Source organism: Centruroides vittatus, unplaced genomic scaffold, assembly GCF_030686945.1.
Source record: "Centruroides vittatus isolate TY-2023 unplaced genomic scaffold, ASM3068694v2 contig_13, whole genome shotgun sequence".
NCBI classification, from domain to species: Eukaryota; Metazoa; Arthropoda; class Arachnida; order Scorpiones; family Buthidae; genus Centruroides; species Centruroides vittatus.
This window is the reverse complement of record NW_027120828.1, coordinates 779,575-896,459: the sequence shown is the minus strand read 5'-3', so window position 1 is coordinate 896,459 and position 116,885 is coordinate 779,575. Positions and strand designations below refer to the sequence as shown.

Genomic DNA, 116,885 nt, shown 5'->3' with positions numbered 1-116,885 from the left:
ATTTACATACAGGGCCGGATTTGAGGCGATTGGAGCCAATCGGGCCCCGCGCTTGAAGGGGCCCCGCATCACATCAAAATGTATATATTTAAAAATAGTACATTTTACAAAAATAAATATCTAGGTATATTATTATAAAATATAAAACAACATATTTGAATATGTAAATGAACTGTTAATTAATTTTGTTATGTAAAGTTTGAGGGGCCCTGCAGTGTCGTCTTTATAGCAGTGTGTACGGGGCTCTGGCTCAGGGTCCCCAGTCCGCGACTAACTTCTGAATATCAGTTACTTGAGTACTAATAGATGGCTGAAGGGATTCGACAAAGTTAAAAAACGCAATTAAAATTCAAACATCCATACTCAATAAATAGGTTTCCTGTTAACTGGCAATTCTAAATTATCAGAAAATATTTCTATTTTTCTGCCAATTGATCGTCTGTTGAGAAGGGAAGTGAGAGTTAGGGGTACGCATTGAATGGTTTAAGAGTACGCGAAAAAAAAAAAAAATAAATAGTAGCTAATGTATTGTATTCCGGTGCTACATTGACCACGCTATGTCATTGGGTGCTCAGTCTTAAATAAAATGTAATTATAATTTTATCACATTTATCTATGTTTTTCCTGCAAAAATTTTCGCTTTAACAAAAATGTTTTTTACATTTAATTGTACACTGCTACATAATTGACTAAGGCGCTCCCGTTTGTCGATAATACGAAATACAACTAGAAAAATGCGAAATGGAAAAATACTTAAGGGAATGGCTGCCACGGGGCATGCATATAAAGAAAGTATGGGAACTGCTGCTCTGAATCAATGTAGTGAAGTCGGTTCGTTAATTTTTATGTAACCTACGCAATTTCTTCTAATAAACATAAGTTATTCAAGTGCAACGAACATAAAAATGTCTTCCGATTGTGGGTCTCAAAAACTGCCTGGCCCCTGGATTGAGGGGAAAAATTGTTACGGCCTTGCTTTTTACAATTTTGATCAATAATATAACTACGTAACTTATATTTGAAACAAAATTTCAAAGATATTTTTGTAATTTTCTATAATGCACACGATTTTCCACGAATTCACCACTCACACTGACATTTTCTCGCAAATTTATTACTATCTTCCAATTACAATCTCTTTATGCTTTCTATCGGACAATATGTGTACCACGACGTGTGTTGCAGAACGACATTCGATCACACTACTATTTCCAAACCTTAATCACGGTGTGACGTATTTTCCGAAAACTTTCGAACTCCGAACAGTCCGACGACGACAATTTTTTTTCGTTTTCGGTAACATTCTGAAACAAAATTACGCTTTTGCCTTTGACCGGTGCATTTCCTACAAGTTTTTAACAGAAAAGACGTAAAATTATCGTTACGCTATTCCTTACGACGTTACGAACTGTAAACATGATTGAAATGTCACGCGCAGATAATCCCTGGTATCTGAATTATACGAAATTAAAAGCTTATTGAATATTTGTGGTAATGACTTAAATGGTTTATCGTAGAAATTTCGAGGTAATAAGTGACGCGCGTGATGCGACGTAATACTCAACGAACAATACTTTACAATTGTTCTTTTTCATATTGTTTTTAGATGATTTCTATTATTGTTTCTTTTCAGAGACTTTTCAGCTGAATTCCGTTTCGGAAGGTCTCACGGAAGTAAGTAATCCTTTGTTTTTGTTTATATAATTAATATTGAGTATAAATTCTAATAGAACATCGACCCGAAACATATTCGGTCGATGTTTCGGGTCAAGTTTAGATAATTATACAAATTATTGCTGAATTAGCGAGATTGATTTATATACAGATTTTTGTTATATTCGAGCTTATTTTCGTTCAAATTCTGATAATAACTCTCAAATTATTAAAATGAAAATGCGGTAAATGTGCAATAGTTTGAACAGGAATCAGTTCAATAAATAATCTTAGTTCTTTTAATATATTTTATGTACATTATAATTTTCTACGCAAAGTACTTTAATTCCAAGATTTCTAAGCTATATTTCGTGTTTGATTAACAATACGAAGTACAAAAAACAAAAGAAAGCGTCTTCTGTAACAATGAATAAGCAATGTTTTATTCAGTTAAATCTAATTTCAGTGCCGAAATCGAATAAAACAGTTAAACAACACTATCGCCAGGGTCAGTGTCATCAAATGATTTATAATATAAGCAGAATCAATTAGGTAAGTTCTCATCTTTCCTCTTATTAAACTTTTTTCAAATTTTTACAAAAATATTACTTTCAGGTATCGACTTTCAAATTAAAATTTAACTTGAACAATTTTCTTCCCGACGCCAGACAGTAAAATCACGATAAGTAGCATGATTTTTACACCTTTTTAATTTAATATCATAATATTTAATTTAATGATTTCAATAAGTAATAACCGGGTTCTTTCTAATTCTAATTGATATATAAGCTGGAATTTTAGTAATCTTTAATATTCTAATTTCATATAACATTCACTCGATATACTTTTAACAACTATATTAATACATAACATATATCTTAAATATTTGGCGCTATGATTACATGAAACATTTGACCGATACACAAGCTTATTTCTCTTTTAAAAATATTCTCATAATAGGTAGATAACATGTATCTTAAATATTTGGCGCTATGATTACATGAAACATTTGACCGATACACAAGCTTATTTCTCTTTTAAAAATATTCTCATAATAGGTAGATAACATGTATCTTAAATATTTGGCGCTATGATTACATGAAACATTTGACCGATACACAAGCTTATTTCTCTTTTAAAAATAGTCTCATAATAGGTAGATAACATGTATCTTAAATATTTGGCGCTATGATTACATGAAACATTTGACCGATACACAAGCTTATTTCTCTTTTAAAAATAGTCTCATAATAGGTAGATAACATGTATCTTAAATATTTGGCGCTATGATTACATGAAACATTTGACCGATACACAAGCTTATTTCTCTTTTAAAAATAGTCTCATAATAGGTAGATAACATGTATCTTAAATATTTGGCGCTATGATTACATGAAACATTTGACCGATACACAAGCTTATTTCTCTTTTAAAAATATTCTCATAATAGGTAGATAACATGTATCTTAAATATTTGGCGCTATGATTACATGAAACATTTGACCGATACACAAGCTTATTTCTCTTTTAAAAATATTCTCATAATAGGTAGATAACATGTATCTTAAATATTTGGCGCTATGATTACATGAAACATTTGACCGATACACAAGCTTATTTCTCTTTTAAAAATATTCTCATAATAGGTAGATAACATGTATCTTAAATATTTGGCGCTATGATTACATGAAACATTTGACCGATACACAAGCTTATTTCTCTTTTAAAAATAGTCTCATAATAGGTAGATAACATGTATCTTAAATATTTGGCGCTATGATTACATGAAACATTTGACCGATACACAAGCTTATTTCTCTTTTAAAAATAGTCTCATAATAGGTAGATAACATGTATCTTAAATATTTGGCGCTATGATTACATGAAACATTTGACCGATACACAAGCTTATTTCTCTTTTAAAAATAGTCTCATAATAGGTAGATAACATGTATCTTAAATATTTGGCGCTATGATTACATGAAACATTTGACCGATACACAAGCTTATTTCTCTTTTAAAAATAGTCTCATAATAGGTAGATAACATGTATCTTAAATATTTGGCGCTATGATTACATGAAACATTTGACCGATACACAAGCTTATTTCTCTTTTAAAAATAGTCTCATAATAGGTAGATAACATGTATCTTAAATATTTGGCGCTATGATTACATGAAACATTTGACGATACACAAGCTTATTTCTCTTTTAAAAATATATTTTTTTTATTCAATCGATACCTAATAAATATCGTAATATTTTTCGTTCTAATTTATTTTTCTGTATAAAAACAGTTTCACTACACAAAAATTGGTTGCAAAAGGCTTAAGCAACAGCGTCTTTGTTACAATATAATAAGTTTTTAGTATATGTTTTAACCACAAATTATAAAAATTGCATATATTTATATTTTGAACATAATTTTTTATTCGTTGCTATATTTATTTGTAAATGAAAAATCTGTATTTAAACTTCATGTCCTTCAATAGGAAAGTTTGATGAAAATGACATAAATATTAAATTTTCGTAGTTTATTTTAGTTTGCCGAATGAATCGAATAGCAACGAATATCCAGTTTTATTCCTCGATTGTTATTCTGTCGAGCAATCGGGGTCAGTTTCTGGAAATCAAAAAACTACCACAAAATGGGTGTCGCCTTGACGTGGCTTTGTGGCTTAACGTGTGAAAATTTTCTCGAAGTTCTAAAGATAATTTTTTCCACAGACTAAGAACACCCGACAGAAATTTTAAATGTTTTTAAGTACAATTTTTTTCAAGCAGTTTTTTTTGTCAATTACGCTAAAACACAAAGCAATAAATGTGTTGAATCTATTGCTTTATTCAGGTAAAAACAGAAACATAAAATGTATTGTATTAATTTGAGAAAGATCATGGTGGTATGATTAAGTAAACATTTTCCATTAAGTGGTGAGTAACCAAGGCTGCTCAGAATGCTGATGTCAAACTTCACAGCAGAAATTTATACGAATAAACGTTGCGTTGAACTACTTCCAAATCTAATGAAATTAAATGAATAGTGACGCACGAATGTGTTTTGATAATTTGGGTAAAGTAGATATTCATGTTTTAACAGTAACCAGTAGTATTGACAGGTGTAATTGAACTCACGTGGACGTTGATCCAAAGCAAATTTCTCGAATTTCTATCATTATGTTGAATACCGTATATAATGAATGCACTATATATCTAAAAATAAAAAATATGGAAAAGTTAAGAAAACAAATTACAGAATCGACAACACGTCGTAAATTGCCGAATTTTTGATGGTCCACCCATTATTTTTTTTATTGCTTAACTTCTATAACATATGTTACAAGAACATTTAATTTCATCATAGAATGTAAATTATCTACTACTTATCTCACTTTCCTGCAGAACTCACGTGCTACAAAACACCATTCCCCTCTCTAAAACACGAATCACTTCCATGCGATCCCTGCCTACTAAAATTGGACGATTACAATCTCGATTATTTTTATTCCCGCAAAATATTTTAAAGTTGTAATTATAATAATATTACAAATTTTGAAAATGTATTAAAAATAATATTGAAATATATAATTATAAATCTTTTAATTTTTTTTTCTATTTTATTTTTCGACTAAACTAAATTCCGGTTGGGATTATTCGTCAATATGTATTGATTGAAAAAATAAAATAAAAAATTAATTATTTTAAAAGTTTTAAATAAACAAATGTTTTATTATATTAATTAATATAATATAATATATATTACACATGAATGCCAAAAAATAATAGCTGTATAAATTGTCTACTTATTGAAGAGTCGGTGCAGATGGAAATTTTATATAAACTATGTAAAATTTATTATTTAAAAAAACTTTCTTTATATCATCGGAATCAATTTATATAGTCATTGATTAATGAGAAATACCAGCGCACACTTAGACTGAATGGCCAGATGGTCGAGGCGGTTAAGGTGTCGGCCGCCCACCGCTCTGGGTAATCCAGGATTGAATCCGGGATTACCCAGATTCAATATAGATATTGCTGTAATAAATAATTACATAGTAACGTCAATATTTGAAATTTTTATATTATATTAAATTACTATTCTAAATTTCCCGAGCACGACAAGGACTTTTTTATGATTGGTAACTCCCGAATATATTGGGCTCGTTTCTCACCTCTAGTCGTCCCAATTGTAGGTCTGTTCGAACCCACGATAGATGTGAAAAAAGGCCCTCATAGTAGCCACAAGACAAAGAGAGCAAAATAAATAAATAAAATATAGTCTATATAATCGGCCACAATACAGCAGGTTCTAACCCGCAAAGGGATCGCTAGCATAGATGAAAGCCTGACCCGAATTAATAACGATGCTAAATTAGACGAATTTCCAAATATAATTCAATCCAGTGGCGTAGCGTTGGTGTCAGCCGCCCGGGGCGGAGGAAAATTTCGCCGTCCCCTTATTTAGGTATTTGTACAATATATTATTATTTATTGTGAAATTTTGCCGCCCCCTAAAAGTGCCGCCCGGGACGGGCCGCCCCTGCCGCCCCCACTACGCTACGCCACTGCTTAAGGGGGCCCCATCTTGGTCCTGGCCCAGGACCCCTTACGTTCTAAAGACGCCACTGGAGCCCCGAAAAAAAAAATTCAATCGGGCCTTGCACCTATTGGATCCGGCTCTGTTTACATACGTATAATTTTGCGTTTATACTGCAAAAATAATTATCGGAAATATAATTATTGACAAGAAAGATATACATCCAAATAGAATTACTGCAAAATTCAGCATCTATATCTCACACGGACATAGTTGCCGTTTTGGAAATTTTTACCTCCAGTTTTTTAAGTTTGCCTATAGATGAATTTAACACGTTTAAAGCTCACAACAATCTACACGTTTTTAGAAGTATTTTGTATCACATGTAGAAGTTTTCGTAGATAAAATTTTATATAGGATAGCAACAGTACAGACAGGGTATGTAAATTACTACAGTTGTCATCCCATTGCACGTCAGGTAATGCCACCAGATTTTTAGATTTATTATTATTCCTGTATCATTTAAAAGAACTCATAAAGGCTCATTATGTCTAAAATTTTAGTGTACAGTACCTATCTGTTGTTTGGTGGCCTAACTCCAGGCATGTTTATAAGACACAATCAAATATATTATTTACAGCTGAAGGAATTTCAGAAAGACCGCATAATCAGGATGAGGAAAGCAGGATGGCATTTTTCCGAATTGCTTGCCATCTCAGCCATTTTGATTTGATTGTGAGATGGTGTTGAGGACAGTGGATACATAGAGAGCTAGCTTTGGATGTCTTACACAGACTACTAGAAGAGATGATCTGATTATGCGACAAGCACGAACAGTTGTAACCCAGCAATAGTGTATTTGGCCGCCATCCAAAGACAGGTAGAACCTGGTTACAAAATTCCATCTCTTTCTGTACCATTGTCAGGTGACTAATACAGACAAATTTACATGCACGGCGACCACTGCCCGTCCTGCCTTTTATCGTTCTAACATCGTCGGCTTTCGTTTGCAATGGCGCCGTCAAAGAGAAGCGTGTAACTAACAGCATAACGTGTTTTAGCGCCCAATCTCAGTTCTGTTTGATAATGACTACCAGAGCCGTAACTAGGGTATGGCCAATGTGGCTCCCGCCATAGGCGCCGATTTAATAAAGGCGGCAACGAGAAGGTTTCGAAATAATATATATTCGAATTAATAACACTTTGTCATTCGATCCTACTGATCTTTAGAACTAAGCAGACAAACACGAACAGTAACAAAAAACTTTATTAAAAACGTGAGAACTGTCATCGACATCCTCGGCCAACATCCAGGCAAAAACCCGCGAACTTTCGCGCTTCTTTTCTACAAGTTGCCAGCCAACATCTCGTTGGCAAGTGTTGCCAGGCAGTGTTCGGGATCTCTGGCGCTGGCGGCCACAGCTACTCCCCCACCAGTGTCTGTGACACGAAACGAGCGGGAAAGGATACATGTCAGCCAGAGCGTGTGGTAGTTTGTCGCGTTGGGGCTGGATTGTCTGTGGTACGTCTAGTTGGCGCTGGTCTTGGCATTGGAGACATTGGGGGTAACTGGTCCGACTCACTCGCTGCGAGAATAAAAGCCGGTTTCAGTCGATCAATAGAAACTACAGTTTCTTTTCCCTTTATGCATAGAGTGAATGTCTTGCTACCACGCGACACGACTTCGTAGGGTCCATCGTATGGAGGCTGCAAGGGCTTCCGTACAGCATCATTGCGAAGAAATACGTGGGAACATGACTGCAGTTCTTTGTGGATAAATGGGTTGCGGTAGGAGTGGTGCACCACAGGCACTGGTTTTAAGTTTGCCATCATCGTCCTGAGTTTTTCGACGAAAGAACATGGATTGACGTCCTGAGAACCTGGAACGAAAAACTCTCCAGGCAGTCGGAGGCTGGTGCCATAGAGCATCTCAGCCGCGGTAGTATTGGTGTCTTCACGGAGCGCAGTTCGTAATCCTAACAAGACTGTAGGTAGCACTTCCGTCCATCTTTCAGTAGAGTGACACTTGATGGCAGTTTTAAGTGAACGATGAAAGCGTTCAACAATGCCATTTGCAATTGGATGGTATGCTGTTGTCCTAACTCTTTGGGTACCAAAAAGTTGAGTGAGGGATTTAAATAAGCCAGATTCGAATTGCCGTCCTTGATCAGATGTTATTTGGGCAGGCACTCCAAAGCGAGATATCCAGCCTGAGTACAGGGCTGAAGCTACTGTTTCAGCTGCTATATCTGGCAACGGGATTGCTTCAGGCCAACGAGAAAATCTATCGATGATTGTGAGGCAATATGTTGAGCCGTTGGAAGGTGGCAATGGACCAACAATGTCAATATGAATATTTAAAAATCTAGCGTCTGGAACAGGAAAGGTTCCCAAAGGGCTAGCGACATGTCTCTGGATCTTCGACCGTTGACAAGAAATGCAGGTGCGAGACCATGTCTGGCAGTCTTTACTGATGGATGGCCAAACAAATTTTGCTTTTACCAATCTTGTTGAGCTCCTTACACCTGGATGGGACAGGTTATGGACAGTGTTGAAAGCAGTGCGACGATAACTAGGCGGAATGTATGGACGAATGCGACCTGTCGATACATCACAGTAAATTTCGACATCACTATCAGGAAGTTTAAACTTCTTAAGTACAAGTGATGAGTCACTTGAAGTCAGGAGAGACTGGAGCTCAGGATCTTGCTGTTGGTCTTTTGCAATTTTGCTATAATCTATAGATGGGCTACTAATTGATTCAATACGGGAAAGAGCATCAGCTGGAACGTTATCGATCCCCTTTATGTGTCTGATGTCTGTTGAGAATTGTCCTATAAAGTCAAGATGTCTCAACTGACGGGGTGTACACTTATCGTGTCGTTGCTGGAAGGCAAACGTTAATGGTTTATGGTCTGTGTAAATGGTGAACTGTCGTGCTTCCAGCATAAACCGGAAATGTTTCACAGCCAAATACACAGCCAGAAGTTCTCGGTCGTATGCAGAATACTGACGCTGAGAGTTACTCAGTTTGCGGGAAAAGAACGCCAGTGGCTGGAGACCTTGTGCTGTAACTTGATGAAGGGCAGCGCCCACAGCAGAATCGGATGCATCGACGTGAAGTGCAAGGGTAGCACTTGGTGAAGGATGATGTAGTAAGGTGGCATCTGCTAATTGTGACTTACATGACTCAAATGCCTGAATCGAATTGTCAGTCCATTTAATCTCGCGCTGGTCGTTTTTCTTTGCTCCTTTAAGTAGGTCGTGTAAAGGAGCTTGGTGATGGGCCGCATGGGGTAGGAACCTACGATAGAAGTTCAAGATGCCTAAGAACCTTCTCAGTTGTTTGAGGGTCTGTGGTCGCTTCTGTTGAGTTATGGCAGATACACGTTCTGGAAGTGGCATAACGCCGTGGGGAGACACCATGTATCCTAAGAATGATACATGTGGAGCAGCAAAAGTACACTTGGATGCATTGATTTGCAGACCGTACTTGTCAAGGCGTTGAAACACTTGCCGCATGTGCATCTTATGTTCCTCCCACGAAGTGCTAGCAATGAGGATGTCATCTAGGTATGAAAAACAAAAGTTTAAGCCTTTCAAAACTTCGTGCATGAATCGTTGGAATGATTGGGCTGCGTTGCAGAGACCAAAAGGGAGGAAAACGAATTCAAATAGCCCAAATGGCGTTGTAATGGCTGTCTTTGGCACATCATCTGGGTTAACTGGTATATGATGGAAGGCTCTAACCAAATCGATCTTGGAAAATATTCGGGCTCCGTGTAGACTTTGACCAAAATCGTGGATGTGTGGCACTGGATAGTGATCGGGAACAGTTATCCTATTCAGGGCACGATAGTCTCCAGTAGGTCTCCAATCGTTACAGCCCTTCGGCACCATATGGAGGGGAGAAGCCCAGTTGGACTTTGATGGTCTGCATATACCTAACTCCATCATGTGCTGGAATTCTTGCTTTGCTACTTGCAGCTGAGCCGGATGCAATCTACGGGGTTTGGCAAATACGGGTGGACCGTGTGTCTCGATATAATGCACTGTGTTGTGCTTGACTTTATCTGAAAACGGTCGAGGACGAGTGAGATGTGGAAAGTCCTTGAGGATATCCTGCATTGGGGAATTGCTGATTATAGTTTTGACTGAAGTAGGTGGTCCTGTATAATATCTTCCTCGTGTAGTAAGGGAAGTCAGGGGGTCAACCAGTAATCTGTTTCTGATGTCGAGAATGAGTCCAAAGTTGGCCAAAAAGTCTGCACCGATTATAGGCTTCTGCACATCAGCTATGGTAAATTCCCATCTGAAAGAACGTCTTAAGTTGAGGTCAAGTTCTAGCACCTTTGTTCCATACGTCGAGATTTTAGAGTCGTTGGCAGCATACAATTCAACCTTTGTAGGCTGATTCTTAGTGCGATTGGGAATGATCGATAAATCTGCTCCAGAATCAATTAAGAAATTTAGGCCAGTTTTGTTGTCATACACAAACAGACGGCTATATTTAGGAGCCAGGCTGGACCCACAGGCCGTTACTGCGGCTGGCTGCGCTCGTTTCCCTGATCAGCAGTTCGGTCGAAGGAACACGGCGAACGACATTTCCTAGCAGCTGATCCAAACTTATCATGGTAGTAACAATATCCCTGACGATTGAGGCTTCTTCCTCGAGGGCGTGAACTAATGCGATACCTCGAATTCGGGTCATGTCGGTTTCTCTCTCTACTACGATAACGGGGACGAGCAGTACGCGATACATTAAGTTCTGCAACCTTCGTTGTGAGTTCTAAAATCTGCATTTCGAGATTTTTGATTACGGGATTTTCGGCTTCTAAGTTGATGCTGGCCAGTTGGGTTGGTTCTGTAAGTTCAGCAACCTTGTCAGCAAGGATGGCTAGCTTGTCTAGTTCATCACCGCTAACAGCCAGAACTGTCTGAATATTTTTGGGGAGACGTTGGAGCCACAAGTTTCTAAGAAATTCTTCGGTAATCTTGCCCGCTGAAAGCTCCCTCATTTTACGGAGTAAAACGCTGGGTTTCTGATCCCCTAACGCCAGATCTTCAAGCAGAATTTTAGCCTCTTTAGCAGCGGAGTTCTGAAAAATTTCGAGGAGTCGATCTTTGAGTTTAGTAAACGGAGCCTCGGCTGGACGGTCAAATACTAAGTCACTGACGTTAGATAGAATCTCCGCGTCCAGGGAATTGATTAAATAGTTGTACTTAGTGTTCTCACTTGTAATCCGATTAATGGCAAAAGCTGCGTCTAGCTGCACAAAAAATAATTTGATGTTGGTTTTAGTGAAGATAGGCATTTTTGCCTGTACACGTCCGATTTCCAACTCGTTCTGTTCCGCCATTTCGGGCGCCTAACTATGCGGGTACAAGGAAAGCGGGATAGTCTTTGATTAGGCTTAGCCCGAGTCACGCACTCTTAGTCGTCTTATTGAATTTACGATTCAGAAACTGATCATACCTGCATGTCCTGTTAAAAATGTTCCTTCATAGACACAGAGTTGTTCACTATCCAATTCAGTCGAAAGTCCAGGTAGTTCGTTAATCGCATCACGTTCGGGTCACCACTTTGTCATTCGATCCTACTGATCTTTAGAACTAAGCAGACAAACACGAACAGTAACAAAAAAACTTTATTAAAAAGGTGAGAACTGTCATCGACATCCTCGGCCAACATCCAGGCAAAAACCCGCGAACTTTCGCGCTTCCTTTTCTTACAAGTTGCCAGCCAACATCTCGTTGGCAAGTGTTGCCAGGCAGTGTTCAGGATCTCTGGCGCTGGCGGCCACAACACAAAAAACTTTTACATTTATATTTATATAGTATTTATGATCTGTAATTTTTACTGACATAAATTTCAAAAATAAACCGCCATTTTTATTGTTATTGAAATATATAAATTCTTTCTTTATCCTCACTTTTTTCCATGTTTATATGGGGTCGGCGTTTCATTCTCTAATGCGTTTCTTCCATTTCTCTCTATCAAGGGCTTCTTCTCTCTTGAGTCTCCCTTGGTTTAAGTCTTCTTCCACCTTCTCTCACCTTATAAAAGGAAAGAGGAAAATGTATATATTTCAATTTGTTAATAATTATAACAAATTGAAATACATAAATATGGATATGATATTTTATCAACAATAGTTTACTTCCGAGAACCTCTTTGCAGTAAATACGACCGCACGTATTTATTTATATCGTTACGATAGTTTCGGTGTTTACTTTGCATGTGCATTGCACTATTAACGAAAGAACAAAAGGCCAAGTATCGTATTTAAGTCCAAAAATCCAAAACAAATTTATTTCTTTACTATCATCTAAAGTTCGAAACAAAATTATATATAATATAAAGACAGCAAAATATTTTAGCATAATAATTGATAGTACTCCTGATATATCTCATAATTTATGAACAAGTATGCCAGATTATCAGATACGTCAAAATTGAAAATGAAATGGTAACTATCGAAGAGAGATTTGTTGATTTTGTACTATCAAAATATAAAACAGGACAAGGACTTGCAATTGAAGTTTTGGATAAGTTAAAAAATGATGGTATAATAATGATTAAAAACAGAAGAGGACAAGGGTACGATAACGGAGCAAACATGGCCGGAATACATTGATATAATGGCATGCAAGCGCATACAGCACGATTAAACAATCTTGCCAAATTTGTTCCTTGTGCCGTGCATTCGCTTAATTTAATTGGAGGGCACGCAACCGTGGAGATGGTTTCATTTTTTGGAATAATCTAAAAATTGTTTAATTTTTTGCTTCTTTTACCCGAAGATGGGGAAAAATTACAACATTACTAAAGACAACACTTAAAGGACATAGCGGAACGAGATGGTGCTCTAAATCACGTTCAGATGGAAGTTGTATAGATTACTCCCCATGGAATCTCGGGACTTTGAGTATATATCTGAGCTCAGGGGGCTGAGAGATCAATGGTACCCTCGTAGAATGCATTGTTAAAGGCAAGAAATCGTAAATATGATAACTTTCTTATTTTTGGTCTCCAGTCCAAAAGTATCGTTGAACTTGTCTCGATCCCGAGTTCAGATATATACTCAAAGTCCCAAAATTCCATAGGGAGTAATCTATATAATATCCCAGATGTCCACTGACGTCACTCTTTCCTTCCCTTGTCCGACTTGGCTTTACCAGCCCTTCCAGTGTGATGTCATTTATGGACAGCCCAGTACATTAAATTATATTTTTATACTACAAATTGGTAATTGGCCATACCCCAACGTTTTCTCTCTTAATTTTATTTACAATAAAGCCAAACATGCAAGTCATGTCCAAAAGAGAGAAAATGTTGGTGTATGGCTTATAAAAAATTTTAGCAAATAATGCGTTACTGTATAATAATAACACCTGTATTGTAATTCGGTTAATGTTACCTTAGGTAGCCAAGATGGCGGCTCGTCTCTAATTCCAGCAAGAAAACAGTGGGACGCACGTTCTAACCTAACCTAACCTATTCTAATAATTTGATTGCTAATAATTATGATAATTTATTAGAATAGGTTACATTAGGTTAGGTTAGAATGTGCATCCCACCGTTTCCTTGCTGGAATTAGAGACGACCCGCCATCTTGGCTACCTAAGGTAACATTAACCTGTAATTCTGTATAATAATGTAATTCATTAATCTTTGTAGCCATTCTGTAGATAAGCTCCATAAGCTATATTGTATATCTTTTCATAAATATTTAAAATAATTCTTACCTAGTGGAATATAACCAGAAAATTTTTCTCCTTCATTTTTTGGAATCTAAAATAACATTAAATTCATTTAAATCTAAAATTTATGATCAAAAACATGACAAAAAACTTAATATTTACCTCCTGCGCTGTGCTAATATTTAAATTACTATTTGGATATATTCTATCCAAACTATAATTACTTTTGAAACTAGAAAATCTTCTAAAATCAACTGATTTCCTTAAATTTGCATTTAAAATAAAATTCCCACTGTTTACAAATCTTCCAAACATGCTCGCCATTACAAAACTAAATTACAGTGTTGCCAGAATTAAAACATTAAATATTCTCGAATAAAATATTTGCAACAATTAAAATTAAATTCGGAAATATTTAAATATTATTTTTATTCGTATTTATTAAAATAATAAAAAAATTTATAATTATATTTATTTAATCATCAAAATTTTTAGTAACAATAAATTAATAATACACCATTGTTAATATATTTATAAATAAACACAAAAATGGATGCTGTAAATAAAGAATCTAATTATTCGAACGAAAATAATTTGTTTTTGAAAGATAGTCGGGGTTTATGGATGCCGGATAAAGTTAAATCGCATCCATTACTCCGACGCGGATATATAACTGGGAAAATTCTCTATCGTGAGGATCGCTGCGTAATTAAGAAGGCCAAGAAAATTAATAATGATGATATTCAATTTATTGTGAAAATTGTTAAAAAAAATAAGGTTGATCCAATAATTACTATGAATGAAATTAGATGCTTGCAAAGAATTCGACATCATTTTGTGGTATGCAAAAAATATTATTTGTTTTTTTAAAAACTTTTATTTTAAAATATATCCACGCAGAAAATGTTGAGGAAAAAGATGAATATTAGTGATGTAACGAATAGTATATTTGGCCTTAGCCGAATACCGAATATTCGGCTAGGAGCGTGGCCGAATACAGAATATTTGGCTAGGAGCGTGGCCGAATACCGAATATTCGGCCAGGAGCGTGGCTGAATGGCCAAATATTCCGCCAAACTATTCGGCTTGATTAACGCAAGTACGAAAATTGGCGCGCAAACCGCATTATGGCAAGAATCGCGCACTCTGCTCTCTATTGGCCCGCTGCCACTACGATTTTTTCTTCCAGTAGGTCTAAATTATTTAAATTAATTAATTAAATTATAATTATTAAAGTTAATATGAGATGGTGCCTAACGTCTACCTCTACTGCCAAATTGGTTTATAATTTATGTAATAGCCGTAAATAGTCCGATATGATTCAGCAGTTGTTGGTATTTTTTGTTTATTTTTTGGTTTTGTTTTGGTTTTTTTTTTGTTATTATTTTGGTTGTTTTATTTGCAATCAATCTTTTTAACTTTAAAATTTTGTTTTTAATACGTATTTGTAGACTGAATAGTTGCCCTAAGGATATACTTTAGTGGGGACATATGGTCTAGTTTCTGCCCAGTTTTGGAACAGTTCAAATATATTACTGGGGGTTTACTATTTGTGAAGTTTTGTGATATTTTGTTGCTATTGTTTTTGTCAATATTTTTAAAATTTAACATGATTTCAAATGTTATCTTTTGTATATAATGAGAAATGCTCATTCTTTGCTTTATATATAAAATAAGTTATATATTAGTTACTCATCTTCTAGAAATAGATAAATAATTCTTTCATTAAATACGATAAGTTTCAATAAAACGTTTCGTAAATCATTTTAAAATATCGTTAAAAAATATTAAAATATACGCGAATACGAATATAACATAATTTACTAATCAATAATATTAATGCCCGATACATTCTAACCTACACGCCATCAATGCCATAAGATATCGGGCCAGATAAAGGCTATAATGTTATTTAATTACGAAATAATTTAATACTAGAGTTAGATGCTATTTCTTATTAACTTTAATAATTATAGTTTCATTTTCAGCATTAATAAAAGTTACCAAAAATGATTAATTTACTGTGCTTTTGTTATTTCTTACTCCTGTTTTTAGGTATTCGGTATTCGACCGAATAGTGACTAAATTCACTATTCGGTATTCGGCCGAATAGTGATTTAAATATTCGGTATTCGGCCGAATAGGCAGAATACCGGGTAGTAACCGAATATTCGTTACATCACTAGCTATTTTGGGAAGCAATCAGCTTGGACAATCGATCATCCATAGTAGGATGCCAGGGACAGTGATGGCACACAGATATGGTCGGGTAAACTTGCGCCCTCGTGGGTTGCTTCTTTGGTCAAGGCTGCAAACGTACATTTTGCATCAAGATAATGCTCTGTCGCACACAGCTAAAGTTTCTCGGGAATGTCTCCGTCACGTTGCCACATTCTTTTGCTCTGTTCAGTTTTCAGATATGTTATTCATCGAATTCTGTGGGACCGGATGAGATGGCAGCTTCGGATATATACGCGTGTGACGGATGTGGAGCGGCAACTGCACATCCGGCAAATATCTACGGGATTATCTGTCGTAAGATGTAGTATCCGTATCCTGCATGTCCGACTGTATCGCTGCTTATATCTAGGAAGTGGAGATCGTAGAAGATATTAAAGGTTTCTTTTAAATTGTGTCGTTGTTTCACAGGAAATTCTCTCTTTACAATGATTTTGTAATCACGTATTTCTATAGTCATTACATTTGCACTAATAGTTTCGTTCGATTTAACCGCCTCTTTTCTGGTGAGCAAGTTTTATGTCGATGAGTAAATTAATTGCTCATTAATTAATTAATGAGTAATTAATTTAATTCCTTTAAATTCCGGAACACTCATGAAACAAGTATTAGCATCAAACTGCACGGATGCTGGTTTGTTTCATAAAAAAACGCGGCCTATCTGACATTGAATTGGCAACGTGTAAGGACGAATAAGATGGCGGCATTTACGGAATATGTTCGGACTTCTCTAGACAACATCAAAACAGAAGAATGTGTGCAAAGAAAGGTGAGAATAAAATTCAACTTGTCATGAGAATATCTTCGATAAATGTGATTGACCGAGATATATTTACGGACATGTTAATGAGTGTTTATACAATTTTTTAACGAAAAAGAATCAATGTCGTGTGATAGTTTCTCGCAAATATATATTAGTGTACCTTGTAATGATATTACTAAGTATAATTTGTAACAATTAATAAATCATAAAATGCGATTTTCGAAATATTATTGTCAATGTGAAGTACACTGTCTACCTGTGTTGTATGAGAACCGAATTTACAACGCAAATGATTTGATTAGAGTGTAACAAGTAGATAAATGCGAACGAAAAATTAATTTATATCTCTGCCTCATGGAGTACCATCTCTATTCAGGGCTGTCGAGAGCGTGTGCGCAGCCCGGTTTAGACCGGGCTTCTTTTCTGTTTAGCAGGCCTCCTTTTTTGATATAATGAATGTTTTTTTAATAAATAGTTGTATTAAATTGTTTTTATTTTCTGTTAATTAAATAACATTCATTTATGATGATGTGAAGTAATACGGGTTGCGAAGTTTTCTCCACGCTCGGGTAAAATCTTTGGCTCACCGTTACTTGATGTTTGTTTGTTTTAAGTTATGGCAATGCAACACTTGGGTGATCTGCCTAGGGGGCATGCCTTCTGGGAGGTCTTTTTAAGGGTAACTGGCCCCTATTTAGGCGTTACGGACGTGGAGAAAACCCAGAAAACTCCGCGTGGCCGCCCCATCCGAGCGAGGCACGAACCGACGACTGAATTCCCAGTGTTTGGGGTACGAAGACTGCTTGGCCACTGGTGAGTTCCGTTACTTGATGGCTCTATCTCACTGGCTTGATGATCTTACTACAAATCTTAATACTACATACTTAATACTACAAATCTTACTACAAATCTTACTGTCAGACCCCCAATAATTAATTATTGGGGGTCTGACAGTAAAGACTGAAGAAGTTGACTCTGCTTTTTGAGTTAGCATCTTTGAATGAGATAATCAAATGCTTAAGAATGTATGTGGAGAATGTTGAATTTATGTAAATATAAGTGATCTTGGGTGAAATATCAAGAAATTGAAATTTCTGTAAATCTCTGAATGATATGCTAAAAGAAGGTCAAAATTTTTCTTGAATTTTATATTTATAATTGTTATATTATGTTTGTTACCAAATCTGAAAATTTGTACAATGTTTATCTTGTATATTGAAGAAATTAATTTTTTTTTCAAATTGCATACTATCTAAATATCAATGTTTGTGCTGTTTCACTCCAAAATTATAAACAATTTGTAATTTACTTCACTGAAATGTTAGAAACAACTGATTTTTACATTGTTGCAATCATTTCTAAGAAATTACAAAGTGCAATTTTGGAATCAATGCAATTTGACAGTCTTGCACAAAGAAAATTAAATTAGACACATTTTGGTTCTGGTTAGGTTGCAGTGGTTTCCCTTAAATCGTGGAACCCGTTTGATCTTGATAAAATATTTACAAAGAATCTATTATATAATTTGATTTTTTGACCAGTAAATACAATGGATTTTAATTTCCACAAATGCAAGTTATGCAGTTTGTGACGGTTCTCACTTCTTACAGAACGTCTGTGCTATGAATATTAATAATTTTTGTAATTTTATTTAAATGAATTTTTGCATACATATTTTAAACTAAGGACAACTTAAATGCTAATTCTATTGCAGAACTTCAAACCTTATCAGTGGAACTCTGGAGTTCCATGGAGTGAGTTGGAAGCCACTGTATTTGATTAATATAATTTACTGAAAATGTAATTTAAAATTTGTTATTCATTTAAAAGATGATTAAAAATGTTAACTTTTCAAATATTTTATAACTAATTTGATAAAATCAAATTGCTGTATTTAAGATTATATAAAGAGTAGTGATTGTTTTTTTTTTATGAATTTTCAAAATAAGATCAAAGTATAAAAATTGATTTCATTAAAGTTACGTTTTGAAAAAAAACCTAATCGTATACTCACAAAATGAATATATTCAGTATTATAAATTTTAAATTTAACTAGAGAATGACAGTATTCAAATAATACATGTGAAAGAAATTTGCATAATTAATTAAAGTTTAAATGGCTAATGGATTCAGTTTGATTTCTATAAGGGACTTCTTATTTTAAAATTAAAACAATAAAAAATCGTTTTAATGTTATAATCCACTAAGTCTGTAAATATGTATTAAAATTTTATCATTTTTTAGTTATTTATATAAATTTTGAATATTTCAGATAATTCTCTTGCAAACTCTTCATGATAGATTGAAAGAAAATAGTTCACAGGAATATAATATATTTATTGAAGAAAAGAAATTGTATTATGACTTGATGATATTTTTAACTGATTCTGGACTTGAGAAGAAAAATTTTGAGAATGAATTGGGTAGAGGTATGTAATATCCTATTATTTTATATCATGAATGCTTTGCAAATGTTACTTGAAACATTGTAAAAACTTAAATTTTATAATATATTCAATAAAAATAAATTATTATTAAATTTATTGAATGAACTGATGTGTTCGATCACTTTCAGCGACCACCGTCAAATTACGGCTTAATTAAATTTAAAATAAATTATTTGTAGCAAAAACAAAAAAGCTGGCAATGTTGTTGCTAGACTTTCCTGGCATTCTTTATTTGTTTTCATCCCTAATAATTATTACCATTACTTTTTAAGTCTTTAGATTAATTGATTCAGAAGATATTAAAAGGATGGAGGGCATATTTTCTGAACAAATGGTCCAATTTTCCTGAGAATTTTAGAAACATTTTCCCCTATACACAACCTCCCTGCAAAATTTTGGAAAGTTTTCACTAAAGACACAATGGTTATTAAGGTTCAGAGTGAATGAAAAAGTTTTGCCCCTCATACACACACTAACACTAAATAACATCCATCTATACAGAAAAACTCAACTTTTTTTGTTTCTCAATACTTCAAGGTCTTTGAGTTCAGAAATGTAAGAATCTGGGGTCATTTTTTTACCGATTCCCATACTTTCGCTGTGTTATATAACAACTGGGGAAGAAAAATTAAATAGAAATAAATGAGCAATAAATTCTATTTTCTATTAATGTTTTTACTTTTATTAGCTTACAATGCTAAGTTTGACATGTTTCATCAACATTATTTTAATATACTAAAATCCAAACTTGTGTTATTGGAATTAGATATAAAATTATTAAAAAAAAAAATTTACAAAACTATTCACACTATATACAAACATATTCTTCTGTAGATTATTATTTCATTTCTTTTTAACTATAACATTGCTTCAAATTTGATTTCTTTTTTGAAGTAACATTCTAAGCCTTGAAAACATATATAAACAATTTACATTTGACTCTATAGTGTAAATTTGGGAATTTTATTACATTAGTTTAGTTGCATACATGTATTTTATTTATTGTTATAAGTTATTAAAAAAATATATTTGTATTAATAGTAATAATATTTTTTTTCCTTTACTGTTGAAACCATGTCTTCCTTCTTGTTTGTTTATCGCGTATTGGCAATAAAAAAGAAGTAAAGAATGTAAAGAATACTTTGTGTCATATGTAAATTACATTTCATTGTGTCAAATAAACAAAAAAGTAATTAATTTTATTTTTTGATAGATTATAAAGAAACTGATTTTATTGGTCTTCCTGAAATTGCTGAATATTCTTTGTCTTGTATTCACATTTTATTACCCTTTCTTCAGTATTTTGAATCTGAATATGAAATTTATAAGTCAATTATTAAATCAATTTTAATTTTATGTGCAACTCATTACGATCATTTTCCTTGGTCTTCTAAGATCTGTGTTAATAAAACTAAAGGTAAGTTTAGTACTTTTAATTTAAAAATTGATTCTAGAATAAAATTATTTAAAACTTAAGAATCATGTAGTAGAACAATGGATATTTAATGATAAATGTAAATGTAAAAAATTAACAAAAAAATTATTTTTATTTCTGTCATATTCCACAGTAGTGTTTTATTATTATATGTTTTCATGTTTAGATTTTATACAATTCTTAAATAAAAAATATTTATCTGTTTTGAATTATTTTGTAGTTTAATCAGTTTTTATATTTACATTTAAGATTTATTTGTGAAAAAATGACAAATGACTGAATGTACAAAAATACAATAAAATTAAATTTTTTTTAATATAATAAATAATATTAATTTGATCATGTAGTAAGTATATACATATATGTTACTTGTGTTTTTCAGATATTTTATCTTCTCTTTTAAATGTAACACATTTTAAAACTATAGAATGGTTATTACAAGGAAGAAAATCAAGTGAAAATCTTATTAATTCAATACTTCTAGTAATCAAGCCAAGTTTGATGAAAAATAATTGGTATAAAAATCCTAGTAATCGATATATATTCAAATGGTTTCTTCTTCATTTAAAGGTAATTTACAATACATTCAATTTTGTTTAAGGCTGGGTCTTGCTATAGTAAATAAAACTTTCATTAATTCAAAATACTTTTTAAATTTTACAACTTTGATATAAAAAATGATGATATAAGAAATAAATGAAAATTTAGGAATTAATTCTAAATCATACATTTTTTAAGTTCAACTTGTCCCAGTTAAAAAAATTTTGAATCTGAATTTTCCAAATCTAGAAGTGTTCTATCTGAAATATCTGTAAAATTGATAAATTTTTATATAGATTATTGAAATTACAATTTCTAAAGTTTAGTTAGTCTATGCATGATGTTGCTTTGTCCTATTGAAACCCCAGGTTTTGATATTCGTTATCATGAAGGGACAACTCCGTTCAAGAAAAGTTGTGAAGCATTTCAAAGTAGTGAGCAACATTTACTGTTACATTCCTGTCGTCATTGTCTTTGAAGAAATATGGACTAATCATTCTTAAAGATGCTATACCACATCAAACAATAATCTTAACACTGTGTAAAGGTTTCTCATGCAACTACTGAGGGTTCTCTGTTGCCCAGTAGTAGCAATTTTGTGAATTAATATAGCCACTCAGATAAAAGTTAGTTTCATCTGTTATGAGATGATGCTTAATGGTATCATCATTAACAATATTTCTAAATGTATAAATGAGCAATGATGCACTTTTGCATGCCCTGTTTGCTTAATGCCTGTACTGTAAATATTTTATACAGTAACTCGCACTCATCCACTCATCACTCGTCACTAACTCATCCAAAAACCTTTACACGGTGAAAGTCTGCTCAAAGAAATATGTCTTTATACAATATTCATCACACTATGATTTGGCATTCCTAGGGAATTTGCATATTTATATGCCAATCCCCATGGATTACAGAGAATAGAATGGTATACTTCTTAACATTTCTAAAGATTTTAGAACTATATGGTTTTCCTGGAAGTTTACTTTTTGAAGAAGCTATTTTTCTGAAGTTTATCATCTATAACTTAATCATATTATGACAAGGAACATTGTTGTTAAAATTAATGTTGAAATGTTGATGAAACAAATATTGAGTTACGTTGATAGATTCATTGTTCTAAAAAAGTGTCTCCATCAAGAAAGAAGGATGCTCTGCCAATCAATGCTACATTGTTGCCATTGAAAACGGTAAATCCACATGATGATGAAAACAGCTTTAATTCATCAGTTTGAGTTTTCATACATGTCATATAAACTGTAACTGCTCAACTGCTCTTTCATTCACACATCTAAATAGAAAAATTGCCCTACCCTTTCAAAGTTTTCATTATCAGTTCTTAAACTTTTCTGGTCTGAGTGACATTGTCACAACTAGACAGAATTTATAAACAAATGTAGAGTCAATATACTAAAAAGCTTCTTGCCTGTATACATTACAAAAACATAGTTACTTAGGACTAATGAACAGGCTTATTATACCCCCAGCATATTTAATTAACTTTTACAAAATGCATTTTGGCCTTACTGATATTGAATTGGATAACATACAAAAAAAAAACAGAGTTTATGGTGACTATTGCCAACATTACAATATACCTTAGAAGTGCAATAATTACAAATTATTATTAGGATTATAAGTTATATCTAAGTTAGTAACAATATAATACTATGCTAGTCCAGCTTTTTACTGGGCTTGTAATAATTTGTCTTGAGGTATCCAATTATGCTGCCATCTCTGGTTAATTTTAATAATAATTATTATTTAAAATATTACAAATATTAATATCATAATTATATTATAATAATATATACAGGAAATCCTCATTGGTTCAAAATTCAACGAACAAAATAATTGTGACTTTGAATTATCGAGATTTGCATATTTCTATACAATATACCAAATACCATGTAATTGATTTAATTTATTAAGCAAATGGAATACATCTATATTTACAAATGCTATTTTTGTTAATTAATAGTAGTAATATAAATAAACTACAGGTAAACAGTACATGTCAGGTGAGAACCTTACAGGTTACCAGATATGGTTTTATAAAAAGTAATGCGGAATTCTTTGAAATGTAGCCCAAATTATTTTTAAAATAGCCCAAAAAGTAGTAAGTTGACCAAATGTAGCCTAGACGCCCTACAGATATCTTAATTGTCTATTTGTAGCCCATTCTTGCAAACTTGTATTTTGAGATAGAGAAAAAAAGGCCCTGGCTGGGACAAAAGTAGTTATGAATTCACAAGATTTCAAGCTATCTGAGTTTGAGTTAATGAGGATTTCCTGTATTACAATAGTATAGTACATAATTTATTCAAATTAAATATAAACTTTTATAAGTAAAAACATAATTTGTAATTTCAGTTTCCACATCTTTCTTGTTACTTAACAGACGTTTTGCCACCTTCATTAATATTTGTGGATGACCATCTTGTTGAAAATAAAGTGTTAGGATTGGAATGTTTATATCATATTATAGAGAATGTTGTATGTATATTTTAAATTAAATTTTATATTTTAAGTACCATAATTTAATGCAGATAATCTGCAGCAGTGCATAGCTCAAAACTGCATGTACCCAGTGCTGGTTTGAGGCATTGGCAAAGTAGGCAACTATGTTTGAGTAGTGTCACCAAAATTGGGTTTCATTAATTAAAGCTCTTATTTTAGATTATAAGAGAGAGTTAATATGTTATCTTTTAATTTACTTATTAATGAATTTCCATAAGTATTGCTTACATAAAATATTTTTATAATTTTTATTTGTATTGTAAATATTGCTAGCCCTCAATTTAAAATAGCCCTTCATACTTTTTTATACTTCTGTTTGGTAACTTCCTCCTTTTTCCTTGAAATTTCTGTCTGTTTATACTCTCAGTTGTCTCTGGTACATTCTGGTGAGGAAACACCACATTAATTCAGAGTGGAGCCAAAATATCAGTCTGCCTGCACTCAAAAACTAGCTAGAAATGTTGCTAAATATACCCCAAATTAAATTGCTAGAATGGTAATAAAAGTTTTGCATAACTCACTCAATTCTAGTAAATGATAAACAACTGCTAAAATTCTGGTTAGAATTGTTTTAAATTTAAAAAGTCTTTTCAAACTTTAAACAATTTACTTCCATATAATTTGTAAGTTAAACATGATCAAACATATGATTGAAAACTGATTAAATAATCTGTTTGGTAACCAGAATTTTAGCAGTTCATTATTATTATAGTAAAACCTCAATTTCATGGCCCTCAGATTTAACAGACAAAATCTGTTAAATCTGAGGACTAATTTCTGGTCTGGATGTCATATGAAAATCAATATCCTGTTAATTTTAAAATGCTTTTTATATGTAATTAAATCAACAGGTTTTTTTTTTTTAGTCAAGTGTCACCACTCATAAAGTGTATTTTCCAAAAATCGTTTATTAATTTATTTGATTTACATTGTATACTTGTTTATTACAGTCTCAGAACTGCATCAAGTATGTAAGCAATAACACATATAGAAAACTTTTTTGTGAAATTAAACTTATACATATATAATTTTAATTATAGAAGTGTTTCTACATAAGTAAAAGTGGATAAACTAACTAATTTGTCAATTTTTTAACACATGGATTCAGAAAACCTACTTTATTATGTAACAGACTTTCAGCTTTAACAGATACCCCAGCTCAAATTAGTCTGTTAAATCAAGGTTTCACTGTACTATTAAATTAACAGTTAATGAATATATGTTAGACTTTATAATAATGTATTGTAAAATAATTTGTTTATAAAAATATTATTATTTAAATAGTGACTTTAAACTGATAATCTGAAGCGGCTGTTGATAAATTATAATGGCATTATTTATTTTATAAATACATTTCTGTTAGAATGTAACTATAGTTTAGGATAAATTTAGAGATTCATTTTATCAAAATGTTTCCAAATGTTTTCTGATTTTATAAAGTTCAATGTGTTTTATCTATATATTAATTTGAGCTTACCCAATTTGTTTACAGTTTAAAAGCTATAAATTCAAATAATCTGTTTTGTGGAAATAACCAAATGCACACAGAGTATTTGTTTGACTTTTGTATAGTTTCAGTTTAAATATTTGATGTATCCAATAATATTGTGCTATAAAATCATCAGTTAGTAATCAAGTAAACTTTTGCATCTACCATAATATATATATTTATAGTTTTATACAATAAGTTATTTCAAGGTCAGTTGTTTTAATTACGATTGCTTTAGGGAATATTAAAAATATTTTATTAGTATTATTTTACATTTTATGGTAAAAATTATTTATCAGTTATATTTTTATTCACTGAAACATTTTTTTTAGAAGTTTATTTATTTTATATTATTTAATTTAATAATATATTAATATATATATATATATTTTTTTTATTTTAGCCTCCTAGTGAATTAAAACTTAATGGAAAAGCTGATGTTGTATATGATGCCTTGAAACATCTCTTATATATTGCTGAACTTCCAGTTATAAATATTTTACATCCTTGCCTATTGAAATTTCTTTCAGGACAAGAAAAAAGTCCAAAGAATTCTTCAGTAGATTTCAGAGTAAATATTTTGAAATATTTTTGTAGAAAATTAATTTCTTTTGGTATTTTTAAAATATTAATGTAAATGTAGACAGAGAGAGAATTTGACTGTTAAGAATTGGCAAAAATGGTTCCCAATTTTACATGAACAAATTATATTGACAATTTTACAAGGTTTTTTCTTAAAGTTTAAAATGCCAGTAATTTTTGTGGGACAATGTGTGCATTTATGTGCATTTGATATTTTATTTGTGATTAAACAAAATAAAATTAGAATTGTATTAATAAATTTAATTTTCTTTTATTTTGACTTTTAAAGCCACACCTCATCCTACATGCAAGGTTGTCTTATATGCGAGTAAATACAGTATACAGTGCATGTAAGGTGATTAGTTGCACCAGTTGCTTATAAAAAATTTTAATGCCAGCTAATCACTTCTGAAGGATTGCACAGAAACATCTACATTTTTATTTATTTGTTTTTTGCCCTATAAGTACAAAGAAAATGTTTGTTTGTTTTTTTTTTAATACCTAATGTGGGTTCAGCCAGAGTTATAATGGAGACAATCAGATGGCAAAGGATGGGGTCTAACATATCTGGGACTGACAACTCATGAAAAATTCCTGAGATTTTTTGACCATGAGTTTCTCATAGTGGTAAGCTGGCACCTTAATTCCTTCCTTTAGCCATCCAACTGTCATCATTTTTATTTATTGTCGCAGTGACTTACAAAAATACAAGTAATTATTAATTGCATGATATCTTTAAAGTAAGTAATAAGCAATTGAGATGTGAATCTTAACTTTTTGCATATGTACATAATAATCTAGTTGTTTTTGAATATTCCTATATATCTTAAAACTATTTCCTACAATTTAAACAATATTTAGTAATGGCAGTCAACCATCTCCAGTTATTCTAGGTGTACAAAAATTGTAACCACTTGAGTGTGAAAAGTTTGACATAATGACATTATAATTGTTTTAACTTGTTTTTCTCATATTTATATTCTGAATTTAGAGCTTTCAAATAAAGAATTTTTGAAAATTTTATGAAGTAAAACTACCTATTTAAGAAAACATCTAATTAAATTATCCGTCATTATTCTATATATTTTAAGAAGATGATATATACTGTATGTAACTGCAAACATTTTTCAAAACTTTTGTAATAGCTTAATTTTCTATTTAGGACATACAACTTCATCTCAAGAACCAAATTATTATTAACTAATGAAAATATCATTTATTATTAACCAAACAAATATCTGGTAGATAAGACAAAACAGTTAGTAAGGAATATGGTATATAAATTTTGAATTGTTTGATTCAAACAATTCACTAAAATAAGGCATCAATTTTAAAAATAAACTAGTTTTCATTGCACAATGATAATTTACAATTTCTAATAATTTATTGATGTATTTTTTCATATTAAAAGAATTATTTAATTTATATTTATTTAACAGCAACTGAAACCAAAAACCAGCATTAAAAATAATGTTGCTAAATGACCCCATAGCTATTAAAACAATGAGATTTTACAAAACTGTAAACGTCCTATCCTCTTTCCCTTCCTCTCTCTTTCATATGCCACCTCCCCTCTTGACACATGTACAGCAATTCCCTATTGGTTTAACAGCTGCGACATCATTTAGCCTGACGATGCCCATTTAACACGGGTGAAAACATTAGCTCTGTTATTTTTTTATGCTGGTTTTTGGTTTTAGTTGCTGCTGTTATCAAGTTTACCAGTTTTGACTGGTGGTTTTATTTTTATTTATAGTCAAATCGTTATGATGAAGTATATGGACAACTTTTGTGGAATATGGAGCATGAACAAAAAATATTATTTCGAAGAGCATATTCTGCTTATATTTCTGAATATATTAATGCAATGGGAATAGCTGTATGTTATCATATGAAAGTAAGCAAATTAACTAAGATATTTACTGAAAGAAAAATTTAAAATTCATTTTCGAAGACATATTATTATTTTCAGAAAAATTATTGGGTTAAATATTGGATATGAAATGACAAATCATTTTATATCCAGTATTTTAAGTGATATATGGATATTGATATAAGATATTTTTTTATTGAATATTATTTAAGTCAGTAGACTGTTATTTAAATTTTTAAAAGTCAGTTTTTTGAAAAATATTTTAATATGATTGAAAATGATGAAATTAATTTTATATATTAATAGCAAACTTTAAGAACGTTGTTAGAATACTTATTAATATATGATGGACCAGAAGAAGCGAGTAGAAGAAATGCACTTCTATCGCTAAAAGTGTTGATTTCTGTTGCTTGGCCAAGGTATTGTATTTGTTTTTAATTTTTTTACTATTTACGTATTAATGTATCGTAATATATTTTTAAATTAATCAAAAATTATAAAATTTTTTAAGTTTTATGTTTGTTTTTGAAAATAGATAGTTGTATATTTAACAAAATTGATAAAATAATTTCTTCTCTTTAGATGTTAAGTTTTCAATTATAATAATTATAATTCATAAAATACAGGAATAAAATTATTCTTATTTCTTTAGATATTGAACTAAACTAGTTGAATTTCAAAATAAATCAATTGAAACAAATTTACACTGACTCCCCTAGGTTTGTGAATAATTAGGACTGAGTAATCTTTCATGAACATACAATTCTCATACTTTGAGTTCCATTTTCAATATTAAATTTGTAATTTGTTCCAAGACTTTGTATTACTGCTGCTTTAAAAAACTTTCAGAAAAATGAATGGTTTTATTAAATAAATATTCTGTTCTATTGTTTGTAGTGCTGCAAGTCATTTTACTTAAACCAAGTAGAAAAAATAAACAAAACTGTAACATAACTTATGACAGATACCATATGAATGAGTGAGAGCATTGATCTTTTAGCATTGTGCCTGCTAGAACATCTAGTTTAAACAGTTACCAGCTCCAGTTTATAGCAGTTCATAATCTCCCATTTCCTGAAAGGTTGAAATTTTTCACAAAAGTTGAAATTTTAGTACATAAATTTCCAATCATGAATGATCAAATTCCCAAACAATGATGTTCATGAACATTGATGGTGTAGTGTATATAGTATATACATGTATATTTCAAAATACAATAGTATTTATAAAGATTTAAATAATCACAATAATATGAATAAGGCTTTAATTTATATAATAAAATAAACAAATTTTAAAATATTAAAATTTTTTCTTATTAGAACTTCATACAAAGCAATCCAGTGATATAGGAGGGTTAGAATGGGCTTATCTTTTGGTTTGATGTCAAACTGTGTAGTTTCCCAAATATAAAAGAAAATCATTATCCAAACAAGGTTGCAGAAATTGCATGTCTATCTAAACGAGTTTTAAATATAGAATCTAAAATAAGCATGTTGTTTGATCACCCATGGCCCTGCATAAATTAGTACTTCATTTATGCAATGGGCTTGAGACAAGAAATAAAAGTGTTTTGGTGTTAATTGAGAAATACAGTAGAGCATCGATTATCCAACTTAATTGGGGACTGGGGTTCGTCAGATAACCGAAAAGTATGAAAAAATACATTATTAGTATAGTGTATTAGGCCTGGTTTAAATACTAGTCTCACTTTCATGGTCGAGCCAGTGCTGCCAGCTAAAACATGCAAGAATTTAACAAAAATAATATTAAAGTAGCCAAGACATAACCAAATATTGTAGCGCCACATCACTAGCAGACATTTGAATTTGCCGACTAAAACGCGGTCAGTTAACCGATAAGTCGGTTAATCGGGGGTCGGATAATCGATGCTCTACTGTATAGAAATAGGTTCTTAATTTGAATATTAGAGCAGATATACATATCCTCTTTATATAGATATCTTATGGCATCTTTACTGTTGATTACTTTATCACATTTTGCAAGTTTCCAACCTGTACTTGATAGAATGTATCTTATAAAAATAATAAAAAACTATTAATAGATTCTGTATTGTTTAACATACATTTTATTTTATTATTTTATGATTACCATTATAGTGTACTTTTTATCTTATCTATCATTTTGAGTATTTTAAAAAATATATCACACATGTTCCTTTTATGTCAATTTTAAAAATATTTTTATCTTAGTTATCTTAGTTTGTTGTTATTTTAAAAACTGTGTTCTATATACTGTTTGTTAATGTATCAGAGCTGACGCTGACTTAAACAGAGTCAAAGACATATCCCATTTGTGGCTTTCTTAATTAGCAGAAATATGAATTTTTATTTGGTAAACATGATGCCAAGTTTCTTAGAGTATTACAAATTTAAAACAGATAGGATAATTGGGTATTCTACCTGGTGTATAAAATATCATTTTGATATTCTGTCAGCATAACAGCAAGCATTGTAGATGTTGCTCCTATATAGTCATAGTATTTTACATTATTCTGAAGGGTCATGCTTAGAGAAAATTCTTTCTTAATGATGATATAAATTGCTTTAATTGAGTTGAAAATGAAATAAAAATACATATAGTCAATTATTGTCAGATACACACATTCTAGAGATCTATAACAAAGATCAGTGTCTTTATAGTAATCAAATCAAATTGAATTCCTTTTTAAAGATCAAATTTTTCATACTCTTGTAGAAGCCATCAGCTTGCTGATGTAAGATGTTTGATCTGTTTGATGGCAGATCAAATATTGGTAACAAGTAATCACAATACGCTTAATTTTATATTGTGATTACTTGTTACCAATATTTAGGTTTTTATTTGATGAGAAAACAATTCTTAAAATACATATTTCTGTAAAAATTAGGCAAATATTGTTGATTGTAATGGATAATAGCAATTTTAGCAAAATACATAGTGCTAAATTATTTCATCATATTTAATAGTTGAGGATACCATGATATATTATATTACGTGATATATTATTATTTCAGAATACCTTATCATTGGGAAGAAATTATGAAAAATATTCTTATTTGTGTATATGAAGTAGAAGAAGAAGATATATCTATTGAAGGTATTATTGCAATTTATGCTATAATCATATTTTAAATTTATTTAGTACATTTCAAACAATTGCTGTGTTGTTCATTTTTATTTAGTAAATTAACTGCTGTCTGTTGCAGAATAGTGTCAAATATATATTTCTTGATATAATAGTGACACACACATACATAACAACATAAAATAAAGTGAAGTGCTTTCATTCACTTTATTTTATGTTGTTATTCTATGTGAAATGCTTGCACTATATGCAAAGTTTTATGTTTTTCAGTTTGTTAAGCATTTTGATATTGTCTTGCTTTCGTTTGGAGCTATTGTAGTTTTGCTTGCAGATTTTTTTCTCTTTTGTCATTTAATGTTGACACAAATTGAAATTTTCATTAAATGATATACACCAATATTTATAATTATTTCTCACAGTTAAGTAGAAGAAGTCATATATAAATGAAATAATTTATATATAAGTACTAAAATCATCACTAAACACCTTTGGCTGCTGAGACACATTTATTTGCTTATACATTAATGTTTTCATTCTAATGTATAGGTAATCCTCAGGTGACATTTTTGGAACATCAGTTATAAACTGTTTCAAAATAGAATACAATCAGTATGGAATATTGGAATATCAACTTTTAAATTTTATATATGAAATGTATTATAAAATCAGTTTTTTTAAAATGGTAATGAATTGACAAATTAATATTTATAACTTTTTCTATTATTTTGTCAATTAATAATTAGATTATTATACATGTTAAAAACTAAAAAGCACCATATTTTAAAATTTAAAATTAAATTATTCAATTGGATCTGTAATTTAGCTAAAATTGAATTAAAAAATATAACTACTACTGATTGAGTATTTTAATTTGGAGACTATATTCTATATTTTAACTTTTTAAAAATTTTTAGAATTATAGTTATATTGATATTTTTAAATTCAATTTCATCATATTTTATATAAAATAAAATTAATAAAATGCAAAAACAGACAGTTAAGGGATGTATATATATAAACATCATGTCAAAGCCATGTTATTAATCAAAGCCAGATGATTAACATAATGAATCAGGCTATTTTATTTCTACTATTAATAATTAAATTCTAATTAATTTGGTCGTAGAGGTAGGCATTAAGTGCCATCTTGTATTGAATTTAATAATTATAGTTATACACTAAAAGATCTGTTAAATCTATCTGAAGGTGTTCAAATTAGTAGTAAATGATATGATATCTTTAATGACATCATAAACTAAATTAAAGCATACAAGGCACTTATGCTAAGCTTTCCACTAGAACTTTTATAAGTTTTATATATATTTATGTATATTTTTGTGCAATTATTTATATTTAAATCTAACAAAATGCAATTCAGAATGTTTTTAGTAAGTCTTTTGATAGATTTATGAAATTTGTACTTTAAAAAACAACACCTTAAAACTTCCACCAATAAATTCATTTAATAATAACATTTTTGACTATCTTAAATAGCCATCTTCAGCTAAATGAACTCAAACAGAAAGAACGCAGAAAATAGAATACAAGCAATACAAACATTCAAAAGTTCAAATTAAATTCCAATGCAAAAACGCAGTCGCGTATTAGAAAGCATTAAAATGTGCATGTACTATAAATAGTAATAGGAATAATAATAAAACACAACAAAAATATTGCCGCAATACAAGCATATTACAAGATAACCATTATGCATTATGGTAGAATGATTTCCATGAAAGTGGATAAACCATCTGCGTCTCTCTAGTTAATACAATCTGTGCTAATGTGGGCCTTGTACATTTCTAGCTTTTCCAGATGCTTCAGCGCTTGTTTGTTGTTCGTGGCCCTAATGATAGAGGCTTTGTCCCAATGCACGTTGACATCCTGATGTTTAGCGAAAGCCGCTAGCACAGTACTATCCATGCACTTATTGATGGAGTATTTATGCTCCTTAATTCTCTGCCTTAAATGCTGCATAGTTGCACCACCGTATACAAGATCCGAATTAAAGCGAGAATCCCTAAAGGTATACTATATACCCGTCTTAGAATTCTGGTTTTCTTTTTTCTTGTCGTTTCTTAATATTCTATATACCGTAGGATTACGTCGATACAACAATGTTAAGTTATTATTTCTGGTGACTTTCTTAACCAACGTGTGCAAGAAAGGTAGACAATTGAGAACCACCTTTCTTTCTTGATCCATAGGAGGATGCTGTCGATTTTTTGGCTTCCGAAATTTAGTGATAAGCCCATCAATTTCTTTACTTAGGTATCCCTGCTGTAATGCTGTAGTACGAATGTAATTTAATTCTTTATAGGTATCAACTACACTGGTGCAATGCATGTAAGCACACTTGATCCACGAATGAAATGTTGCATATTTAAAATTCCTAGGAATTGAAAGAATATGCAGCATTTCATTCGTGGATCAAGTGTGCTTACATGCATTGCACCAGTGTAGTTGATACCTATAAAGAATTAAATTACATTCATATTACAGCATTACAGCAGGGATACCTAAGTAAAGAAATTGATGGGCTTATCACTAAATTTCGGAAGCCAAAAAATCGACAGCATCCTCCTATGGATCAAGAAAGAAAGGTGGTTCTCAATTGTCTACCTTTCTTGCACACGTTGGTTAAGAAAGTCACCAGAAATAATAACTTAACATTGTTGTATCGACGTAATCCTACGGTATATAGAATATTAAGAAACGACAAGAAAAAAGAAAACCAGAATTCTAAGACGGGTATATAGTATACCTTTAGGGATTCTCGCTTTAATTCGGATCTTGTATACGGTGGTGCAACTATGCAGCATTTAAGGCAGAGAATTAAGGAGCATAAATACTCCATCAATAAGTGCATGGATAGTACTGTGCTAGCGGCTTTCGCTAAACATCAGGATGTCAACGTGCATTGGGACAAAGCCTCTATCATTAGGGCCACGAACAACAAACAAGCGCTGAAGCATCTGGAAAAGCTAGAAATGTACAAGGCCCACATTAGCACAGATTGTATTAACTAGAGAGACGCAGATGGTTTATCCACTTTCATGGAAATCATTCTACCATAATGCATAATGGTTATCTTGTAATATGCTTGTATTGCGGCAATATTTTTGTTGTGTTTTATTATTATTCCTATTACTATTTATAGTACATGCACATTTTAATGCTTTCTAATACGCGACTGCGTTTTTGCATTGGAATTTAATTTGAACTTTTGAATGTTTGTATTGCTTGTATTCTATTTTCTGCATTCTTTCTGTTTGAGTTCATTTAACTGAAGATGGCTATTTAAGATAGTCAAAAATGATATTATTAAATGAATTTATTGCTGGAAGTTTTTAAGTGTTATTTATTGGTTTATTGTTCCAGTAAGTTGTTCATTTGTTGCATTTGTACTTTATCATTTAAAGGACTGTAACTGATTTTAAGTGAGTTTCTTTACATAAGATCGTATTGTATTCTAATAATTATTGGTATCTTTAATATACGGGACGATATTGAAGAAAGATAGTAATATAAACTTCAGTCCAAAATGTATTTGTCATGTTTATCTGTATGTGAGAAAAAAAATATTTTTATCAGTTCTTGCTGAATATTAGAGTAACTGATGACATCTAACAGTATGCTAACATGACTTATTGAGGATACATAAATTTAATTTATATGTTTTGTAAGAATTCTTATTTGTTCCCAAGTGTAATTATCACAATTGATGATAATAGCTAAAGTTTCATTATAATAAGTGGATTATTTTGTAATTAATCAGTCAGTCCCAAAACACTACATAAAATTATGATAACCAGATTTCATTGTACTAATATTAAAGAACGTACTGTACTTATTAAAATATTTTATTTATTAATAATAATTTTTAAAGGTTAATAAAATAGATTTGTTTATTTAAAAATTAATATTTGCATTTCAGTAAAATCATTACTTTTGAATGAAGCAAGGAATTGTTTATTATATATGAAAAAAGCATGTCCTGAAAAATTTGAAGTAAGTATTAATTCAATTAAAACAAAGTTTTAAAAAATAACAACAAAAACAAATTCTTTAATATTTCATTTCAAAAATAATGTACAGAATGTTTAATTTATATAATTTCTGCTGTAGTGGTAAATTATGAACTATTTAAAAACTGAAAGTGAAGAATGGCATAAAATTCATATATTATTTATGAAATAAATTTTAGTTTCTGGATTAAAAAAACCCAAGATATATATAAAATCCAAGATACAAAATTGTAGATATGTTCTCAGGAAAAATGTTTAACTGTTATAAAATTCATCAATGGTAACTTTGCAGTCATCTTGGAAAATGACATTCAACGTTAATGATTTCTTCAGTCAATATTCTGCTTAACCTGTCTCTTGAAGTGTCTGCTTGGAAGTTAATTTTCAGTTTTCAGAGAATGCCTTGAACTGTTGAAATATTGTGGATCATAAAAGAACATTATTGCTATATTGTTGTTTTAACATTTTATAATATTCATGTTTTTTTGTAAGCAGAAGTGGAATTTCAATGTTGTATACTACTCAGCTTTACATTTGCTCTGCACATTGTAGGAGCCAAACAATCATATTTTGATGCATTTGTCAAAATACTGTGCATAAATGTGGAGTTTTTTGGACATGCAGCCATATTTACAGTAATATAGATCGAGACTTCTTTACTTTTGACAGAAAATTCTATCTCAATGTGTTTTGATTTGTCTTTTGTTTTTATACTTCATTCATCAATATTTTTCTCTGTTAAAAGTTTTGTGACTGATGTATTCCTACAATGGATGGATTTGCTGTTTTTGACAGCTGTACATTCAAATCTTGGTTTTCAACATTATTTATTTACCTCTGAAATTGTGAAATTGATGTAGTTCAAACAATAAGAATTATTTGTGTCAGTAATGAGGTCTTACATACAAGTTTTAAGTTTCAAAGTTTGTAAGTCATAATTTGATGATAACAATGTCATTTACAACACAAAATTGTACATTTAGTAATTAATAGGCTCAGGGATTCTTTATTCAGTATTTACGGAGACAGTTTATTTGTAAATGTTCATTGACACTTTATGACGAAAGCACTAATTATTAAGATGTTATATTGACATTTGACTGTGTTATTGACTGAATTATATTGTGAGTGAAATTAATGTATAGTTGTTGTCCAGCTATACTCTGTAAATTTAATTAAGAATTTAAAATGTCTTGTTTTCCCCACACTCATAACTACTTATCCAGCCCAGGACTAAAGATCAAAAGTACAGTTTGGTTCTGAAATTGAAAAAAGGTAAAATGCCCTGACTTAATCTGTAGTACATGTATAGTTTCACATCCAAGAATATTAAATACAACACAATTTAAATGTTTTGTACATTATTTTTTTGAGATGATATTTGGCTTAGAAGTCTGTTTTTGTTATGAATGGAAACTTGCTAGGAATGGTTGATGACTATATTATAGAAGTGATACTTTGGAATTTTATATGTGGATAACAATGTCTGTGCAAACAACATGTATGACATTTGGATATTTTTGACTTTAATTTATTGAACATGGTCATCAAGTATGTCCAATCCAAAATATAAGAAAACAATGCAAATTCTCATGTAAGGAGTGAATTTGTGAATTTTATTGGATGGTACATGTATATTTTGAGTATGGCATGTAAATATCAAAACATAAAATATATATTGGTTCTGTTCAAAATATGCAAATCAGTCTATTGGTTAAAACAGGTGTTTTGTTCTGTGCTTTGGTACTTTAAGTATAGATGTGATTGTGACATTCCAAAATACCCTGTTTGTGCACCATGTCCCAAAGAAGACATTTAGGTCATGATCAAAAATGGTGAACCTTTGATAGGTTAGAATCTAATCAATCTATTTGAGTTGTTCAATTGTTCAGAGTTCACCATTCTGTGATTTTGTACCTGTGGACCCAATTCATATCACCTGAACAGTAAGCAGAAAGCCAAACTCAGATTGCTATAGTCTTCTTGTGACCACTACTTAGCATTATTGGTATTGGAGTATTGGTCAGATGCAATACTCAGGCAACAGCACCTGCATTAAGTTCAAGCCCTGTTGCAGCTACAAAGAGGCTGTCTCTGTAAGAAAGAGATGATACACACGACTTTTATGTATGAAGGGCAGACATTTGTATTCCATTCTCTGCAAAGCCAAGAACCGTCTATAACAGTTTAAGGAATGTCACTTGGACTATAGAGTATAGACAATTGGAGCAATGTCCTGTTCACTAATGAGTCACAATTCACTTTGCAGTCAGACGATTGACAGATTTTTGTGTGGAGAGACTGTTACACAGTATCAACAAATTAACATCATTCAGTAGCATTTTTTTCTTGTGGTGGTGTCCTTGTATGGGCTGGGATTTCCTTAAGTGGACATTCTGATCTCTGTGTAATGAGCCAAAGATATCAGGACAAAATCATTAATTCATATGTTTAACTTTATGCAGCCACAATTGGTTGTGAATCATTGTTGTTCACTCTGCATTAGTGGAAGTGTATTCCTTATTGACGAACATATTTCATTCACAACAATGGCCTGTCATTTTGTTCAGTTTTTTAATTTTTTTCTGAATGTCACATTATATATTCAAAACTCTTTTTTATATGCTAATAATAATCAGAATTCTCTTCTATATTGCTGTGAAATTTGAATAAATTGCTGCAGTAGTTTCAGTGGCGTAGCGAACATAACTGGCACCCGACACTTTATTGGCACCCCTCTCCCCCCCTCCAGAGACACACACAGTTTGTATTGGAGACCATTTGGGTGCCCCGGCACATGATATGGCCCAGGTGCCAAAATGGAGACCATTTTGGCACCCAGTGCATGATACACCCCCTTGCACCCCCCTTGCTACACCACTGAGTAGTTTCTGATTTGTGCCTGATTTTCATTTTCCTGCTTATTTTTTTGAAAAAGAGTGTAAATTTGACAACCACATAAACTTCATCAATTTTTCATAATTACGGCATTTGAATTTTGTAACATTGTATATAGAAAATTTCATTAACATACATATTAGTTTGTTTGATAAATTAATTGTCTAATTATTTTTGACAACATAATACATTAAAAGCAAAATACACTGGGTATTATTTATAAGTTATAAAAAAGAAATGTCAAGTTTTAAAGCAAGCTTTTTTGTAAAATAATCTGTTTTTATTAATCTTTTAAAACTGTATTCTTTACATGATTAACATATATAACAAATACAGAACATACCCGAGTTAGCCAAAATCTGATTGGTTTTGTGTGTATTTAGTGTGTAATTAACATTACTGTTAAAAATTTTCTTATAATGTGAATATGTACCTAATAAAAGATAATTACATATTTTTGTAGGTGTTTTTAAAGAGTGCCCCAACTGATTCAACTTTACCAGTCATTGATATGATTAAATCACTTGACAAATATGAGTAAAATAAATATGAAAAATTTCATCTAGATATAAATCTTCTGGTGATTTAAAGGTATATTTTTTATTTAAGTTTTATTGAAAAATATTTGAGTGATTCACTTGTATAGGAAATTGTTGTACATTATGCATAATTTTGTTCAATTCTGCCAGATAACTAAATAGAAATAAAAGAGGAGCAATCAGTTTAATGTTTTTTATTGAAATATTTTTGTTTGTTTGTGTTCTGAATTAGTTTAATTCATTTTTCTTGTAAGAAATACAAAATTTTCTTATGTAATTGGGTTAGTATGAATTTTATTTTTTTCTCTCTCCTTTATCTCTCATAAGATTTCTTACTATATTTGTTCAAAATTAAATAAATTTTTCTAGAATTTTATTTGATTTTTTTTCAGTTTATTACTAATACTGATGTAAAAATTAATGAAAATGGTTTTATATTGATATTCTATTTTAATATACAGTGGGTGATCAGTAATGAAAAGTTCGGTTAATGAACAAATTGGATAACGAACACTTTCGCCAAAGATTTTTATGTTCAAATTATGAACACCTCACAGAACAAACACAAGAAGAAGCGACGTAAAATAATGAATATCGATTGGTCTTCCCTTGTCTTCAGGCAACAATTCAAAACTTTTTGGAGAGCAGGAGACATCGACATTGACGCTCAACCCAGTATATACTGATGGAATAGTATTCCTCCGAACTTTGAAACTCTCCCTTGTAATTCCAACCATTTATTTTTCTGACAGAAACAATTCTTTTATAGTATTCATGAGACTGTTGGGTGGGCACTCGTTAAGTTTTGCGTCGGTTTTTATTTTTGAAAGGTGAGAGTATAATAGCAAAGGTAGAGAGTGGGCAGATGTTTGATGTTTCTGGGCAGTATGGCTTGAACAGGTCTACAATAGGCCGCAGTTCAATCTTATCTAAGAAAGATACAGTATAATCAAGAAGACTCAAACAGATTAAGGAGTAACAAAAGTCACATCTGAGAAATGAAGAACATTGAAGAACTCATAGTGGAACCTGAAATGGATCTGACGACAGAAGAACGCCAAGAACTCATGAGTGAGAAACACCAAAAAACTCAGTGAGCTATGTTTTCTTCTGAAAAAGATGATTAATGTCGATATCTGATATTAAAGATCTTTTAAAGAAATGGGAGGATGTCAGAACAATGGTCTTAGAATGGCATCCAAACCAGGTTGAGGTTAATAGGCTTGGGGATCTCTACAATACAATGCTATTAATTACTTCTAAAAAATCCTGAAGCAGAGAGAAAAGCAATTGACATTAGACAGATTCTTTAACACCCACAAACGGAAAAAAATGACTATTAAAAATGCAAGACTGTGTATGCATGTATTTTTATTATTACATATAAAATAATTGTAGTAAGAAAGTATATATTTTTTATTTTTTGGTGTCTCCAAAACAAATAAATCAAATTCCCATAAAAACCTAAGGTAAATTGATAATCAGTTAATGAACAATTCGGATAGCAAACGAAGTCTTGGAACGAATTATGTTCATTAACCGATCACCCACTGTAGTATCAATAATATATGATTGATGTGTCAGCTTAGCTGCTGGAGAGTGTTCATACTAAACTTTCATTATTTAATACAGATTAATATAAGTTAAATAAGTTTACTAAACTTAAGTTTTAAAAGGAATTATTGATAGTTGAGGTAGCCAACTGGAATTATGATAAGTGGTTCATAGCAATCATTACAAGCATTTACAATAAAGAAAATAATTTTCTCTAGTAGACAATACATACATAATGTGTCTATATACAACCGGTGCTTTCTCACACAGATGAGGGATAAGACAATTCCACAGCAGAGTTGATGTTTTATTTGAGGCTTCTTGTTCGCCTCCAAATGTAAAATAGTTCATCTGCGTGAGAAAGGACTGATTGTATATAGACACATTATATATGTATTGTCTACTAGGGAAAGTTATTTTCTTTATTGTAAATTAAATCGTCCTGGCTTAATTTTAAAAACTTACAAGCATTGTTTTACTTATTTATCATTTACAATAAACGTTCACATTTTATACTCATCATATAAGACAATCGTTAATTTTAGAAAAATATTTTAATTTACAGGAAGGAGCAATTTATATGTTAATGATTCTTTTTGAGAAAGTACTACTATATTTTTTTTATTTTTAATGTGATATTTTACTTTAATTTATAATAATACATTAAAACAAAATCTTCAGAATAAGAACAATCAATATTTAATTAATATCACTTAGACAGTTGCCTTACTTAGTTTGAGTATTCCAGTCAATGGAGAATTAGCTATAGGGGAGAGCGGGGCTACAAGTTCCGTTTTTTAATCAACCTTATATTTTGTTAAGGAAACATAATTCTAGCATAAGTATTAAAAGATTAAAATTTAGTAATATATCTAACTTTGCTATAAATACAGTTTTTGGGGTTGATTTTTTGTAAGTTTTTTTTATAATTAATAATACAATACCTAAAGTCGGAAAGTAACAACTTACCCCGGTTCGGGGCTAGTTGTTAACAGGGTGGGGCAAGTTGTTACAAGATCTATGGAAGGTGTAATATGTAAAAAAACAATAATTTATTTAACTAAGTATGTATTTAAAGACTAATCAATAATATCTTATCAATAATTAGTTGTTTTTCTTAAATTTATTATAAATAAAACATTTTTACGTTTCAACATTTATAACTTTTACTTAAAGAAAAGGGGAGAAAAGAACATTCTTTCCAAGTTCTTGTATAACACCAGAAGTTGCAGGCAAATTTACAACTCTCGATGACCCTGACTGATCCAAGATTTGTCTTTAGTCAGTAAAGCTTACATTTAACAAATACTCTGCTAACTTGTTTTCCTGTTCTTCAATAAAGACCAATTTTACTTTTTTGTAGCCAATCGCAGTGTTTTCTACTCCAGGTTTCAACTTCTTTACAAATCTATATAACGTCATATGACAAATATCTAATTCTCTGGCAACAGTTTTTATTTTTTAACCATCTTTAATAACTGCATCTGCAGCTCTTTGCATCAACTCCCGAGATACAGAACCCCGTGTTGCTTTTCGAATATAAGTCCGCATACTGCAAAAGGAAAAAAAAAAACATTATTTTTACTGCATTACCGGTACAGATGAACTGGGGCAAGTTGTTCCAAGGTCACAACATGCCCCCAAAGAAGGGAACATCTAGCCCCGATAGCACATGGGTTCAAAACAGCAGCTACTAGATTAGGTTACGAGACATATACAGTTTTAGCGTAGTATATCAAGATACTCGATATATTTTTGAATAAAAATACCAAACAACTAATCGCTAATTATTTAAATTCGCCAGATATACCAAAAATATCAAACACGAAAATATTTACTTATGTGGATCAGCGACGTACAGGCTCTCTTTCCAATGTACCGGACGTCACTGGCCTGATTAAGATAGCTGCCGTCGGTGCGCAGAAACGTTCGATTTCATGACGTATTTACTAATTATATATATATTTTTTCCTTGTGGAGCTATTTCAATCGGAACAACTTACCCCGGGAACTTTTAGCCCCGCTCTCCCCTACATGTAACCCTTGTTTGAGTCTTCTCCAAAAATCCGCTGGGAGCCTTAGTGCATTCAGTGTTGCGGATGCATTCATGTAAGCAGTTTCTGTGTGTGTCCCTTAATATCACTTGTTCTACGTTGAAATGCAAATATTTAGATTAGCTTGAAATATTGTTTTAAAAAGCAATAAATTTTATAAAATTATTGCTTTTTAAAACAATTTTCAATCTAATCTTTTTTAGATAACAGCTTATAAATTGCTTGAAAAGCAATAAATTTCTAATTTTAAATATTGTAGTAGAGTATTTCAAAATAAAATACTTGATATTAACTACTTATTGATTGATCTTATTTTGAGTTCCTACTGATTATAAAATTTCTGTGTTTTGTAAAATATTTTAATTTTAATTTGTTTATAGATTTAAACAAATAATTTATATGAATTGTGCAACTATCAAATGTCCAATTAATCAATTTTAATTTAATTTATATGTTATAAATAATTTTATACAAATAAAATTAAGTTGATGGTTTAAACAAAATTTAAAATAATAACTATTAATGTTATGTTTTACTCATTTTGAATAATATTAAGAATATTTGATGTTAAATATTTTAAATGATTCTTTTTGCAGTCAATTAATATTCATGCAGTCAAGGATAATCTTGTGTAATCACTTCCATAATAAAGAATCTTTATTATGCAAGTAATAAGCTTTTCAGTAAGAAAGGAGAAGGTTATTAATTCTTTATTTTTAATCCAAGCTAATAATTTTTTTTCAGTTTAAGAAGGATTATAAAGTTCTTTAATAAAACTTTTATGATGTAATGACATATTACTATCAGAAGTACAATGCTTTTTTATAAACTGTAAAAGATACATTATTTTAGAATTTATAGAAAGGTATTTTATTTGTATTTTCCATTGAATTTAATAATTATTTCTTGTAGTAACATAAGATTTTGTTTTTTGGAAGAATTTATATGTGGAACATTAAAAAAGTGTGTTAGATCAAGGGTACTCAAAATATAAGTTTCAACCTCTAAATGGATCACAAAAAGAAATTTCAAAAACAAAAATATACAAACAGAAAAAATAAACAAGCAATCCTCAGACTAACACATAAAAGACAAAATTGGCTGGTATCAATAAGGGTTTGCAGAATACTGCAATAGCTCAAGTTTCTTTGTTCAATGATTAAGACAGATTTTGATTTTAAAAATAAGTTCAAGTAAGTAGTCTATTGGTTCATATTCTGAGTTAAATGTGGAATGTTTTTGTCATAAAATAAAATTTGAACAAAATAATATGTTCTTTTTGATAGAGAAAAAATAATCAGAATGTTAATATTTTAAAATATTTTTGTATAAGAAATACTTCAGCTGTTGAATGAAAAATGAGTATTAATTTAGTAAAATTTTAATATTGTTTTCTAGTAAATCATACATTTTAAATCCATTTTTCGTATGTAAAGGGGGCTTCGATAATTAATCTATGCAAATATTACTGATGTGATTTATAATAAGAAATAAACTGCATTTTATGGATTTCGCCCATTAATTCGATGTATTTTAATTATAAACTTGGAATATCATACCAATATAAAATTTAATTTCTTGGAAAAGAATTTCGGAATGATTTCGTGCGCATATTTGGTCCACCCTCGAATCCGGAACTGAAATTTATCGGATCATTATATTTTTAGATCGTTACTCTGAAAATTTTACAATAGGATTAAAGTATTTCGTGCAATAAATATAAAGTGTGTATTGTTCACATTCAAAGAAACTCAGGGAATAATTGAAGGAAAGCGTTCCTTTTTTGGAAAAGATTTGTTAGGTGGCTTTTAATGTAACGAGCCGCGAAGGTGCTTCCAAGATTCTCGGATAGATAAAACGGTCGATCGGGGAATCCCCGACACCCAACATTAGGAAGTGATTTCCTTATTAAGTTCGAAATGGTATGTAACATCCTCGATGGAATTATGTTCCTAGAATTTAATTAACCGTACACGCAGTTAAGGGCAGCAGAAAATAAGCTAGCCTTGTTTCTGATGACGATAATAAATACAGAGGAGACGACGACTATATGTAATGATCCGCTCACTATACGTTTAGGTATTGAGACTAAGCGTAAAATCCTTTGTCCTTTCGGATTTTTCGGACACCTTGGCTTTGACTTAACGAACTTGGAAGTCATTCACCCTTCTGCTTCCAATTAAAATAAGAAATGTCGAAAATTTCAATTTTCTGCTGTAACAATATTAGGAATTCTCTTTAAATTATAGCTAGATACCAATACGAATTTATTAGTTCGCATTCGTTACTGCCGAATATTGATTTTATACATAAAACTGACCCAATTCGTAATAAGATTAATTAATTTTTGTCTTCTTTATACATTAATCGTACATTCCTACGTTTAAAATCAATTTAATTTGTAGCTTAGGCATCAAAAATTCACTCTATTCCGTTAGATAGTTGACAAAGTTTTGCCGAAAGAATAAATTACTAATTACTCGCTTAATCAAATACTGTAATTCTTTTACATTCAAAATATGAATCAAAGAGCATAAATAATATATTAAAAAGTTTAAGACTTTGTTTATTAATATACTATTGCTGTTAGAGTAATTCGTTAATTTTTGTTCTGTAATTGTAATGTAATTACCGTTTTAATTTTGGTAATAATACTACGAGGTATATTATTAAGAAGTACCGATCAGTTTTGTATTGGTATTAATAAATTGTGTTTACATTTACGTAATAATAGCAAAATAAACCGTGTCTCGCTAACTGTTTTTATTTATAGTTATACTTTTCGTAAAACGCTTGCACGTTCTATGCTGAAAACTTTATGGATTCGTTAAGCAAATAAGAAATATTTGCTTCAGAAGTATCAAAAATATGTGTCGGGCCCCGTCCCTCACCACCCGGTCGCCCCATTGTGGACCTGGCCGAACCCATAATGGGCCTACTAAAAGAGGCCCTCTTAGTGCCACAGGGCGGAAAGAGTTTAAAAAAAAAAAAAAAACTGTTTTTATTTATATTTATACTTTTCGTAAAACGCTTGCACGTTCTATGCTGAAAACTTTATGGATTCGTTAAGCAAATAAGAAATATTTGCTTCAGAAGTATCAAAAATAAACCCTTTTAATAAATGCTAAATGAATGTGCTTTTCCAATAACAGAAAGCTGCAGAAAGTATCATAAAATGGAATTTATGCTCGATCGATCACCAGTCTACGCGTGGTTGCATCGCATTGAGGCTAAACGGCCCGCAATAATTTCGCCTATTACTCGCAACGGGAGTCAATGTGGGTGAAGGAACGAAGAATGGTGCCTGGATTCTTACTGACGATAACTTATGAAGTCCGGAGGATTCGAATCCTGATTTTATCAGGATTCGAATCCTCCGGACTTCATAATGGCTGTAGATTTTATATGGCTGTAGAATGATACCGTACCGCGGGGGTGCCCAAACGTCTCGATTGAAGAGCGAAATTGCCAGAACAAACAGTCATCTGTCAAATATGTTTAAGGGTCAAATTAAAGTGTGCCACGAATCGGATTTGGCCCTGGAGCGTAGTTTGGGTATCGCTCCTTGTAGAGTGGCCAACCGGCCGACAATAGCAAATTTACTCTGTAAATTTATTTTTATAACTTTTATAAGATTTTAAATATTTTTCCAATTTTTTTTTTTTCATTTCGCCCTCCGGACACTAACAGGACAATTTTCCATGCCAATTATCGGTTCAACTAGCTTCACAATGTGACTAAATTGCTATCTTTAAGTTTTTGAATTTCCAGAACCATTTCATAGTTTATCAGTTTGGAATTTGTTTCATGTAAATAACTAATTGAACCGAGCTTTTGAATGATTTCGTGGAGGAAGAAAACGTAAAACATGACAAAACTTTAATGTGTAAACTATTCTACAGTTAAATTTATCGAGATTAAGTATATGCAGTCCTCAGTTAACGTGGTAAGATACAGTACGTTCCTTAAAAGTACTGCATTAAGCGAAAATCTATAGCGTATTAAGAATACACATAATGGAAGAGATCTTTTCGCTCTTCAGTTGGTTGTGAGTTCGCTCCTAATCAACCCGGTATCTTCGGGGTTTTCTTCACCTGTCTTACTAAGTTGTTACCTAAGTAGGGGCTTTCCCATAGAAAGCTAGCACGTGGTAGATCGGCCATGTGCTGCATAAATTTTCCTATGAATCCAAATTCAAATCCTTGAATTATTTGGATTGATCCAAATCCCAGTCACGGGCCTATCATCGTGCGAGTGCCGCTAACTGGAAACACTTCAAACGTTCGTCTGTGCCGAATAAACATATCCACGCATACAGTATTCGATTAATGTTGTAACTGAATGTTTTAAAACACTCGAAATTCAGATGTATCCTGTATCGAGGTCCTCGACTTTATCAGGATTTTATTTCCTCCAATATCGTATTTTAAACGTCGGGAAAAAAATCCTAAGGTTTTTCTCGAGACTTCACGCTTCGAGTTCTTCGAGAATTCACAGTAAAGAAATATAGAAGAATCAAAATAAAAGGCAGAAATAAAAGTTGTTTTAAAAGAAGTCATTTAATTTATTACTTTTTTGACTAATAAATCTTATGATCATTACACGTTGCTTTTGCAAAGCCATATTGATATTGCTTGACCAATATCATCATGATGTTGGTCAAGTAAAAATGATTATCCCACGACAAATGAATTCTGAAAAATAGATGAAAGGACAATACTTTTTATAGCAAGATTAGAATATTATAGTTCTAGATAGGATTAGCATACTCAGTCCATTTGTTAAAATATTTACGAGGTCATTTTTCTAGTTTGATACATTTTAATATGCTTCGGTTGTTATTTAGGAGACTTCGCGAGTCCATTCAGGGTTTTTTTCTTTCTGTATATTCCGAATGAATTAAAGCGGATGTTATGCTCAAGAAACCATTCATTCGAAATTCAATTTCTTTATTAATCAGTGTTGCGTTCTCGCATTACTTAAACAAAACAGCAGATTAATATTCTATTAAAAATTAAATTCATTTAAATCGATGGAGTTCTTCGTCTTTGTGGTTATGTTAAATGTATAGTTAACATAAGTAAACTTGGATGTCGTACTTAATTTCTTAATTTAGGAAGTTAATCATGTCGGTATCGGTATTCTTGACTCAGCATTTGGGTTATTGACAAGTGTAAAATTTTTAAATAAGTTGATTTATATCTCGTACATAAAGATCCTGTATGTTTGATTATCTAAAAACAGTCATTTACGATGGATTTTAAAGCCATTGTCCAAAAAATGACGAGAATTATCGAAAATAAATGTGTCAAAGTATGAAACTGTTCCACTTCCAGGGTTTTTGTTAATCTTGTTTTAGCTGGTTTTTACGTGATTTATTTGTGGAAGAAACGAAGGAATATTTAAATTTTAAAAGGTTTGACAACAAACCCAAACGTAGAAATATACTAACTCGGGCTCATAACCTTCTTCATGTAGGCCTATCGACCCCTTTCAAGAAAAATTTCTCCTATCGATTCCCTTAAATAAATATACTGTATACTTTATTTGTTAATGCATTTCTTTTTTATTTTATATTTGTAAAATTTTGAAAATGGTAATAAAAGTATTTTCAAGAATTTTTAAATGATTATAATTACTAAATAATTAAACAAGTATTAAAATATATATGCGTATGCAATATGTATTTAATTTGCTCATCGACCCCTTTCAAACTTTCATTGATCCCTACGAAGTCGATACCGTGAAGACTTTGTATGGAAAAATAGCCTTCATTCAGTTACGGTTTTTCTTCATTTTCTTCAATAAATAGAGTTGTATTTTTGAGATAAAAGCAGTGGTGAGGTGCTACTAAAAATAGCAATAAAGTTTACCATATTACGATACTCGCCAGGCGTTATAACGACAAATTGACCAACCGACATTACAATCCGTCGAACTATCTTAAATGCAAAATCATTAATACTAACAATTGTTGCATTACTGACATTATAACTTATACAAAAAAGATCGAAAGAAAACAAAATGGCGGATTCATTCTGCTTAGTAGTATTCAGGAACATTTCGCCATTCATTTGTTTATTTCATTTTTCATTTCTTGACGGATAGATACATAAATACGTAAAATGATTCTATTTAAACTTTAATAATAAGAGAAATAATCAAATTAGTGTCTTATTTATTTTTTGTAATTCCATTCATTATTTTCATTGCTGTATTTTGGCATAGATTTTTGACAAGTAGCGATCATAGAGATCAGTTTATATAGACAATTTTACGTCGCTTCGCACTCATCGCCGAATACTTTTGGTAACGATTGGATAAATTAATTAAATCGCTGGCTGTGCGAAACTGCCTTTAGCCACGTAAGAACACGCAGGAAACTTCATTGAGAGAAGCTACTATAATAATCTGTAGTAGCCTATTAGTATTATATAGTATTCGTTTTTGCTGTCACGATTATAAGTCAGATAGTTCTTTTGATAAGTGAACGGAAATATTGCGATTTAAATAATTTTCTTCTTCATAATTTTAATAAAAGCGCCATTTATCTTAAAGCTCAAACTTCGATTAAAAATAAATAAATAAAATAGAATCATAACATTGGAGAAAGACAGAAACGATTTAGCATTTTTATAAAGTTACATTTCTTTATTTTAACGTACGATTTACGTAAATATTTTTTGGATTCCAGAAACTTTGACGATAAATAAAAGTAATCCGGAACGTTACGCGTTACGCGTGTTCACCAATTACAAAGTCTGGTTAAAAAAAAAAAAAAAAAACAAAGTTTACGCGAAGACGGGAATCGAAGGAATGCGAAGTAAACGGGAATCAATAATAAATTATTGGGAGGACAATGGCATTGCGTCAATATAGAAATAGGGCGAGGTTTTGTGGCGCCCACTTTATATAAATATTCTCGCGGACTACGAGTATTAACGAAAATCTTTGGTCTGTTGTAATATCGGAAAAGAAGGGTCTTCCAACTCGGAGTCGGAATTGAACTGTTTGGTCGGGCGCCCAGTCGATAATCGGGATTTAAATGCGGTGGGGACGACGGTCGGATCGGTCGGTCGAAGGACCTAATTAGAAGGGAAGGAGGACGAAAGGAAATCGCCGATTCTTAAATCGACTCGACCCTTCCTCGATGTAAGAATCGGGCGAAGTTAATTTCGTGTTTCCGACGTCGTCTCGCTTAAAGGCCAAAACCATTTCCCTCAGTTAATAATTGTCGTGGAAGACGGCGACCGCCGCTCCCTTTTTAAGCGTTGACGCTAATTATCTGATTGATCCATCCGACGAAAGCGGAAACCTTGACGTAAACTCCGGGAACGTCTTCCCGTCCGCATCCGAAACCCCAAGAAACCAATCCGGTTAACTGGTAGTAGTCGTCCGTCTGGCACACCAGAGGTCCTCCTCCGTCTCCCTGAAGTAACGAAAAGGTCGGATTAACGTTGAGCCATTTTGTCCGGGTTCGAGCGACGTGGAGCATACCTGACAAGCGTCGTTTCCTCGCTCTCCCCCTGCGCAGAAGCTACCCGCCGGCAAGATGAAGAGTTTCTCCGTCACCGCGTTGATCTTGACAGAACATTCTTGGTCGTCGACGATGGGAAGTTCGGTTTGACGAATTTTTAATGAAATCGGTCCGTCTGAAAGAACAAAAGAATAAAATAAAAGAAATAGAAATTGCTTCTTTCGTCTTCCTTCATCCGATTTCTTTGTCTTACAAGCTTCGCCCGAGCTCTCGATGATAAAGTTTGGCGGGTATTTTTATTACAAATAACTGCCAATCGCCATAGTCACAGAAGAAAATCGTTTGGGAGCCAAGAAAACTCTATTGTTACTTACGGTCTTCACTTCTCGTTGAGTACTTTTACGACGTCGAAACTTTAACATTTTGGATTTTGCTGAAATTTTAATAGGTTTTAGTAAACCCCTTCCGCTAACGCACGGTAACGTAACTCCTGCCAATGAGCAGTAGTTTACGAAAAATCATTGTTTAAACTTTTCCCTGTGCGTTATACACCGAATTCTATAAACGAATCGTGACGAGTGAGTAAGGCTCGGGTTGAAAAGTTCGTCTTTTTTCCCCCCCCTGAAGTATGCTATACAGAGAATTATTATAAAACATATTCGGCCCAAAAATACTATTTTGTAATTACCGTATATCTCGGCAGATAAGACGATAGTTAAATCATTAAAAAATGGCCCCCAAAATCCGGGGTCGTCTTATAGGACAGATACAAAAAAATTAGATTGAAATTTATATAAATTAAAACCATTATAAAAAGACACAAACCGTAATTATTTACTAGAAGAGAGTAGGGTATGTGCACAAAATAGAATAGCCCATAGGATGTTTTTGTGAATAGTCAAGGTCATTACCAGAATGCCCGAATTAGGGCGAATGTTTGCAAAAATCGCAAGGTAGTGCTGCCAGATGCAAGAAAATAAAATTTATTCGTTCGAAAAATTACAAATACGACAATTCCGTATACGCTATACAGTATTATTCTTCATATGATGATCACTGATCTAAACTAAATTCGTAGGCCGTTGATAGTTTGCGGGTCGTCTTATAGGACAGATATATGCTAAAACTATAAAACTTCGACGAAAATTTATACATCGTCTTATCTGAAGGTCGACTTATCCGCCGAGATATACGGTATTAATATCATTCGCATGTTTTTAAACCAACTGTATGAAAAGTATTGATTTGCTATTCACAGTTGGTGATTTTAAAATATGCGAATAATTCCAAAATAGTATTTTGGGGCCGAATATGTTTTATAATAATTCTCCGGATAGTTATTTCTGAGGAGGATCCGATTCATCATTGCTGATTATAATGGACTATTTACCGTCGTCGTAATTTTACTTAATTAATTCCGATTTTTGTTTCCGTTTGTTCAATGGAAAGAGAATTCAATTCAACGTGGTTATTTCGTGTATTGGTGGTTGAATGAGGTGGAATTCTTTTCGAAAACGGAGATTCAAAAGTCCTGATAAACGAATAATCTAGTCCCGGTAGTTTTTATGTATATTATGTAATAGAATGCCTTATAATCCTATATTATAAATGCAAAAAATCAACAGGTGTTCCAGTTAAGACTATCAAACAGTAAATCCAAGTTTGTCTTATAACAAAGTCTGCTTTAATCGTGAGACAAACTCGGGGTTTACTGTTTGATAGTCTTAACTGGAACACCTGTACGATTCTGCATGTTTATGATATAAAATTCTGCTACAGTAATTTAGTTTCTAAATCAATGTATACCTTCTTCTAGTCCATTTATTTTCGATTTCATTTAATTCCCATTCTGAGATTTTTACCTCAAAAATCTCAGGAAACTTTTCACTGTTAATAAAGGCAAATTTTTGATCGAGATGCGCTTCGTCTGTCTCGAAATCGATTTCGGATTGTGCCCTTCGTGTAGTTAGTTATTAAGATAATCATATTCGTTGTATTCATTTACAGAACTACTGAAATAACACACAGGACTGACATTATAGTATTGATGACTCACGCTTTCCTTTGTTATAAGAAATGAATTTACGAAAAAAGGAAGAAAAGGAAAATTCGAGTCTTACTTTCTCCTTGATAACCGTAGCCGGTAACAATGCATCTTTTTCCAGCCTGTCGATTGGCTCCTCTAGCGGGTAAACACACCAGACAGGCGCTGGTGTCGAGGTCGACGGATGTCTGCAGCTTGAGTAAAGCGATGTCGTTGTCCAGTGTCTGGCTGTTGTGGCTGTGGTGGACGTAAGTGGTTGCCACTCGATGCGTTCGAGCTCCTCGACTTCCGTATTGACTTGTAAGATCGTGGTCGCCGATCCTGACGTATATGACGTCCCCGTTTCTGACTAAACTGTAGAGAGAAATTACGACGTTATTCGAGAAGTATCAAAAATGAATTTACCACTATTTCGAACGGAATATTGTCTAACGAATTTACTTGGTGACGCAATGGGCGGCAGTTAAAACCCATTGGATTCCGATGAGCGCACCTCCGCACAGGTATTGATTCTGAGCGTTAATTAGAGCTACCTGTAACGAAACGAATACATTTTATGAAGAGAGCACGTATTAAATCATTTAAAAAATAATATATAGAAAAAATATGACTTTACTTCTGTTAAGTTTCACTTAATAACTGTTGGATTCTCGCTTTTAAAACAGACATTTTGGTTGGAAAAGAGGATTAAAACAGAAAAGATAACCTTAAGATCTGTCCGAAATGCTGTCTGAGAGTGAAAAGTTGCATACCCCTAAATAAAGGAATATTTAGGGTGGATTTTGGTGTAGATTCGTCATGTAAATAAACTGTATTGGCTTTAAAATGTTTCGATTTACTGATGTTAATTGTAGGATCTCGGAAATTTAAAATCGACTTGGAATAAAAACAGAATACGAATATATTTTCCGTTTCGTGTTTTAAAAAAAAAAAAAACTCAAATCCTCTTTTCTTAGAAGTTCTGTATTCTCTTTCTCTGCTCGTATATTATTGTTCTTTCATTCCGACCAGTTTTTAAAGACACTTAAGGGTATTTATAGGATCCTTGGAATTTTCTCTCGAACATTATCTATAGGCTTCGATAGTCGGCATTCGAAAGTTATCGACCTTTTATATATATTTGAATGTACCAAATAATTCAAATACGAATTAATTTTTTAAAAAAAGGTGGTGTTTTATTTATTTAAAACGTCGGTCTTTCTTCGAAAGAAAAAAAAAACTTTACTTCGGGACTTAAGATATAGGACATTGTTTCGTTCTATTTACTTGTATTGCGTTTGGGTGTGGGAAGAATCCGCCCGTAGGAATGGTATTATTTATTCATTTACGCTCGATGTAATATTTACCGACCGTTTTTTCTGACCTGGATGTTCGTAGACGTCAATTTTGAGTCTTTATTTCTAGGATATTCAATTTTTTTCCCTTTGAATATTGATTGTGATGATTGTTAATTAGAAAACTAAATTGTTTTTCTTTGGAAGTGATTGAAAAACAAACGAAGTTACTTTATATACCTTATAACTAAGGCTAGGACGTGTAGATAAGGTATATAACTAAGATGATTTTTATGTAATTTATATTTTAATGTAGGCTAAATACCGTCGACAATTTTTAATTTTAATCAATAATTATTATTGTTTAGATGTCCCGGACTTAGTTATCTAGGCAGTAAATCTCATAACTTAAATGATTTTTAGTGCCCAGATTAGATATTCTAGCCTTGCATATAACAATTTTATGTAAAATTTAGTTTCCGAATATTTGGAGATTCAAATTTTTGTAAATGATTTACTAATAATCGTGTTGCTTCCTATTTGTTTGCCTTAATTTCCGTTTGTATCAATTGAGCTGCTTTAAAAGTTGGTTATGCAGTATTACGCTTCCTACGTTTGAAATTCCTTTTATAAAAAGTGGTTTCTAAAAGCTTTCTATTATTATAAAGGTAAAATTATTCTCGTTACCTGTTACTTTGTAAATACTTCGTTGCAAATTGTTACATACAGATTACTATTAAAAAGATTAAAATTTTCCATACAAATTCAAAAAAGTTAATTCCTTGAGTTAAAGGATTTCGAAAATAAAGAAGGGCACGAGTTATCGTAGTTTATAAGGACGGAAAAATCCTTTTTGCATTTGTTTACAGATATAATTGTTAGCTTTGTATTTATGCTTATACCTGCCAGCACCATTCTCCGGGAATAGAATCGGTTCCACCAATAACCCTGGGGGTTTCTCTTCTTTCGGTTCCTTTTATTCCACATACGTAGGGAGACGGTCGCATGTCGACGAGAGCTATAATAATAATAATCGCATTAAAAAGAACTGATGAATATTAATGACCATTTTTCGCGACATTCTACCATTTTATGGTTTTTTTTTCAATTCAATAATCAATTTCCCGGTCGATACTTACGATTGGAAGTCTCGGAAGGCTTCGACTCTTTTTGCAAATCGGTGGCGTGAGCGAGATGTTCGTACTTTTGTATTTCGGACAGGGGTGCGCAACATACGGATCCGACCTTCGCGCAGAAAAAACCGACGTGAACGACGTTAGCACCGAAACACGTGAATTTTAAAAATGACGCTATACAGGGTCCGGGACAGAACGGTTGTTCTAGAGGTCTGGGAGTTGCCGGGTTTTCTTCGAATCCCGGGTTGCCTTGCGGGTTTTTAGTGCTGAGATGAGGAATCGAATGATGTGGAGACGGGACGTGGTTAACCGGGCGTCTGTGAGGCGGGAAAGGTTTCTGTCGAACCGGAGGAGAGGGAGGTCTTTGTCCGTTTGCAGGCGAATCTTTCACATCGGAAGTAAAGCAGCAGATGGTTCCGGCATTACAGTCGGACGTTTGTAAAATTAATTTCGAAGGCTTATTACAGACTCCGCTGAGAAAAGTAGGAATGCAGGATCCTGGACACTGTCTAAAAGACGGTTCCTCCGTAGTTTCGGGTTTGTTTAAGCAGCATCTTCCCTCGTTTGGACAGTGGAAATTTTCCATTACTTCGTCGCATAAAAGACTAAAAAGCGGCGAAACGCAGCTACTCGGACACGTAGGTCCGGAAGTCGAAGATACGGACGTTTGTTTCGACGGAAACGACTGAGGAGCCGTTGTTTTCGTTGAAGGCGTGGATGTAGTTGGACTCACCGAACAACACACGCCACTTTCGCAAATAGAGTCTCGTAGCAAATTACTACAAAATCTGGCGTATTGTTTTTCTATGCAGTGTCCCGGACACGGTTCTCGTTGATTGTTTAGAGGACCATCCGAAAGAAATTCCGATGTGACGTTAGTCTGTCTTAACGGTGGAGAATCTGTTACATTCGTTTCTTTCAAAATAGCTTCCGATACGGAAGTCGTTAGATCTTCATTCATTTCTTCCGGATCTCTCGTGGGTTCCATATAATCGTCGGGCAGAGGGGGAGACGTCTCGACGGGTGTTCCAAGTTTTAAATCCTTAGAAACGCAACATTTCAGAAAAACTTCGTTGCAAGGCAGTTCTTCTATAATATGGTCGCATAAAATGGCAGCCAAGCTGTGAACACATTCTCCCGGACAGATGGTTACATTACCTATAAATATTTAAAAAAAGAAAAAAAAATCAGTTAACGTAGTATTTTCCTCGATAATTTATTGTTAATTTTACGGAATTTTTCTTTGTTTGTAAATCGATATTTTAAAATAGTAGGATGGCATTTTGCTATATTAAGTGTAGGAGTTTGCTTAAATATTAATTAATAAACATTTATATATTTCATAAAATTTGTCGAAACTCTCTTTTGCCAGTTTATTAATGTCCTAACCTAACACGTGTATTTCTGAATGACTGAATCGTGGTTTGATTTGTAATTACCTAATTGTGAGAAAGCTAGCTTCGGGCACGATGTGGTCATGAAAGAGGCGTATCCGGTCTTGCAACCTCCTCAACCTCATTTTCCCAGGACTGATAGAGTACATGTGAGAAGCATGGTATATATCCCAATGATTCATCGATCGCGTAAGTGAACTCGAGAATGAAATTTCTAATATCTAAAACACACAAATAATTTAAAGAAAGGTGTATTAGTGGACTCCCCCGTTAAGATCGCTCTAACGTTAAAACGCGACGAACGAGTATTATTTCGAGATTTAACATTAATTTGTTGTCATTCATTTTTTTTTTCTTACTCGAGGAAGATGGTCACGCGTAATGATCCTCGACGTTTAATCGAATATTTCCGAATTAATATTATGTCCCGGCGCTGAAATTATTTAAGAAAGGTATAAAGAAATGGTCGTTATCGGTCACGTGGGTAGATCTATAGAAAGTGGGCACAGGCGAAGGTGGCAGGTGGGTTCCGTCGATCGGAATCCAGATGGATCCGGATGATATATGAGATTCGGCCGCGGGACCAGTTTCCGGAATATTAAAATATACTTTTTGTCTAAAATGTGGCGAAGAAAGAGCGAAAGAATTGTAAAAGACGATAAACGGTCGACGGAGTGAAAAAGGCCCTCTGGGACATCCAATTCGATCAGTTATATCGGATTTCTCACTGCTTCTTAAGGTGTTTTTTCGATTTGGTTCGTGTAGTGGATTACGTAAAAATCTTAGTTCTTACGCCAAGATTAAAGAATTCGTAATTGGTGGAAAAAAATGACAGAGGTCTTTAGAAACGAGGGAGGAATATGTTGGATTTACTTGAAATTTTTTTAAAATTCGGTCACACGCTAATTTGCTGGAAATTTTCGCCCGAAACGTTCGTTACGGATTGTACGTCGACGAACGATAAAATAGGTTTAAAAGGGACCATTTCAAATAATGGCAAGGTCGATGGCGAGGCTAAAATCCGGCGAAGAAAAGCAACGAAGCGGAACCGAAAAAATGGGAGAATTAGACCTTGACATCGTTTGTCGGTTCTTACGCGATACCGAAGATGCCTCTTTGTTATAACACCTAAATTCCCGGAATTACCGGATTAACGCGCCAATCGCACGCAAGACCAAACCGGGGTCGAACGGAACAGCCGATTAACACGGACGCCAAAAATTTTCGATGGACAAATAAAAATTGCTAGAATTTAATTTTAGAAAAGGAAGATGTATGAAACGAATTTGGTAAGAGATCTATCTCCGTATCACTAGTTTCCATTTTACTACTTGAGTAAAATACACTAATTAAATAACCGGTCTTCGGGGCTTAACTTTGGTCTTTAAAGGCCGAATTAGTGAAGTTGTGGATAGGTGGAAGGAAGAGAGAAAGGCCACTCCGTCCTACAAGGCGACACTTTCGGAGGATCACCCCCCGAAAACTCCATCACTACGGATTGGCAGCGGCGCTTCCCTAAACTATGATCCTGGGATGAGGTTTTTTGGGGGGAAATTGAACGCGACGGAGGCATCGGTGGCCACTAAAGATAGAAGAGACGAAAGACACTCACCCGGCGGAAGCTGCGGACCTCGTAGGCCGTACCCGGCCGGTAGGGACGAGCCGATACCCAACAGGAGCAGTGGTAAGATCATGGCATCGACGAAGAACGCAAGTCGCCAACCGAGACCGAGTCGGAAGACGCGCCACCCCGAGCCTAACACGTGATTTAACGGATCATCTATATATACGGAGTTGTGTCGACATCACGTGCTTAGCATCGGTGGGTCGAAAGCGGTAACCAGCCGGGTCGATGACTCGTCGGGTGCCACCGTCGATGACTTGAGTAGAGATTCGGCCGACCGCGTCCCATTAGGAAGTCGGAAATGGGTCTCCGGCGGGAAATTGGAATATTCTGTCAGTTCTACTCCCGCCCCCTTCTCGGACGCGTGGCCCGTGGTACCACGTTCGGGAATTCTTACCCCGGGGAAACGGCCGGGCCGGAAAAGAATATTTTCCTCCACTTTCTACCATTTTGTTCAGACGGGTAGAGACCGGCGTGGTTTGTAATATTTAAATTTGGGATAAAAGTCGGGAAGGCGTCTTCTATTTAAATATTCTTTAAATCGAATTGCATGACGTGTCCACATAATTTAGAGAAGCTTTTAGGCCGAGCGATGTTTCCAACAGTGGAACATCTGGACTCTTCTCACGGGAAGTGGACGCCATTTGCCCATTCTATCAAGCACGCGCAAAAAAGTAGAAGGAAATTTACATACGGAAGTATCCGTATTTTCGCAACGGGACCGGATTATTTCTGATTGGGAAATTGCCACAGCCCGATGCTAATTGGCAGAGACGTAAAACGAGAGGAGGATAAACTGCACGGGAAAATTGGGGGAAAGCATAGAAAACGGAACGTCGAAAAACGAAGAAGTAAATAGGACTGGAGCGACGTTCCGGGTTAAAATCGGACCCGTAAAGCCATCGGCGTCAACGTTTAGGGTCCGGGAAGTCGACACCCCCACCGGCCGTCGACCAATGGGAAGTTTCGTTACTCTTTATCTTTTTCACCATTCTCGTAGTCTTTTTCGGAGATTTAATGAATAAAACGGAACGAAGAAGAATTTATGTTCACACGCAACGAACAACTCTGTTAAGATTGGTCGAATTATCTCGACATACAGTAAAGGCTTATCCCGAGCCGTATCTAATCATTTCTTCTAAACGGAAAGGTCTTGATTTTGTCGTGTTACTTAGCGAATTTGCGTCGAACAATTTTGTAAAAGTAATTGTCGAAGATCGTAAAAGAATAAAAACACCGGAAATGCGATGTTTGCATTTTTTTTTTTTTTTAACTATTGACGACGAAGGAAAAGGATTTACTTTCTAATTTTTAGGGAAAAGCAAACTATTGTATGAAGATTTTTTTCAAATTATAAGGCGAGATATTTAGTACTAATAAAAGGGAATGTTAATTAATACGTTAATGATTGTTTGTGAAATATTAAAAGCAAAAATTGTATTTTTATCTGACGAATTTGGTTAACTGGAGACGTGAACATCACGTAATGCATGTAAATTAACAGGAAGAGGTAGAAACGAAATAGGAATCGAACGGTACTCTGATACTGTTACGGGAGTGACTGCTTACCTGCACGGTTACGTAAACTGTAGAAATTGATTTTACACGCACATTTATTAATTAAATTATAAAGATTTTTGGAGTAAGCGGCCGGGGAAACTGTATTAATGTTGAAAACAGACGTCTTATCTGAGTAGATTTGAGTTATTTTTCTTGGGAGTAAAACGTAATTGGAAGTCGTAATTGACGACGATGGGTGGATAGAAAGAGAATCGCCGATAACCATTGAATGCGCTACGATTTTCATTGACGTCCGGTCGAATGTAGAACAAGAAACAAAAAGAAGAGGATCATCACCAAGCCGTCTGCTTCGGCTAACCTAACCTGTTAGCTATTGGGTCATTGCCTCTGCCGTCTGGCAAACGGAGTAACTCTCATTCAAAAGACTTTTCTTCTTCGCCGCGATTCTCCGTCCTACACCTCTTTCTATACGACTACTTCTTCTACCTCTAATTATAGAGCCGAGTAAAGAATAGACAATCGTTTTGAATTCCCTACCATGTCTTAGCTCCGCTATTATCGACGGTTATTCGCTATACGCGGGTTGTGACCTCCGGCTCCGAAGTAACGTCTGCCAAGCGGGCGAATGTCTGTCTAATTCGTCCGATTAAATAATGACGCAAGTAGAAACGATTCGTTTTTGACGTCATTGCATTTGCCCACCGGAAACGTTGTAAAAACTGCCAAGCATCTCTGTCGTTCCTTACTTATTTAAAAATATTAAAGTATTTCACCAATTGTTTAGATTGCTGGATAATTTAGTTTAAACGGTTAATTTTCGCGATATAATTTCCAACATTTTGTACCGGTAACCCGACCCGACTCGGTGCATTTCCTTGATGGAAGAAGTGAGAAATTATATCCTTTCTCCATCCAAACGCTTGATAATATATTAATAAGCTATTAGTATGCCATATTATTGATTTTTTTATTATTAAGATTGCAAGATATTTATTGCAATAAACTATTAAGATTGATGATATAATTATTAATTTTCGTCATCGATCAAACGAATCGAATCTTTTCGTTCCGCTTTTTATTTTTTCGAGTATTTCGCCGAAATCTATACACAACATTAAAAAGCCTTTCTGAATTAATTAGCGGAGACGTTTTACCAACTGTTTACGAGTTAAATTTGATAATTTCGGCGTTTACCGTCACGATTAAAATCCGTTCGATAGGAAAATCGAGTGGAAATTACGTAACGCGCTTCGACCAGCTTGGAAATAATATGGCTGCGGCGGTTAAGCAAAAGTTGTAAATCTATCAAGATGTACGTGAGCGTAAACTAGAACCAGACGAAGGCAACTAACTCGGTTCTAAACCAGACACTCCAGATTAGGTTTATTACAGAGTAACCTTTGTGGTCTTTGATTTCTCGATGTACGGACGGCATCTGGAAATTAAAGACTACGCTATTGTTATACGATGTTGAGGAAAGAATGATTACTTCGCTGATAAGGGATCATTGAAAATGATGGATATCGGTGGCAAGCGGTATTCTTTGACGTACTCTATCGTGGGTTATCGGTCCTTATAATTATCAGCGCACGGAGTACTACGTGTGTAATATTTCCGACCGTTCGGATAGTGGCGCTTCGTTTCTGAAAATGTAATGGGAACTATTGGAATTAATTGTTACTTTATATTAATATAACATCGGATATTTGTTGCCATGTTTTCTAATCTATTTAATTTCATTCTCTTTTGTAAATGTCGCAATTTTTCTTACAGGAAAAGTAATTTTCCTTTTAATCGAATACGTGTAATCCCGATATATATCGTTTTATAAATAATAATTTACAATTAGAAAATTCTTTAAATCGGCGATAGGTTTTATCGCACGGGATGAGAGAACATTCCCTAGGCGCTTTTTTCCCCATTGTCTAAAGAGAAAGTATTAGCCATTGTTCCAGGATAAGTACCTGGTAAGTAAAAGAAGATAAAATTTCAATAAGTCGAGCGGAGTTGAGTGGTCGCATAAAAATTAAACCTGGCCTTTACTTTATACATAAGTTAATTGATAGCTGATTCTCGCATTCTAAGGCTAAATTTTATTCCCTTTTTACAGTTAATAAATAATTAAAACCAGACGATTAAAACGTGTTTAATTTTATCGGTGGTGTCAGCAACTTTGTTACGTTTTAAAAGAATTCATTCGAGTAACGTCGAAGATTGAAGCACTTTCTTATTTAGTTTATAATGAAAAAGTATTCCCGTTTACAGTATTTTGCCGTTTATCCTTGAAAGAATCCATTTATATATACATTAATTCTATTCTATAGTTTGTTAATTTACTATTCTACGAAGAGATTAATAAAGAACAGCTTTCTAGAATAATAGATTTTAATACGAATTTATAAAAAGGGTGGAATTTGTGTTTCATTCATATAATACAAATTCTACACTGAAAGATGCACTATATATATGTAAATAATTATTATAAACAACGAAAGGGTTTTACTTAATTTTAATTAATTGAAGAAGTATAAGAAAATGTTTTAAATATTAAGGCCTGTACTTACAACTAAAGCACTGTTTAATTGTAAGGCAGCTTTCGCAGTATCAGTAAATATTTTTCGGTGTTATTTATATAATATTAATATGCTGAGTTTTCCTTCCTGCTTCATTTTATTCGCGAAATTTTCAGCCTTACGAAGTTCTTATTTATCTCTCTAGTAGACTACCGATTGTTAGTGATAGGAAATTCTAAACTGCTAAGTTTGCTTCTCTAAAATTCAAAAATGCTTACAATGTCATTGACTGATTGCATTCGCTGTGTAAGGTACTGTACATATTCTCTATCGTTTTCTAAATATCTGATTTTTAAGGTAAGATATTTTGTTTCTGTTAGTCGAATTTATTTCTTACATTTTTTTATTCTAGCTTCGAGAGAAGAAAAGAAAAATTCGAAAGATAAACGTAACGTGCTTTGTAATTTTTTAAATGTCTGGAAAACTTTTGCTTGGGTGTATTTTTTGTAAGCCGCGTCTTAGCGTGGGAATAGACTTTAGTAGAAAAACTGGCTCCGAACCCTCTTTGTTCAACTTTTAATACTTTTTGAAAGATAAATTATATTCTTTTCTTTGTTCAAAATAATCTAGGACGAGAGGGAAATCCGCCTCCTTCATTATAATCTTCGTGTCTTCTCGTCTAAATGTACCGAAATATTAATAAAATGAACGGATGTTTCGACTTCCTTAAACTTCGAAGATTTGACGTTCTTTGTAATCGCTGATACGATTATTAAACGAGGTGTTTAAGTCATAAAAATTAGTTGGCGACAATCGAATAGGTTCAATATTATTACTATTCGTTACTCGTGATGTTTGTAAATTAAGATGCTCGTTTGGCACTTTTTCCCCCTGTTCACATCGTTGAATGATCAAAATGTAAAGAATAAAATCAGTTGTAGTTTATTTCGTTTGTGCTGCTGCATTTTTATCTGGATACTAAAATTTTTGTTTATTCTATTTCCGATCATTGATTTTATTATATATTTAAGTATGATTTTGCTTTTTCTGAAGTTACGATGTCTCATAGATCAAACTTCGCTTTTTCGCATCAACTTAATTAATCAACTGCATCAAAATAGCATCAAAAATGCTGCCATTTGTTTTTTCAAAGTAATCATTTCATATTTATTTTGGCAGATAAATTTCGATTCATTTGGCTGTGTTTATTTCAGAGTATACTTTTTTGAACCAGCAAACAGTTTACGTCAGTCACCGGCACAATACTAAGAATGGAGTCGGGCAAGGACAGAAAATTGCCCGATTTTGGCTAAATCTAACAGTTCATAGCGAAAAGTTATGTACTTCTTGAAAGAAACATTATCGTCGTTAGCATTTAGAGAAAATAAAATATATTCCAGAAGAAATGAAACCATGCAAAAATCTCACAGTTTATACTTCGTTGTTCTGTTTTAGAAATAATTTGACCACGGTCAATTACACTTCCAAGAGTAATCAATCTGTTATTTAAATCAGATCACTGCCTTCAATGACGAAAATAAGGGGGAGGGAAAGACAGATAATCGGGATATCGGCGTCCGAGTGAATAAAAGTACAAGCACTGGTAGTTGGTCCTGACTGATGGCTGGCCCCAGAATTTTTGAATTTTCTTCACATATAAATAGGACCCAGTTTTCCATAGTTTTCCATTGGTAGATCGTCCTCATATTCCGTTTCATTATTCCATCAAACTAATGCAAAACCAATTTATAGTCAAGAAAAGACACTATTTCAGAAAGAGTTGTCAAAACAGCTAGTACTGTCACAAATGCAAAGATTTGAATATCACACATTACGGCTTGGAATTGTGGAATTTTATCGAATTTACTGGAGATCGAGAACAAGATCAGTAATTTGAGTGATTTTTTTTTCTTTTGTAAATACAATAAATGAATTCAGTACGGGTATATCCAAACAAAAACATCTGAGATATAAAAAATCACGCCAAGTAAAAATTTATGACAATTTAGACGACGGTCAAAATTTTTCTTTGGTAAAGATAAGCTTAGCGCTTGGAGGCGAAATACAGAAAATAATAATATAGATGAAAATCTTGTGGGTACCGCTTTCAAGCTCCATGCTTATCTTTACCAAAGAAAAATTTTGACCGCCGTCTAAATTGTCATAAATTTTTACTTGGAGTAGTTTTTTTTACATCTCGGATATACAGTATTTGTTTAATAATTGTATTATTACATCAAAACATAAGATAACGTATGATTCGGTCGGCGCTCGGCGACTGAACGAGTCTTTGACCAAATGCGCCGCCAACCGAACGCTTTTGATACGTCATTTAGAAAAATCGTTATAAAAAGTTTTAATTTGCATAAATTTGAGCCATAAAAGTCTTCACTCTTAATGAAAAATACTTTATTTTTTACCGAAGAAACTAATTCTCATGCAATATTATTAATTTAACTTCTTTTACTCTTGCCAGGAAATTGAATACATTTTGGTCCATCGACGACCGATACTTCCGAGAGCCTCTGCCAAGGAGACAACCTCAGTCTCACTTGTCGCCTCTGACAGAGGAGAGAGGAGACTTGCGTCACGAGCTACATGTCGATTGGTTTAAAATTCGGAGGCCAATTCATATGCAAAACTGCAGTTCTGGAATATATTTTTTCGGAATACAGAATCTTTACGAAATCTGCAAACAATCGTCTTTCTTCTGAAGTACAGAGAAGAATTAAACAAGATGGACGATTGTATATCAATATCGATACACGGTTGTTTTCCAAGTTGTTTCCTAGCTTGATAGAAATAATTCTAAACGACCGATTTACTATAAGAAATAAGGAATTTGTGTTTTTCGACTTAAATAAAATATTCGGTGATGATCAAGTAAGAAGTGATTTACACTATGTGACAAAAGTTGCTTCAGATAATCTCATCTGACATCATACTGCCGACATCGCGTAGACTGCACGACAATAGGCTACGCGATTTTACCAGATCATTAACCCGAAATAAGAAATAAGTGTTTTATAATTTCAGTTAAATAGAGAAATAAATAGTTTAGCAATGAATCAATTTTTTTAAATTCGAATTTCATTTATCAAAATTATAACTATTTTGGACAACTACGTTACCAATTTAATACTTCAATAAGTTGTCGTATGACAGTTTTATGACTGCTACGTGACCACTGACAATTCGGTGGCCGCGGTTTCGCGCCTGGCCACGTGAAGTATTTTCTTCACAGGTTTAATACTTACACAGTGCGGCAATTAAATTCCGGGACTGAAGCTATATCTCAGCAACCAGTAGCGACATCTGTTTAAATTTTATGTCATTGAAGTTTGGACATATATGAACATAACCTAAAACTTTTATTTAAATCGGTTGACATTTATCATTGTTTTTGATATTTTGTTTATCAGTTTATTTTGTTACAGGTCGGAAAATAATAATGGAACAACGTGCTGGTATTAAATTTCACGCTAAACTTGGCACAAGTGCCACAGAAACGTTCAAAATAATGCAAAAAGTGTATGGAAGTGAGTGTTTATCACGGCCAAAGACTTTTGAGTGGCACAAGCGATTTTTGGAAGGCAGACAATCACTGGAGGACGACAAACGTGTGGGAAGGCCAATAACAATTCGAACAGCAGATTCGATTCAAAAAGTGCAAGAATTTGTATCCAACGATTGCAATGCGACACTGAGAATGATGGAACAGGCATTAAACATCAACAAAGAGACAATACGACAAATTCTTAAAAAAGATTTGGGCAAAACAAAGGTCTGTGCTAAATTGGTTCCGCACACACTAACCCAAGAGCAAAAATTGATGAGACTGGAACATTCCAGAGAGATTGTACGAGCAGCGAATAACAGCTCAACCTTCCTCAAATCAATTGTTACTGGTGACGAGACCTGGTGTTTTCAATATGACCCACAAACAAAACGACAAAGTGCCGAATGGAAGTCAAAATCATCACCTCAAGCCAAGAAAACACGAAAAGTTCCATCAAAAATCAAGACGATGTTCATTGTTTTCTTCGATAGCAAAGGCATCATCTACCGTGTGTTCGTCTCACAGGATCAAACAGTTACTGCTGCTTTCTACTTGGGAGTTTTACAACGATTAATGGGAAGAATTCGTCGAATTTGACCAGAATATCGCAATTCTGATGACTGGTGTTTGTTACACGATAACGCACCGAGTCACACATCATTGATTGTTCATCAATTTTTGGCACGAAATCAAGTCTGTGTGTTGAATCATTCGCCGTATTCCCCCGATTTAGCACCATGTGACTTCTCTTTATTTCCAAAAATGAAAATGAAGTTGAAAGGACGCATTTTTAATGATATTGAAACCATCCAAAGAGAGTCTACGCGCATATTAGAGGCAATACCGAAAATTGAGCTTGAGCAGGCATTTGAATCACTATTGAATCGCTGTAAAAAGTGTATTGAAGCAGGAGGAGAGTATTTTAAATAATTTAATAAAAAGATTTGAATAAAATTGTTTTGTTTCATTTTTATAGATCCAGTCCCGGAATATAATTGCCGCACTGTGTAAGTAATGCTAATTTTCCATTAAAGGTTCTCCGGGGAGGCATCCCCCTTAGCAGTCATCCAGGTGTTGCGTACCGTATTTCCGTCAATCCAATCTTGTTATCTAACTCAATCTTTCTATTACGGTTTTGTTCATTCTTTATGCCGCGAATGGAAGAATGACGAATTATACTAAACGATTGGTAACAGCCAATCGTTTAGCACGTACACTAGCGTACGTAGCCTATTGTGAACACAGCTTAGTGAATATTAGAGGCGATTTGACAGAGTAATGTTAACGGAATTGCCAGTATGAAGTGACCAGGTGCCCAATATTGTACGAGACCGTTTCGTAATTTACCCGTCCCTTTGTCCTGTTAGTTTTTGTTGGGACGCCGATATTCGAAATTCCCGAATTTCGACATTTCCGAGAAAAATATCCTGTATTTTGAAGAATTCTCTTTAGATTCCCGGTTCATTTGCCCGCATATCTGTAAGTAGACAGTTTTTTTTTTTTTAACTCTTTCCGCCCTGTGGGCACTAAGAGGGCCTCTTTCAGTAGGCCCATTATGGGTTCGGCTAGGCCCACAATGGGGCGACCGGGTGGTGAGGGACGGGGCCCGACATATCCGAACGGACCATTCCCCGAAAAATTCCTGGAGATTATTCGACCCCGTTCGGATTCGATCCCGGGTCCCCCAGAGCGGTAGGCTGCCACCTTGACCGCTCGGTCATCCGGCCATGTAAGTAGGCAGTTGCAACCGTTCACCGTTCATTAGTTGTTATTGTTATAGAGCAGTGGTTTCCAACCGGTGTTCCGCGGAACACTGGTGTTCCGTAAGCATCTCCCAAGTGTTCCGCAGATTTAGTCGCAAATCGGAAAGTGTACAATCATATTCGAGCCGCCGAATATCAAAAAATTAAAATCATAAAATTTTCATAAACTTAAATATATATGTACTGTACGACTCGTACTTATGGAGTGTACTACTGTTTCGAATAAGATAAAAGCAATGATAAAAACTGAATGAAATATGTAAAAAAACATCAGGCACAAGTTTCCCATTAAAGTTATTTAGGTATATTTTTTCCTGTCTTTGAATTGGCGTTAATAATATGAGTAGAGATTTTGAATTATAACTGCTCAATTCTAATAAAATAACTGATGACAAGCTTATGTATTTCATATTAACTTAAGTAAGTGTTCCACTAAAGAAAATTGCTCACAAAAGTGTTCCGCATCCTAGAAAAGGTTGGGAACCACCGTTATAGAGGTTGGGACATATATAAAACTTTTGGTATCCTGATCCTTCTGGTTTGTGGCGCATATCTTGTTATATATCTTTTGTTTGCCAACAGCCAGTCGGGCAGGCTGTTGTCGGCAAACAAAAAATATTAATAATAGTTAATAAAAATTAAATTGTATATTTTTTGGAATTTGCTATTTACTATTGAATTTTGGTCTTCTATTTTTATCTAAGACATACATAAACATGGACCCAATGCGGGAAGAGGAAGAGAGCGTTGGGTGTGCCGTGTTAGCTGTACCAAAACCTGATCAGTTGTAACTAATACCCTATTTTTTCGAGTGGTTCAGTCTTTATTTTTGTTTAGATTGTGCGAAAGCGAAAATAACTTCACTTTTCATTTGCGATTTTCTCTTTCTGATTCATTCTGTCGAAATTTCACCAGAAAATAGTTTATGAGGTTCTGAAGCATAAGCGAAATTTCAGTCATTCGAATGAATTTGATTTCTAAGGAATCGAAAGGGTAATATACAAAAAAAATCCAAAACAGTTCGTATTAAATGACATACAATATGCCTATGTTACGGCAAAAGTCCGTGAATCAAATTAAGCTAAGATTAACTTGGTAATGCTGTATTCAAGTATTTTGGTTTATTAAGTTGGATATTATTCGTATAAAGCGCGTTTTAACCAAGTCACAGGCGGATATAGCTGACCTGATCCAAAAATCAATGGATGAAGCAAGAACAAAATTTACAATCTGGGTTTATCTATGTTATGGGTAAAGTGGGGAACAAATTGAGGGCTTCACTGAAGCCAGATAATCTGCAGCTTTCCAATGCAGATTGGATGAATAAAGAAGAAATTTTAATGTTTAAATGAACAAGAATTTATTATTTCTTTTATTACATAAAAAATGACAAACGAAAGTAAATGTTGCCAGTTATTTCACCAAAATACTGTATCATAAAATTTAGCTAAAAACTTCATAATGTTTATAATCCCTACCTATTAAACATGGCATCCGAGAAGTGCGTGGAAATAACGAAATCTAAGAGGAAGGTGGTAGTTTCGACGATCGAGGTGAAAAAGGAACTTATTACCAAGCATGAAAGCGGTACAATATGGCGTATCTGGCGGCCATATTTAAGATGCCGAAGTCGACGGTGTGCGACCAATGAATGCAATTTTCATTATGCAGTATTTGCGTAATTTATTTATTCTTTTCATGTTTTAATTTACTATTTAATTATGTTCATTTGCTGTTTAAATTTATCAAAATTAGTATTGTTTAGGGTCTCATAACGGATTTCCATCAATTCAGAGTTCGAACGGCCACCGAATTAAATTTTAAATCAAGGCACCACTGTATTTCAGTAAATATTTTGATTCGTCTGTCAGTTACCTCAAGTTTTTCTTCATCCTATTTCTCCAAGTGTTTGATTATTATTGCCTTTATTAGCGCCCATTGATGAGCTAATCCAATTTTATCTGTTTCTATGTCCATCGTTGGCTGTATGGATAAAACTATCGAATACTTGGGTAGTTTGTCATGGATTCTCGCCTCGCCAACTGCAAACTACAGAGCTGTTTTTTGATTTTCAAAGTATGGAGCAACAGTGAAAATCTTACTAAAACAGTGGAATAGAGCAAAAATCGGTAACGTCCCTTCTAAAACAGCACCTAAGGTCAGTTTATCAATGGTTAAACCGTGATATCTTGACACGTGAAGGTTCAGAACAAAAATAGACCAGGTCAAAAACTTATACAAAAATATTTTTTAACAGTAAATCTACTGTAAAATATTTTGATATATGCGTAACTTTAAGTGTGTTTCTTTTGTATAAAAATAAATAATATTTTATCACATACATACAGTCATTTATCTGTTTCTAAGAACACTTCATATAAATGAAAAATGAAAAATTATATGAAATAAAACTTTTTCAAGCGATTTGGTAATAAATGCTAGTTTATTTTACTTTCTTCTTCTGAATAATACAGAATACTGGTATCAAGTTATAGGCCTACATTTTCTATATGTAGCTACGTACAGATCTTAAAATGCAGATTTTCGTTAACTTAAAATTAATACTAATAATGAAGTTCTATCTTGAGGAAACCGTGTTTTGTATTTTCGTTTCTTTTCTTTTCTTTCGAAGACACAATGTAGTGACGTAAACTTAAACACTGGGCGAATTTTTCATCCTTTTTATTCGGTCCAACCGAATAAAAAGGATGAAAAATTCGCCCAGTGTTTAAGTTTACGGCACTACATTGTGTCTTCGAAAGAAAAGAAAAGAAACTAATAATGAAATTTACGTCAAGACATTAAAGACGATGGCCACGGATTAACGTAAGCTTCTGCCATGTGTAAAAGTACAAATCTGCGTATAGGCTATCAATCATGTCTAGAACAAGACTTTTTTGCATTATTAACAAATTTCAGAGCACTGGTTTATTTGGATAACAATCAAAACAACTTCAAACTTGAAATTGTCACACATCTGAAAGCTTGATAAAACTATTTTTTCTTCATTAACAACATTACACAAAACACAAATAAATAAAAAACTTATTATGAAAACACACATAATTTTAAAAAAAGATTAAAATATAAAAATCTAGATACGAGTGCATAAAAATTAATAAATGTTATGTTTTTTGAGCTGTTCAAATAATTATATTTTTGTCGTATGCATTAATAGGCGGCATTAGTCAAATCGAAAATCATTTAGATCCCCTTTACAATTAAGAGTTCTATGCAAACATGTTTTTCTCCTACTGTATAATGTGCCACTGCATTAAATTAGAATTGCCACAAGGATTTTACTGCAAGTTTCTCCTTCCTATGCAGTAAAATCACTTCATATTGCTTATTGTTATCGAAATAAGATCACACTGGTAATCTTTCGTAACTAAAATTCTCTTGGAATCAATCGTTCCATCGTTTCAAGACCTTCTCTAAAATTAAAAAAATAATCCGTTTCGCGATTTGCAGCCGAGTTTTATTATGTCTGTAGTATTCATTTTCGCACCCTGGGATAACACATAAAAGGCCCGCCTCAATTTTATGAAACTAAATAATATTTACATATAAATTTAAAAATAACTAAAAGCGAAAATTACAGATTGCGAATATGAAAAATATACATATTAACAACTAAAATTCAAAAGAAAATTTTAAAAAATACGATTAAATCTTCAATTCTTGATGCATTACATGGAAGATATGACTGCAGCGCCAACTGTCGGGACCGAAATATAACAGTGCACATAATAAAGAAATATATAGTGTACACCTGATAATGTGGCTCCATCTGTTAGCAGGTTCGAAAATCTTTTCGGATCGTCCCAATTATTATAAACAAGTTTCAGTTTGGAATTTAAAATGCGAACTAATTTTAAATTGTCTAATAACTGCATTACAATTTTAGTAAACAGATTCTAGAGTTGCACAAATTTTTTTTTATTTAAACCTTTTTACAGAACCGTTGAGATACGAAATTCCAGGTGTACTTCTTTGCTAGCATTACCTGGAATGTTTCATTTTTTCAGAAAAAAAGTTAAAAGGCCCGCTAAACCCCTGAGTCCCATACAAGCTGTTGGAGTCCTTGTAATTCTCAGACTTCTATTTCCATAGCAGAATAAGAAAGAAACTGTGGCATGGTGATGGAGGTGTTGAATCCCTCCCCACAGGCTTTAGGAATAAAATTTAAATTGAAAAAAAAAGTCGTCTTAGACAAATGTAAAAATTACATTTTACTAATGAATAATTCTTCAATTTCAGTTCTTATTATAAAAATCCAGCAAAGAGTTATGTAACTTTCTCGACAAAAACATTTAAAATTGTGTGTGGCTCTATCTGTTATGATATTTTATTTAAATAAAACCTTTTCATATTATTAATTATTATAAAATGCAAAAAGCTTAATTTTGAGGGTAGACTTTTATAAAAGAAAAGAAAAGAAATTGTAAATGCTAATAATGAGTAAAATCTTCCTTAAATTCGACCTCACTCGAGATATGACAGATGACCTTCTCAGTACCTCCTGAACCTTTAACCACCAAAATTTAATAGCATCAGTCTCCATAATACAGAAACCTCCCAGCAAATTTTTACAAATTTTCGATAAAAGGCATAGGAGTTATAAAGCTTCAAAGTGGGTGAACAAAATCGTGCCCCCAAAGTACACTGTACTGTACATACTAACATCCAACATACGTAAAATAAAAAAACCCAAATTGTTTTGTATTTCTCGACGTTTCAAGGTTCTCTAAGTCCAAAACTATAAAAATCTTGGGAGATTGTTTTTTTACCGATCGACATACTTTCACTCTGTTACATATAACAAACAGCTTGGAAAGTGATTTAAAAAATGAATGCTTAGTTATCATACTAAGCGATTGTGGATTGTTCCGGGAGAAAGATCATAGTTCGGATATCAAGTTTGTTCTCGAAGTTTCTTTCTAAATTAGTGTTTCTTAACCTTTTCAGTGATTGGCACGCCCTTGATTCTCAAAATATGGTCTCGCATCCCTTAAAATTGTGTTCGAATGTTTTTCGTTATGAAATCCAAATTAGAGGGTAGCAGTAGTAGTAATGAGAGGTAGTAGTGAGGATCCCGGACATAACCAAGACTCTGAGAGTACTGTGTATTCTCAGAGTGAGATTATCGTGAGGTCCGAGAGTACACAGTACAGTACACTCAAATTTACAGAGCATAAGACAGCTTAAAATTTAATGTTACACATCTAAAGGTTAAAAAAATATTGTTTCCACTCACATCTTGGAAATGCTTTCTTGCACCCCAGGTTAAGAAACACTATTCTAAATGTATCGTGAACATTCTGAAACGTATGACTTGCGGGTTTATAAGGGACGCTCATTTGTCGGCAGCAAGAGGTAAAGACACTTAATTTTTCTTCATTCTGATTATATTTTTTAGAATTATCCTCTTAGATCATCTTTCATAGCAAAACCTTCGTTAAGGTACTGGAAAGAAGTTAAAACTTATATTATATGTAAAATTGATGGAAAATATATTTTATTCGTTTTACAGAATATAGAAGAATAGAAAATACAAATATTACTAGAAGAGAAAGCTTCGTGTGTCGAAATATGTAATGAAGCACCAAGAGTCTAACATTAGACTCTTGGAGAGAATTGGACCGGAATTTAATATTAAAAAAAACGAGATTTTTTATGGATATACCAAATATTCTCACAAAGAAATCTCTTTAACGGAGATTCAGGGAATCTTACCTATTCCGGGTATGGCCAATTCAATTCGTAGAAAATTTTAATTTGAACAAAGCAGCCTGAGATTCCAATGTAATTTCCTTAAAAATATTATTAAATTTTCATCAAAAATTATTATTTATGTTGCTTAGATTTATTACTATGAAAACAGAAAATTTTTAATTTGAAGTGATTTTTATCATTATCAATGTCAGGGGACATTAAAAGCGGTTCTTATAATTGATTTCCTCCGAAGTATAGTTCCTAAGGTTTGAAAATAGACAACTGTGATAAGTAAGCTAAACCGTTGTTTGGAACAGTATATTAAAATTATACGGTTCCAAACAAAGGTTTAGTACTGTCATACTCCTCACCGCGATCTTCGATTAGCTGCGGCAAACGTAAGAAAATGTATTAATGAAGGGCCAGAACTTCGAATATTACAAGTCCAAACTGGTTGTCTTCGGAATACAATTGAGAGAAACCTGTAAAATTGTAATACTAAACAATACTATGAATAAATAATTAGGCTATTGTGTGATATTGTTCAATATACTGAAGTGTTCAAATTAGTGAGGTTTTATGTAAAGAACAGGAAGTCAAAAAGGACCACAAATAAATAAGTGTAGTTAAAAAATGTTAAAAATACAGTACATATTAATTTTACAAACTTATCATATTTTAAAAAACAATCTGTGTTTGCTTTGGCTGAAACATGCCAGAACTACCCACAAATTTTTTTTTGGATTGGCGAGAGTGCATTATTTTCAAAATTTAATTTGCAATAAGCACAAAACAAAAGCATTTTAAAATAATACCGATTTAAGTTATTAATGAGAACATTGTAGTTTTTAAAATTAGGTAACTGAGATCAGAGGAGCAATTACGTGAAAAGCAGAAAGTCTAATGACTCCTCATAACTGGCAAAGTAAATTAATTTGATGCTAGTTTATCTAACAGAGAACGATGCAAAATCTAAAGTTTTCATGTATTGGTCAGTGCTACAGTTTAACATATTTAAGTGAAATTATTGGTTTATAGTTAGAAGGCGACTATGACTTTTCTAGTACAAATAGATCAATTAATATGTATTATATAATACGAAGTGTATCACGAATATGTGTAAGATTTGGTCTACCTTATATTCAAATTTCCAGCATCCAAACTAAACCAATGAAGAAAACTGGATGCACACATCGTGACTGAAAATTCACATTAGAATGAATTGCGTCAGGTTTTATACATGGCTTTGGTTAACTCACTAGTTTATAGATTACAATATTCACGAACTCTTTAATAATCTATAAACTCGTGAGTTAACAACAGTGAGATACGAGTCTCGATCGTCGTTTATATTTGGGATATTAGCTGTTTCTAATGGTAGAGTTACATAGTTACTAGATGGATGGTACGCCGACCATAAGACACGGTATGGTTGGCCAGATCCAGCCTCCAGACTCGGGCCAACTTATTTTGCAGGATACTGTGCGATATGTCCTAATGAAAAATTTACGTTATTTTTTGAAATTATCAAAAATATTTCAGTTTTGTGATTCAATGAATTATAGATTAGTTTAAGTTACTTTAAAATGTTTTAATTGTCTTCAGAGAGTCTTGTAACGTATCGTAATGCTACCCACTAGACTCCTATAAAATTACGTAACGCTATAAGAACAACATTCCATTCAATCACACCTTAATAAAAGATATTTAAGAAGTGTAGCTGACTACTTGTGTCCTCGCCTCAAACACTAATGTAAATCCATTAAATGATATATTAAAAAGGTACATAATTTCAATAAGTGTGGAAGAATAAAGTGGAAACAGTAACAAAGGAATACAAAGATTGTATTAAAAAGCCAACATGAAATTCGATGTTGACCATGAAAATAATATAAAATAAAACATAAATCTGAATGCGCAAAATATAAAAATTCTTAAACGCATTTATAAGAATTTTTATGTTCCGTTTCGTATTTTATATTATTTGTTTATTGCATATTTGACCTAGTCTGAAACTGAAAGGAAACGAGATGAAAGAGAAAATGGCAGATTGAAACAATTGTTCGTTATTGTTAACGAACAGCTTTTGTCTTTCTCGCAATGTGATCTCACAAGTAAATGGCACAGTCTATAGGATAAGGATTAAACGTCGCCTATTGATATATTATAAACAATAATCAAAACTGTTAACGATATAACAAAAAGACTACGTTACGGAAGCCTCCAAACAAAGGAACTAGTATAAGTGATAAATTAATGTTTATATGTATATATAAATTATATAATAAAAATATGTCATACACTTAACTCTTGTTTTAAAGACATGGCGATTCTCGTCGTGTATTTAAAACAAGAGTCAAGAACCAGCATAGTTTAACTGCAGATTACGAGAGGAATTGATCGAAAGCCCAATGCAGTCATGAATAAAATAATACCATGTTGAGGATCAAGAGGAAGAAATCGTTTTAGATTTACCGGCTGCTACAGTAGATGCAACATTTGTAGAAACAATCTGACGAACCTTTAATTAATGAAAAAGTAGTAACAAACAGCGGTGTTACTCCTAAACATATGAAGTATTGTACAAACAATCTCTGATCTATCAAAACTTTCAGGAATGCTTGAATCGTGTGAAATAATTAAATAGAGTGAGTGCGTGCTGTCTGTACGCAGCGGTCAAACTCCTAGGAGGACGATACTGCAGTTTAAAGAATAAAATTAAAATATAATTTAATATCATGAGATATTAATATAGTGGCCGGCGATGAAGCAAGCGTTGGTTGGTTCGATGAATAGTGATCGTTTTCTTTTAATAAATAACAATGTATTCTCTAAATGCTCATTCGCAATGAAAATTAAATATAACAATAACGTAACAAAAACGTTACCGTAAAATTAAGAAGTCATAAACATTCAAAATGTAAAAATAAGCATGACCTAAACATATTTATTAACATGGAAACACAACGCTCTCTTCTTTCATACTTCAAAAACTTGATGTTCGCATGATGACAGATGATATAGCTGTGCAGTTTATGGTTATAAATAACGCGAAAGCGTATATGTTTTCGTGTTTTACATCAGAAAACTTAGAAGTGCAAGCACAAGCGATTAGTGGGTTCATTCGTTGAACCAGAGAGTCAACAATGGGACTTACGTAACATATATTGTTGTCTTGTTTTAAAACATTTAAAGAAAAGCATGAAAGCTTGGAGATTGTAAACTTTCATATTAGTGTCTTATGATTAAGTTTAAGATTTCCCTTACGTAATTCGTTGTAAATGATTTCATTATACATTATACATTACATCATTGGTACGATACTTACAACAAGAAAATTGATAATATGAAGTTAAATTAGAAACTATAGCTTATATGCACGTCACCTTGGTCGCGATAGTGTTTTTGTTTGTTTTTCCTCTTTCTTTTCTTTATAATCTCTGGGCACTAAGGAGGTCTTTTTCTATGATTATTGCGAGTTCGGCCAGAATTACAATAGAGCTGGCAGGGTGATGAGGAACGAGGGCCGACATGTCTGGAACATATCAACTCGAATTATTGTTGCTCGCCTGGATTCGATACAGGATCTCTCATAGTGGTAGTCTGTCGCCTTACGTCCCTCGGCTATCCGAGCTGCGAAATGTTAATTTAATTTTGCTACATACGGCAACGACTGCACGAAGTTTTTGATTTAGTGTGACTGAATATGACAACGCAACAGTGATCTGTCAAGTGTGAGGACTTTTTGTGGGACAATGGCTCCTATTTAGGTGTTGGACACGTGAAGAAAATTTCGAAAACTGCAGTGGCTAGCCAGTTTGTCAGGTACGAAATCGCGACCAACTAACTACTAGGGTTCAGTGGCTTTATCCACTTAACCACTGATGAGTCCACATAATTCTTTTCGCCCTTGCTGCAATAATAATAATAATAATAATTTAAACTGTGTCGTTTAAAAAAATAAGCAGTCGATCATTCTACTTTTCCACTTTATTTGTTAGCTGTTATTTGCATGAAAATATTCCTTAGACGTTTTATCTGAATCGTCTCCTGTCGGTCGAGGTCGAATAAATTTTATGAAAAGTTCTTACGAGCGAAAGACATTTTTTTTATTTATTTAATAGCTTTGAAAAGTTCGCTTTTGTTTAGTTATCGCAAGAATAATCACGGATACGAAGAATGGTTCCTTTTTCTTTCGTTTCTCTTCGACTTTAACCTTTCTTAAAGCTATCGACATTTCGTATCACCATCCGAGTGACTTTCCCTCATTTCGGATTTTTCTTTAATTCCTTTCTTAAATTATTCAAAAATCCCTATTCGGGAATTTCGAAGAAGGGAAGAGAGACTAAAGTTACAAACATATTTAAGCATATATTACATTTAAATGTTATTTACAACCAATCCGAGCCTGATAAATATAAAAATCAATTAAATATTTATATTTGGCCAAATATTTTTAAGGAATTTTCCTAAACGACCGACAAAATGAAGAATATAAAAATATGTCACCCAATTTTTAAATACTTATTTATTTGTTATTAGAAAGAGGAAGACTTTTTAATTAGTATCGTTTTTTAGAACAAAATCAATCGAACGGATAAATAAATTAAATTTTAACCTGTTAGGTTAAAATTTCGAATAGGGTAGGCCATATACTTTTCAGCCGATTTCCCAAAATTTTTTTCACGTGCGTAATTCTATCCTAATCACTTTCACGAGGGAAGAGATTTATACAAATTGTAAAACTGAAAATTTCGTTCGATACGACCTGAGATTATTTGTTATAATTATATCAGATGTGAGGTGACACCGATATCCATCGCCGCATACATCTAGGTCAATACTCGTTAGGAAAGAGAAAGAGAAGCACTTTTTAATACGGATTATCACTGCCGGTGTCAAAGTGACTACTAAGTCTAACAGTGGACGGAATTGGGAGAAAGGTATGTCGCTCCTCTTCATTTTCTCGTATCTAACATTTGCGAAATTTATATTTTTTAAATATAATATACAGTATACTAATATATTCAAGTTACGAGAAAGTAATTAATCTTTTGTACTTGGATTTTAAAGCTACACGAGACGATTATCATATTTCGCCACTCCTGGTGTATTCGAAGGTTAAAAAAATAAAATAAAAGGAAAAAAAAATGTATGGTCCTCTCGATTTTCGCTGTTAGCGTCGTCGAGGTGGTTCGATGACCCGGAGTGTTTCGAAGCAAAGCACGCTACATAGGATTCCATTTTATTGTCTGTTAGTCGAAACGCTTTTACTAAACATTCCTTTCCTCCTGCTCCTCCTCCCGTACTCCTCGACCCCGAATCGAACCGGACCAACACCGTCTCGTACAGAATAATTTTTTAACGCTTTATCTTTTTACATAGAATTGTTTCTCTTCGCATTGCATTTTTAGCTTCAAAAAAGAAGAGATGCTCCATGAGCACTTTTTGCTCCTGGTTGCCGTTAGCTTTTTAATGACGTCGACGTCGTCGTCGTCGTCGGAACCGGTCCGTGAACGTCAACGTAAGTAAAAGTGTCTTTTGTTTTAAAAAGAAACGAAACCACCAAGACGTCTTTGCATTAACTGACTGTCCGTTATCAGTTTTCGTGGTCAGGAGGAGGCCGCCTTATCAACTAGTCAACAACGTCTTCGGAGAGTAAACGAATGTCGAATGGTCGACGGGTCGTTGGGAGAATGTTCCCACATAGCCAGATGCACTTTCATGTTATTCGATCTGCGAAGGGCTTTTTGTTTGAGAAATTATCTCATTCCAGGAGTCTGTTGTCCCGTTAAGAACCAGGTAAGGTATCGACAGGGAAAACAATTAGGAAGAAAGAGGTAAACATTTTATTAAGAAAATTTCTAAATTGCCAAAGTTTGGTAATGATAATTTCTGCCCGTTTATTATAAAATCATTTGAATTTTCGTAAATTACCTTTTGTATTTTAGAAGTCAATTACATCGTGTTTCAAAAACACTATGAGACTTACAATTTATTTTTAGATTTTGCTCGGATTAATTAGCCAGATCTATAAAGAATGACTTACATAAGTGAAACTTATCTTTGAATTAACGAACAGATGGTTGAAAATTATATACTTACATTTCAGACAAAAGCTTCGCTGGTGCAATCGACTCCTGTTCCGGTCACTCCGACTTCCGTTCCGATTGTCATTTTTACTTACCCACCCCCATTTCAACCCGTAACTGTTCCGGCCTTAGAACGTATGTATTGTTTCTTTACTTTTTATTGATTAAATGGCCGAAAGACAGATCCGTGACACGTTTAAGTCTTTTCTCCGGCCGAAAAACAAAAGGATTTCACGTTTATGGACGTTCTTCTTTAATTCAATATGAATTCGTCATATTCTTTCGGCCGGAATGAATTTGAAAATATACAACCTTATATTCAGCCATTTCGATAGAATAAATAGAAGATTTTTGGAAAATTTCGAGAGAGAACTTAATTGTGTGAGGATCTATCTCCAAATCTTTCTATTACAACTTCGTTTTTATTTTTGTAGAATGCGGAATTAGCAAGACGATTTCTAGAATCGTAGGAGGATTCGAAAGCGCTCCTTCCCAGTGGCCGTGGATGGTATGAGGAAATTCTTAAAATTTCATTTAATAGATTCTATTTGCTGATAATTATTGCTGGATCTTTTAGGCGGCAATTTTCTTAAATACTTATCGAGGGAGAGAATATTGGTGTGGTGGTGCTCTGATCGATTCCCAATACGTCGTGACGGCCGGGCATTGTCTATCGGATTTACGAGAACAAAAGTGAGTATAACGATTTTACTACGTAAACTGTAAACTTCCGTTTGATATTTACGTAAAGTTGCTTGGATAAATATTTTTTATCTCTTAAAAACAAATCGAAACGCGTAAAAAATTACAGGTTACGAATTACCTTAATCGGATTTTAGATAATCGATCGAATTCGATCGACAAACAAAACGCTTGATTTCTGGAAAAGTGAATTGCTCGAACTGATTTAACTGTAATTTAGCCGAATACGAATACTTGTCTTTTTACAAAAAGAAAGAAAAAACAAATTGGAAAGTGAAACATTTCGTCCAAGTTTCACATTTTAGAAGAGGGTCTCGACATGTAATCATTTTAGTACTAAACGCGTAGGGCCGCAAGCATAAAACTTAACGAACCGCAGTTAAGTAGGGCGAACGACCAACTTGGCTGATTTCGACCTTACAAAACGTGTTAGCCGAAAAGTAAGTTAGTCAACATTGGTTTTCCGAAAGTTGGGAAAACATGCCAACTTGTTGCTTTCAACTACCAATCAGAGAACGTCTCGGATAATACTAGCGCCGATTTATGAGTAGGGAATAGTTATATCCGTCATCATATTCCCTTAATTTCTTTCTTCGTTTTCGATTGTCAGTAAAGAAAGCAACAAAAACATTTCTGTTGATGGAAGCAGCCAATTTTGTTTGTAAATGCCGTATCACGCGACTGGTTGCTGGAGGAAAATGTTGCCTAGTGTTCGTTTTCTCCACATTGTCGAGGAACAAACTCGTCCCAAACAAGGTCGTAGTTTTTGCCGCGCTTTACCGAGCTTTACCGGCATTACAATTTTTACTTGATTAACATATGCCATTTCTCTAAATCGATAATACTTGGATGACTTGATATTTAAAAACAATGTAAAGGTTATCTAAATAGTGGCATCATTCGATTACAAGTTCTGTTTACAATAAATTGAAAGTACAAGAAAAGAAAGCCGAAATTGATGAAGATTGAGGTAGAAGGATTGATGTATTACAGAAAGAAAATCAATGGGTAAATATTAAAACTACGATTAAAGATTCTATCCTCAAAACAATTTCGACTTCCTCTTCAACAAGCAAAATTGTTCATTTTTATAGATAGCTGCATGAGATTTTTCTGTATAAAAATATCTTTAGTTTAAAAGTTAATTTTATTAGAGTCTGATTTTCAAAATTCCAAGTATAATTAGCTATATTTTAGTATATTGCACTTTCCTGTCTTAACAACTGTTTGCCTTGAAATCTATCTAGTGATAAATCTGGAATTGTGTAATTATTAATCATTTTTATTTCCGGAAACTTTCTTTTGTTAAAATATCTGCAAGAATAAGTGATTTCATCATTCTTGAAGTATTATAATGAAATCTAATCGGGAGGAAAATAATTTGAGAAATCTCGAATTTGATGTATGCAGTAATGAAATTGCAAACTCCAAGTTGCAAGAATATGAAGATAAACTTGTGATTGACGAACATAAAAACTATAAAGAAATTTAAAGATGTATTTGCATCAAACCATATCAAAAACTTGATCTATTTGTAAGGACGAAAATCTCATGCTACACATTTTACGTATTTAAGCTTCGTGTTAAGCAACATTTATTTGTTCCTTCTTTGTCAATAGATAATCGTAATAGCAATTAGTGAGTATTGGTATCAATATGTCTAACAAAATGGGTACTAATATTAATATTGCCAAGGTTTTCGCTAATTTTTATAAGTAGGGCCTACTTGATGTTCATCACCCGAAAATAAAGACTTATATAAGTAGAAGCGGAATTAATAGAGTGAAAACCCTGTATTATCTAGGATCATCCTGTATGAAGCAAGTCCGTATTAGATCAGATAGCCCTTAAAATAATTGATTTTTATCAATTTTTTTATCGGAATTTGATATATTTCCTTTGAAATAATGTAATTCTATTCCCAATGTTATATAGAATTCAAATTGGGTAACTTAAATTAAAAATGAAAATCCATGACCGTATTTACAATATCAAAATTAGCAAATCAATTAGTCGGCGCTAGCGTTAGAGTAATTTTTGTTTCATTTACAAGTCGAAAATGAAATCCTAAAAATAAATCCAGCAACGAGTTACGCAACATTTCCGGCAAAAAAATTTAAAAGTTGCATGTGGCGCAAATTTAATTGTTTTTGCAGGGAAAGTTATAATCTGTTATGATGTTTTATTTTAAAAACTTTCATATTATTTATTATTATAAAATGGCAAATATATTATAAAATTCTCAGAGTAGAGATGAGTTTTATAAATAAATAAAAAATTGTAAATGTTAATAACGATTAAAATCAAGTCAAACCCTACTCGAGATATAACACATGACCTCCTCTATCTCCCCACCACCTCGACCTTTAATCACCAAAATTTAATAGTATAAATTTCCCTGATATCCAAACATTCCTGCCAAATTTCAGAAATGTTCGACAAAAAGCACAGGAGTTATTAATCTCCAAAGAGTGTGAATAAAATCGTGCCCACCCACTCACACATACACGCAATCTTCATTATTTTTCTATATGTACTATACATACAGAAATAAAAACCCCAAATTTTTACGTTTCAAGGTTCAAAAATGTCAAAATCTTGGGGGGGGGTCATTTTGTGATCGCCATACTTTCCCTCTGTTATATATTAAATACACTATGAAAACATTAGTAATAGGTTTTGGTTAAAGAGGAAAGTTTTTACGATCGAAGGGTGTTGTCGAAGAACTCCGTTTTATTTTTCCTTTATTGCGTTTAATTAAAGGGAAACACGCGTTAAACAATAGGCAATCATTTACTGTTTAATGAGATATTTCCTATTATTTCGTATTCGTATTATTAAAAACTAAAAAATAAATGAAAGCTTATGGAGAATTATTTGTTTGAAAGTGCTTTAAATAAAAGATTGAAAGCAATATCGAAATTGCTAAGTATAATGACAATAATAATTGGACTGTGTCTTACTCGTAGAAATATACTGGAATTGGTCATAACGATTTCGATATCATTCGATTAAAAAATTGACGCTAAATTATTATTTTCCTGGCTATTTTATTAATTAATATTCGCGTTGAATTTAATATTAACTATAAACTGTATGATGAGGGCCTAATATTTGTTCGATTAATTTGAGGTTAATTCGAGTTAAATATAACAATTACGATGTTGTATTGACGAGACAAATGGATTTTCTTGTGGCCAAGAATTGAGTTTAAATTCTGTACCGGGCCACTTTTCCCGCATTGCTTTCTCGGAAGAGGTCGAATATCAGTTCGGACCAATGTCTAGGCTAACCACTCACTTTTATTTCCAGAATTCGAGTCGTCCTGAAGAGCCAAAAGACTTAATTTCACTTATATTAACGATTAAATTATTGTAGGAAATATAATATAATAATTTACATAAAAAATTCCAGGAGATTTTGTGGGTTAATAAAAGATCCTTGTCTTAGTAGGTGAGGAAAATTCTAATAATGGTTTTACTGGAAAATTGTACAATATTTAAGCCAGGATCTGGGTTAACAGGTTTAACGTTTTACTCACTAGAACGATAAACCGAAATCCTCAGCCGTTGACAATTAGGTTAAACCAGTCACGACGATAAAGCAGAAGCCAGTAACACTTCAAATCCGGGAAATTTTAATATTTTGCAATTCGTTCCATGAATTAAATCAACAATTATTCGAACATTAGTTAAATTGAGTTTTTATCCCTTCTAGCCTCACGGAGATACAGCACGAGTCCTGATAAAACCTCTGGGCCCTTCGATCCTTCAGTTAATCATATTTCCCCACCTGCCTCGTCCTAACGGCTCAATCGAATCCGACCCGCCAATCCTTTAATTCGGAGAGAGATTTTGCCACGTTTCTTCCTCCACACACCACAAAGGCATTCCCTACAAAGAAACAAATTATTCACTTAGTTATTTGAAATCGAAATGTTTCGAAAGTTTAACGGAATGGACTTGACTAGCTGGCAACATTACGTAAAAGAAATGAGTAAGAACGCGATTTCTCTATATTAATTCTCGGTATTTAGAAACGATTGTTTATTTAATCGTAAATCAAGGGATTTGTTTAAGAACGTAGCGGTTGAAATTTCCTTTTATTCCTTACAAAAGAGAATTTCACGTTTTCCTCCAACAAATTCTTGGAACGTCACTTAATCGAAGGAACGTTTTGCGTCAGCATGGACGTGTCGAGGACATGAGACGACGTGAGAGGACGTGAGACGAACAAATTCGAACAATTTCCGAGCATTGGTCCACTCCGGCAAATACCTGAGATTGAATGCTAGAGTTTATATGCGTTATGAGAATGGAGAATGGGGCACGGGAAAAAAAAAATTATATGGTTTTCAAGTAAATAAATTATTTGTTTAAAGTTATAAAGTTGGGGCAGTTTATTACCCGCTTAAAATCTAATTTTCAGCGTCGTTCTTCTGCGGTTAATTAGCGCGTAAAAACAAATAGTGGGATGATGTCCTGGCCTCTGTGAATCCCGGACCCGGGAGATTTTACCCCCCCCCTTCTCGGCCCTGATGGAGACCACTAGCTATCAATGATTCGAAATCTCTTCTTATTCGGTCTTAAACAAAAATGTCGATTTTGTCCAAATTATATTAATTTAAGTTCTAATAATTGGCGAATAGAACACAGATTATCGGTTCTGTTGGAATTAGCGCAGTAGAACGTAAACTATTGACAAAAATCGAGCAAAAAGAAAATAATGAAATAGTGAATTCCGACGAAGCGCATTTTTTGTTTCGTTGCATTCCGAAATGGGACTACAATGGCTGAGTGAATAAACCATCGAACACAGACAGTTCGTTCCGGTTTTTCGAGCTTGCCATGTGGAGTTTCCTAGTTTTTCTCGTGTATCTGACACCTAAATAGAGGACAGCTTTCCACAGAAAATCTTCCCGGGAAGTATCCCCTCATGGCAAATTCTCTCCGATTGCGTTGCCTTATTCCACCAAACCAAACCAAACCCAAATGATGCCTAAATTTAGCAGTATTTTATCGGCAGACGATTGTCGTTAACGATATTTGTTTTAACTAACAGTTTCTTAAATCAGTTTCATTACATAACCGACGATACACAAATTCAAAATAAAATATTTAATGAGGACTTTTGCTTGTTATACTTAAGTATTTTTAGAACATTTCTATGTTTTACATATTTCATGATGTGCATCTTAAATATCGATTTCAATTGAAGACAGACTCCCGAAGAGTTATCCACAGTTTTTCTAACAATTTAAAATTTTACGAGACGATATAAAATCGATTCCTCGCGTCGTATAATTGTAAATGTCCTTGAACGAATTTACGGTTTTCTTTCTCGGCCCGAATTCGGATGGGCAGATATTCCGTCTTTTACCACTATCCAGCATACACGACCCCCTCAACAAGATTTCCAGTTATGGATCGAACTTGGATCCTGCTTTCTGTCCCGAACTTCACTGTTTCTTCCGAACGAATAGACACTAATGCTTTTGCAGGATAGAAACGTCTTCTTCTGCTAATGAGTTGTTAATCAGATCATTTGTTGGGTTTTTTGAAAGGTACCGAGCGAAAGAGATGTCGGTGAGACTGGGAGACCATCACCTGTTCTTCCGTGGAGAGGACGCCAATCCGGTGGATTATCGCGTGGCCAAAGTGATCCAACATCCCAATTTCTCCAGACACGGATTTTTCAACGACATTGGACTCCTGAGGCTGGAAAAGGAGGTTTCCTTCGACGATAGAGTCCGACCCATCTGTCTACCGGAACGAAACTCATCCGGAAAGAATCTGGTGGGAATGATGGCTACCGTCATTGGCTGGGGAACAGTTAATTACGGTAAGATGCTTGTTTATTCTTGACTATGACAATATGGTTTGACAGAAGGTCAATATCACACATAGGAGGAGCCAGTAGCGGATCTCTGCACCAGGTGAGCATTCCAATTTGGGACAACGCGGACTGCGACAAGAGGTATTTCCAACCCATTACCAGAGGATTCGTTTGCGCCGGGTTCCGTGCCGGGGGCAAAGACGCCTGTCAGGTATGTGGAGTTCATCAGTCTATGGAAGTAGAAAGTTCCGGCCGTTCTAAACTGAGTTATTTTTCAGGGAGATTCGGGAAGTCCTCTGATGCTTCCCGATAACGACAGAAGATGGACTATCGTGGGCTTGGTGTCGTTTGGCAGCAGATGCGCCCAAGAGGGTTATCCGGGCGTTTACACTAGAGTCGACACGTACTTGGACTGGATCCGAAATCATACAGGCAGATGACGTTCGGGCCCCGCCTTCTGGGGAATCGGAAATTAACGTGGCCGAGAGAAGCGATTATAAATTTAAATTTTTAGATATTTTTTATATTTTCATACGTTCCGGATACTACATAAAGTAACATTGCAAATCATTAACGAAAATACAATTTGTAAAAATTCGTAATTAGAGATCAGGTTTATGAATCAATCGAAAAGAAAAAAGTTCTATATATATAAAAAAGAGTTGAATCTCCAAATTGGAATATTCTATTCAACGAACTAATCTGTTATTATGGCGATCCGGTTTTATTTTATTTTTCATTTTATATTATTAATCTTTTCTGTATATAGATTAATGTATAAGTGCGGAGTTCCTCTTTGCTATAGACATTCTAACGGGAATAAAGCAATTTTTGCTACACGTCCTTTGCGTCTTTTTCTTTTAAACGGCTCCACGCGTTCCGAGCCGAATCACCAACATTCGACAATCAGCCGCACGCGAAGAGTATTTTAATTAAAAAGAGCATGGGTATACATAGAGAGATGTCAATGGAAAGCGGAGATTTTTGTCCTCAAAGACACAATTGTTTTATTAGGGTGTTAACTGGGTAAAGAAAGAGTATTAGCGAACTGATGCTCCAACTCGTTGCAATCTCGGAAAGTGAAAAATGGAAAAGAGAAGGTCAGTGGCAGTCAGCACCAATCAAAGACCGAAGATAAAAAGAAATAGGAAATGTGGACATCACACGAACATCAAACACAAAGCACTTGCTTAATTTCTAAGAAGTTGCTACATAGTTTTTTCTGCGATATTTTCTTCGTGCCCGGTACTTAAATGTCAGTGAAGTCGGATTACTTTTACTTTTTTAATTCTTTCCGCCTTGTGGGCACTAAGAGGGCCTCTTTTAGCAAGCCCATTATGAGTTCGGCCAGGCTGACAATGCGGCGGCCGGGTGGTGAGGGACGGGGCCCGACATATCCGAACAGACCACCCCCGAAAAATTTTTGGGGATTTTTCGACCCGTCCTGATTCGAACCCGGATCCCCCAGACAGCTCGACCATCCGGCCGTCAATGTCAGTGAAGTGTGGATTGGAAGAGTCCTACTGTCATTTACGAACAAAGGTTTTAGAAATCACTGTTCTTTGTCCGAAATTTGGGTAAATTACTGTAACTCGTCAGGGACAGAATATGTAAAACTCTCTCTACTTTCTAATAATTACTGTACCTATCTTAAACAAATAATCGTTTGTCAGTGAATTGAATCGCGCTGTATACAGGTAGGCGGAGCGAGGAAGAACCTTGATGGATGACGGAACAACGAATCGGGAGGAAGACCGATTCGTAGTCCACTTCCGTTAGAAATTTCAGTTTCGCTGATGCGTATTGAAGGTCGTCCAACAACGTTCTGTTACAGTTCGGCAGTTGGTAATATATTTGACTGTTACGAGCCGTTGGAATCTAATTGGTTACTTGCTTGCACGTGCAAAAACAAAGGTAAACCTTATGCCTCCTTCCCAATATATTGGAAGCATTTTATGCTCTGTAAGTCAATTATTTTTATTTATTATTTATTTATCTTTATTTATTCCCGATACCGCCAGAGAATAATCGGGTTAAATACAGAGATATAATTAAAGCGCAAGTAAATACATACATAATAACAGAGAGATAACGTACAAACAGTATGACAATAGAGAAGTATGAACAGATGATGAGATGACCGATACAAATCAACCGATATGATACATAGCTTGAGAGTAGAATAACATGTACAATAGTATAAAAAATAGACAATTTACTGATAGCAAACGATACATTTTCACCATCAACCTTTACTGGTAGCAGTGGCTGCTCGTGGGTGGATGTCGCTCTTTATTCTGACAGCCTTAGCCCTCTGCTGAACTCGTGGGAGTTAATGGACATGGGTAGTCTTTCGGATCATGCCCTTATCAGTATTAGGATCTCTGCCTGCATCCCTGTTAATCACGCTAAGACTGTTAGGCCCTATAACGTTGCCAGAGTCAGCTGGGAGCTCATCAGTGACATGCTAAAAGACATCACTGCCCTGGATTTTGTTGTCAGTAACAAGGCTACGGCTGTAGAAATCATTGATGACATCATCGATAACGTTAATCTTGCCTGTGATGCTCACATACCCAGGAAATGCAGAGGGCGGCGGCCCGTTTCCTGGTGGACTCCTCAACTGACACAGATGAGGTGCATCAATAACAATCTTCGACGCAGATATCAACATTGTCGGAACTCCCAGCGTGACATCCGCAGAATTGAGTATCTCCGGCATCAGAAGGAGTATAAAGTTGCCATCAAGGTTGCCAAAATGAAGGACTTCTGTCACCGCAACAGTGGTGATCCTTGGAGCTTTATCTATAAATTTTCCTCTGGAAAGATCAGTTCTCATAGCTCTGTAAGTCAATGACAATATGTATCATAATCTCGATTTAGTTAAATTAATGAGTTAAGAATTAAATATAGAAAATAAAAACGAGAAGCAAATTGTTCGCTACAGGCCCCTAAGTTTTCTCCGATCTCGGAGAAAAATCTCCAGTTTCCTGTCTCTCGACATCTATGCTCAATACTAGAGCTTACGAACCGACAAATAATTGATGGCGTGGAATAATCAGCGTGTTATATCGGAAAAAATGGCGGTACGAGAATCAGATTTTTTTAGCTTTTTTGGATTATTTTTGGAGTATGACATTTTTCGTCTTAGATAAATGACGTTTTATTAATTAGGAAGGTGGAACCAACGACGGTTTAGGAAAATACAACACAGGTTTTATTTCCTTATTGGATGAACCAAATCGTTGTTACCTAACGAAATAAATCTATTCGGGCTTAGATGACGCCAAATTTTCCAAAAGAAACGGATTATTACAAGTAGAAGTAAAGAGAATCTGAACTCTTAAAAGAATCAAACATTCGGTGCGTTAAGTGCTTCAGAATTCGGTTCCCCATATCTGGTAGATCCCAGTGGCCCTCTAATAGTAAATAGATTTTATATATTATTTTTGAAGATTCTTATGACTATCAATTTGCTCAGTACTTTTTTAAACGAAAATGCTTTCATTTTTCTATCTTTCGATTATGTTCTATTAAAATTTTTGATATCAAGAATAAATAAGCGTAAACAACTTATAAAGCTGATATTTTTTACAAAGATTTTCTTTTGAAATATAAAAATATCATGTACTGTACCGGGGTTGGCTCTGGAAGACCTAGTCCCTACAATCCACATAAAGCGATTATGAAAAGCCATCGGAAATATCTTTTGATATTGATTTAATCTGTTTCTCTTGCGGAAAAAGTAGGAAAGTGAAGACCCTTTACTTCTCTTCGGTAACCATTCCGTCCGTCGTTTAAGACATTCGACCCGAAATAGAAAAAGAAAACGCATTTGTGTTCGACGAAAAGGTAGTGGACGTTTTCACGTTATTAATTTTCATTATGCTGGCACCAGCAGCGCCACTAGCTGTCTGAGCGCCCGTGTACAATACTACAGTGGCGTGCCGTCATTGGAAGTGATGGAAGCGCCGATTCCACCTTCCAATGACCTTCCCTTGTATTTTATAAAATATAAATTTTCATATTTTAACGTACTTTGCATTAATTAAAATTAATATTTTATTATAACTGCATTATGTATCTTTTACAAATTTCTATACTACATGTGAAAAAAACCGATAAGATTGCTATTGTATATTCGAATAATTCAGTTGCGGAAGGAATGTCGAAACCGGGTCAGTTTCTAATCAGCCAGATTATATAGGCATTGGCACATGCGGTTTACAGAGCACCAACCTCACCTGGTTTAGCTGGTAGAAGCAACACACACATAAAGCATCTAATTTTATATCCCGGACCGGTTCTGAGCTGTTAGCCGCCTGCCTGTCAACTTCCAAGCAGCCAGATTATAGGCATTGGCGCATGCGCTTTACAGAGCACCAACCTCACCCGGTTTAGCTGGTAGAAGCAACACACGCATAAAGCTTCTAATTTTATATCCCGGAGCGGTTGTGGGCTGTTAGCCGCCTGCTAGATATTCGGCCATCCTCGCCCGATTATGTGAATCATGAACAGACTAGATCAACGGCGGGTAACCCCCGGCCCGCGGGCCAGCTACGGCTCGCGAAAAGTTTCTATCCGGGCCGCGAGATCTTTAATAGATTATTAAATTGGAAAAATAACTAATTAATAGTTATTTTTCCAATTCTTTGTAATTTTCGAAAACGATAAGAGAAATAAATGTAGTAATTAACTTTTTATTTATTTATTTCATATTTGCAGACTAAAAAAATTACGAGTCACAAGAAGGCGTCAATTAACTACTATGGCCCGCTGAAATAACGTAAAATTTATTCCGGCCCATGTTATAAAAAAGGTCGCCCACCCTAGACTAGATTTATAACTTAACCCAACCGATAGGAATTTACTGGCATGTTTTTATGATAGTTCTGTATAGTTGACAGGAGTTTTAAAAAAATCCATTAAAATATTTGATATATTTATTCCGCGTTTATTCTGCTCTCCCATCTTATATTACTTACGTATTTCAATGTTAAACCGATGATATTACGATTTAGTATGTCCCATCTGTAAGGGGATGCAGAAAAATCGTGTACAATTCTAGTACAGTGTTAAAAAATTAACTGTTACTTTGGCAGCATCATTTACAACCAAATTTAACAAATGAGACGTACAATAGTACAAAAAAAGCTCTAGAATTTATTTTCCTTAAATTTACGATTTATGTATCGGTTGTCATAAAAATTTCTTTCTACTTCTTTCCCAAGACTACAGATATTCGAGTACAAAGTAACCGGTTTCAACTTATTTCTACTTAAGAAGTAGTTAAATAATTAAGCAATTAGGGAATTAGAAACATAAATAAAACCCTGATGAAAGAGCCGAAATTTTACTTAAACAGAAGCTTAACCGAACTAATCAATCTCTTGCCGAGTACAGTGGGGTCTGATCTCTTCATAATATTAGATGTAATAAAGACAGAAATTTTTCCAGTTCAATGAGAGTGACCGAAAAGTTGTAAATTTTAAAAATTTTCGTGAACACTTGGTCCTAAAACGAATTAGTTAGAAAACGGACGGACAATCTGTTAAGTTTAACATATTTAGATTTTTACAGCTATGGTGAGAAACGTTTAAAATCTACAACAACCCTGTCGCGTCCTTTGATATATACTAGTGATGCGACAAAAGAGGCATTTGACATTGACCGGTATCCGCACCCTCGGGATTTGGCACGCACACACCTACCTGGACCGTCTCTGATTCCATTCATTAGCCACTCGTAGGGAGCTATTTGACTAAGTGGATTGTTTTAAGATTTAAAAAGTAAAGAATATTTTGTTATTTTTATGTACGTTTCTTCACAAAGTTATATTTAATTATAAGTTTCTTTAAAAGTACAGTAGAGCATCGATTATCCGACTTAATTGGGGACTGGGGTTGGTCGGATAACTGAAAAGTCGGATAACCGAAAACTATGAAAAAATACATTATTAGTATAGTGTATTAGGCCTGGTTTAAATACTAGCCTCCCTTTCTTGGTCGAGCCAGTGCTGCCAGCTAAAACATGAAAAAATTTAACAGAAATAATATTAAAGTAGCCAAGACATAACCAAATATTGTAGCGCCACATCACTACGGGACATTTGAATTTTCCGACTAGAACGCAGTCGGTTAACCGATAAGTCGGTTAATCGAGGGTCGGATAATCAATGCTCTACTGTATATTCATACAATTGAAGAATTTTTGTACTAGGTATGTATATTCATCACACATTTTGTTTTACCAAGTAAGTTTTTCTGATAATTTTAATTTTAGCCCTTATATCGTGGCTAGTGATTCAAAAATTTATTTTAAAGAAGTTTTGGCTCAAGACCATATAATGGAAAAAGAAAACATTATTAAAAGAGAAAGACCAATGCCTAAATTAAATATAAATACGTCTACAAAAAAATTTCGACATTTTGACGATAAAATTTATGACGAATGACGATTCTTTCGTAAAATTGAAGCAATTTGAAAATCAAAATAGAATAGAATTTAACATTGGTAGACAATATAAAAGGTAAATATTGAAAATTATAACAAGATAATTACGATTAATAGATACTGTATATCTAAATTAATAGATGTTATATGTTTTTTTCTCAAAGCAAGAATTGGCATTTAGAGGGCATAGGGAATTTATTGAATCTAATAAGAAAGTTCAATATACAGTAGAGCATCGATTATCCGACCCCGATTAACCGACTTATCGGTTAACCGACCGCGTTCTAGTCGGCAAATTCAAATGTCCGCTAGTGATGTAGCGCTACAATATTTGGTTATACCTTGGCTACTTTAATATTATTTTTGTTAAATTTTTGCATGTTTTAGATGGCAGCACTGGCTCGACCATGAAAGGGAGGCTAGTATTTAAACCAGGCCTAATACACTATACTAATAATGTATTTTTTCATAGTTTTCGGTTATCCGACTTTTCAGTTATCCGACCAACCCCAGTCCCCAATTAAGTCGGATAATCGATGCTCTACTGTAATTATATTTACCTTACAATTATAGTAAATTACACACCTGGTTATTTCTTACCTACGGGAAAACAGGAAGGGACGATAAAGACTGTGTGCTGGATGAGTTTCACTGAGTCGTTTCGAAGAGAACCTATATCAAGCAGGCTTTCCACGCTTATAGCAGGCTCGATAGCGCCACTGGATGAAATGGGATGGATGGAAACCACGTGCTCAGGTACGGGGCCACTGTTACATCTACACTCTCTTATGATATAAAATATAATAAAGGAAATATATATATATATATATTAAATTTTCGTACAGAAAAATTAAATATTTATATACTTTCATAATTTAACTTAATTTCTTTGTTGTTAAAGTAATTATATCATTAAAAACATCTACGAAGCAACTACGAGTAAAACTTTTTTTTTTCAAAGGAGAATAATAAATTACTTATTTATATATTGTATTAAAAGTTAAAAATAAATTTAAATTTGATCTATTTTCTTAATAATTAATAAAAAATTTTACGTATAATTATTAATTTTTGTGTTTTATTACAGAAAATATTCTTTTTTTGTCTAGTAAAGTTTAATTGGTTATTTTTTTTTAAATTTTTGATTTTAACCAATCATATATTTTCAATCATTTTTTTCTTAAATAAAAGATTGATTACAGATAAAAATCGTTTTATATTTTAAATAATTTCTTTTTTTACATTTTAATATTTATTTAGAGAGTAGATTTAAAAGTAAAACCAAAATTATTGATACAGGAATCGATAAGGAATGCAGTCCAGTTTAAAATTTGTTGTCAAGTTGTGGAGCAGATGATGTCGAGACGGATATGACTCTCAGGACAAACTAAACGGAATTTTTTTTTTTTTAACTTTTCATTCTATTTTTATTTTTATTCTAAATATTTTTTAATATAAGATAATAATATATAAAAAAACAATTATTTTCATTAACAATTCCGAAATAGTAAATTTAAAGCGAATAAATTCCATATGGATTGGTCAAGTGATAACTACTGTTTTTTTCAATAAAAATAACTATAATTATTACTTTTTTAAGACTGATTAATAAATTTTAAGAAGTTTAATTTATTAAAATTCGTATTTATTTCGAGTCATGTGACTACGGAAACTGAAATATCCAATTCCAGTCACGTTTATTACTGCGTATGCATTCATACATTTATACTTTGTTTTGATGAACATTACAAATAATTTTCGATGGATATTTTGCTAAGTAATAGTATTCCAGTCACAATTTCAATTGTTTTTATTTGTTATATAAGTTACTACGTTTCTTGTGAAGAAATTTACATTTATTAAAGTTCACTCTGCGCGTATATATTTAAAAATGCAGTATTACGAGAATCGTGTCAAATTCGACAAACTGACGTTCGATTCGTGTATCTGCATATTTTAATATATTTAAAACATGATCTAGCAATAAATTTATATTATAATGAATATTTATCGATCATATTTAAATAAGCTATTAAGTAATATTAAAAATAGTACGGGCGATATTTATTGTTTTTATGTTGGAGCCTAAATGTCAGTCGTAAATAAGCTTAGTTTTTAAAATTTGTTAAAATTATTTTGTTAAAATTATTTAAATTTGACTTATTATATTATATTTTTCATTAATATCTCGAATAGAATAAATGTAATATGAAGTTATATAGGTATTACAAATGCTATTGTTATTTTTCGTTTGTGTGTTTGTGTCTTTCCTCTATGGATCCCGAGAGGGCCTTTTCCCCTGTCCATCGTGGATTGGATTGAATTGATGGGATAAGGCAATTCAACAGGTGGACGGCAGTGGCGTAGCGATGGGGGGTGCAAGGGGTTGTATCATGCACCGGGCGTCACTCGCAGAGGGGCGCCCAAATGGTCTCCAAGACAAACTATATGTGTTTCTGGAGGGAGAGAGGGGCGCCAATAAAGTGTCGGGCGCCAGTTATGTTCGCTACGACACTGGTGGACGGATGCCTCCCGAGATGACTTTCTACGTGAAACTGATCCATGTTTAGGTGTTTTATATATAAAGAAAACCCAGAAAACACTCTCGCGAACCCACGCCCCTTACTAGTATTCGTGATTTTATCCTAGTGGCGTGTTATTCTATGGGTGAAAAAGGAAATTGCCTGGGGCCTTCACTAAAAGGGGCCCCCCTAGTTTAACGCTTCGTTACTGATGCGCAGGCCCACAATCGAGGCAGCTGAGAGATAAAGGACTTGGCTCGATATACCCATGAAAAATTCGTGGAAAAATTAATTAAGATTTGACATTTAATTTAAGTAGCATAAAAAGTTATAAACAAACGAACAGGATGATAAGGAAAACTTAAAGAAAAACAAAAGCTTGAACAATAAAACAAACAATATTCAAAAGCAAGGTTAACCAAAAAATAAAAAGAAAGCAACGAAGTGAAGAGAATGGGCAATACAGTAGAGCAGTGTTTCCCAAAGTGTGATACGCGTACCCCCAGGGGTACGGGAAGAGTTTAGTGGGGGTACACGCTGCACCGTGCTTCGGCTGTTCCTGGTGCAACAAGCAGTTTACTTTTTTTCGATTACAAACGTAGAAAAATAATAAAAAACTTCGGTACTTCTTAGCGGTTTCGCCGGTGCTGTGATTCTGTGTATTTCTCCACCCTATGGCCAAGACAACAGTGTCACACAAAAACCTCCAGTATCTACACATTGAATTGTTACAATGTGCGCGTGTGTATTTTTAGCTTCTGTGCGATTTTTCTAACAGGGAAGGTTTGTTATGTGCTTTAGTATTAATAAAAAGCTAAAAATGCCGAATAAACCAATTTTTCTGTAGCTAGTTACTACAACTAACAATTCTTAGCAGAGACTTACTTTGACAGTGCTTCTAGAAAGACGAAAATGAGACCTAAAATCCATATCGCTATATCTAGGAACAATATTTTCCACATAGTCTTCTATTTTGGCTTTTTCGATTTTTCAATTGCAGCAGCATATAGAAATGGAATATCCTCGTTATCTTTGGTTTTTGATTTAAAAAACATCTCATAATCCCCTCTACTCTCGGAAATACTATTTAACAAAACAGTCACAATCGCCACCTTCTCGTTACTTAAGTCAGCCATCTTGAAAAGCGACGTCTCAACACTACTCTCAACGAAAGTGTTTCTTTTTTCTACAAAACGTGACGTCAGATCATTCAACGGAGGGACTTACGGAAAATTCACTGTTGAGTCAACCGTCAAATTTAGAAACGTACGGTAAGTCCCATTGATTTTGATTATTTTTACAAAATATAATTTTTATCCCTAACATTCAAGATTATGGATCACTGGTTGAAATCTTGAACTTCTAAACCGAGAGAAAGCAGTGATTATAGTAACATTCAACAAATTTTAGATAATAATGAAATTAACGATGGCGAACCACCTTCAATTCTGAAAGAACCGGTTAAGAAAAAATCAAGAAAAACTCGCAAATACGACAAAGAATATCTTAAATTTGGATTCTCATGGACTGGAGATGAAAAAGAGCCTATTCCACTTTGCGTCATTTGTTTTGAAAATCTAACAAATGAAAGCATCAAACCTTCCAACTTAAAGTGCCATTTTGAGACAAACCACAATCAGTACAAAGAAACCCATCGATTTTTTTGAAAACAAACTTAAGGATTTTGTTTATGTATTAAACAAGGAAAAAATAAATATATTTTGATTGTTATTAAAGTATATGCACTTTTTTTGACGAGGGGTACTCAGCATTAAGAAAATTATACAAAGGGTACACAGATGTCAGAAGTTTGGGAAACACTGCAGTAGAGCATCGATTATCCGACCCCGATTAACCGATTTATCGGTTAACCGACCGCGTTCTAGTCGGCAAATTCAAATGTCCGCTAGTGATGTGGCGCTACAATATTTGGTTATGTCTTGCTACTTTGGGTACGTTCGTTAAGTCGAACGAGTTAAACGCGTTAGTAACGAATCGTTCGAAAAGTAGTTGTCTCGATCAGTGCGCATGCTCCGCGGTGATGACGTATCGAACAAAACCCTAACGAAGCTCACGAAGGAAAGAGTTAGTTTACTTCGTTAAGAAAATGGCGCCCGACGATATCGATGTTTCTAGATCTACTCGAGTGTTTAAATTGCGAATTAAAAAGTGAAATGATTGAAATAACTGTCCATCCGAAGCAACCTAAGAAAAATATTTTGGATAAGGCTGCACTAGCAACATTCATATCTTCGATTTTAGAAACAGCCATTTAGTTATAACGAATCGTTCGAAATGTCTAACGAAACAAGAATAACGATGACGTCATTCTCGTTTAACTTGTTTGACTTAACGAACGTACCCGAAGTCGGATAATCGATGCTCTACTGTAATTACCTCTGTTATTTATTAAGTACCTCAGATCTATTAAAAATCTCGTTAATCTATTAAAAATACATTTAAAAAAGTATACGGTTTTTACTGGCTTATCGAACAAACGAATACGAACGGGCCCTGACGCGCAATTCATTGATTGCCCCTGTAAGTCGGCTTCTTACAGAAACACAGCTTCCCTATCATCAAATGTCACGGCACGCCACTGCAATACTAGTGCCTTGCACGCCCACTTACGGCGGGCCTGGCTGGCACCGAATTAACAATACTTTCCTTTCGTCTTAGATCGTTCACTCCCAACTTTCTTCCATGTCACATTTCAGTCATCTTCCCATTGGCGCCGACAAAATACAAACTCGATTCCTGAGAAATTCGACATTTTTAACGTCTTTCCTTTCTAGATATCTGTCTACCCATTTTCGATTAAATTCTATTCGTGCACAGCATTAATCAAAAGTTAAAAAGCTTCTGTCTAACGAATGATGAAAGTAAACTTCCTTTTAGCATTTCTTTGGACAACACTACACTGCGTCGTTTCTACCCGGATGTTACGCAAGAATATAATTCCCGGAGACGAGCTCTTAGCGAGAATTAACGTCCGTTCGCTGCCGGAATCTTCCTTCCATTCGCATCCTGCGGAAGACACCTTTACTCTTCAACCTGCAACTTCTTATTTTTTATTGTACAGACACATTTTTTGTTTCCCGATTTTCCATCATCCTTTCACTTTTTCGCGGCCTAAATTCTTGCTCTTCGTGCCATTCGCAAATTAATTTACCCGGAAACTAGAATATGTGTTTTCTTGTACTCGCGTAATCGTCGGCATTCGGACCTTACGTCTTTCTTCCGACTCGGCCAGAAGACGATAGAGAGCCAAAAATCGGAAGGAAATCGTGTCGAGTGAAGGTATCTTCGACGTCTTTCTTCCTGAAATGGACGAAAAAAGACTCTCGACTTCTTCGATGCAGGGGCCAGTGGCGATGCGGTCTCGGATAGGGAATTTTTTCTCTCCAAACTCGTTCCGAGAGTCGCGCGACCTTCGCTCCTTTCTTTTATATCCTTGACGTGGCCGTTTGTTGTTTTTCCCGGTTTCCTCGCGGCTCGGTGACGTCACTCACGCCTACTCGGAAACGCGTTGCTCCGTGATCGCGCTCTGGCGAACGTCTTCTCGTAATAAGCGACAGACGCGCTCTGGGGCAGGTCGTAGATTACGATTTTTGCACAGACTTGTTCGGCGTTTCGTTTCGACCACAGAAGAATGAAAGGCGTCCTAGTGCTGTTTCTTCTCTTCGGTCTTCTGGTCTTCGTTTTCAGTAAATATCCTCAGTTTCTGGTTTAAGCTTGACGATTCTCTCGATAATATGTTTTTTTTTTTTTTTTTATCTTTTTAGCACAGGACGTGCGGGTGACTTTTTCCCGCCAAACGACCAGTGACGATGGGGAGGGAGAGGAGGCGTGCGTGACACCCGACGGAAATGACGGAACGTGTCGACCCTTGATCCGGTGTTTGTACGCCTTGACCAACGTCAGCGACGTCGAACGATTTTCGTGCTCTTATCAAGGGGTAGAAGGGGCGGGAATCTGTTGTTCGCCCTCTACCGACCTGGCACCCAGAAAAGGTATGTTGTCCCTTCTGCACGTTTTTCTATCTGGTCAATGATTCAACGCCTCCGCTTATTTCTGGACAGGAGCGGCTAGACCGACGGAATTCGATCCTGTACCTTTGGTGGATATACCAGGAATTACGCCCCGAGTGTTAAGTGCCGCGGCGGAAGAGGGTCGTCGGGTCGTGGAGGAAACCGATAAATTGGAAGAAGAATTAATCAAACTAGGTAAGAATTGGCTTTGCATTAATTATGGAAAAATTCGTTTCCGGTGGATCCCAATTGCCTGCGTCTGTATTGGTCGAAATCAGCTTCCAGAAAGTGAATTTATTGACGCTCCTTTCGTCCTTTGAACGCCTTTAGGCTGTAGTTGAAGGTTACTTTCGGTATTTCTCCTCGGATTCGAAAAACCTAAATTTACGTGTGCGAAAATGGACAAATCTGAACTAACTTGAGGCATTGTCTCGTGACAGGTCTGACGGTGAAGAGCGGCACCAAAGAAGCATTCCATCAAGCATTCTTCGGTAGCAAACGTCGAATTTATCAGTTGGGCAAAAACGGACAGATCGCTGTGGAAACTTCCCTGCAGCTGGCCAAGAGGTAAACGTACTCTGAAGTCTATTTTGAACACAATTTGCAATCTCTGTCTTCAAGTTCCATTTCTTTCCGTTCAAAACTAAACGCGATATCTGATTCATTAGTATTTTTTTCATCATCGAGTTCACCGTCGTGAAGGATCACCGTCCTAACCAATATAATTTATCGCGGGCAGCAGACCCCGAGGCATCTTTCTCTGCCTCGATCACGCGGTCGACCCGTTTCAGGTCTGACCTGTCAGTATTATATATTTTCAGTTAGCATCTATTACGCGTGAAAGACCTGATGACGAAAATACAATCCGCCCGCTGTGGGGGATGCGTCTTCGAATTCGAGTCAGCTAGGGAATTTTCACGCGTGGATCGACGCGTGATGAGTGGCTATCATCCCTTTTTGGCTACTCGGCCGCTTCCATTACGAATCTCCAACTGCCCACAGTCTCGAAAAAATATCCTGTAAGTGCTGGGGAGAAAAGAGCTAGAAAGAATAAAGAAATAAATAAATGAATTAATAAATCGAAATTTAAAAAAAAATGACACTTCAGAAATATTAAAAATGTGGGTGTTTAAACAGTTAAACGGGAAATTTTTTATTTACTTTTGTAAAATATAGTTAAAATCCTGAATAAGCGTGTGAAGACAATTATCTTCTATTTTGAAGTAAACTATGCTTATAATACAATAATTTATGAAATTTTTTGGGTAAAACTACAGTTTAGAGCTGAACACTTTGCAAGGAAGAAGCCTGAAGAGAGTTAGCATAAAGGATACGCCTATAAGTAACACCTGTCCCAAACCTCCTCCCTGTCCTTCTAGCAAGTACCGGACGTCGGACGGGAGTTGCAACAACCTGAACAACCTTTCGTGGGGGAAGTCGTTCACTCCATTTCAGAGATTCCTCCCTCCCAAGTACTTTGACGGTAAGTTACTTCACGTCAAACTAATCTGCAACAAAGGAAATTCCAACTCAAGTATCTTCCGGTGCCTTTATCTTTTGTCGCCTTCGAATTAAATAACCAATTTTCTACAGTAAAACGGGATCGATCTAAAACCAGCAGCCAGCTTTTTAGAATTTGTAATAGGTGCTGAGTGGTCCCACCTCACTCGACGTTCATAAAAACTAAAAAGACAATCGTGTTGAGTCAAAATTAATTTGTGTTATTTCTATTTCGTTTTCGTTCCGAATTTCTTAATATACTCTTTGCAATTATTTAAGCGAAGGACTGTAGAAACTATTGCAAACTTTGCAAAAAATAATTCACACCTTTCAAAACTATGAAAAATATTTCTTTAAATATAGCCAACAAATTGTAAAATTATTAGAAATGGTTGCAAATAAATGGATGATGATTATGGATATTAATGAAAAGATTTCAAAATTTCAATTTCAGATGTGTTTTAGCAATTTTGCAACAAAAAATTTCCTACAATTCTTTTCTTAAATAATAGTAAGAACTGTAATTAAACAGCACGGTTAAACACCTTTACCGTTTATTTGCGGGCCATTTGGACGGTGGTTTTGGTTATAGAAAGTTGACACAAAAAACAAACGCTGAATTCCGATTAGTTCCGGTCACTACTTCGGTACAAACGTGGGGAATTTTCCGGAAACGGAAGATGTTTTCGGTTGGCAGCCACTCGAGCCGCCTAACAACACTGCCGAATAAAGTTATCGTGATAAAAGTAACTCTACCGGACAACGACTTTTATAGCGAATCATTTATTTATGCAGTCGAGCCACGTTAACGCGCTTAGAGCGAATAACTTTGACCATGAACTGTATCCCAATTTCCCTTTAAATTTCATACGAAATACAATTCTTCTTACTTTTTGACAGGAACACGTTTAACACGAAATCCGTTTTCAATGTTTTGATGACGTACGGAAAAATTCCTTTTAATTCTTTTTTGCAACATTTTTCTGCTATTATGTTTGCTGGTTAGGAGTTTCAAGAAACGAAACGTTTTAGGTCTTTTGTTACACCGATAGTGGATTACGGGGAAGTGCGATTTGAGTAAAGATAGCTGTTTGGTTTTTTAATAGATGAAAGACTAATAGTATCTGTTACCGTGAACCTCTTCACCCGTAGAAAACAGATCTAAAACCAGTTCGTTTCATACCTATGACTAGAATAACTAAACTGAGCAAAAATTCGCAAATTCGGTTACTTTTCACGTAATCTTTCGACTTGTTTATGGCTTTTGGTGACTGGAGACTTTTTGGTTTTACTTTACTCTCTTTACCGATTGTTTTTAGATGATTTTGTCATATTTTAAAAGTGTTTTTATTTTATTTTATTTTATTTCTTAAATTATCCGGTTGTGATATCTACTGCGTGTAATTTAAACGCCTGTTGTGGTTCATTTTTTTTAAACTTCCAACGTCAACTTCCACTTCGTTTAAAATTTTAACGAGGTGGACGTTGGCAAGTGAAAAAGAAACGGAAATGCTTGATAGCGCAAAGTACGTAAAGGTTTCAGAAAAAAGTGAAGTATTTGCATGAGTAACTATTTTGAGCTTATCGGAAAATGGATACGAACTAGGAAAAATAAAAAAATAAAATAGCAATAAACGTTTATTCCTTTTTCTTTTGTCTAATAATGTCAATAAGACGTAGTGAAACGAAAATATATGCTTTTCCTAATTGTTATTGCATATTTAGGCAGATATTACTGTCTTATAATGCAAATTACATTTAACACGAACACTTTTCGTGGTCACGATGAATATTCGTGTTAACGAGGTTCAGCTATATCTCGTTTTGTAAATCCTTCACTCACTAGATGCTCTCTACTCGAAATCGAAATTTAATTTTAAAAAAATTACGTTTGGTTTACATAGGAATCGACGCTCCCAGGATAGCAGCAGATGGAGGCCCGCTTCCCAGCGCTCGAGATGTGTCTGACGCCGCTAATCCCGATAAAGATGTGCCAAACGCCATTTTCACCTTGATCATCATGCAGTGGGCGCAGTTCGTCGACCACGATATCACTCTAACTGCCATCACCAAGAGTATTTTTCTCTTCTTTTTACCTTTCTTCTTCTACGCCTGTCTCCTGACTCCATTTTTATCATTCAGATAAAGACAATGAAGGAATTCTCTGCTGCGACCCGAAGATTCAGAGGAATCCCAAACTCCTACATCCAGCCTGCTTTCCAATCGCCATATCCAAGAACGACCGCTTCTATTCCAAATTCAATGAGAGCTGCATGGAATTTGTCCGTTCTCTTGCCGCTCCTAAACCTGAATGCACTCTGGGTAAGATCCCACTGAAAATTATTTAGGCACGAGCAGAGTTAATCGTTTTTTTTTCAACAGGAAGCAGAGAACAGATTAATCAACTGACTGCTTTCTTGGACGGATCCAACGTCTACGGATCCACTGAGGAGGAAGCTAATAGTCTTCGTTCTTTCAAAGAAGGTAAGAGAAAAGGAACTCTGGGCTCTCTTACGGAGAAAAATAACGTTATCGACATTTATCAATGCATCTTTCGATTCCATGATTATTCTTCAAGGACTCTCAAAAAATAGAAAAACTACAAAACTATATTATAACATTTCTTGGTCGGAAACTAAGCTAAAATATTTTTGAAAATTGTTTAAGGTAAACTGAAGATATTGAAGCTACACGGTGAACAATTCTTGCCTCAAGAACAACACAAAAGCGAAGACTGTGCCATTCAGGAACAGGCTTGCTTTTTGGCAGGTAAAGAGCGAGTACACAAAGCTTTGCCTAAAACATATGATTGGAAGGATAGAAAAAGTTTAATCGGTTGGAATTTTCAGGAGACGAAAGAGTGAACGAGCAAATCAACTTGGCTATTATGCACACGTTGTGGATGAGGGAACACAATCGAGTGGCCAAAGAACTGAAAAAGCAAAATCCCGGCTGGAACGACCAGATACTGTATTTAGAATCCAGGAGGATCGTGGGAGCTGAAATTCAACACATCACTTACAATGAATTTCTTCCTCTTTTGTTAGGCAAGTGTTTACACGGAACTCCGTAGATGAGTACGTAAAGATAATAATAATTACTGAAATAGAATTATTGTGTTTTAGGTAACAACATAGTAAGTTCATATGGACTGTTACCCAAACCGTACGGAAAAATTTTTGATTACGATCCAAAACTTAACCCCAGCATAGCCAACGGTTTCGCTACGGCTGCCTATAGATACGGACACACCTTGGTACAGGTAATTCAAACACAACTCGCCGATTTAGAGAGTCTCTTTCGTTTGCAAAATAATTTAATTAATTCTCTTCGTCAACATCACTGCCGAAGTTTCGTAAAATCTCCTCCGCTTTCGCAGGCTCTCCGTAAGAATAAACGGATATAGTTTATTCTAGATAAAGTCTTAGATGTTCTTATTTTCGCTGATAGAAAATTTCATCGAAACAGGCAATTTCACAGTTTCGACATTAATAATGTTAGTGTAAAATTAGCGTAACTATTTCGGCGATGATTACTTACCACTGGTCAAATCTTTCTTCGAAGTGTTGTTTCAGCAAAGAATTTCCCAAACAGTGAATGTAACTGAAGAAGTTAAACTGTGATAAAGGCCAACTTGAAATGTTTACAATTTGCTTCATTTCGTTTTTAGGGGTTCATCGATTTGTTGGAGAGAAATGGTGAAGTTAAGGAAAAAGTACCTCTTTCTTCTACGTTTTTCAATCCTATACTGTTATATAGACCCAAATACTTTTCGAAATTCGTTCGAGGATTAGTGGGACAACCGGCTCAAAAATACGACAGATTTATAACCAGTCAGGTAATTTCTTTATTTTTTGTATTTTTTCGTAATTTTTTGAATGAGAGTAACCTCGAATGGCAGTCGTCTCGTACCCAATTATGTGTCATTGAAGTTCTTATACTCTGTAACATTTGTCTTTCATCTCTCGTTTCAATTTAACTAAACTTTTAACGGACATAAAATTTTCGTTTTAAAGCTGACCAACCATTTGTTCCAACCCCACGGTCATCACTTCGGTTTGGATCTGGTGGCGTTGAACACTCAGAGAGGACGAGATCACGGAATCCCTCCCTATAACGAATGGAGGCGATGGTGTAAGTTGAAACCTTTCGAAAGTTTCGACGAACTAAATCGACTGATGACTCCCCAATCCGTAGAGGCCTATAAGAAATTATACAGGTGCCAAAATTTTTACCATTTATTTTCGGTTTTTAAGTCGGAGATTTATTCGTAACCGTTTTATTTATAGATCAGTGGAGGACATTGATCTGTTTACAGCCGGAGTATCGGAACGCTCTGTCCCTGACGGAACTCTGGGAGAAACCTTCGCCTGTATCGTAGGAGAACAGTTCAGAAGACTCAAATTTGGTGACAGATTTTGGTACGAGAACGGAAAGCTGGAATCCTCCTTTACTGACGGTTGGTACCCTAGACAAAGTAAAGATAGATCGACGCATCACCGAAAACCTAAATATTAAATTGTATCGTTACAGATCAACTTGCGGAGATACGAAAAACCAGTTTGTCCAGGATCCTGTGCGACAACACGAAAGAATTAGACGCCGTTCAACCCTTGGCATTTATTAGAGCTTCCAAATGGTAAGAAATATAAAATTTCCTTTAGATTTCGAAATTAATTAAAATTCTAAATACCCATTTTATCCGTTTTAGGAACCCTAGAGTCCCGTGCAATAGCGTGCAAATCCCTAGACTTAATTTTGCAAAATGGAAGAACGAACCCGTTTGGTCATGAAGTTGAATGTACATTTACTTTGATATCATTGCCATTAAAATACTTTCGGCTGTAGTATTCTGCCGAGGTATTCTGCCATACGATTAGAGCATTTAGGATGTGTCTTTGGTAGTAAATTAGCAAAACAAATTTCACTTTCGGTATTTCTATAATTTTCTATCGTTTAAGTAACGAGGTTGAAAGTAATAAAGTATTATTTGTTGCGTTTATCTGCCTGGCATTTCGTTTTTCTAATAGTTAAATTATTAGCAATTGAAACAATTCTTGACGTTTGTTTGTTAAAATCCATTACGTGTAGCTTGACCAAAACTCATCACAAATCAGAATTCACGTTGGCGAATTCGACGACAGGACTAATCGCAGAAACGGAAAATGATCCAAAATCATAACAATGATCAATAAAAACGAGGAAAAAACAAAAAAGAAACAAAGGATGGTGAATTATTTACCGTAATGGATTGCATTTGATATTTCAATTATGATTTTCTTCCTTTACCAAACGTAAATACGTTAGTAATAAAGTAATAGATTCGTATTTGACCGTACCAAATTTCCGAAATTTAAAATAATTAATAATTCTTCATTTTTTCTTAGTTCACCATAGTACTTCTCTTAGACATTGATGAAAGTATTGCATATTTGCTGCTAGAGGTGCCTACACTATATTGAAAAATCCTTTCATTTATGTTATCGATAACTTTTTATTAAAAATTTAAAGTTTATTTTTATTTCGTAATGTATTATTAACGTTCTCTATTGTCAAACTTGCATTTGAATATTATTACTATACGTATTAATATACTTTTGTTATCCAGAATGATGGATATAGTGCACAATTTGTACACATCCTAATGGTACAGTTTCACATATCAGTCTCTTTCACTTACTGGAATGTTTTCTTTGTCTATTTTTTATGGGAAAAAGCAACACTTCTTCCATTTTTCACAATTATTAACTCCTTATTACCTCTTAGAAGGACTTCAGCAATGTGGTTCATAACATGACAAAGGACAAACTGTAGTTTTCATTGTAAATATTTTCACAAGTTGGAACCAAAATTTTCACAAATTATAACTATAATAAAAACACAAGATCACTACATATATTCTGCAAAAGAAAAAAAAAACACCGTTCGAAAAATCAACAACGTACCGAATATGGTACGGATCTAACCTGAGTACACTATAAATAAACAATTATATGGCTGAGAGTAAAGCCCTTTAATACTTGGCTCGTACTTAGATTATAAAAATATTATATTGAGGGTTAAGTACTACACTTACCTTCTTTATAATAGTTAAATAAATTCTAGAAAATAGCTAAATTCGAGACGAAACAATCTAGATTTATATCACTTATCTAATTGCCTAAATCTCAAATCTAGGGGCAAACAAAACAAACTAGATTTAGATGAGAAAAATAGATTCTAAAGTGATAATCCTGTCCAAACACGTGGTATATATAGAATTTGGGTACGTTCATAAAGTCAAACGAGTTAAACGCGTTAGTAACAAATCGTTCGAAAAGTAATAGTCTCGCTCAGTGCGCATGCTCTGCGATGATGACGTTTCGAACGAAACTCTAACGAAGCTCACGAAGGAAAGAGTTAGTTTACTTCGTTAAGAAAATGGCGCCCGACGATAGCGATGTTTCTCTAAATCTACTCGCGTGTTTAAATTGTGAATTAAAAGGTGAAATGATTGAAATAACTGTCCAACCGAAGCAATCTAAGAAAAATATTTCGGATAAGGCTGCACTAGTAACATTCGTATCTTCGATTTTAGAAGCAGCCATTTTGTTATAAACGATAATATTTCGTTCGAAAACTCTAACGAAATAAGAATAACGATGACGTCATTCTCGTTTAAGTCGTTTGACTTTACGAACGTACCCTTTAATATTTTGACTTAAAGTAAAATGGCCGTCGATAGTACCCGTCGTTGCCGCCAAGGACGCTATATCTAAGATCACAGCCATTTTATGTAGTATATTCTAGCACGTTGATTTATACAACGGTCCGAACACAACAAACAATAATGGTAGCCTTTTTAACAATCAAATAACTAAGGTTGCCTGCCAGACGTCCCGTTTTTCCGAGACAGCCTTTTTTAATGCCACGTTCTAGGCAACTCTATCCTGGGATTGCACTTGTAGTAAAAAAGTTAGTTTTCATTAAAGAAAAATAAATTTATATGGCAATATTTTCCTCAATTTAACTTGGATGATAGGATTAGAGATCGGAAAGATACGTAATGTATTCTTTTTACCTCTTTGTCCTTACTATTTACATTTATGTGTATATTTGTTTATTGATAGGACTTATTACACTGGTGAAGTTTCTGATTAGCAAAGAGAGGAAATCTTAGTCAAAAGTCAAAACAAAATATGAGTTGAAAATAAAGACATTTTGTTTTGACTTTTGACTAAGATTTCCTCTCTTTGCTAATCAGAAACTTCACCAGTATAATAAGTCCTATCAATAAACAAATTCCAAGTAGACAATAATATACACAGATACGTAATGTATGTTTGTACGGTTCTACTGTTGTACTGTTGTGCTAATACTGACGTTGAAACCTAGAATATTTTACTTATATTCGGTAATAAGAAATTAAAAAAGGAAATGTCAATTTAAACTTGAATTAGAGAATATTGTTGGATAGAGAAATTATCTAACAACAACTTCTCAAAACTTTTTGTGTGTTGCTGAAAGTCCCGTTTTGTATTGAATATCCTGGCCAAAAGGAGAAATCGCGTTTGAATGTCTCGAATCTAACAGTTTTCTATCTGTCAACCCTATAAACAATACACAAAAAAGCTATATCAACCAAAAAACATTTATAATGTAAGGAATGGCAATAAGAACACAAAGTGTTTCACATCAGACAAGGATAGTAACTGTAATTATTTGTCTTTAAATGGTACTTAATTAAAATAATATATAGACATAATAATTATATTATAATACATAATCTATATATTATTTTAAATAACTACCATTTAAAGACCTTGTCTCATTTCAAGCGTATCAGTGATTAAATATAAAATAAATTTTCTGCCTTCTTGTCATTTCGTCATTACTTTTATATTATCAATGTTTTTGGGTATATCTATTTCTTTTCTAGTTCATATTCCGGATAATCCTGTAAAGTTATACGGTATTTAGTTTGCGTCTTTTTAACAAATTTGTATTGTCGTCTTTTTAAAATGTCTTAAAACTGAGTTAATACTTAATAGCCTAATTTTATCATTTAACGTATAGAAAATAATTTCTTTTCTGTCTCGTAGTATCCCACGTGTCTCATTTCATAGCAATAAGAATAGAATTCTGCAAATTGTGCCGAATATTTAAGCAACTCCATTAATCTAAACCCTTCGTAAGGCTTGTAATTGCGTGACGTATTCTACTACAAACAGTACGCTGTTCTGGAGAAGCTCTGTATTATGTTCTTTCTAAGAATCGACACGGCATTGTAATCAATTACAATACAGATTTTATCGTTAAGTATGGCCTGTCCAGACGTCTAAACCTTTCGCAATCGTCGTTACTGTCGATATGAAGGATACAGTCTTGTATAGTACATAACAGAAGTAATGCGTCGTTACAGCCTCAAAAAGAATTCGTGACAGAATCGTTTATCTTCCAGAAAGAGAAAACGTACTGACATTGAAATACTTCGAAAAAGAATATAAGGGGAGGACTGTGCTTATCACAAAGATGAAAAACGAATCGATACAAATATGGCGGAAGACAAAGCGTACATTTTTGATAATAGGAGTACTATTCACAACAGGACACATACTAAAAATCTTTTGACACAACGTGGCATAAATATACATAATTATATCAACTGAATAAACTTGGTTTATTAACAGGTGTTGAAGAATTTTAAATAAAAATCTTTGTTGTCACAGTTTCGTTTATTTGTATATGGCAATGCGACAGGTAGGCGATCTGCCAAAGGGGTGTGCCTCCCGGAAGGACTTTCTAAAAAAACTTGCCCTTGTTTAAGTAATTTGAAGAAAATTTGAAACTCTACGTGATCAACCGGTTGGCCAGGCGCAAACTCACGATCGGTGTTCACTCGGCCGCTAGTGGTCGTTTGTTACCACAGACTGTCTTACTTTAAATAAAAATTAGTTTGTTAAAACCGGAAAGGAGACCCAAGAAAGATTTGTTTACAGTTAGTTATTTATTCATTATCATATTTAAATAATAAATAGCCCTATAACGGAATCCCGCTATTCGCATGATATTTGATTTATCAGGTTGGATGCGTTTGTTATTGTATCCAAATATTGACAGTATGTCTGATGTTCCCTACTATGGATGGGAGACAGAGCGAAGAAGACGAAAGATATAGCGGGTAGTCCTTATTTTTTCTCACAAATGCCAATATTCTGATATATTGATATTTAATACTAAATAACTAAATATAAAATAAACTAAATATAATTTGTAATAGTAATTTGGCCAGCGGTAAGCGATTAGGCCGCCATCTTTTGTTAAATTTAATAATTAGAAATAAATTAATTGACTTCAGAATATTCAGTCAAATTACTTAATAATTTAGTCTTAAATAACCGATAAAGAAATCCTGCTATTCGTTTAATATTTGTATATTTTCTTTAAAATAGGTTTTTATTGGTTGACAACACAGTATACTGCATTCGCCTTGTATAGAAATGAGTTCTTCAATTATTGTTAAAGTTGTGTAACTAACTTTCGATTATCATTGTTTGGATTAATATAAACTACAATATACTGTGTAATCCCAATTATTCGAGATAGTATGAATGACGGTATCTTCGATAGTCAAAAACTCGAATAACATGGAATTTTTAGTTAAAAAGATAATTAAACTACAAGAATATTATTATAAAATCATACAATGATTACAGTTAAAAAATTTTTAAAATATTTTATAAAATTTAGATCAACTAATTAATGAATTTAGTCAATAGAACTATGTTCTTTTTAAGCAGTTTTATTTCTACTTATACTATCTTTATCTATCTTCATGATTTCATAATAAACATGACATCTTGATAATTAACATGTACTATATAATAATAATAATAATAAAAATCCAATAACTTTAGCTACCTTAAAAGCATGGAATATTTTAAACAGGTATTACAGCTCTTGCATACCGCTTAAAGAAGTAGAAAAGCTATCTCGTTGCTTGTGGACTGTAGTTACTTCAGTATAACGACTATTAAGATAAATTTACTCCTACAAAATACTCTTTGTTTATACAATTCTTATTAGAAAAAATAAAATAAAATAAATCTTATAAGGTGCTGACTAACTTTTCTGATCAATCCCTGTGTGTGCCCTTGCTTCCCTTTGTATGTGTCGACAAAGTACTCCTCAGCAATTTACCTCGGATAATGCGGATCCTCAGTTAAAAGGGTGTCGATTATCGGGGTTTGTAATGTAATTACCGTAGTTTATGCATCATCGAAAGCGTATGAAAAATTTTGTGTTTGATGTATCATGATAGACATCATTGTATTTATCATTGTATTTTACGATGACTTGATTATTTACAAGGCTATAAACGCAAACGATATACATTTATAACTAACTATTTTCATAAAGCTTCTAGAAATTATTGATAGTATGATCGAATGTTAAAAAATAATTCGCACAAATACATATTTCTCTTTTATATTTTTATACTAATTATAGCGTGAAATTAGGCTCTTTTTTTTACTCCTGGATCCGAACCTGGTGTAAGATTCACACACGGAATGACGTTAAAATTGAAAAAATCTGGAACTATAAACACATATTCGAGTCCAGAAATGTTTCTAAATCGTGTTGTTAAATTATGAGAAGTGTCTGATCCTATTCTCTTAGGCTAGCTTTAGATTGAAGAGTATTTCGTAAATAACCGCAGTTCTGTTCCTATCTATGGGACGTCTTCAGCGTTACGCAAGAGATCGTAAACTGAGCGGTTACGCCTGTATACTATTTTCTTGCCCTTGCATTTACAGGGTCCTCGGTACGTGCTGTCTAGATGCTGGTTGTTTGTTACTATAACTTAGAATTTTTATTGCGCCTTTATTACAATTTTTTAATGTATTCTGTTCGTAGCTGTATTTTTAAAACAGTCAATAACACATTTTAGGTATTTTACTTACCTGTTAGACCTGCATAATATAACATGTTCGTTGATCCGATTATTTGATTATACAGTTTACGACTTAACTGAAGTATATTTCAGGTAATACTTTATCGTAGTAGGCCTACGATAGGACACTAGTAAATAAAACATAAGAAACATTGTAAAACACGAATCAACTTGTGTTTTGCGATTTGTAATCATCGAAACCGCTAAACATTTTTACTGTAATTTTGCAATATGTTGATTATTTGTTTTTTCCTAATGTTCTCCATGATAAATGCTAATCCCGAAATCCGTTTTACTTTCCCGACTGTCAACAGAGGGAAAGTATGCCGATCCGGCAAAAAATGACCCTCCACCAGACTTTTACATTTTTGGACTTAAGACACCTTGAAACGTCGAGAAATGCAAAAAAATTTGGCGGCAATTTCTGTATGTATGGATATTGGTGTCAGTGGGGAACGATTTTGTTCACCCTGTTTGAAGCTTAACTTGTGCTTAACTTGGTTATTTGAACACAACGAAAAGCACAGGAGTTACTGAAGTAACTCCTGTGCTTTTCGTTGAAAATTTCTGAAATTTTGCACCGAGGTTTGTTTATTAGAGGGATTGATGCTATTAAATTTTGGTGGTTAAAGGTCGAGGGGTGGGGAGATAATGGGGTCATGTTTATCTCCAAGAGGTCGAACTTAATGACGATTTTACTTGTTATTAACATTTACAATATTCTTTTATAAATTCGTCCCTACCCTCAAAATTAAGGTTTTTGCCATTTAATAATAATCAAAAATATAAAATGTTTTTTTTAAATAAAATATAATAACAGGTGGCGCCATCAAAAGTTAAAACGTTACCGGAAAAGTTGAGCAACTGGTTGCTAGTTTATTTGTAATTGATGAACTGTTCTATCTAAAACGAAATATGTGCCCTATTCACACAAAGTCTGTTCTTTTTTGAAAAAGCTTCTGATCATATTACGATTTTTCCTAAAATTATCTGAAATCTGTCTAATAATTTTGTTAGTTGTGTGACATTTGAGAAATGTTTTCAAAAATTTTGAAAAATGTAAACTATTTCTTGCAAATTAATACATTAAAAAATTGCCAGGACGAATTCACTTTAAGAAAAAATATATATTTCTTTCTGGACTATACATAGAAATGAGTCCGACTCCTTCTGTCCTTTCACACGCTTTGTAGAGGCGATAACAAATCCACGGAGAAAGAGACCTTTTATTTGAGGCTACATGCAAAAAATATATATATTTCTTGCAAAGTTTGCAATATTTTCTATACTCCTTCGCTTAGTGTTACAATTGTAAAATCGGCTTATATCAAACTGTTCACGTCAGATAAGAGACTGCGTGTAGAAGTACAATGTACTGCACAATTGGACGAACTAAACGTAAGCGTACTGTACCTCACGCCATCGTGACTCCGATTTGATTTTTATCAAATACCGCCTTTACTTTAAGTGTTATTTCTGCCAAATCGGTTGATTAAGAATGCTTTTTGTGTCCATTGTTACAAAAATATATAGAAATTACAGGTTTTTATAAAGTTAGAATTTCAAACCACTGTACTGTACTTTCTAACTTTTTAGAAATTCACTTTCATTACTACATAAGATTAATTAAAGAGATTTCATAATCTTAGTCGAATTTGAATTTACACGATAAACAAACATTTAATCAAGTTATGGTTGAATTATTTGAAGGTTTCGAGTTAAAAATTCAGTTTTGAATAAAGTTTTAACAAGGAATAATTTTAATTTATTTCATTCTTAATTATTTTATCAATTTTGTACATCTAGCCTATATGCTGACTTTATAAAATTCAGTGATAATACGAAGTGTATCATTTTTTATAATGTTTTATTTCGGAAAATGGTATGATATAGCATTTATAGAACATAAATATTCAATTCTAAGTGTCAGAATTTTTTGCTTAATAACAAAAACTCTTATTTAATACGTGGTAAAATAGGTGTGATAGACAATGAGTAGACTATAATACGATACGTTTAAATAAATCATTATTAACATTGAAACAAGTAATAATTTTGGAGAATCGACGACTTTAAATCTGTAATAGAATTCCGAACGTTAAATAGGAGAAAGGTAAACTTAGTCTGTCCTTGAGACTGTTGTGTGTTAAACATTTCACAGTAAGCACGATTTCTAACTTTTTCCATCCTTAAATACACCTGTCAAGGTCATCCGATCTCACTTCAAGATTTTGCTAATCGTACGGTTTATAATTTACGGGTAAATTCGAATTCGACAAATCACTGTTGCGTCATTTACAAACCACGCGCAATTATCGTGAAGAATAATTAAGTCTAGAGTTCACTCGACGGACCCCCCATTGTAAATCAGCGGTCCGATAATATTAATGTTAGGGAAAGCGTTATAATTTACTTTTCGCGTTGAAATATTGCCTTTTCGATTGCGTCACAGGGTACTTATATATGAAATAGTAAGATATAACCTACGACGAATGTTAAGAATTCGTTTAGTGCGCTATCTGTCCTTCAAATCCCCTCTGATTGAAGCCAATGAACCCCACCCTTCAAAACGTATATACCGTTTGTATAATGTATACCGACTCTCTCGTCCTAAGCCACAATAAAACGTTTCTAAAGAATAGTGCGGTACGTGGGTGGTTAAACACGTGACCGTAACACCTCCCAAAATGTTAGTCGCAGAATCCGTGAGAGGTACCGCGCTTAGCGTAACTAGTTTTACATCCGGTCCTTTGAAAAACTTTGTCGAGTTCGGTAGTCTAAACTATGCAGATTCGAATAAAATTAGCTGTCACTTTTAATTTTATTATTATAGTCGCTTGTCATATTTATCATTCTTAAAAGTCGACGCAAATTTATCCCAAAGTCTTTGAAGCCATAGTTTTATTTATTTATATTTTATGAAAAATATATAATTCTTTTTCGTTAAATATTCCAAGTTTTAATAATGCATTTCGGCTTTAAAAAGGATAATCTCCCCATAAATGTACGGAAAGAAAACGGCAGTTTCCTTTATTGGTCGATTTTAAGTCGCAATCCACGATATATTTTACTAACCTAATTAAAAACTAAAATATTTCGATTAATTTTTTGATGTAGGATTCGTCATACTAAACAGAACATTTAATTTCATAATTGATATTGATCCTTAACATTTGATTTTTAATCCTCTACTGATCCTTACCACTTTATATAATTAAGTGCTAAGGATTAGTAGAGAATCTAATATTTCATAAACGACTTTATATTTTGCAAAAATTTCGAGAATTTTGCTCAGTTAAACTTGTACTGTCGATATTCTTTATATAAAAAGACGAATGAACTTTTTACTTTCCTTATTATTTCCCAATAGTTTTACCAATTACCGTCTTTAGTATACAGATTTAACTTACGCGTAGGCAGTATTTCTACATTGCATTACGTAAATCCACATATGTTAATTAACTACTGTATACATCTTCGATGTAGATTTAGCCTATGTGTAAATGGTATTCTTATTATTTAGATAGCGATTATACGTATATACTCGCCGTTACGGTCGGAAGATGCTTTGGTAAAATATCTTTTATATATTTTGCTTAATGTAAACGATATTTATGATGATATATGTGAAAATATGAGAAGTTTATATAAGTTTTAATAATTGTTTAATAGAGAAAATTGAATACAGTAGCGACGATGCGCTACGTCAATCATTAATTTTTCTTGATGGTCCAATTTGTTTACGAAATTTTTTCAAAGTAATAATAATAATAATAATAATAATAATAATAATAATTTTAAATTAGGTTTGAATGAAAATCCTTTCTTTTAATCGTCGAACTTACTTCAGAAATGCCTAAGAAAGAATAAATAATTGCGTTTTAATAAAACTTGAATACATCTTCGGGTCTATTTCTAAGGAATTTTCCAATGTATCGGCAAAGATTTCCTTTTTGTTTAGTTATTCGGAACGACTTATTTTTGACGCGTATTTATGCAAATGATAGCTTAGAGACGAAATCGATTGGCGGGAAAGGCAGAAGACGGTGTTATAAAAATACAAAAGGCTTTAGGAAGGGGCCTCGGGGCCATAACCCTCTCGGTTCGACCAATCGGAGAATCCGACGCTCTTTCTCCTAATGTATAAAAGACAAATCTGGCGCTCGACTCGAATTATTTAAAGCGCGGTAAATCCGTTATGGTAAGATCATTAACTATTATATTTATAAATTAGCAAGTAAGTAATTTGTTTGCTTCTCCTTCGCCTCTTGCTTAAATAAACTTTCGATCGTTTTACCTATAAAGTTAAAATTTTTGCATTTTTTAAAAAGATAATCTGGCGTTAAACTTGAAAAATTATAAAGAGGAGCGCACAGTTGACTTGATATATATTACTTAAGACGTCGTTTAATCCTCTGAATAATGCTTAATTACAAAGGTTAAATTTTAAAATATTTGCGACAAAAAGCGTAGAGAATTAATTGGGGGAAGAGAGAGCAAACACGAGAACGAAAAAGAAGACATCTCGTCGTTCGTGTTCCGAAAAACTTATGGTTTTGTTAGATTCCAGGATAACAGAGAATTTGTCTTATCGCGTTACGACTCGAAGGAAACAAAGAAAGCGGTGGTAATGCGGGACTTACTTTAATGGCGCTAAATGACTGCGTCCGGTTTTGTTGTTACATCAGCTTTTTCACTTTTGGCAATCGTTAAGTCCGATTAATCCAAAGGCGATCGTTATCGGACGTTCGAAGGGTTCAAGGTCGAAGTCGTGAAATATATTTGATATTTTCTTTCAACGTCCGGTGATTGGTGCCAAAGACAATTATCGTTCGTAACTTACTTTTTCTTACTTATACGGCGATTCTTAGTTTCTTCTTTATTTGTGACAGAGGGGACAAATGGGGCCCCGAAGCATATTTATCCAGCTCTTGTATCTTTTTAACTGATGTGTTTTATCATCAACAATTCAATTAGTTAAAAACATATATAACTTTTGAAAAGTCAGCTAGAATTAATACAATTTGCTGCCAATGACCTTTATAAAAACCTATTTTAAGAAGGGAGTTCGTTAATTTTTATAAATATCTGCCAGAAGAGAATTTTAAGTCTTAAAAAGTTTGCACAAGGGCATTTCCTATTTATCTTTGTACCTGCCTTTGCAAAGAAATCTTTTCGAAAGTCAAAATATCGAACATTAAGATTTTAATATTGAGTGGCGCAAAATTTATCCTCAATATTGATAACATCCCTTCGAAAAAAAAACAATGGCAAATTTCGCATTGATTTATGTCCGTTGTTATTCAGAAATTTAAAAAAAAATCTTAATCTTCCATTACATCTTTCGTACCAGGCCTCCAGACTTGTCTTTTACTCGCATGGCCATTCTCAGAAAAAAGTTTGATTATCTGATTTATGGCATTAAATGTCATTAAATTAAAAACATTTAATTTTTAATGTTGTTTGGTGTTACGTAAATAATAATAATAATTCCATTTTTCTTTCTTCAGAAGCCGACAATTATTCCGTTGATTTATTTAAGGATTTTTATAGGGTTCGATGTTTTTATTCCGTGTCTACCGGGAAACGGTAAGTATTGTCAATCTTTTGTTTAAAGTTGAAAGTTTCATCGGAAAGATAAGAAAAATAATTCTTAATTGAAACAAATTAACGCGATTTGTGTACTTAGATCTTTTTAAGAATGAATAAATATTTTAAATTTCATTTATATATTTCAAATCTGTAAAGTTTTCTGTACAAAATGATTAAGTCGTAGAATGTAATTAGTTCCAGAACAACCGGAGGAGTACGAAGACGAACAAGATGTACCAATGCCGGATATTCGAGAGGAGGATCTGAATAAAGCCGGAAGAAGCGGTCTAAAAAGTTTCCGAGATCTACAACATTTAGAAGAAGAATTGTGGCTAAAAGGCAAGAATCGTTTATAAACGAAAAATTCGTATCGAATTTCCTCATTCGTTCGAGAATTTCATACTTCAGTGAGAGATAATATTATTTTTTACAATGGAGCGGCGCAGCATCCGGATGGAAGTTGACTAAACTAGATTACTTTCCACAAACGGTTTTTTATAATAGTAATAAGAAAACAATTTAGAGTAAAAAACTTTAAAAGTTTCCTTCGAATATTAACGATTTTTAATTAGAGTCGATTGTGTCCTTTATTAGGCTAATTGTTAATACTGTAGAGACCATTGCTATAGAGTTAGAAAAATGTAAGAAGGTAGGGGAGAGCGGGGCTAAAAGTTCCCGGGGTAAGTTGTTCCGATTGAAATAGCTCCACAAGGAAAAAATATATATATAATTAGTAAATATGTCATGAAATCGAACGTTTCTGCGCACCGATGGCAGCTATCTTAATCAGGCCAGTGACGTCGGGTACATTGGAAAGAGAGCCTGTACGTCGCTAATCCACATAAGTAAATATTTTCGTGTTTGATATTTTTGGTATATCTGGCTAATTTAAATAACTAGCGATTAGTTGTTTGGTATTTTTATTCAAAAATATATCGAGTATCTTGATATACTACGCTAAAACTGTATATGTCTCGTAACCTAATCTAGTAGCTGCTGTTTTGAACCCACGTGCTATCGGGGCTAGATGTTCCCTTCTTTGGGGGCATGTTGTGACCTTGGAACAACTTGCCCCAGTTCATCTGTACCGGTAATGCAGTAAAAATAATGTTTTTTTTTTCCTTTTGCAGTATGCGGTCTTATATTCGAAAAACAACACGGGGGTTCTGTATCTCGGGAGTTGATGCAAAGAGCTGCAGATGCAGTTATTAAAGATGGTTAAAAAATAAAAACTGTTGCCAGAGAATTAGATATTTGTC

At 33.7% G+C, this 116,885-nt stretch overlaps 5 protein-coding genes and 1 long non-coding RNA gene across 7 annotated transcripts; 4 read left to right on the top strand and 2 right to left on the bottom strand.

The window, feature by feature from the left end:
- Window positions 1–16,807: 16,807 nt before the first annotated feature.
- Window positions 16,808–63,819, top strand: LOC136989614 (TELO2-interacting protein 2-like). 2 transcript variants are annotated; one of them, XR_010882933.1, is made up of 12 exons: window positions 16,808–16,902; window positions 19,169–19,325; window positions 20,557–20,760; window positions 21,161–21,348; window positions 23,698–23,820; window positions 25,737–25,904; window positions 27,672–27,812; window positions 28,095–28,207; window positions 30,803–30,885; window positions 34,811–34,884; window positions 38,263–38,390; window positions 63,406–63,819. XR_010882933.1 is itself a non-coding variant. In XM_067287835.1 (11 exons), the coding sequence occupies exons 1-11, from the start codon at window positions 16,831–16,833 to the stop codon at window positions 38,338–38,340; spliced, it is 1,401 nt and encodes a 466-aa protein (XP_067143936.1). In that variant the 5' UTR covers window positions 16,808–16,830; the 3' UTR covers window positions 38,341–38,580. The 2 variants fall into 2 exon arrangements, 1 of the variants encoding a protein (XP_067143936.1); XM_067287835.1 differs by lacking the exon at window positions 63,406–63,819 and having other exon boundaries at window positions 38,263–38,580.
- LOC136989557 (protein masquerade-like) lies at window positions 48,728–57,073 on the bottom strand. Its single transcript, XM_067287775.1, has 7 exons — window positions 56,884–57,073; window positions 53,881–55,035; window positions 53,644–53,759; window positions 51,909–52,000; window positions 51,544–51,821; window positions 49,444–49,598; window positions 48,728–49,375 (listed from the first exon to the last, which is right to left on the bottom strand). Exons 1-7 carry the CDS (start codon window positions 56,963–56,965, stop codon window positions 49,211–49,213), a joined length of 2,043 nt encoding a protein of 680 aa, XP_067143876.1. The 5' UTR covers window positions 56,966–57,073; the 3' UTR covers window positions 48,728–49,210.
- A 561-nt stretch (window positions 63,820–64,380) lies between the features above and the next one.
- Window positions 64,381–65,085, top strand: LOC136989772 (protein GVQW3-like). The gene has a single exon (XM_067288038.1). The coding sequence runs from the start codon at window positions 64,381–64,383 to the stop codon at window positions 65,083–65,085; it is 705 nt and encodes a 234-aa protein (XP_067144139.1).
- Window positions 65,086–77,326: 12,241 nt separating this feature from the next.
- LOC136989653 (proclotting enzyme-like) lies at window positions 77,327–85,434 on the top strand. The gene is made up of 8 exons (XM_067287880.1): window positions 77,327–77,490; window positions 77,570–77,768; window positions 78,079–78,193; window positions 78,493–78,566; window positions 78,636–78,751; window positions 84,324–84,601; window positions 84,667–84,806; window positions 84,874–85,434. The coding sequence occupies exons 2-8, from the start codon at window positions 77,640–77,642 to the stop codon at window positions 85,033–85,035; spliced, it is 1,014 nt and encodes a 337-aa protein (XP_067143981.1). The 5' UTR covers window positions 77,327–77,490; window positions 77,570–77,639; the 3' UTR covers window positions 85,036–85,434.
- Window positions 85,435–86,503: 1,069 nt separating this feature from the next.
- LOC136989701 (uncharacterized) lies at window positions 86,504–91,845 on the bottom strand. Its single transcript, XR_010882946.1, has 2 exons — window positions 91,634–91,845; window positions 86,504–87,438 (listed from the first exon to the last, which is right to left on the bottom strand). It is a non-coding gene; the product is annotated as an uncharacterized lncRNA (long non-coding RNA).
- Window positions 91,846–97,120: 5,275 nt separating this feature from the next.
- On the top strand, window positions 97,121–104,103 carry LOC136989539 (peroxidase-like). Its single transcript, XM_067287753.1, has 16 exons — window positions 97,121–97,277; window positions 97,356–97,583; window positions 97,653–97,796; window positions 98,042–98,168; window positions 98,879–99,084; window positions 101,006–101,176; window positions 101,244–101,423; window positions 101,484–101,585; window positions 101,769–101,870; window positions 101,951–102,148; window positions 102,227–102,363; window positions 102,772–102,939; window positions 103,118–103,320; window positions 103,391–103,560; window positions 103,635–103,740; window positions 103,813–104,103. The coding sequence occupies exons 1-16, from the start codon at window positions 97,223–97,225 to the stop codon at window positions 103,892–103,894; spliced, it is 2,379 nt and encodes a 792-aa protein (XP_067143854.1). The 5' UTR covers window positions 97,121–97,222; the 3' UTR covers window positions 103,895–104,103.
- The last annotated feature ends 12,782 nt before the right edge of the window (window positions 104,104–116,885 follow it).

Coding starts and splice junctions, on each gene's coding strand:
- LOC136989557 (XM_067287775.1), bottom strand. CDS start 56,965: ATGATCTTACCACTGCTCCTGTTGGGTATCGGCTCGTCCCTACCGGCC. Junction 52,001..53,643: donor CCGGAGAATGGTGCTGGCAG/GTATAAGCATAA, acceptor GTTTCGTTACAG/GTAGCTCTAATTAACGCTCA. Junction 51,822..51,908: donor GCCGCCCATTGCGTCACCAA/GTAAATTCGTTA, acceptor TTCTCTCTACAG/TTTAGTCAGAAACGGGGACG.
- LOC136989772 (XM_067288038.1), top strand. CDS start 64,381: ATGGAACAACGTGCTGGTATTAAATTTCACGCTAAACTTGGCACAAGT.
- LOC136989539 (XM_067287753.1), top strand. CDS start 97,223: ATGAAAGGCGTCCTAGTGCTGTTTCTTCTCTTCGGTCTTCTGGTCTTC. Junction 97,584..97,652: donor CGACCTGGCACCCAGAAAAG/GTATGTTGTCCC, acceptor ATTTCTGGACAG/GAGCGGCTAGACCGACGGAA. Junction 101,177..101,243: donor TCTAACTGCCATCACCAAGA/GTATTTTTCTCT, acceptor TTTATCATTCAG/ATAAAGACAATGAAGGAATT.
- LOC136989614 (XM_067287835.1), top strand. CDS start 16,831: ATGGCGGCATTTACGGAATATGTTCGGACTTCTCTAGACAACATCAAA. Junction 19,326..20,556: donor TGAGAATGAATTGGGTAGAG/GTATGTAATATC, acceptor ATTTTTTGATAG/ATTATAAAGAAACTGATTTT. Junction 25,905..27,671: donor ATTCTTCAGTAGATTTCAGA/GTAAATATTTTG, acceptor TTTTATTTATAG/TCAAATCGTTATGATGAAGT.
- LOC136989653 (XM_067287880.1), top strand. CDS start 77,640: ATGGTCGACGGGTCGTTGGGAGAATGTTCCCACATAGCCAGATGCACT. Junction 78,752..84,323: donor TCGGATTTACGAGAACAAAA/GTGAGTATAACG, acceptor GTTTTTTGAAAG/GTACCGAGCGAAAGAGATGT. Junction 84,602..84,666: donor CTGGGGAACAGTTAATTACG/GTAAGATGCTTG, acceptor TATCACACATAG/GAGGAGCCAGTAGCGGATCT.